A 144,179-nucleotide genomic window follows, 5' to 3' on the forward strand; every position below is an offset into this window, starting at 1 on the left:
GGGAGGGACCCACTTTGTGTCAAGCCCATCACCCATCATCCACCGCTAACAGCATTAGCTAAAAGTTACACTATTACATGAAATGCGACGCCAGGACACGAGAGCTGAAACAGATTAAAGCTACATCACAGATGTAATTAGCTACAGAACAACATGGTAAGCAATTTGCTGGTGCGATGGTGTTTAATCAAACTCAAGTCTACCCTCATTAAAAACAAGCATCCCGGTGCCTCTGCTGACATCACACGAGGCGTCAGGCTACCGATCAGCGCTCCGCCGCTTATTTCTCTTTGTGCTGCTAAGATCTGCAGCTCAAGTCTGTAGAAATATGTTATTTCTTTTGCTGCAGCGGTCTGGCTTGTCCGTTGCAGTGTTTGCTGATTAGCTCAACTCTTCTGCCTCTTTGTGGTGTCGTCAGCCCAAATGAAAACAAAGAGGAATTAGCAGTTTGTGTTTTTCGAGGCTTTTTTAAAAAAAAAAACCTTTGTGGTTTGATAGAAATCCTGTTGTGGAAATCCATGTTTTAATAGTCAGTTTACATTTCTCGCTATATTAAAATGCACCGCCGCATAGCGTCTCCTAACTGGCAGCAACAAACGTTTGATCATGTCAACCATTTCAAATCAGTACTCAGTTCTCAGGTGGATGTTCTATGTGAGGATCTGGTGCATCTCGGGTCTGCGTCGCTTCTGAAGAAAATAAGCGCAACTCTCATTCGCAAAAGATTGATTGGGTTTAGGTCTGATTGAAGGGTGTGTCCAGGAGGTGTGAGCTACGGCATCGTTGGATGAAGGCGTGCACAGAGGACATAAAGACAGAACTATAACGTTACAAGCAGAGAATGGGAGGCGTGTTAAAGTGAACTAAAGCTGCACAGCTCTCCTCAGTTCTGAGGCTTCTTCCTCCCCCTCCTCCTCCTCCTCCTCCTCCTCCTCCTCTCCCACTGTAGACGCCACCCCAAGGCCAAGACTTTCCATTTGCATAGAGGGCTAAAAAAGGGAGCTGACAGAAGAGGGCAGGTGGCAACGGCCAACAGACGGCGAAGAGGCAGGAAGACCCAGCTCCAGCGCTCACACGAGCTTTTAGCACTCAGACGCAGTCAGAGCTGCAACACGCCAGAAGGAGCAACCGCAGCTGAAGGACAATTAAAACTCCCAGCAGAGATCTCCCAAGCCAGACAACTTTTTAAGCACGTATTCCCTCGTGGAAAGGGAGTGAGCTGAGCCGGGGACGGTTGAGAGATCAAGAAGGGATCGTCTGACATCTTCATCGTTTATCAGGTAAATTGGGGCTCTGCGGCTCTAAATCTTGTTGCTTTTACAATAGTGACTAATGAATGGTGTCCCAGGTACTGTGGTGCTGGTTAGGGAACACTCCTTAAACTAACAGCAGACAGTACACAACGCAGCTGTGGCTATCTGCAGCAAACTTCGGGAGTTTCTTTAGCCACCACACCCCAAATTTAACTCAGAAATCTGGATTATTCTAGTCGGATTATCAGGCAGAAAATACATTCTCAGCCCTCGTGGCAGACTTACAAATATATACCGTGTATGTTAAGCTTAGATTATTGTCTCCCTGCGTACTGTTGCCTGCATTGTCTGTCTTGTTTACACACGCTCCTTCCTGCGACAGCCCACCTCATATTAAGTCAACCGTCTCTTGCAAGGGCCCCCGCCCCCCCCTCTTCACTCTGAAAAACGTCAGGTAGATCAAGTTTCATTTGCCTTGCAAACTGAGAACAGGTAGTGCAGCATCGAGGATGACAGTTGGATATACAGGATATTCACAAACAGGCCGTTGGGACGAACACAAAGGCGCCGCAGAAGTGAGGGAACAATCCTTTAAACGGGGAAAAAATAAAAAGGTTAACTTGACTCATCCAAATGAGCTGCTTGTTTGTTATCAAACAGGTCAGTGGGACAGGAAAGGAAAGACAGAATGCTGCACACAGGGCCAATAAAGGCAGCGGAGACTCGCCCACTGTTTGAAGTTTGTGTTTTGGGTTCAGCAGGAAACCGGTGTGAGTTAATATTTGACCCTTCTGAGGACCCATCAGCCCACCCCTTAATGACTGAAAGCCATTTTTGCACTGTAGTACCTCCAAGTGGTCACCTAAGAATGTTAATTATTATTAGTAGTATTATTAGTTTCCACTTTAGAGGAGTCTGTGGTGCAAACAGTGAGGACAACTGCCACCTTAACAAAAGCCAACGCTGACACTGATGCTGACTGAGGAATCAAATAAGCAATAAATTATTGTATCTTAATCTATAAATGTCTCAGCTAAATGAAACTGAATCCAAACAAATAAACCATCTGGAATCATCTTCTTTTGTGTGTTTTGGGTGTCGCATCACTCATGTGTCTGCAGAGCGTTTGCTGCACCTGTCGTTCATCCTATTTCCCATCACTGGAGCACAGTCAGCCCCGTCCAACGTTCAGGAACAGTTCCTGATATGATGCAGCATGAGACATAGAAAATATTACACAACTGCTGTGATCACGTATGCTTTTTGGAAATGCGATTTCTTTTTTTATATTGTGCCACTTTCCGACCTTGATTCTGACAGAATCCCATTAGCAAGATACAATTCATTTGTTTCTTTCTATACTTTTCTTTTTATTCCCAATTCTCATTTGAAAAACTAGATTCCACCATTATTTATTTTCTTACAAAATAACAATTTTAGCTTTGTACATTTTTCTTTCAGTTTTCTAAGAATTCAGAGGGTCACATCTTGATATTACCTTTTGTAAATAAGGAATTCATCATATTTTTATATATATATATATATATATATATATATATATATATATATATATATATATATATATATATAAAAAGGGTTCTGTAGCTCTCCTCCTCACTGGCCTTAAGATTTACTGATCATTCAGGCCCTGTTTACATGTCAACCTTTTCTGGTCACGTTTGGTTGCAACAGCAGATGTTTGTTCTTACAACAACACGGTTTGAAAACAGATCTTAACGGGTCGCCAACGTCTCGGTCGTCGTGTAAAGAGGAACAAAACAAATTCTTCTTCCAGGGAATCCCTGGTTCATGCCCAGTAGGACAGAAATCAGGAGAAACGAACGCACACAGGCACAACATTAAGGCTGCCAACAATTTTAAAAAACACAGAAGAAGAAAAAAAATGGCGGTCAGCAGAACACTGTCTGTGCTGCTGACTCTTCTGAATGTGACAACAGCCGGGCACGCATGTAATTCAAAGTCACCTTAAAGCAACAGTTGACCCTCGCCGTCTGTCTGTAGGGAAACTTTATTCTCTGCCATCTAAAAGGTTTATCAGAGCAGCTTTTAAGCAGCACGTAGGCGTATGTCCAGCTTCAAAGAATATAAGTGGTGTGGTTGGGAATTACATCGTTTTCAAGTTTCCACTGTTGCCGTGTAGACGGTGATGTAATTACAACGTTGCCGTGTAAACGGTGATGTAATTACAACGTTGCCGTGTAAACGTGTTAACAGAAACTGGATCAAGAGTTCCCGTTTGGATGGATGGATGGTTGTGGTTTAAACTGGGCCTAACAATTGCGACCCTTTAACTAAGTGGGTGAGTTTGCTACAAAGCTACACTGAGGTCACGTAGCTGAAGTCTGAGGCTTGCACTTTAGTTTTCCTTTTAGCGGTTTCAAAATGACGTGTTAAATACATTTTCAAAGATGCAGAATTGAGTTTGTTTTCTTTTAAATTCTGTTTACCCTACGTATAACACACCTTAGAACAAGGCTATATCATTTTGTATCTATAAATGTGTGAATGAACATTTTCATGCACACGATTAGAGAATATCAACAAAGCCTCTGCAGAGGGGGAATAAAGCCAAACACGCTGTATTATGAAATAATAGTCCAGATATTGGTTTATCTAGTGATTTCTTGTGTTGATCATTTGAACTAGAAGTAAGGAGGTGACAGGAAACACTTTTTCAGTTCTTCAGTCCAAATCCATTGGGAGCTGGTACTTATGTCAATTTCATTTGTAGATGCCTTAATCAATTAATGACTTAATCAATGAATTTCTTGTAGAAAGTTAAACACTATTCAGGAAACAGTCTGATGTCTTGCTTCATGATTTAGTTAGAGTAAAAAGAGACCAAACCCTTTAGCTGAATTTTAGTGAAAACTGATGAGGTGTCAGCACAATTACACAGAAGCATCTGTCCTAATCCTTGTGAAGCAAGTTCAGGTTCAGCCAGGAATAAAGAGAGTGACAGTGGCAGGAATGTCAAGGGTAGATGGAGCGATTAGCTGGAGAACAAGAGGGGATTTGTCCCTGTGGGAGACCTGGAGAACGACCAGGCCTGAGGGCACAGGGACAAGAACACCTGTGCACCTGTGCGTACACACACACACACACACACACACACACACACACACACACACACACACACAAATGTTATGCAAAAGCAGGAGACGAGGACACCAGGTTGGTCGTTAACAGACGCAGATCAAAATGGGACTTGGTAATTCACTAGTTTCTGGAGAGTCTCCTATAATGAGAATAAATGTTTCGGAAAGCAGCCCGCCTTCGCTCAAGCCTTGCTGAACGAGGTAAGAAAGGCCTTGTTTTACACAAGGAGGATGATTTTTCATTGAAAACCAGATTGTGGCAATGCCACCTGCTGGCATAAACAGATAAATGCATTTTACAAAAGAACCCCAGAAACAGCGAGCTGTTCTGTTTTGGCATACTTCTAAGACAAAAACGACAGCAGTCACCTCTGACACAAGGACATGAATTATCTCTTTGATTTCTAGTGGAATCAGGGGTCTTATTTAATGCTCTCGCTTTGGCTCTCACTTCTCTTTCAGATTCAAATATTTTTGTGACTGAAACACCTTCACGAGGGACACGCTGTCCTTCTGAATAACAAGGCCCATGTTGTGTCCACATTACAAACGCCGATTGACGTGTTCCCCCGTCCTTCTGTCAAACTCTTCCCAGCCTTGTGTTTGTCCGGGCCTGTTGATTGACTAAACCCACCTTCCTCATCACATCTGACCTGATTTGTCTCGCTCCTGTGACCGAATTACTCACCTGGCAGGGCAAAAAAAAAAAAAAAAAAATCCTATCAGCGTTGTAACAATTTGTGTGTGCCGAGGGGGGTGGGGGGGGGGGGGGAGTAAAATCAGCTCAAGGTTCAAACAGTCACCGCTTGTGTTAAATCTGCTCCGGCTGCCTTGTTAGGATTATTGTAAAGGGATGGATAAAAATCAGACTTGCACAGATGACTAATCTCGCCTGTTCATTCGCTCTTTGTAGATCGCCAGACTGATCAAGACAGAAGACGCGAGAGTCAAAAAGGCGACTGGGCCAAAGAGAGGAAGGAAGCCTTTGATTTTGGAAGATGGAGGAAAGCGCTCCGCAGGTCTGGCACGTGCAGACGCAGATTCCTAGACAGGAAGCGCCGGGGGAGCTGCAGAAGAAGGTGTCGGTGGCCGGCCAGCCCGAGTGCTCCATCTGCTACAACACCTACGACAACGTCTTCAAAACACCCAAGCTGCTGGAGTGCACTCACACCTTCTGCCTGGAGTGCCTTTCCCGACTCATGGCCGTCTCTCTGACCGAGCAGGACGGCGGGGGCGGCGGGGGCAGCGCGCGCCTCTCCTGCCCCTTCTGCCGTCACCCCACCATGCTGCCAGAGGACGGCCCCCCCGCCCTGGCCACCAGCCGCGAGGTCCTCTGCAAACTCCCCAGCCACCAGCAGCAGGAGGAGCCCGTGTGGCTGGAGGGCGAGAAGCTGTGCTACAAAAGCTCCCGACAGGGCGCCGTCTCGGGGGCCCCCGAGAGCCCCGCGGCCTTCTGCATCTGCATCGACATCGGGGCCAGCAAGTCGGTGGACGCTCCGGTGCAGACGACGCGCAGGAGGTCGGGTCTGATGGGGAGGCTGGCGGACTGGAAGAGGATGGTGCTCTTCATTGTGCTCATGGCGCTGCTGGTGGTGGTCGTGCTGTGGCCCCTGCAGTGCGTCTTCACCACCGGAAACATGCGCTGCATGAGGAACGGACCCAACGTGGGCACGACCGCGGCCAGCACCGTCACGTCTGGCCCCTTCACCAGCAGAGCTGCTCTGAAAGGATGAGACGGCCGCTGACGATAGAGACACTGTTGAAACGTCCTTGACGCATTCTTTTGAACAGCTGCGCCTTGGATACGTAGCCGCATCTTGTGAGGGACTGGCGACATGGTGGCTGCCCGGTGCCCGGCGTAGATGGGCACTCGCCCCCTGTGACCCTGCAGCGACTAGCTGGGTGCAGAAAGGGGTCGGATACATGCTTGAAGGGTTACTTTACTGTACCAGCATGAAAATGACTAAATTCCTGCAAGAAAAAAACTCAAACACAACTCTCCGGTGCATGGAAAAAGGCTTTGGTAGCAGTGAATTTGCACTTTAATCCAAGTTTTTATTCCGAATTTTTTAAAAAAAATGACAGGTTTTGTGTCCTCAGCAAAAAGCGGTCTGCTCACGGTTTAGCGCTGACGTAGAGAGCCGTTGTTGTGTCCATGGCCAAACACCGGGGCCTGCGGATGGTGACATTTAGCCCGTTGTTGTGGAAATGTGAGCTCTGCCACCTGACAGAATGAAATGGGATCCAGATGTGCCAATGAAAGAGCATATTGTGACATGGATTTTGTGCCTTTTGATATGTCTGTGTTTACAAAACCACGAGTAAAACTGAAGTATGAAGGTAATCCGTGTCCAAGCTGTATTAATGTGGTCAAAACGGAGAAACAAACAGTTTAACACTTTAAATATGTTTTCTTTTGAAATGAAAGGGAGATTTTGTAAATAGTAAATCTCCTGAGTGTTATAGCAATGGAAAAAAAAAAAAGAGATCAGTGAATTCATTTCCTCCTCCATCACTCTTTAACCTCTGACTGTGACTCTTTGCCAGGAAGCCGTCCCTCCTTCTTGCTCCTGGAGGAGCTGCGTCACTAAGAGTTAAAGTCGGCCTGCGGGTTTCCCCAATTTACTCAGCAATTAAACACAGTTGATAAAAAGACTCACCTGAGATTTACACTTTTATGTCGAAGTGGATCATAAACGTGCAACTTCCTCAAAGCCCCGTTTGGACTGCCAGGAAACAAGAGTTAAACATTAAACCCCGGACGAAAGCAAACACGGCAACGCTTTCAGGCGGCGGGTTGAGAAGGAATTCATATTAAAGATAAACATGCTTACCAATCTTTTTCTTCCCAGAAATATTCAACAGGGTTAATTAGGATAATCCAGGACCTCCGGCGTCACGTTCGGCTTGTGTAACGTTAATAAAACATTAAACATTTACAACACAGCAAAGACGAGCAAAAGAAAAGAAGAAAAAAAAAACACAAACGTGACTGCGCCATCATACATTTTTTTTATTATATATAATATTAAACCATTGAGAGGCTGTTTCCGGCAGCTCATTGTGTCAGCAGTTATAGCCAAAACTTTAACAAAAAAAAAAAAAAAAAAAAAAAAAAAGGCGTCTAGGTGGAGCCTGTGCAAGATAGACAGGAAACTGGACAACAACCTCAGGCATACTGCAGCCGATGGGGGGGAAGGGGGGGGGTTTGAAACAAAATCATATCAACATGTTCAAGTAAAATGTCAGAGGACTGGCAGACATAAAATACGGCGTCACGACTGCATGCCTCTGCGGACCGGGGACTCAGAAACGACTCTTCAAACCGTACGGTTTAAAATAAACCTTGATACGAAACGGAAAAACCAAAAGGGTGAATACAGGAGATCACTTCGAAGAACGACACGTCAACTAGTGCACTAACCAAAACACTTCCACACAGCCTGAGAGAAAAAGAGTTTCACACTTTCAAGTACTAAAGTTTCACCAAGCCGTGAACGACCTGAACCCCGCACAGGCGGAGCGACAAAACAACGAAACGGGGCGACATCCAAACGACTCACAGCAAATAATCACAGAGCAGGGAAACAACCCACAAATGGCTTCTCCCTCATCTGACGGAGATCACAAAAAAAACAAAAAACAGATTTGAGCATCTCCTAATCGTCAGATCACAACGACGGCCGTCAAGTGGCGCAGCATTTCGCATCCAGGCTGGTGCTAAGCGGACAGAGACAGCGTTCAATCAGTGAGCTAGAGCTATTATTCACAAAACGGTAGACCCTTCGACGAACACGTGCCGCCGCAGTTCGACCGTGAGACGCCTTCAAACCTTAAAATCAAGAGCAACAGCCGGTGGGGACGGCGTTCGAAAATGGCTGCTGCAGATTACATTCAAGCAGATCAAGTCAAAGCTTTAAGAGTTACAAACATTTCAGTGCAGTGACAAGAGCATTGATATTTCCACATCATCCGATGGGAAGAACGCGCTGTCTAGGGAGCGCTGGCTGTCCATTTTTGCGACACGCTGTGCGTGCTTGTCCTTGACCTGGTCAGCAGGAGAAACAGCTCAGTCTACAGTATTAACTTTGTAGAAAGTGGAAAATCTGAGAGAAAGACACAAGCTGGGAGCTCCACGGCCAAACTATGAGACCCCAGGATCCCCCAAGATATATCCACAACATATACACACACACACATATATATATATATATATATATATATATATATATATATACACACATATATACAACACACACACATAGATATATATATATAACATAAGAGAGATAGAGAGAGAGGAGAGAGAGAGAGGAGAGGACAGAGAGAGAGAGAAGAGAAGAGAGAGAAGAGAAGACAGAGAGAGAGAGAGAGAAGACAGGGAGAGAGAGAGAAGACAGAGAGAGAGAGAGAATACAGGGAGAGAGAAGACAGACAGAAGAAGACAGACAGAGAGAGAGAGAGAAGACAGACAGAGAGAGAGAGAGAGAGACAGAGAGAGAGAGAGAGAGAGAGAGAGAGACAGAGAGAGAGAGAGAGACAGAGAGAGATAGAGACAGAGAGAGAGAGACAGAGAGAGAGAGAGACAGAGAGAGATAGACAGAGAGAGAGACACAGAGAGAGATAGATACACAGATATATATAGAGACACACATATAGATATATATACACATAGAGATATATATATATATATATATATATATAGATATAATATATATATATATATATATATATATATATATATATATATATATATATATATATATATATATATATATATATATATATATATATATATATATATATATATATATATATATATATATATATATATATATATATATGTTGTGGGTGTAGGTGTGGTCTTGGACTGAGGTATCCCAACAGAAATATGCTGAAGGCTGTAAGTTTACGGCTGCTGTCGAGCTCATAGGTGAACCTCAACACTGTTTTAATGATAGTGGCTGAACAAGGAGTTTACGCTGGTCTTAATAAAAACAGGTTATTTTGGATCCTGCATGTTAAAAATAGCCAACAATCTGCCAGAAGACACAGAGGGCTCGTCTCACTACGGCACCAGTCTGCTTATCCCGTAAGTGACGTCAGTTTACTCGCCCGGCTGTCATCAAACCTGGATTACAGCCGTCTTCTAAATTACTTTTTGGAGACAAATCTATTCTTTAATCTCAGGCAGATGGCCATCTGGACCACTGCAATCCCCCACCCCCTTTCCTCGTCTCCTTGTGACAATCCCGCCTGACAGATGCTGAACCACATCAGGCCGGCGGCTCACCGAGGACACAGGTCAACTCGCAAGGTCCATTCAGAATTTCCCCTCTCACTGATCTTCAGTCAGACATGGACTTCAGGAGACATCTGCTCTGACGTTGGAGAAATGTGCTAAACAATGATCTTATTAAGCTTGACGCGCTACAAATGCCCTGGATATATTAAAATAAACAATTCCATAATCATGTTACACAGCCATTACACCACCATCGTACACAATAAAGTCATAAAATAATGAGAGAAAGGACAAAATAAACACTTACTTCAATCACTTGTTTCTTAAAGGGACCACAGCTCAAATATCAAGACGGGACAGAGACACGCATTCCTAAAATCACCAGTTCTCTGTGCAAAGCTACCCCGCTATACCCAGGAACAAAAGCAGAACACATGATTAGCATTTACAACAGTGGGGGAGGGGTGGGGTGGGGGGGCAGCATGTTCAGTCACTTTTTCAAAACACCAGTTCATTTGCATAAGCAGAATTTAATCAGTACTTTTAGAAGAATAAGAAGGGTGGGCTTGCGGGCCCTTCCTGAGCCTGGGGATCCTGTAGCAGGTTACGTAAGCGGCCCCTTTTCATCCCCCCGCGTCCACATTAATAAAGCCCACAGCTGGAGAGACGCAGCGCGTCGGACAACAGTGCAAGGTTCAAGTTCAACATGGCGGCCGGCAAAGACGGAGGAGGAAGGGTTTCTGGAAACAGCTGAGCTCTGACCTCCACCCGGGTCCCGCGGAGGTCCGTCCAGTCAGACCCGGCGCTGGATGTTTGTCACACCGAGCAGGTGCCGGTTCAGCAAGGCGGCCTCCGCCTCCAGGGTGTGCCAGGAAACAAGGGAGGAGACGAAACAGCTGGGCAGGAGAGGCGGTGGGTTACAGACACATCCTGTTACAAGGCACTTGAGTTGGTTGAGTCAGGGTGTGTTACATGGGACAAAGGAGGGGGGGTGGGGGTGGTCTCTCTGTGGGTTCCTCTCTGTTACATAGGGTGAGGTCCAGCAGCACGGCAGCAGGAGAGGAGTCGGCTCACCGCCTCCAGGCCAGGCCAGGGTCCATTAACGCAGCATTCCTCTCCCCCCCCTGAGGGATTTTACAGACTCCGGCCAGGCAACACCTCTGCTGAAGCTGCACAGACAGACAAGAGGAAGAACAGGTGTCAGGACGTTTATACAACACCGATGAAATTTTGGCTGAGTGATAAGACTGATATGATCTTCATGCAGTGGAACGCAAAAAGCCCCGACCCGACATTTTTCAGCTTTTGTAGCCTCACAACCTGGAATTAAATGGATGGTTGTGACCGTTACATTTACAGATCGTCTATATGTTTGCCCGTTTGCTAAATGCAAACAGCAAATAGGACAATATAAGAGCAATCTTCAGCATGCATAACTGTTCATCCCCCCCTGAAGCCAGCACTTTGGAGATGCATCTTTTAGAGCAATTATAGTGTCTTTGGATCAGTCTGTGTGAGCTCGCCTCATCTTTCCTCTGGGAGGCTGAACTGCTCCAGCTCCATCATGCTTTTCTCTTGTGAAGCGCCATCTTCAAGTCTAGCCACAGATTCTAAATCGGGGGTCTGGACTTTGACTAGGCCATTCCAGCACATTTAAACGTTTCCCCTTAAAACGCTCTGGTGTGCTGCGGGTCACTGTCCTGCTGGAAGGGGAACCTCCATCCATCTTTCCCTCGACTGAGCAGACTCCCAGCCCCTGCTGCTGAAAAACATTCCCACAGCATGACGCTTCCACCACCATGCAACCACCAGAGGAGCCACGGGTTTGTCCTATAGCTGATGGCTGTAGACAAGCAGAGATTTGCTAGGTGGAGTGGGTGGATATGGTCACATCAGGATGCGGGATGCTGGTAGACTCATACTAAAGAGAAGCTGACTACTGTAATTAAAAGCTGCTTCGACAAAGTTTTAATTTAAGGTTGTGCACCTTGTTTTAACAGCTTTTTTTTGTATATTTTCTTTTTCAGCTGGATTGTAAAGGCTATATGCCAGGTTCAGGGTGAAAACAGTTTCGACTTTATTACTGATTTTTGTTGCCAGGGGAAAAAAGATTGGAGACGAATTCTAATCAGAAAGTAAGTGCAATCTTTTTGAGGCGGTTTTAATGAATGCAAACTGAGCCAACCCTCGCAATCCTACCACAAAACACTAACATTATCGCTCCCTGTTTACACAAAAGACATCAATTAATCTGAATAGAACCGTACTCCGGATTACTATAGTTCTCATTTCAAGAGAAACATTTGTTTGTTTATTTGAAACATGAGCCACAGCTTTAAGGTTTTTTTATATATATAACTTTCTCCCTTTACTATTATCACTAAAGTGCAGCCGTTTTCCATAGAACCGCGCCGAAAACAGCCGCTTGCATAATAAGTGGGATGCTGTGCTGACTGCTACAGATAAAGGCGTATCAAAACGACTCCCAGCTTTAAACAAAAGCACTCACCAAGAGGCAGATAAGAGAGAAAGAGCCAGTCCACAGCGGCAACTTTATCTCCTGGTGTTGCTGCTGAACGACGTCTGAGGGGTGCGGAAGTTGATATTCTCGTAAACGCTCGAAGAATCATCGTTTGTCATTCTGCGGAAACACACAAGGAGAGACGTTTGCTGTTCACGCGTGTCGGCAACACGCGCCGCTACTTTGGCTCTCGTGGGCCGCCCGGCTATACGCACACTGAGGAGGACCGCGAGGACGCCATGTTGTGCTTAGACCTGGAGTTGGTCATCTGGGGGTACTTGATATTCGAATATTCTCTCTCCTTCATTTTATTCCTCTGTGGGGGGGAAAAAAAGAACAAAAGCAAGTCATATCATTGGACGCTGGTATTTTCTTTAGTGCTTCACCGCAGCTGAATGTATGACTAGAATAAGAGTACCTGCTCCTCCTCCAGTCTTTTCTGAGCGGTGTCTATATACTGCTGCACCGCCATGTAGATGAACTTGTACTGCGCCTCCGTTTGCACCATGCCGGATCTCTGCTGCCGCACCATTTGGATGGTCTTGGGGATGTCGATGTCGCAGTCCAGACCTGGGTGACAGAAGTCTAGGAGTAAATAGACACCCAGGATAACGTGCCGGAGTCTCGTCTTTCGCCGCTTCCTGCCTACCTTGCCGGTTAATGACGTCAATGAGGATGTCGATGACGATGATGGTGCCGGTCCTGCCGATGCCTGCGCTGTAGAGACAGAGTAAACTGAAGGAAGGGACTGAAGCAAAAGAACCGTCTGTATCGTCACGTGATGATGATGACAGGGAATGTTGCTCGTATTAAAATGTTACGTTGTTGTCTCATTGAAATCCATGCATGTGAAAACACCGCAACACACACACAGTGCAAAAAGAGAACAAAAAGTAAGTAACATGTTCTTGCAGTGGCTGTATCTGTCCTTGAATTGAGCAGGTAAATAAGATGATTTGCCAATGGAATAAGATTTTTTTTCATCTTATTTCAAGTGCAGTATATCCAATTATCTTATTTTAGGGGTAAAAATACTCATTCCATTGGCAGATGATCTTATTTTCCTGCCCAAATCAAGGACAAATACATTCATTTCTAAAACATTTTACTTACTTTTAGTTCCCTTTTTGCAGCGCAGCCAGCCTGTCGCAGTGAGGGAAACTATTGGATCAGATCCGTTCAGTCGGTGGCTCGTTCAGAGAGCGTGTGTGTGTGTGTGTGTGTGTGTGTGTGTGTGTGTGTGTGTGAGTGTGTGTGTGTGTGTGTGTGTGTGTGTGTGTGTGTGCGTGTGTGTGTGTGTGTGTGTGTGTGTTGGGTTTGCACAGTGTAAAACACGGGGTACTCCAAACAGAATATGTTTATGCTCTAAACAGAGGTCGAAATGTGCAACAGTCGTAGAAATGGAAATAAATCACGAAATGATTGTTTAAAAGCGTCTATATTTAAGCACATTGGGAAACAACTCTGTAGATAATTAGCACTGACGCTCCTCTATAGAGACGGATCAAAGGGGATCTCTTGGGGCGTCGGCTGTCGACCTCGTGCCCCCGGCGTGGGCTGGATTTTTCTGCCGGTGGCGATGGTGTGTTGGCCTTTAAACTCTTCTACGTCTGCAGTGGACTCGCCGAAGGTTAACCGGTCAGGTTCAAAGCCTTTCTGACTCTTTTCAACGCAGTGACAGTTTGAATTATTTAAAGGTGCGCCGGGTCAAAGCAACAACGAATGAATCAATGAAACTCCATCTAATCTCAACATAAGGATTTCAAATGTAATTACTAGACTTAACCTGCAACTATTATGACAAATTTTAATCATTTTGAAAGCGGTTGTTTTATTTAGGTCAAGTGTTATTTAGACAACATTATTAAAAGTATCTCCAATTATATATATATATTATTGCCTTTTGTCATTTGATGCAATAGCAACCACATTATAGTATAATAGAGAAAAAATAAATACTTTGACATCTTGCTGCGACATGCAGCTTGTATATGAAGTACCGCAAAGTGCAGTTTTTACAAGAAAATCTGAATAAACAATCATTTTTAGATCAATCCAACACAGATCCAATTTTAGTATGTAGGCTGCTGATTTTCTTTGAGGATGAAAACAAGATTGCAAAAGCTAAAAGTGACTCTTGTCATATCTGCTGTGATCAACAGTCACATGAGATGAAGATGCAGCTGAGTCAGTGTAAGTCAGAGCAAGTCATCCTCCTGAATGGTGACAAAGGAGCACTCCTTGTGTATGACAGGCAAAAAAAAAAATTAAAAATGGCTGAGGATCGATTTCTGAAAAGCTTTAATAGTTTTTGTAGATTTGTGGCACACATCTGAAGGAAAACACTTTGTTAAAGTCGTATTGTAAACATCAGAGTCTTAGTTGGATCCATGTTTTTTTGCACACCCCAGTGGTCAATTTGGGTTTGTTGCAAAAATCTGGGAAGGAATAAGAGTCGGGAACTTGTTTTTATATTTAAAGAGAAAAAAAACATAACACTAGAAAATAGTGCAAATTAAAACAAAAGACTAGTAAATAGTTTATTCTTTGTGTGATTTAAAATGATCAATAACACTGAAATATACAATGTCTATTTTGTGTCATATTGCGCCACAGTTACATTGCGTTTTGACTAAAATGTGTAAATCAAAAGCACCACTGAAAGCCATTTTAAATTTCAGATTTTGAGTCCTTCATACAGGAGGAATGAGCTGCTCACCAAGCTAATGCCATTTAAAAAGCACCAACATAAAACGAGTAAAACCATCAGGGGTTGTTCACTGTTTTCAGAAGTAATTATCCTTATGAACAGTAACGTGTAGAAAAGAACAAATTGAGAAACAGTTTAGCCTAAAATGAAGTGCCTTGCAAAGTGATTGACATCACATGAACTTTTCCTCATTTTGTTTCCTTTTAACTTAGCACCATTCAATTGGGATTTGATGTGATTGATGAACATAAAGTGGTGCAGAAATGTGAAAAGGAAGGAGATGAGAGAGATGGCTTTCAATGTGTTTACCAAAGCAACCCCTGTAAACTGTGCTGTGCATCTGTGTCCAGCCTCGCTGGGTCAGTTTTTTTCTGCAACTAAAGCCGCCAGTCTTCAGGTATTTGTTTCCACCAGCTTTGCAAATTTAGAGACTATGTTTTTTTGTCCATTCTTCTTTGCAAAATAGCTAAAGCTCATTTAGATCGGACAGACGCTATCAGTGAACAGCAAAGTTCATGTCTCTCCACAGTTTCTTCACTAGATCTAGGTCTGGACTTTGACTGGACCGTTCTAACACATGAATATAGTCTGATCTGGCTGTATGTGCAGGAGCCTTAAGTCTTTTAAAATTGATTGACAAGTTTTCCCTTCTCTGATAATGAAACACATCCCACAGCATTGTGCAGCCACCACTGTGTTTTACAGAGGGCATGGTATATTCCTTGCTTGTGGGTATACTGCGATCTATGACTTTTCTCCAGCAAGGACTTTCTTCTTTCCATAAAATTATTCGAGTGAATAATTGTCCTCACATTCAAGCTTAAAGTGCTACTTTGTACTGGTCTACCACATAAAGCCCCATTAAAGCACTTTGACAGTAACGCTGTCCACAGATAAAAACTGATCAAACTGTCTTGAGCTCAATCTGTTCTCAATAATAATTCAGAGAACTGGCTCCTGAAGTTCTTCTGCTTTTAGTTGAAGCAGTAGATGGCTTCTTGGACTCTTTCTCTTTTACAGCTCTATCTTTTTAGCCATTTCACTATCTGTGAAATGGTTAAAAAGTTTGTCAAGTCTGTTTTATTTATTTATTTATTTATTTTTTGGCTGGACCGTTTAAGGAGGAAGAAAAGCTATGAGCTGAAGTTACTCTGGGGATGTCTTAGCCGCGTGATTTGGCCCAAAGAAGAAAATTGATTCCACATTTAGCCAGCAAGCCTCTTTCGGCTGGTTCATGGAAACATTTTATTGCAGACCCCCCCCCCCCCCCCCCATGCACTGAGCTGCAGCGTACCTACTTCACTTCAGACCAGCTAACAGCAGGACTGGTTTGGCGAGTGAAGAGCAGCACCAGCTGCTGAACAGACACAGAACAGGTTGTTCTGTGTCTGTTCGTTACAGCGAGTTTCATTGCACCAATGACAGTTCTCTTTGTATGACCCGGGTCTTTAAAAAGACTTCATAAAAGACTGTAAAAAGCAGTGATCTGTGTTTTATAGTGCTCCATCTAGGGGGCTGTATTTCTACGGTGCTGCAGATGTCTAAGTGGCACAATGTTCTTTGCAAGTTCTTGCCCTCTGGTTGGAGAAGTGGCTTTGTACCACCTAGACCTTTCTTCATGCATCACAGCAGCAAGATTTAGATCTTGAACTTTGTTCGAGGACTGCGGTTTGGGTGAATTTACCAACAGGAAGAACTTGTTAGGTTCTCCCTCTTCCGTTCCTCATGATATCAGTTTCTCAAGATGCTTCATACCTGACTTTCTACTTGTTATCCTTAAACGACAAAGACTCTACATGGCCGTACCTGCAGTGGACAATGATGGGTCCAGCTTCTTTGATGGTGCCCTGTGTGCGGTTGACTTCCTCCAGGAACCAGAGGACACCACCGGGCTCATTAGGCACCCCGTGGTCGGGCCAGCTCAGATACTGATAGTGCCAGATGTGCCTCTGAGGCTCTTTCTACAGTCAACAAAAGCAGGAAAGGAAACAATCAGTTTTAAAGCCACATTCTTTTGGTTATTTTCTGGTTGTTTAATGAGGCTTGGTAGGAAACAAACTCATTTAACACATTTTATTAGCAATCAAAAAGCTTTATCAGTCAAGTTTTAAAGCCAAAGTACTGTAAAACACTTTAGTCCAACCCTTATGTCTTTTTTATTTTCCTTCGAAACAGCACACTTCTTTCTCCTTGGACTTTGGCTACCTTTTCACATTTTTTGTAATATTATCTGACCATCTCCAGAGACATTTTTAGTCCTTTTGTCCTTCCAACACGAGATCCGAAGTTAACCAAATGATCAATACGTGTTCTGGCTACAGGTAACGCTACTTTAAATTGGTTCTCATGATCTCTGTTGCTAGCAGCCAGTTACAAAGAAACAAACACGTTCTAGCTGTTCAAATGAATCTGTAAAAACAACACAAAAGCTAATCCAATGTGAGATAGGAAACAATTCAGCTGATTCTAAAAGAGCTGAAAACGTGGCAGAGAGAGGATGGTGATGCGTCTCTCAGGTGCTTTGCTATATTTTTGTGTCTTTTTCTCAAAAGCAAAACATTCACAAAGTTTCATTACAGGTACCAGTTCTGTATTTAGTGATTCATTACACACACAGTACTATAATTCAATCTTTTTGATTTTTATTATATATCTGATTTATTTAAAAAAAACACCAATTACATTCAAACCAGGACTTAATCCATCTTGAAATAAAACAAATAAATTGTAGGTTTATGTTTACACTTCTATATGTTCCGTTTTGAACATGAGAGAAGGAAAATGCAATGTGTGGAAATGTCAAATTGTTATATCATTAATGTTTGAAATAAATAAAACTCCTCTCATGTAATGTTCAAGCTTTCAGAGAAACAGAATTTTGGCCTTTCATTAGCAGGAAGCCATGTGCAACGACTCCATCCATTCATTGCCTACACCTGCTTATCTTTGCAGGGTTGCAGGGGGCTGGGGCTGAACTCCAGCGGCCGCAGGATAAGAGATGGAGACCCCCTGGACAGGGGGCCAGGTCCATCGCAGGGCGACGTGAAGACACACAGCCAAGCCATAAACACACACTCCTCAGGGCAATTTAGAGAGACCAATGAACTGATCAATGGACAGGGAGAAATACCCGAGGCTGGGACTTAAACCCAGGACTGTCTTGCTACAAACTGCTTCCACTGCACAGCTTGTAATGTATGTATATAATACACAACCTTCCTTTTTTAAACTGAAATATCGAAATTAATTAACCTTTTTATTACTTTCTCTTTTATTGGCATGCATCTGTATGCAGGTTTCATTAAGTTAAACGTAAGACCTTTTAAGACAATTATGAATGACATTTAAGACCAACACGACCAGAAACATTCAAAAGATCTCAGAAATGTTACCAGAGGAACCTTTAATTGTCAATTTATTTATCAAAGAGGATTCAATTCAATTCTAATTATTTCAGTATGAAAACTGATAAAACAGTTATTTTCTTGACCCAAGCAACCTTCGTAATCCGTAACTGATATGTCTACATATCAGTTCACCATACAAAAGTCTGAGCTTTAGTGCCAATCTCAGTTTCAGTGGATTTAATGACAAGTATAACAGACTGTTGATTAACCAACACTGTTATATATTCATTTTACTGTCCTTTCATAAGATACTAGCTGTGTCTAAAATATCTTGGGTTCTGAACTCCTCAGAGGTTCTGTTTTCTCCTGAGCCTCAGCTGAAATGGAGTTTGTCCCCATTGGGATGAAGGACTACGGCTGAGTCTGAAAATATACTGATCGCGATTCTGAAATCCTGTTGTGGCTCACTGAGTTTGTAGAAATCTATTGGCTGCTATTTCCAAAAGTCTCTACTTTATAATTAATCCTGGGAAACTGTTATTGTCAGTTTAATAAATGACAAAAAAAACATTTAGGGGAGTAGCAGCAGCAAACAGCTGTGGCGTTTTACTCTCTGTATTTACGCGGCCAACGCTTGACAGGAGTAAATCAAAGTAAAACATGTAACACTAAACTAAATTAAATTTAAGACCTTGGATGAAAATCTGAGCACTTTTAAGACGTTTTAAGGCCTTAAACTTAAAGTTCTGTATTTTAGGACCCTGCGGAAACCCTGTGTATGAAGAGATGAGAGATGGCTAAAGACTTTTGTGCATTTCTGTTCAAAGCGAAGCGTCCAGATACTGGCTGGCACAATCTTCATTGCTGGTTTGTGCTGCAGAGAACATCTCTGCTAGTCACAATAACAGCAGGCAGTATGTTCAAACCCTGCAGGCACTATAGGCTCTCTGAAACCAATGATTCCTTTTTTCTAAAACAGGAAGTTAATAAGTTAATTACAGAGTTATTTTAACAGAACCGGCCCTTTGTTCTGTAAACATGTTAGACAGTAACTCTGAAAACTCACAGTTAACTCACAGTTAAACAAATTTGAGTCTAAGTTAACTATGTAGGGTGAATTATAACAAACAATGAATTAATATGTTGAAACAAATATAATTGAAACATATTTCCACTTGAATTGGAGAGATTAAATGTTTGATATTTCTGCTTTTTATTACATTTGTGATCAAATTTTCAGAAATTTCTTACAATCATTATAGCAATATTTACAAAGGATGAACCACAAGAAGAGAGGCAATTATTCTCCAAAGTTTTTTTTGCACCGTTTTGACTTTATCCCCCCCGGCCCAGCCCCCATATCTGTGGGACCCAACAAAACGAGTGCTTTACCTCAAAGCACATGTGCTGAAACTGTTTGTTTGGTTTGATATTCTGACTCCGGGTCAGTGGGTCACTTTGAGACTTCCCTACCCTGTCCAGCCGCGTCACCTCCAGCTTCCTCAGGACGTAGTCCTGCGCTGGTCGCTCTTCCACGTTCCTCAGCAGCACTTTCCCGAACTCTTTGGTGCCATGGAGGTCTGGCCAGTAACGGACACACTTGTTCTGAAAGAAACACGAAGTGAGAGCGGGAGTGAGGCAGAGAGAGGGCTGGCGGCTGGTATTACAGTCTGAAGAAACAGCCCATGTCGAGCAGCTTTTCAGTAAGCTTATCTGTCATGCTATCCCCCTGCTAGTCATGTCCCCACCCACCCCCACCCCCACTGGCACATGTACAACATCACTACTGACACAGAAAAGCTGGAACATTAAAGTAGTCATTGCTTTTCAGTAAAGACTTAAAAAAAAGAAGCCTAATAATCGATTATTATAGAGCCAGAACAGAACAGCCTAAACATTTTGAAAGTGTGAATAAGAAAAAATGAACAAAAATCATACTTTTTTTGGGTCAAATCAGAAAAGTAATTTTCAATCAGACTTTGAAAACCAGCCGTTGGAGCCACACGTCTCTGAAACTGAAAGGCACTCGTATGTGAATGATGTCGTGTCGTCTGGAGTCACAGAGTGTAAATATTTTAAAGGTCTCCTTAAAAACCAAAAATGAATGGAATGAGCACTTCTATTTTTCCACCACCCTCTATGGAAGAAAGGAAGGTTGAACTTTAGAAATGTTAAAAAGGGAAGATTATCGAGTTCTCCTGACCTTCAAAAACAGGAATTCCTTCTAAAACTATTTTTTGACCCAGGATTTTGAGACCATGAGAACCTCAGCTTAAAGGGAAGAAACAACTCATGTGTGATGGGGACACAACACAACACAGAGTCATGACTACGACAGATATCTCTAGCACAGTCAGCAGCCAGACCACTGAAATCTAACAGTCAACTCTCAATGGTGACCAATGGCAATAATGCCTTTCTTAAAGTGCAATAAGCGATATTTCACCACTAGGTGGAGCTTGAGCACTGTCTGTAGACCAAAACAAGATGCATCTCATGCCACGCCTTTCTCTACCTCTGCTGCAGCTGCAACCCGGCACCCCCACCCCTTCTCCCTCGTCGCCTTATATGCAAATGATAGATACAAAGCAAAACAGCATCACCGTTTGAAGGATCATGTCTAGTGAAGAAGTAACTCATTACTTTATAACGCTGTTAGCAAAAGAACGTTTAGATCTGCTGGCCTCCGCCATCTCGTGATAATATAGGTTATCCGGCATAAGCGCAATATTAATATCGGATATCAATACCGGCCCAAATGTTCATATCGGTGCATCTCTACTGTCAGTACAAAATATCTGTACTGATATTTCTCATCAGGTCAACCCAACATTTCCACTCATAATTAGTGGCAGTGGTTAAGTGTCTGTGCCAAATCAACAACAGATTGGATACTGTATTTCAACTTTCTTTCATTTGGCTCTGTAGCATCTTCTTGAAGTAACTTTTCAGGGTAATAAAACATAAGGGTGTGAGAAGAACTAACTTTAGACAAACTCAGGGGCCAACATACATTACTCCCATTAGGTTTTCATTAAAAATACGCCCCAATTATTTTCTGTCAAACCACTCACATCAGTTGAGTCTGGTCAGCAGCTGATGGTTCAAGTCGCAGTCCTTTTTGAACCTGCTCTATTTAGAAGTGTGCGCATCCCTGACGCTTCCAAAAAATGCCAGAGAGGGCAGATTGTCTCCCAGTAACATTTTCACGGCTACATTACTAAAGTACATATAAAACGCTACAAGTAAATAAAAAGATTATCTATAAAAAGTGATTCTATGTTTGCTGTGAAATGGAGGTGAGTTGTTTTTTTCTTTCTCAGGGAATCCACACCTCGCTTTCTGATATTCAACAGGCTGCATGCTCGTTTGTCCTCAGGGTACACCACACACGCTAGGATATCAGGGCAAGACAATCCAACATGTTGAATATCCCCGATTTGAGGTCGGAGTGGTCCCGACATTTCACAGAGCGCACCAGATCACTCTTAACGCACCACACACGGCAGGATAATCTCTTAAGATTATCTAAAGAGACACCCAGATAATCGGCACCTCTCAGAAGGAGGAGATCGGGACGAAAACTGGGCTAAAACTCCTGCTGTGTGAACCAACCTTTAGAGAGAAAGAGGAGGTCAGATCACTCAGGTCATGTGCAGCCTCAGTATCACAACACCTCCCTTCAGAGCTGCTAGCTCTGCATGTTGTATGATGCGCCCCAAACTCCCCCCTTTTTTCTTAAGGTTATACTGTCAGAATTTCATACCAGCCCATGCCTAGTTGGCCATAGAGAGCTTTGAAATCCCCTGGTAGGGTGCTGGTTTGTTATGTCTCCAGGCTACTGATCAGAATATTTCAAACAATTTCCTCCTTGCTATTTGACAAACTACCGTATATATCTTTTTCTTGTGAAATTACAGGTTAAAAAAATTAGGACGTACGTCCATTAAAAATTAAAACGGTAAATACGAATGATGACAGCGATTACCTTTAAGAGAGGCTAAAAAAGCTTACAGGAGAAAGAATAATAAAACCAGTCGGTTCCTTACATAATCTGTGAATTTAGCATTAAGCAATGATTTTTAGCAGATCAATTGCCAGTTAAAATGAGCCAGAGTACATAAGAACTACTTTTATAAGCCCAGATTTTTTGTTTCATGACAAGTATTTGAAAATACATCACTAGCCATGCTTCCATCAAATCGTCACGCAAAATTGAAGCAAACTTTTAAAATGTTGCAAAAAAAAAAAAAAGGAGCAATTGGGCATGTTTCCATCCACTTATTAAGAGCAAATTAACCAAGCTATGCAAAGCGTCATTTCATCAGAAGTTGATGTAATAAACAGGCAGTAGAGGTTGAAAACTAGCAATGGCCACACATCTGAGAAAAACGGAGAGATGTGTTGCTATCGGGCAACTTGTAATTGTTCTGTTATGTCAACTAGTATTGGCCGTGTTACATCCAGTCCGGAGACGTAGAGAAATAAATGCATTTCTCTGCACGTTATGGAAATTTCCAAGAGGACGGCGACAGCGGAAACAGCTGATTAGTCATGTGACATAAATGTTTGCTACATCCAAACTTATTTGGCAAATTTGTTTCCATCTCCTGTTTTGCACATTAACTATTTTCCGCAAAATCCAAAAACCGGCTCAAGTGAGGGGAATGTTTTTTTTCTTGCGAAATTAAGGACGTTATTTCAGATTATGCCATTTCCATCAGCCTTTTCTAATTCAATACTTCAAAATCCACATTAAAAAAAAAACCAACATGGTGGGAAAACACGCCTTGTGACATAAAGGTAGCTCACCCTTCCCCGCTCCATCTCCTTGGTGGTCATAACGATGACGTGCGCGTTCTCCTGATACACCATCTTCCAGAAGTCAATCACCGTGTTCTGCAGGCATCCCTGGGTGGCGATGAAGACTTTGCTCTCCTCCACATGGCGCCCGTCTTCATTCATATTCTGCATGGTTAGGCAACATTAACCATTTCACTGAGAATGTTTTCTAATGTAGAGTGCCTATTCATTTTAGATTAATAAATATCTAGACATATATTTGAGAGCAAAGGGGAAAGTTTGTCGTTCCTAGTCGTGCTCCATTGCTATCATTGACGGAGACTCACTCTGATATAGTTGGCATTGATGTAGTCTGAGCCAGGGACATCAGATTCTGAGTCTTTGATCACAACTCGTGTCGTGTCAACTGTAAACACAAAGTTCAACAAATTAGTGCACAAATAAAACTAGACAGTTCTGAAAGCACACAGGCGTCGGGACAGCTGATAGGCCGCAGGCTTTTAAAGCGCCGTCTTTACGCTCTGCCCGGGCTGCTACATTGTCTCTTGTCTGCTTGTGTCACTCTTTCCACAGGAAGTTGGAGAGACAGGAAATGGCAGGTTGCTGCGTGACTCACAGGGGAGGATATTCTTGTATCTGTTTTTACTCTTGTTTTCTGGCTTTTGGCCCTCTTTCCGGGGATACAGCAGTTTGCACTCTTGCTGCTGAAGCACCTGTATAGCAGAAAAGGAGAATAAAGATAGATAAGGTGAAGATTTTCAAGGAAGTCTTGACCCATAATATATTCTGTTGACATTTCCAAAGACATTTATGCAACTGGAATATTCTGAATAATTCTTGCTGTAAAACAGTGTAATGAGCTTTTAATACAGCAGAGGTCATCCTGGAGAAAAGGAAGAGGGAAACTGCCTCTCTGAGAACCCCGGGTATATAATGGTAGGGAAACCATTCACGGTGCAAATTCTTTCACTTCAAGACAATTTTACCTTCATATTTGTTAAGGAAAGTCATTTTAGGAGTAAAATATTTCAAGCTAAAGGAAACAGTACTTTTCCAATATTAAAATCTATTGGAAAAAGTTTACAGCTTCATCACAATAAATGACAATATCACTGAAAAGTTAATTTGCTTCAGTAATTCAAAACAAAAATGTGTAACTCATACTGAATAGATTCATTATGAAATAAAACTGATGTATTTCAAGAATTTAGCTGATTTGGATGATCATGGCTTAAACCCAAAATTCAACTTTTTAGATAATTTGAATATTGCACAAGATAAATAAAAAGGCTATTAATATAAAAATGTTGGCGTACTGAAAAGTGTGTCCATATATGTGACAATATATGAACACAAACTGTTAGGACTGGGCGATAAATCAATTGAATCGATTAATTAGAATTTACAATTTTTATAAGATAAAAATTTTGGCAATGCACTCATTGGGCATCCATGAAAAGAATAGCCTGCAATACTGAATATATGTTTAGAAAAATATATTGTCAAAATATTGTAAAGAGGAAAACCTTTTTTTTTTTACCATTATATGAGTCAATTTAATTTACTTAACTTACAAATTTTTAAGTTAGTTTGAAGTTACACAAGTGAAATGAAGCCCGTTCTTTGCTCATTGAGTAAAACTACTAGCAGCAAACATTTTGTTAAATTTTCCTTGTTTACAATAGCAGAGCCGCTATCTTGTTTTTACAAGCATGTTTTACAGATTGCCAGATGAAACGCTTGACATCAAAGCTAGTTTTTTAAATAATTTCTTTTTGTGAAACAAAAAGATGGGGAAAAAAATCGATTTATCAGATTTGGTATAATAAAATCGGAGATTTTGTTGTTAAACCATATCGACCTGTCCTACAAATAGTTAAATGAAATTTCTGCAGAATGGGCCAATTATTTTTATCCAATTACTCAATAATTGTCAGAATACTCGACATAGTGCTGGATTGCTGAAATAGATGATAGCTGCTGCCCTGCTGTGAACTGTGACTGTCTGCTTGATCAATTTGGCCATAACACAACATTTTTAATTTAAATATCAGTTTGTTTTTAAAAGAATTAAAATAATTGTAATGGAATATTCAAATTTTAAGAGTTGTTATATTATATACAGTATACAGAATATTCATAAAAATAAACTGAAAAAAATGCTATAACTATAGCTCTACCTATTAAATCTAATACCCAAAAATTTATTGACAGTGAATTTTTCTCTTTGAATTGGACCATTGACATAAATGTATTTTTGCCGATAATCTCACATATTCACATGAGATGTAACAGTACATCTTGGTTAACACTCTTATTCAGAATAGAACTCCTCTATGAAACTATCAAAACATGAAATTGAGACAATATAAGAAAAAACTTTCAGATAAAACAATTTAATTCGCAACAGTCAGAAGATTTCCCTGTTTAACCTGTTAGTTGGCAGGAAATCATATATTACGCACATGATATATGATTATATTAAACCCCAGCCAAGATCAGTTTAACTGACACTTACTGATATGGTAATAAACCTAGGATAATAAAGATGGCTGTGCTTTACACACCTCAAACTCCTCCCAGAATCCTTGTTTCGGCTTCTCTGAGTTGTCTGCTACTTTGTTGAGTTCTCGTACTCGGTTCTCAATGTTGGCAGCATTGATCCTTGTGGCGTTAAAAGGCTGTCATAGTCACACAGAGACACACAGGTTGCAGAGCTGCTCACTACATTTCAAACCACACAGTCTACTATAGAAACACCAGAGAATCTGCTTCGGTTTCTCTATATTTTAAAAATCTCTGTGTCACCTGTTTGAGGTGTACTACAATGCCACTTTTTTCCACCATGGGGTTCTTCTTGTAGTGTTCCACCAGATCGGCCAAGGTGTCAAACCTTTCACCGCCTCCCACATCATACTTGCCTTCCTGCAGAATGCAAACATTGGCAATTCAATGAAAAAGACATAATACCAATAATATGAAGAGATACATTCAGAGATTGTAAAACTCGGATGAATCATCTCAGCAGATGTAATCCTTATCGATGGTATGACTGTTTCCAGAAGGATGCAGCTCACCTGGAAGCGGATCATAACGTGGGTAACTTTGGTTTTGCGGTCAACGTTGTCGTGTTTCTCTTCATTGGTGAGAACTGACAGGACAAAGTCTCCAGGTTTACTCTGACTCTCCCGTACCAGGAAGCTGCCAGCTTTGCCTTTTTCTGTGAGCAGCTTTTCTGCATCTCTCCCGGAGAGGTGCCCATGGTACCACCTGGAGATTGATAAGGATATATCTTTTCAATAACAGGGCAAGGCAAAATCTGGAACAAGAGCATTGAAGCACACACGGCATGATCTCTCTATTTGGTTAACGTGCATTTCTCACTCAATTGCCGTTACGTTGTTCTACCTATTCAACAAAATATGCCAATATAAATGTGTTTGTATATAAAGAAGAAGGTAGAACACTCTACCCCCTACTGGCAATTGTTATCCCAATCCACAGGTGTTTGTTGTTTTGGTTTTCTTTGGTGTCTTTTATGTTTCTGGATGTATTACTGGTAGAAAATGTCTTTTCACATTCTGTTGTTTAATATTCTCATTAGGTATTAACTGTATCACTTCATTCCTTTGTGTTTAAGTTTCTTACTTTATTATTATTTTTTCTTGTGTTATTACATTTTTCCATTTTGGTTTAGTCTCATTTTCAGGCCTTTTGGTCTGTAGATCTTTTGAGTATTAGTTCAACTCCCTGTGTGTTATTTTCCTGGTTCTCATGCTGCCACAGTTACTCCAGATGTCCTCTGACTACCTGGTCTGATTCCTTTGTCATTTTCCACCCCAGCCTGAGTATTTAAGCTCCTGGTTTTTCTCTTCTTATTTTCTTTAATCTTCCTGTGATTTTTCCAGTATATTAATGTTGTTTATTATTAAAAGTTCTGCTGCTGCTACAGTTACTCTGCACTTGGGTCCTTATTAACATGAAAACATGACAATTAGTATATGATTTAGCAGAGATGAACTCTGTCCCACTCTGACATCTGTCTGAGGAAAATCTGTCCAACTATTAACTTTCAGATGTTTGAGGGGTCACTTCAGGGTTTGTTATTGTAGTTTAGGTGGCCACCCACCAGGCTAAAAGCGTAATTTGTTTATTTAACTTTAAATACGTTTTGTTTATACACCAGTAAGAGTGATACTAAAGATAGTATACATGTAGGGTTTTCAAGATAATCAATGTCTCGATACAATCAATAATAAAAAAATTACATTATTCAAAGATACAGAGTTGAATAATCTATAAACTGACCAATTCATATGTGCCCAAACTGTGGCGCTTCTTCCGACAGCAGCCCACAGAGACCCCTGGCCCAAACAGAGAGCTGCTACTGGAGGTGTTTAAGTCTGCTAACATGTGGAGTACAGCCAGAAGAAAACACGCAACCCTCATTATAGATTAGAAAAGCACAGAAGTGTTGCTCAGAGAGACTTTCGCAGGCAGACAGACAAGAACAATGAAATGCTAAACGGTGCTACATGCTAAGCTAGCACTAGCATCTCCATTGAGCTGCGTAGTGATGCAACACGGCACACAACGCTCCGCTCTGACTCCCCCCTCTACAGAGGAAACATTCACAAAAGTGAAAGTAGTCAAAATGCACCATTCTAAAAAAAAAAAGAAAAGAAAAAAAAAGCTGCTCCGCTGCTCCATAAACTAATTAATTTGCTATGAATGATGAACTCATTAATTGCTATTGTTATGGCTGCACGCTTCACTGAGCTTAGTTCTCCCCCACGTTTGTTGGTTGAGCCTTAGCGGTGTGTGCCCTAAAAAAAATAAAAATTCAAAAGTTATATATACATACATACATACATACATACATACATACATACATATATATATATATATATATATATATATATATATATATATATATATATATATATATATATATATATATATATATATATATATATATATATATATCCACACCAACAAGCAGTGTTGTAGTACTCGAGTCCGAGACTCGAACTCGAGTCCGAGTCATTAGCTAAATTTAGAGACTCGTGACTTGACTTGGACTTGAGCACTGATGACTCGAACTTGGACTCGGACTCCTACATTCAGATCATTCTGACTCGGAAATTGAGAAAAAGACTCGACTTTTTTTATATCATTAGGCTATAATTTTAATATGTCATTAGAATATTATTTGGTGTATGATTTTAATATCGTCGTACCGCGCACGTGACGTCACCATCTCATGAGTAACGCCCCTTGCCGCTAAGGTTGGGCAAACAGTGTGAGAGCGCACGTAGCAGCCAGCCATTACGCATGCAACAGATACGATATGACCGACTTTTCAGCTGTTAAACTTTCACAAAAGGATGTCCAGGTGCCCATTTTACTGGTAGAACTGTGGAACAACATACCAACGTTCAGCTCAAACGATGGATTGAGTGTCGAGGGCTCGGAAAGACGGGCCGAGTTGATAGAAAGGTAAGTCGTTGTTTTTCTCCTGCTCGGCGTTCATGGCGTCATTTGCAGTTTTTTTCTGTTTGTAGTCACCGTCCAGGAATCGGTATACATTTTCCGGCCCGCCGAACAATTTAGTCCGGTCCGGTGGCGAAATGCATTATCATTATCCAACGGCTGTATCTCCTCGCTGCATCGACCGATCCACACCAGATTTGTTGTGAGTCATGGGGGAACGCTGCCGAACGCGTTTGTGGGAATCGCCCGGTGGACGGGCAAGGAAAATGCGTGAAAGCATCTGCGGTGGCGGGCGGCCGGCTGTGCGCGAACCCCGCCCGCCGCCGCGGCGGTGTGCGAACCCCGCCCGCCGGCCAGCACCGCGGCGGTGTGCGAACCCCGCCCGCCGGCCGGCCGGCACCGCGGCGTTGCGCGAACCCCGCCGGCCGGCCAGAGCCGTGGCGGTGGCCAACAGGCCGGAGTGCGCTTGGCTGCGAGGGCCGATCGACGATTAACATCCTTCATATGCGGCCTATCAGCGTACCTCGAGTCGCTGTTGCACGTTCCATAACAACAATGTTTAAAAACCATGGTTAGGAGACGTCTTAGACTTAGAAAAAGCGGTAGTTTTACCGAGTAAAACCAAGGGTAACTACAGCGAAAGAGTTATTAGTGCAATGGAATGTTACTGCTTCATGTCATACATCACACGTCAATAGTGACTCGACTCGGACTTGACTCGGATGAGTAGTGGACTCGACTCGGACTCGACTCGGATTTTTTTTTTAATGACTTGGACTTGACTCGGACTTGAACACTGGTGACTCGAACCTGGACTCGGACTCGAGGCATAGTGACTTGACTACAACACTGCCAACAAGCGACCCTCATGTTTTATTGGTAAATTCTAATTGCTTCATTATCTACAGGTGTGCTTGGTTTTGCCACTTTAACCCCATTTGTGAATCCCCTTTGGGATGCTTTTTAAATATGGACATCAGAGTATTACTGTGGGCATAGTGTGATGCTGTTTATAATTTGCACAGTCAAACTAAAGTTCACAGTAACATCAATCACTGTGAGAAGAGACAGAAACGCCAATGAAAAAAGTCACAGACACTCTTTATTCACCTGCTGCTTCTCCACCTACGGCTCCTTGCTTCTGTGTATCTCGTGGTGGATGTTATTTCAAGGTAGATAAATGAACAAGACAGATAAAGTGAGATAAACTTTTCCATCAGAGGGGGCGGACTAAAGCGTGTTTCCTGTAATTTTTGTTGTTAACATAATTTAAATCTATATGTGCGCTGCGAGTGTAGACTCCCACTCAAGAATGATAGTCTCTTATACCGATGCAGGCTCACTTTAACAGATTTTAAGATGAAATACTCGGCATTTTGTTTCCTGTGTGATGAGCCAGAACATAAAGGAAGCGCTAACAAGCAATGCACACTGAGTGGAAAACCCACATAAGCCAAAACCATAGACCAGAAGTTGTTTTTTAGACCTAAATAGAAGCTAAGACATACTTGGTAAAGTGCAGATGTGTAGAAATAAAGAGCATATGCATACACTTTTAAAGATAATGTTTTCCAGAGTGGGGCGGAAATATAATGATGCCAGGTATATTCTTTGTAATTGTGTGTATATTTGCTAAGCACAGACATCAACCACTTGGTTAGTCCAAACATGCATTTGGGAATACACAATTGTTTATCTTTGTGGATGTTAGGTGCATATAAATTTCATGAGTGGGAGTGTTTATTCAGAGCATCCTCTCTTCAATCTGTGTAAACATGTAGGTGCACCGGTACATAATTAGTGAGTTAATGGGGATTGCTAACCTACTGCCAGTCCATTGAATACTTTACTAAGTGATGCGAGAGTGGGCCAGTAATTCAATATTATTGCTTGTTCTGTTGGCTCTGAGTGGAATTGCATAAAGGCATTAAAATCACAACCTAGAGAAGGTTTAAGACCTGTGCTTTCCTGTTACGGTTCATTCCCAGTTCTCTCTCCAATCATCTCTGAAATCTAAGCTGACATAAATATTTAAAATAATGTTTTAAGAGCTAAGAAACTGTTTCTGCATCTGATTATCAATATACATCTACAGTCATGTAGAAAAACGAGAATAGCCGATGAAAACCTGTAACTAAACAATTAAAACTGAAGAAGTTCAAACTTTCTGTAAAATATAATAAAAACATGCCATTTGTGCTGAGGCATAAATTGGGACACATTTATTCTAAATGGCTGTCTGAGGCCTTTACAAAGAAGCCTTTAGCATCATAGGAGTCAAGTAAGACTCCTAATAGATCTCCAAATAATTGGAAGTCAGCCACTTCACTGATAGGAAAATGTTTACAAGTGGGAGACATTGAAAAACCTGCCAACATGCCCAGGTCTGGGCGTCCAAAAAGGTTTCACCTGAAAGCATACTGCAAGGAGCCAGGATAAGTCTCAAAAACCCCTAGCATGTCATCACGAGACAGCATGCTCTTGGTATCGTCGATATAAAACCCATGCCTGTGCAGTCAGAAAGAGTCTGCACAACTGGGGAAAACTTTGCTCCCTAGGGAAAACATCAGGTTTTTAAAGAGAACATCCAGAAAGACCAGGACTTCTGGAAAAAGCTTCTTTGGGCAAATGACCCCAAAGCTGAATTACCTGGACAACCAGAACAGATGACATGTTTAAATGTAAGATTTAAACAATCTTATTTTGGGACTTCCAACCCACTATTTCAGGGCAGTCAAACTTTTTTACAGTAGCAGGCCACACACTATCAGGTAGGAGGGTGCGCTTATGCCGGTGCCCGAGCCCAGGAGGGGAGAATTTTGAAGAATAGAGTGTCCCTGATGTATTTTGGAAGCTTTCAAGACGGAAGGTGATTATTTAAAGAATAGAGTCAGAGTGCATGTTTTAAATTGAATAAAAGGCAAAAAAAGAAGTGAATGATCAATTCTTGAAAAACAACCTTTGTTTTTTAATTATTATTCTTAAAACATTATTTTTTCACATGATGTTATCATCATGTTTTAACAAGGTAAGGTAATCTCCATTTGCATAAAATTAATTTAATTTGAATTACTAGCACCACATAAAACAGATCAGATTAGGTTAGGTCTATTCATCTTAATATTATTATTCACAGTTCTGTTCTAAAAACTATCGTAACATTTCTTCACAAACCAAGTCGAATTTTTATGATTGAATTTACATGTTGAATTTATTTGCTCTTTCGAAATCTCAGTTTAATTTCACTTGCACTCATCACACACATGATATCATATCATCGATTCTAGAGACAAACACAAAATGCATCCCCTGAAAAACTTTGATAATTTGCTGCTGTAATATTATATTATATTATATTATATGTAATATTATATTATATTATATTATATGTAATATTATAGATTTTTCAGAATAAAAAGCTAACAGATGTGCATAATCAAAAAATATCAGAAATACAATTATAGAGCATTCAGTATTGTAAGAAAGCCCACGCTGTTTCTGGATAAATACATTATTGTATGAGTTAAGTTCTATTCCGTTTTATGCCTCTTTCCTTGTAAGTTTGAAATGTCCCATGCTCCTGAATGCACCATAGCTTTCTGACGCTTCCAAATGCATCACACTGGTCGGTGAACGCTGTGCTGTATAGATGCACGTTTGATCTTCCGTTTAAGACAAAGCTTTGCGGTTTCAAAACTCACGTCGGCTCTCACGGTTTATTGTTGTGTGTGAATGACAAGAGACCGTAACAAATAAATCAGCCGTACCTCGGATAAAAACTTTGGACTTAATGTTGTTCATAACACCCGTAATTTTGTAAACGAATCTGCCAAATAACAACAGTTCTTTTTTTCCCACAAGAGGTTTAATAAAACGTTTTGATATCATTAATTTAAGAACAAGTAACTGCGTTGGTCGGTATTCAGTTGTACAGAGCGAGGCGCGCTCCCGTGACTGAGGATGCATATCTCGGCAGGGATGCACTTTTCGGCATAACACTGGTCTATGTTCTGATCGGAAAAGTAGCATCTCTGTTGGAACAAGGAACCCAATCACTCGTTAATGTTGCTCTCAGTGGAGACAGATACTAAGGTGATTTTTGGGATGTATAATCGTGGAAATGTAGATGGCGGCAGGAGCTGCTATAGAAGGCGATTTGCCGCCGTTGACCGGCTACTTTTGACTGCCCTGCTATTTGTGTGATATACTTTGTACACTATTACAGGCACTTTGCTTTGTATAGCAGCATGCATCTTTTGCCTTTCTGTTACATGGTGGACGGCCTCAGGTAAAGGTAGAGCATGTAGCTCCGTTCTTCTTTGGACCCTGAGATATTCACCAAGCCATTCACTGGGCTCTAAACCCCAAATTACTCCAGGATCTTTCCTGTGCTGTGTAATCCTCTGCTTTCCTGTGTCCCCTTAGTGGACAGACTCAGGGGAACCGAAGATTGGGGTGTAATTCCTTGGGAGTTATCAGGGACTTCTATCTTCTCATTAAGCCCGTCTATTTTACCGAAGGGGATTTCTGACGACTGGTTCAACAGGCTCTCCTGTACATGCAGCACACTATGCTGTTGGCTGGTTGAAGCTGACCTTGTTGTAAGCTTTTCATGGATGTCTGTAACAGTCTTGAAGTACAACTGTAAGCCTGCTGCTTTTTGAACCCTTAGAGTGGAGTTCATCTTCTCAGTTGTAATTTTTGTTTATAGTGCAATAAATCACTGATTATTTACTTTTCCCAACAAAGCATGAATGTACTTGATCAGTTTTAATCTATTGCATTGTTCACACTACATACATTTGCAAATTAATTTGGCATGCAGTAAGCCAATGGACTTTTGCTCAGGTTCTCCAGTGATAAAGCTGCTTCCTGTTGGACGATAAGATTATATCCGAAACTATATAAAGACCTCTCTACGGTCAGGCATGAGCTCTCTTGTAGGTCCGTTGAGTTTTCGTAAAACAGAGATTAAATCACGCAGGTTTGCATGTACAACTGTCGATTCTGCTCACACGCTGGGGACTGTGGCTTTATGCAAACGTGAGGGTTTGGGTTTAACGCTACCTCTCGGATGTTGGATCCTTGCAGTTGAGCGGATACTTGAGCTCGATGACATGGCCGTTCCTCTCGCGCAGGAGGTCCTGCTGCTCGGTGTAATACTGCACGAGCTCGGCTAGCGTGGCGAACTTCTCGCCTCCGTACAGGTCATAGTAGTCTCCAGAGTTCTGGATCTTGATGTGGGTCACCTCATCGTTACGCCTGAGAGGAATGAAAATAAAAATAAAAAATCAGAACTTATGATGATTTGCATGCAAGGGCAATGGATTTGCTCAAAACAGGACTTTTTTTTTCTTCTCTTAACGTTTTCCCTTTTCCACAGTTCCCCAGCAGAAAAGTACTGAACAGACACAAACAGCCACCCACACACAGGCCCATGCAGTATAGGCTCACACAAAGAAAACCGAGGCTTCGCCCACACTCGCTAAGCATAAACACGCATACACTACAAACATGTCCAACTTATCAAGCCATCTGCTGCCTTTCTAGCTTATTTTCTACAATCCCCCCCTTCAAGAACATGCAGATCACGTCACACCATTTTACACTCTTATATAATCCAGTGTTTTCTCCATTGCTTTAAGGATCCGCATTCATTTACTGACTTCTAAGCAAATCCACAAAAACGAGCAATTAGCTGCAATCTATCATGAAATGGCAGGAAATGATACATGGTTGTTTTTATCTTATTTTTTATAAAACATGAAAGGTGTTGTGCACATCCATCTTCAGACTCTTTTACTGTAATGCTCGTTCAGAAAATAGAGCAACCTGCTGTCTGTCACAGGTCACCAAATTGGTAGATAAGGTACTCTTGTGTGTAAGTAAATCATGGCTAGTCTGTCTCGGAGGTTTCTTTCAGAACAATAAAGAAAAAGACATCGTCATGAAGATCAACGCACACAACAGGCAGGAAGAGATACAGATGTGGAGCTTAAACAGAGTCGGGTTAGAAAACAACATGAACAGCACAGAAAACCTCCGCAAAATCAATCTAATCTAAAAACAAATTGGCACACAATGGAAAACCTACCACGAGATGAACGTCAGGCGAGGACGGCTTTTATGAGAGAGACCCCCACTAACTCTGGAGGAGCTGGGGATTTGCACAGCTCAGATGAAAATAGTTTTGTCCAGGATAACTATTCGTTGTGCAGTCTACAATTACGAATCAAGAATCTTTATCGTCACCACGTGGTGACTTTTATTTTGAGACGGACACCGACTGTCTCAACAAAAAGGATGTACAGGGTGCTCTGGTCCAGACAAGGGAATCTGATTAGAGTTAACGGGAAGATTGATGGAGCTAAATACAGAGCAATCGTAAAAGAAGATGTGTGAGCGGGTACCGATGACCTGAGAGGGCCGGCGGATCAACTTCCTGTCCTCCCTGAACAAACAGCTAAAACCACAATGAAATGTGCTAATTATCTGCAAGTTAAATACAAACGAACTGCCTGAGATGTCATGAACAAAGCAGGAACAACTACCGGGGACTAATTTATCTGTGTTTCATTCATCTCTGAAGATGGAAATCGGATCTGGGAATGACACCAAATCCAACTAAACCATACCCCAGCACCAAATCATCAGAAGCTCAAATTCTTTATCTTTTTACTGCACCAATTACAAGGTTTAGATTTATATTGGACTTTAAAGTAGTTGTGAAGCCTTCGACATTCACACTCAGACCAAAATCCAGGAACTTGTGTGTTTCGTCTACTTCAAGCTTCTTCTGGGTAAAACTGGGCACATAATTACATCACACACTTCAACCAATCAAACTGTCCCTTTTCCACTTTCCATTTCAGATATTTTTCTCTCCTTTTCCCAAATATTGCTTCTAAATCCCACTGAGTACACAGCAAAAATAGAACTAAAAACAAGTAAAATTTTCTTGAAATTAATGTATTTGCCCTTGATTTGAGCAAGTAAATAAGATTATTTGCCAATGGAATAAGATTTTAGCACTTAAAATAGGAACAATTCATCTCCATCATCTTATTTCAAGTGCAGTATATCTAATTATCTTATTTTAGGGGTAGAAATACTCATTCCATTGGCAAATAATCTTATTTACCTGCTCAAATCAAGGGTAAATACATTCATTTCAAGAAAATTTGACTTATTTTTAGTTTTCTTTTTGCAGTGTATAGTAATACTTGGAAAAAAATAATATTTACCAAGACTTTACTAGTTATGAAAGCTCTTAGAAGCACAAGCTTAGACCACAATATTCTTGTGTTAGGACGGTTCAGGCAGGGTACAATCCTAAATCCACTTGAGAAATTGAGGTAGAACTTCAAAGTTGTTTTTCACGTATGCTCTTCGCTTAAGCTGACTGAGCTCGAGTTATTTTGCAAAGAAGGATTTGCAAACCAGGTGGTGGTGACATACAGCAAAGTTCCCGCAGCTGGAAAGGCAGTAAAATACTCGCTCAGGGGGACTGAATACAAATGCAAATCACACGTTCAAGGGTTTTATTTGCACGAAAATGGAAACTCATGCGTCATGTTTCTTTACAGCACCATTATGAACTACTTTGCAATAAAATACATTGAGATTTGTGTTTGGAAAAGTTCAAAGGAAATACTTCTGAATATTCATGCGAGACACTGTATCTACAATGAGTAAAAAAAAAAAAAAAAAAAAAAAAAGCCTAAATCATAACTGCTGCACCCCAGAAGAGAGTGAGAGTAAATCTGATAAGCTATGCAACATTTATGGACCACTTTACATATTCAAACTCGTCTGAGTGCTTTGAATAGGTATCCACACAGACCCACACATACAATTCTTCAGATCCATAAGATATTTACCTGGAAGCAAAGAGATGCTGCTCTACAGCTCGCACTTTAATGCATACGTTGTTTCCATTTCCCAGCAGCTTTTGCTTCCATGTCTCATTGGGAAATTAAAGAAAAAAAAACATTCAGAAAACTGACTATAGAACATATTTAGGAACCACAACAGAGGAGCCAGGCAGTCAGTCCTATCTGAGCTGCAGTCTGCTTTGTCTCCAACTGATCAGCAGCTAATGGTGATATCAAATGGCACAAGTCCTGTTTTCCTCCATCAATTTTCCTGCAGTCCTCATGAGTTTCCCATTGCTTTTTTTTATTTTCTTTCCTTCCTCACACTAAGCACACAGTAAATCCTCTCATCCATTCTCGTGTTTATTTGTCCCATAATCCATCTCTCCCTCACTCCCCATTCATCTCTTCTTGTGTTTCCTGGTAATTGCTTTATGGCTCTATTAGTGGCGGTTGGCAGGTTGCCACAGGTCTATGGCCCTGTTACAGGCCCCTCCTCAGCTCTCAGGTCAAAGCCCCCTTTTTCCTATGGAGTTTAACACCATTAACTCTGGAATGAGGCAAACACATCCTATTAGATTTTCCTTCTCTCCCCTGCTCTCCCACTTTGACATGCTGATAACCTTTATGGATTTATTGCAGTTTGAAATTCAGGGAGGCCAGCACTGCATCAATATGGTTTAGCTCTGCATAAATCTTTTCTATTCCAATAGAGCAATGATGCTATGACATATTAACATTATTGTGTAGAAACTTAGAAATTTTCTTCCATTAGATGTTCTCAATTTTTAGATCGATATAGCGCCTTGCAAAAAGCGCTATATCGTTGCAAAAGTAACAACTGTGTTACTTTTTAGAGTCGCCTGTTGCTGCAATTACAACAACCAGGTCTGTTTGGGGTACGTCTCACACCTTTGCACATCTACGGACTCAGTCAAATCGGATGGAGAGCATCTCTGAACTTATATTTTCAAGTCTTACCGCAGATTGTTGTTTGGGTTGTTGTCCTGCATGAAGGTGAACCTCCGCCCACAGTTTCAAGTTCTTTGCAGCCTCTAACAGTTTTTCATCCTGGACATCCCTGTATTTAGCTTCATTCATCTTCCCGTCGACTCTAAACAGCATACCTGTCCCTACTGATGAAAAACATCCCCACAGTAAAATATTGCCACCACTCGATACCCGGGGGACCGGTGTGTTCATGGTGATGTACAGAGCTAGTTTCCTCCCCACATAGCGCTATGGATGCAGTAGCTCAAAATATTTAATTTGGGTCTCATCTGACCTTTGCTGCGGCGCTTTACATGGCTTGTGGCAAACTGCAAATGAAACTTTTTATTTAAAAAATTGCGTCCTTATGGCCAGTCTTGCATAAAGGCTGGGATTGTGGCGCACACAAAGAACATTCATGCTAATGGAAGATCGTCCCAGCTGAGCTGTGGATCTGTGCGCCTCCTCCAGAGTTACTCTTGACTTTGCTGCCTCTCTGATTAATGCTCTTTAGACAGTCAGTTTAGGTTTATAGCCATGCCTTTAGATATTGTCCGAAAACTCTAATCTTGGTAAAACCTAGTTTGTTAAGACCTGTCTGTGACATTCCTTCGTCTTCATGATGTCGTTCATCACTAATGTTGTATAATGTAAGATTAGATTACATGCAGGAGGACTATTTTACTATTTAGGTGAGTACTGAAGGAAATTGGTTACAACAGAATTTATATAGGGGTAACACATTAAAAGAAACCAAATTTATATGCAGGAAGCACTTTTTGGATTTGTAAAAAAAAAAAAAAAAAGGAAACCATGTATCATATTTCTATCAATTCAGAAATATGACCTACTTTGTGTTAGACTGTCACATTACAATGCCCAATACTTTGAAGGTTGTGGTTGCAATGAGAGAAAATGTGAAGAAGTTTGATGTGCATGAACACTATTGCATTGCATCGTATGTCCAGAGGGGCCATCTATACTACAAACTGATGAAGATCTTCATATTAAGGATGCAAATGTCATCATATCACAACCTCATTCTGAACAAAAAAAAAATAAAATTGACTTCTCTGAGAAGGTCTCTGTAGAGAGTACCTTTTACCTGGAAGCCAATGTTTAGACTAACCGTATATTATTATTAATATTGATGCACATTTGCTCTTCCTTCACATGCACAAACATAATACAGTACACTGCACTACATATGTAGTCTGATTTGAGTGTGTTTCTCCTGTTTAAGGCTAACCTACATTTGGGATTTTTTTTTTTTCAAACACTAATTTCATAAACTTGCTCACTTATAATAAAATGGACCAGTCTGTTATTTTTATGGTCATTCCTTTTTAATTTGGGTAGAAAGAATATAAATCAGCAGTCAGGAGATATACTATAGTTTGCATGAGTTGGCCGCCAGGTTTACACACATTCACCAAACTGTGAACCCGTTATGTTTCTTACCTTTAACTTTTGTTACTTCAAAGCTTTAGGTACCTCCACAGATCCTCTGGAAGACTGAGGTCTGGAGACGAGCCAAGAGCCTTCCTACCAAACTGGATCAGGTGTTAAACCGAGGCTAATGCTTGCTTGGTACTACTTCTTTCTATTTTCACTTTTGCAAGTGAAAAAATATGACACCAAAACTCTGCCACCATCTCAGCAGCAATCTCAGCTGGATCACAGGAAAGAACCGCCTTCATCGGTAGCTGAAGGAGCGGTCATGGAGACTGATAACCAATCAAAATGTTAGACGCCTCCACAGTTAGCTTTGTTATTAATCTGCCTAATCTGAGATAAAACCACTAAGCTTCAACATTAATAAAAGGTCGGATTAGCAGTGCAATAACATGAGCTCATGGTCTCATTTTTCAGCTTTTTTTTTTTTTTATCATCACCCTTCAGAGAGTCATATGTGGGTTAATACGCTGCTGATGACTGCTGTTTCAATCTTACATTTCCAAATCTATTTGTTAAAAAACAATGTCTTTTATTATTACCAGTAATACTGAGATAAATAATGTGGTTAAACTATCTCCCTGCTCTGTAATCCTTTACAGATATGTAAAACATAAGGAGGATTGAAAATCTTTCATAGAAACATCTGATGTATTTTCAATTCTTTTCCTAAACCATTTGTTTAAGTGACGTAATGATTTGGTACTAAGCTGGTCCCTGACTGTGGACCAAACCAGTTGATAACTGGTTATATGGCATCAGCTGTGATTTATTACTAGGACTATTCTACTGGACAAGCCCTTTCCATGGCTTTAAAGTCTTTCCTTTTTAACCTAACCTTTATTGACTTGGCAGCAATGGAGGGGCTTTCCTTGCATATTTGGTGTTCTGGCTTAGATAAGAAGGTTCTTATATTACTTTTAACGGTAAACAGCCATTTCCACAGACCGATCAATACAATGATGTCATCCTGTATCCTGAGAAGAAAAACATAATAAAGCTATTGTATTTCCAGCTCGGTGCTTGAATGCAAAGATGGTTTTCTTCAGGTTACGGTCAGAATGTTCTGTTGGTCCAAGCAAGATGGGTGAAGATGATGTGAAAGAGTTTGACGTTGGTCCTATTTGACCACGTCTGACGCCTACTGTGAATGTGGAATCCTAAGCAAGGCTTGTACATGAGCCCTCTATAAAAAGAGGCTTCAAGATTTTAACCCATTACTGCAGAGTGTAGCACCAATGGTTTTCTTTGTAACAGTGGTCTTATATATGTCAACCTACAGCTACATACAGTATGTAGCTGTAGGTTGACCCTCACCTTCCTCATCGTCATTCCCAATCGATGAGGCCAAGTCTTTCATGGAGCCCCAGACTGAGAATAATTGACCATTTTATGTTCAATCCTCCATACATCCATTGCCTTCCACTTATCTGAGATCAAGTTGCAGGGGCAACCATCCAGGAGTGAATCCCAGATCTCTCTCTCTCTCCGGTGATATTTGTCAGCTCATTCTGGGGGATCCCAAAGAGTTCCCAGACCAGATGAGATATATAGTCACTCCAGCGACTTCTGCAACCCTCTGGAGGAAGCTTACTTTGGACACTTGTATCTGGGATCTTGCTCTTTTGGTCAGGATCCATATCTCATGATCATAAGTGAGGGTACTAATGTAGACAAACAAGTAAATTGAGAAATTTGCTCTTTGGTTCAGCTCTTTCTTCACCACAACAGACCGAAGCAGCACCCACATTACTGCAGACAAGGCCTAAATCCCTCTTTCCATGTCTCATTTCATGAACAAGACACTAATATACTTAAACTCTTTGGCTTTAAGCAGAGAATGACCCTCAGACCAGAGGGAGAAGTCCACCCTATTCTGGTCGAGGATCATGGCCTCAAACTTAGAGAAGCTGACTCTCATCCTGGCTGCTTTACCATCAGCAGCGGATCACTCCAGTGCACGCTGGAGGTCATGGCCCAAAGAGGCCAACCGAAACCACATCATCTCCAAAAATAAAAATGAGATCCTGAGACCCCAAACCAGACACCTTCCACTCCATGACTATGCTGGGAGATCCTCTCCATTAACACCATAAAGAGGGCAGCCCTGGCATAGCAATGTAAACTGGGAACAGACTCAGCTTTGTGCCGAGATTGCATACACAGCTCTTGATCCAAAGATTTACCCCAAAGTCGTACACCACCTCACACAAAATACCTCGAAGGACACAATCCTAGGCCTTCTCCAGATCCACAAAACACATAAAGACCAAAAGAAGATACTTCCACGAGGGCAATGATCTGGTCCACTGTTCCGTGGCCAGGATGAAAGCCACATTACTCCTTCTGGATCGAGGTTGGACTGTCAGTCTGGGCCAATATTAGCTTCCCCAGGGTGGCTAAAAAGTGTAAACCCTCGATAACCGGAACAGACTCTCGTTCCCTTTTCTTAAAAATTGGGACAACCAGCCCAAAGGTCTCTCTTCACAGCCTCTCAGAATTCTACCAGTGCCCCAAGTTTTTGCCTCCGCAATCACAGAAGCCACAACCCTAAAGGCCACCCAGTACCTGTCAGCCACTTCAGGGGTCCCCAAGAACAACCGAGCCCTAAAGGCCTCCTTTTTCAGCCCAATGGCTATGCTCAGTTTCTGAATAATCAACCAAAAGTTGACACATTCTCACCAAACGTCTTGCTGATGGTCTGGGTGCCTGTTCCAGACGTGTGCAGATCTAGTATTATGTCCAGGTCCTAAGATAGCTCTGTCCTTCTGTCCATGATGGTGGGGAGGTGTTTATGGGAGAAAATTATTGTTTGGACAGGTATGCTTTATATACATAACCAACTGAGGTCAGGGTTTTTGTAATCATTTGACTTAATAATTGATTGATGGTTTAATTAACTGATTGAATAATTAATTTCTAAGGGGGAATCAGAAAAGTATGTCTCTTAATGACAACCTAATCAACTTTTATACGAGGCATTTGTTTTTGACTTTTGGTTGATATTGTATCTCTCCACATTAAACTAAAACTGCCATAAAATGTTATGGTTTTCATTTCTTTGCAAGAAACAAGTAACATATTCAGCATTGGATAAAATCCTTCCTTTCCCCATTGTATCTACCCCACATATGACTCACTCTTTTGATAATAAATGTAGCAGTTTATTTGTGACAAAAGTTGCGTTTCTGTAAAACCAGTCAGCAGAGCACTGATATTGTCCAAAAAATACCAAAGTTCCCCTTAAAGAGCTCACGGTCCTGATCACACAACACATCGCAATAACTTTGCTGAACTTGACAAACTGTCTTAAGCACAATAAGATTTTTTTTTTCAATATTTAGATGTTCATGTAACCGTGTTTACTGGACCAAAGTCAAGCATCAAAAGCAGTAATATAATCAATGCAGGATGTTTGCTAGTTGAGCATAAACAATTATGATACACATCTTACATACGTCATAGTCCTGTTGACGAGCAAAGAAGATTAAAGACTTCCCAAGCTAGTTTATTGCTTCCTCTCAATGTGCTCATATCCTTTTTAGGACTATTTACTCTGCGCTGTGCAGAATAAATAATAGTTGTTCTACTTTATTTCTTCTTCGTTTTCTTACTGAATATAGTCCAGGACAATACATTCAACCAATACCATCAGAGACGGTTCTTTGGGTTACCTTCAGTGGTCTTTTAACATATCAGTAATCAACTGGAGAAATAAAAACAACAAACTTAAGCTTAGATACAGAGCCTCTCAAAAATCTTTACAATCTTTAAACCAGGTTTGACATCTTTATAGATACATTTCTTTCATTTCTTTCTATTTGTTTGAATAAATAATTTGATAAATAGTTCCCCCCCACATTTTTGTCATGCTACAACCACTAACTTCAAATCCAACTTTATTTCTAGATGCGAAGAGATGGTAGAAACAAATGCTAAATGGCTTGCAGCTGTAACTGCAACAAAATATGGATCTAAAAGTTGACACAAGGGGGGTGAATACACGTTTGAGACTTTTCAGATTTTATTTATAATGAACATTAAAGAACAATTAAACCCCAAATTGACTTTTTTATTAGTTAATAAACTGTATACATGGATGTCTTATTGTCCTGTCCACGTGTCCCAGTCATTATTTTTGACAACTGCACATTTGTTTAAATCCTGCTTTTGTGTCTAAAACCGTCTGTGTGGCGCCCTCCGCCTGCTGAACGAATGTACTGCATTTGGCATTGGCTCAAAAGATATCGGGACATCAGCCAGAAAAACTGACGTTGGTAAGGTACAAAAGCGGGCCTCGTACATGCCTCCGTAGCGAGTTGATGCTTTCTTTCAATTTTAATGTTAGTGATTTATTAGCTTAGCATTCAGTTAATAAGGCGGAGTGAGGCTCTGGTTGTTCTTCCTTTTTAACAAGCTTCCCAGCTGGTAACTAAAACAAACGGTGCTAATACGACACAATTCGATAACAGCATGAATGTAAGACAGGATTCACAGAATGACCTCCTTTACTGATGATCTGCCAGACTGATGTACTGAATTTCAACAATCAGTCAAAACCAGACGAGATCAGTCCGTGATCTAAAGTACAACATATCAGCATAGATGGTGTGCTTTAGATCGTTTGTAAAGTATAGTAATGACCCCATGGTCATGTTAGCAACCAATTCACTTCTTTATGTTCTATCATCTTCTAAATGTGTTGATGTGCTAATTCTTTAACCTGAAGAGTTACTTTATTAATTACATGTACTTTCTCCACAGTTGTCCAAAAACAGCTTCATCAAACAATACAGAAAATTCACTCGTCGTTTTGCAACAATAAACCCTTTTTCATTTGTCTTTGACATGCAGGAGGACCCTAAATAAGAATCCAGCAAACTATCAATAAACTAATAATGAAACAAAATTGGGTCTTTTAGCTGGATAATGATCCGTGACATATTGACAAAAAGAAATAGTTCCACTAGACACAAAATCAACCTTCTTCCATGGACAGAGCAGTGGTATTCAGAAAATTGTAGAAAGGCAAAGACACGATAGAACACAAAAAAAAAAAAAAAAGGAAGGCAGCTAGAAAATCCAAACACTCCTTCTACCTCCTTGAAAACACTGTCAGCCTAATTAGCCAATTATCCCAGTTTAAGCAGGTCTGATGCAGCTAGGCCTCCTCATTGATTGGCCTGGCTACCCAAGCTGCAACTTATAATGAACTGGTAACATCAGCAAAAATTATTAAGTTTAAAGCTAATTACCAAATTATTGAACTGCAGGAAGTAGAAAGTGTAGCCTCCAAAAAACAGAGTTAATTTTGAAGTCAGCAGCTATTTTACATTAAAGCATAAAGAAATGTGGAATATAAAAACAAAACATTACGTGGCCATTAGGTTTGAAGTAATTGTGCAGGTCTGTTTCAGTTAGTCCTGAATATACCAAATAGATAATAAAAGGTTACCACTATGACCTATAGAGTGTGGCTAAAGATGGTGCCGCTGAAACCTAAAATCCTCATCTCCATCATCCACACAAGAACGTCACCGTGAGAGAGAAGCTGGAGTTTTGGGAGATATTTAGTTTTTGTAGGAGCTATAACTGCTTTTTAGACCTGCACAAATACTGTAAATGTAAAATTAATGAAAAAAGTTTTCATTTTAGACACTTCCGAGTTCCTCCATCAAAAGCTGCTGTTGGGTTTCTGGGTCATGAATCGGAGACCTAGTTTTCACTGCCAGAAATGATCAGCAACACCCCGCTTCAGTTTCACACAGATTCAGATGTTTGCTCAGGGTTTAGCCTGTGATGAAATATGTGAAATAAAAAATGAGAGTTTTACACAGTGGGAATTGGACTTCCACAGAGTGGCAGAACTACTGAGACCATAGCAACTCTGCATTAAGTGGGTCCTTTGAAGAGAACAGTGCCAAGTTAAAAAAAAAAAAAAAAAAAAAAACAGGAATCCTTTTGAATGTTTTTATAGGTGTAAACAAACACACCTTTCAGAAAGAAGAAACAACGCATGCTTGTGCATTCCTAAAGCCTGTAGCGTTAATTAACTTGATTTGCTCACAGACTGCTCAAATCAACATATTTCTGAATATAAGACCTTATATAAAAAATTACTCCCTTAAACTGTATACAGACATGGGTTACAGATATCAAGACAACACTTTAAAAAGTTAGTTTCAAATCCACAACATTTTTAATTGAATTGAATTTTTAAAACCTTCCTAAAAGAGAGATGCCATTAAAGAAATTAGCAGCATGTCTGTTGAGCAGCTAACTGCAGAGTCTACCCAAACAGATAGCCTAACTAATAACCCAGATAATATCAGCTCCGTGTACTAGATTTACTCTGTTGAGAGCAATATGGTAAAAAAAAAAAAAAACGATAATATTTAATGTAATAACCCCAACCCACCTTCAAAAATGCATTACAAAAGATAAATGAACTAATTGCTAATGCCAACATAATTAGACAGTTACGCAGGCTTTAATTATAAACCTGAAAAAAATAAAGACCAAAAACTGAAGAAAGAAAGCAAGGATGGATAACAAGGTAAGACACAAGAGAAAAGGGAATAATACGAGGACAAAAAGACAATATTGGGATGATTAGACAGAGAATAAAGTCTGGAAATACAAATATTTTTCACACACTTATCCAGACCTGGAAATCTGAAATCCAATTCCCAGCTTTTCCAGACTGTGTATGAACCCCAGATATATAAAAAAAAGAAATGTTATAATTCATGTTTTCAATGTTTGCATTAAATCCCTGAAACTGTGGTATTTTAGTTAGGGTTATCATGTAGTGAGAAGCTAATAATGCTAACTGTATTCATTTCTCTTTGCTATTTAGGGTTCTTAGCAAAGGTCTTTTTTTTCCCTAATCCCTTTTTGTGTTCTGGTATCAAACTGTAAAGGAGACAAACAAGACAAGGCCAAATGATAAAACTACAGAAGGTAAAACAAATAATAATAATAATAATAATAATAATAATAATAATAATAATAATAATAATAATAATAATAATAATAATAAAGGCTTTTAGAAGTTCTATGAAACAATAAAAGTACTTAAAGTAGGCTGCAGGAATCAGCAGAATCAAGTGACAGACCATGTATGCTGGGGATCTGTCGGTAAAGAGACCCCTGGAACGTTAGGGGCTCCACCCCACTTTGTCTCTGCGATCAATACTGAACTAATCAGCTGGGCCTCGTCCACACATGCAGAGAATCAGAGTCCAACATCAGCAGCGATCACAGCACATAAAATATTTAGGAAAGGAAAGCCATTGCACTGCTAACCGGGTTCACTTTAAATATTTAACTTCAATAGCTGCAGATAGCATTTGCAAATGCACACCCATGATAGTAATGATAATAATAATGAGAAGGGTAATAATGGTGGTACTCTTTAACTCTCCCGTGTAAAGCTAAAAATAACCTGAGCGCAGCGGAAACATCAGAGTGAACCCAGGCTAGCGTTATATAACACAAAGGTTGGGAGCAAATCAATTCGCTCTCTGTGGTAATTTGCACTGAAAAAAAAAAATTCTCTTTCAAGATTGCCCTTAAAACTCCTCCTTGGGGTCGTTTAAAGTGTATAAAGAGCATTGAAAATGATGGCAGAAACACACCCAAATTGCTCTTCCCACAGAGCAGAACTGTTTATTTAAATTATGGCCAAACTTTTCTGCTTCAAACTTCTCTTTTTTATGTTTTTTTTTTTTTTTTTTTTGAGTTTTAGGAGAGTGGGCATTGATTAGGTTTTCAAATCATCAAGAAGCTCTCGTTTGCAATTCAGACTTCAGAGCAAGTAGCTCGGGCTGACCCCTCCTTCCTCTGTCAGCCTGGCGGACCCAGAGGAGAAGGGAAGCAGAGGAGATAAGTGGAGATGCACAGAGAGAAAGTGATAAGAGGGAAAAAAGAGGACGGCCAGCGGTGGAGAGGAGACTTCCGGATCACCACAATGGCCGCATAGAGAGCGAGCTCCTGATCGAACCGGAGCAATTAAAGAAATTCCCCCCATAGAACCCAAGTAAATATACCAATATAATGACTTAGAAAGGGGACAAGACCATACCACTATTTTGAGACATAAACGCCGACTGAAATCAGGAGGGTAAGGGAGAAGAGACGCAGCAACAACTAGCAGCTAACGGGTCGAAGCTAACAAGCCACGAGGATCAGCGTCTAAAAATGGCCGACACTGAGCTAATCCTGCGAGAACTTAAAGGGTTTCGCCAAGAAAATAAAGAACAATTCGAGACGATAAAAGAAGAAATCACCAAGATAAACACAAGGATGGAGGAGGTGGAGGGACGTATGGAGAAGGCAGAAGAAAGGATCCAAAACACGGAGGAGGTCATCACAGCTATGCTAAAGCTACACGCTAAGCTGGAAAACAAAGTGACGGACCTGGAGAGTCGATCCAGACGTGAGAACATAAGGATGTATGGGGTACCGGAGGGATCCGAGAAAGAATCGACCATGATCTCATTTGTCGAAACCCTACTCCGTCAAGGTCTTGAGTTAAATGAAGACACTCCTGAACTCCACATTGAACAAGCTCATCGGTCAGTGGGACCGCAGCCACCAGCCGACGCGCCACCGCGCTCTATCATAATCAAGTTCTTGAGCTTCAGAACCAAAGAGATGATACTCCGCAAAGCCTGGCAGATGAAGGGGTTTATATGGCAAGAAAATCCCATAAACCTGGACCACGACTATCCACCTCTCATACTTAAAAGACGAAGAGAATATACAGAGATCCGCAAAGTATTGAAGGAAAATAACATCCACTTCCAGACACTCTTCCCCGCGAAGCTGCGCGTTAGATACGAAGAAGGAACCAAAACCTACGATACGGTAGAGGAGGCATCAGAGGATCTGCAGAGACGAGGCTTTGCCGTGTCAACCATCAAACCTCCGGAGACGCTCATGGAGAAGGTGCAGCAACTGTCCTGGACGAGAGTGGACCGACGAGCGACGAAAGGCGTGCTCAAAGCCGGCCGGGGTCCCGGCTACAAGGAGAAGCTGCGAGCCTTCAGAAGAACACCTGCGGCCCCCTCCGGAAACTAGCGGATCTTCCCCGGACCAAAGACGGCGGGAGGAATTGTGAAACTTCTACAACCAAATCTGCATCTAGTGGTAGAAATTAATTATAGAATACTTCGGTTTGATCGGGACTTTTTATGTTCTTCCCGACACGGACTGTGGCAGGTAAGGGCCCCTCCCTCCTGTCCGAGGAGGGGGGATTTTCCCTTCGAACCCCTTGTGGGGAATCAACAGGGTCAGGTTAATAGACCCCTACCTAGGAAGTTACACGGACATTTTGTGTTCAGTTTTATGTGTATTGTGTTAATTGTTAGTTCCCTGCTGGTTCTCGCGGGGAGGGGAAAATACACCGGAGATCTGAGTGAGATGAAGGGGGGAATCACATAGATGCAAAACGGATCTTTGAAAATAGCATCATTTAATATAAATGGAGTACTCAATCCAGTTAAGAGGGAAAGAATCTTATCAAAATTAAAGAAAGATAAAATACAAGTTGCTTTTTTGCAAGAGACACACCTCAATGACTCAGAACACGTTAAACTAAATAAACGAGGATTTAAACATGTTTACTTCTCTTCACATGGATCAGGGAGGCGGAGAGGGGTGGCGACCCTCATATCCAAAGCGGTTAATTATGAGCACATTTCAGAATACAACGATAATGAAGGAAGATTTGTAATGGTTACAGGAAAAATAGAAGGAACTGTGACAACTCTTCTTAATGTGTATATCCCTCCTGGAAGTGATTGGTCTCTTTATAAACAAATAGTCGATATAATGACAACAAAAAGCCAAGGGATTTTGATATGTGGTGGAGATTTTAATGTCCGATTAAACCCAGAAATCGATTCATCAAACAGGAAACCAGACGCAAAAAACATTAGCAAAAGATTAAATACCTGGATGAGTGAGGTGGGGCTTGTGGACGTCTGGAGAGAAAGAAACCCAAATAGCCGAGATTATTCACATTACTCACATGCTCACAACGTCTACTCCCGCATAGATTACTTCTTTATGTTCAAGGGAGATCTTTTAAGGGTTGACAGCTATGAAATAGGACCTAATACTCTCTCAGATCATGGGCCCATATATATCTCAATCCATCTGAATAATAAGAGAAGGTCCACTTTGTGGAGACTGAATTCAAACATTTTGAACAAACCGGAAATTAAAGATAAACTAAAATGTGAAATTATCTTATATTTAGAAAATAACGATAATGAGGATGTGACTCCTCCTATAATCTGGGATGCATTAAAAGCAGTGATTAGAGGTAAAATTATATCCATAACCTCATATGAGAAGAGAATCAGAGAAAAAAAACTTCAGAGATTAGAAGAGGAAGTGAAAAGATTACAGAGAGAACATGCAAAGTCTCCCAAAGATGACAAAACCAAACATAACATTATAAAACTAAAAAAAGAAATGGAAGAAATAAATACCCAGGAAATCCAAAAAAAACTTACCTTTATAAAACAGCAATATTATGAGGCAAGTGAAAAATCCCTGAGACTTCTTTCATATAGGTTAAGAAAACAACAAGCCAACAGAACTATACACAAAATAAGAAATAATGCAACAAAAGAAATAGAAACAAATCCAGATGAGATCAAAAACTGCTTTCAAAAATACTATAAAACATTATACACCCAACCACAGACAAGCAACGACAACCAGATTGATGCCTATCTGGAAAAAATTAATCTCCCAACGATCACTGATGAACAAAATAAGAAATTAACATCCAAAATTACAAAGGAGGAAATTCAATCTGCAATCAAAAGAACCAAAAAGGGAAAGTCTCCAGGGACAGATGGATTCACTACAGAATGGTACAAAATTATGCAAGACCAATTAATTCCAACATTAGAGAAAACGTTTAACTGGGTTTTAGAAAATAAAAATATCCCCCCCTCATGGCGAGAGGCAGTGATTTCAATCATACCGAAGGAAGGGAAAGACAAATTGGAATGCGGGAGTTATCGTCCTGTAAGCCTTCTGAACAATGATTATAAACTTTTCACCTCCATCTTATCAAAAAGAATAGAAGGTATATTACCAGCTTTAATACATTAAGACCAGACTGGCTTTGTTAAACAAAGACAGACCCAAGATAACATTAGGAAAACATTACACATTATGAGTGAAGTCACACAACGAAAACTAGAGACGTTGTTATTAAGTTTAGATGCAGAGAAAGCATTCGACTCGGTGAGGTGGTCTTTTTTATATAAAGTGCTCTCAAAATTTGGATTCCATACAATGATAATTGACACATTTAAATCGTTATATACTAAACCAACGGCCAGAATTAAAATTAATGGAGATTTGACAAATTCATTTACTTTGGAAAGGGGAACGAGACAGGGGTGCTGTGCGTCGCCGCTTCTCTTTGCCTTGTTTATTGAGCCTATGAGCCAACTGATCAGGCAGAGACCGGATATAACGGGGGTTACAATGACAACTGGGGAGCAAAAACTGTCCTTGTTCGCTGACGATTTACTGATAAATATAACACAGCCCACACAGACAATCCCAAAACTGATGAAGTTGCTCGAGGAGTTTAGTTTCATCTCTGGTTACAAAATTAATATAGATAAAACTCAAGTACTAACATTTAACTACGATCCACCGTCATCAATTAAAACTATGTACAACTGGAATTGGGAAGCTGCGTCTATCAAATATTTAGGTGTTACACTACCGAGGGATCTCTCAAAACTGTTTGATATAAATTATGGCCCACTAAATTTGAAAATTAAATCTGACTTACATAGATGGAATGTTATTCCTTTTTTAAGTTTAAACTCCCGCATAGAATCCATCAGGATGAACATTCTTCCACAGCTGCTTTACTTATTTCAATGTCTACCAGTCAAAATCCCACCTAAACAGTTCTTAGAATGGGATAGATTAATAGCGAGGTATTTGTGGCAGGGTAAAAAGGCCAGAATTAAGTTTAGAACTTTGCAACTAAAAAAAGAAAAGGGTGGAATGGGTCTTCCCTGTTTAAAGGATTACTATCATGCAGCCCAGCTGAGACCCTTAGTCTGCCTCTGTTCACCATCATACACCGCAGCCTGGAAGGAAATAGAAGGCACGACAATAAAAGGAATCCCCATAACAGCCCTACTTAGTGATTATAAATTACGGGAAGAACAGCAGATCCCAGAGAACTCCATCACAGGTAGCTTTTTCATGTCTTGGCAGGAATTGGCTAAAACTTGCGGAGTAGGAGATACGTCTAAAATCATGAGGTGGTGTGCTTATGACTCAGATTTTGCACCAAATAAAATTGATAACAGATTCAAATTATGGATCTCAAAAGGACTAACTTCCTATCATTCATTTGTCCACAAAGGGATATTTCAAAGTTTTGAAACCTTAAAGAAAAATCATGGATTGGGAAAAGATGATTTCTTTAGGTACCTGCAGGTGAGACATTATTTTAATAGGAATTTTAAAGAGGTATTGAGAAAAAGTGAGTCAAGTTTCATGGGGGTATTTTTGTCGCTAATTAAACCCAGATCAGATAGCAGAATTATCTCCAAATTATATAATGCCATACAGTTGTCTAAACATGGGAATACAGAATACATAAAGAAGAAATGGGAAAAAGAAATGAAGATTATAATCTCACAAGAAGGCTGGGAGGAAATATGTCAATTGCAGTGGGTCTCGACCAGATCAAACACATGGCGGGAGTTCTGCTGGAAAAACATCGTACGATTTTTTGTTACACCCATTCAGAGACGATATAAAAACAACAGGGATGCCTGCTGGAGACTCTGTGGGTCTAAAGGAGCCGACCACTTCCATGTGTTTTGGGACTGTCAGGTCATAAAACCATATTGGGAAGAGTTCCACAAACATATTGAAAATATATTCAATGTAAGCATTCCATTCAAATGTGAAACGTTGTATCTGGGCAACTTACAAATGGACACATGGACCACTAAAGACAAAAAACTGCTGGCTATACTACTGGCAGCCAGTAAGAAGGCCATCACAAGGAAATGGCTGAAACCAGATCCACCCACTATCAACGAATGGATTGAAATTGTTTTCCAGATATATGTTATGGAAAAGATCTCTTTTTCCCTCCAAATTGAACTAGGAACATTTTATAAGATCTGGACCAAATGGACTGAGTATGTAAAACCAATTAGATCCGACTTCACTTGATTGTTCTTGTGAAATATGTGTCTTACCCCCTTATGTCTTTGTACTTATCATTACTTGAGGTGGTGTAATTCCCATTATTGTTCGATTCTGTTCATTTTTGTTATTGTTTATAACTAAGTTAGTGAAATTCTGTAAAAATACCAGGAAGGCAACATGGATAAAATCACTTGGACTTTATGTTTATATCCTCAGATACAATCTTAAATGGGTAAAGCCAAAATTACTAAATGTGATGGATATCTGTCTTTCTAAATAAAAAATATAAAAAAAAAAAGAGGGAAAAAAGAGAAGACTCCCTCAGCACTCTCTGAACCGTTACAGTGACTGATAAGAAAGACATTAAAATATTATGCACTCCAGGCAGCAACAATTAGTGTTTTTTTTTTAGTTAGCTACGTCCTGATAAGCATTTTCGTCCCTCATACCAGTTCGACTTATTTAGAAATGGGTGTTTGCCCACATTAAGTCCTAGTGTGAGGCTTTATTAAAATCTGTGTCACGTATCTGCAGTGAAACACTACAACAGTTCAGAGGGGTTTACATTACTCATCTACACATGCAGTTGTGTGAAAAAAGTGTTTTTCTCCTCATTGGATTTCTTCTGTTTTTGCTTGTGTTTATTTCTGTCCCACTTAAAAGTGCTGTCAAACGATTAAAAATTTTAATAGCGATTAATCACATAATTTCAATAGTTAACTCGAGATTAATCGCACATTTAATTTTTTTGTTTCTGAAAGTGTAAAAGCCTATTTGGGCATTTTAATATGCAATTTTGCAATAAATGACACTAGTAAAAAACATGCTTATACAAATAATATATATATATTTTTTATTTTCAAGCACTTTTCAGAATTGGAATGAAAACATCCTCGTGCCATAAAATGATAAACTCTGGCCAATAATGGCTAAATCAATAATCATAACGCCCTGATGTTTACACAATGTGCACACAAATGTGTAAATAAATAAATATTTCATGCCAAAATATTTTTTTGCCTCTTAAACAAAGATAGATATGGTATTAAGCATTTACATATAAATACTAATTTTACACTTTAATAAAGTCACAAGTTGTATTATTTTTTTTCATTCTCTCACACACACATCTAATCCTGAACTTTCACAACAACAACAATAATTTCTTCGTATATTTTTGCATCCTGTTTATATCCACATTCATAAAGTTTATAGCCTGGAAAAATGGGTCATTCCAGAGTCTTACACTTTGCTTGCAACGGGGGCAGGAGCTTAATACCCTTGAAAGAGAACTGTTTACACTGTGCTTGGCAATGTCATTCAGCCTTAGTATGTCAAATACAGAGACAACAAATTAATAATCATTAAAGTATGGGTTGGGTTTCTGCAATGTTATCAGCATGTTAAAAACTCATCTTCAGAACCAATGTCTGCTTAAAATGGTCATCTGCACCACGGAATCTACTTTCAGGAGTTATCACCGGTTATTGCAACCGTAAACTGCAGAAAATACGGGCAGTGTTGCTCTCTCTGCCTTTATTCCCACGGCTCCCATGTCAGGATGCGCTCCAGCGCGTAATGAGGCGGAGGGATATTTCAGCTGGTTATACTTACTATGTCTGTAGTGCGGCAGCGCCACTTAGTTTAGAGCCCAAATAAGCGACTTCACTTTCAGAAACAAGCCCAAAGAACTGCAACATGCAACTCACAAGCGACTTTAGAAAAAAGAAGCCCAAAGTCGCATGAAATAAGCGGACTTTGCAACAGCAAGCGCAGGTCTGTTTCGCTACATTCTCTAGCATTCTTGGAACTATGGAAAGTGCCGAGGGCAAAAAAAAAAAAAACAGAGTCTGGAGAGCTCTGCGGGGAAAAAAACATTAACGCGATTAACACGCAACAAAGTTAACGCGTTAAAACTGCCAGCCCTAATATATATATATATATATATATATATATATATATATATATATATATATATATATATATATATATATATATATATATATATGCATTTATTTTTTAATATGTCAGAGTCAGTCCTCCATAGTACTTGCCTTAATTTCTATCAGATTCAAAGTCTTTACCGCTATAAAAAAAAAAAACTGCGACAAATTGCTGTTAATTTATGAGTTATTTACCATAATCTCGGTGGTGTTCCTGTAGGATTGCTTGCATCTGAAACTTATGTTAAAGTACCAGAAGAATAAAGAGGTCTGTTTTGTAGGTAATTGTATGTAGAGAGTTGCATTTTTAAGTCCTTAGTTTGCTTCTTTTTTGCTTGTAATCACAAACCTACAGAGGTGTCCCTGCAAAGCTTGGACCATGCACCCAAAGTGAAATGGGATTACTTCTGCCATCACTAGATTATTTTCCATCATCTACCAACAGACAAGGGACCAAGACGAATGTAGTATCCAAATCAAGAGGATGGACACTTAAAACCCTGCAGATTTGATTATTTTATTTAGTCAAGAACCGGGAGATTTAATGTCAGCCTGGAGCTGAGCTGACCAAATGAAAAGGATGAAAAGCACGGAACAGGTATAAGGTTAAGAACAGGTGTGATTTTATGGCTAAAAAATAAGGGGTGGCGTAGTTATGTTTAATGAACAGTCATATTTTAACAGAGTGTGATTTCCATCACAGAATGCAGTAAAACTGAAAACTGTCCTTTAAAAACTGTCAAATACAAAATGAATGATCTATCGGGAATGTAAAAGCCTAGGACGTGCCAGATCAATATTTAAACAAATATTTTCTCCTGCAGCAATGTTGATTATAAAGCAGAACAATATGGTATTGCAATCAGAGTGTATTTTTTCTTATTTCCTTTCAGTCTTTTAACGATAAAGTTGCATTTGTTATTATGTAATCCCATTTATTGCTCTGCGATACAGCAAACACAGGTTTAAATTGTTTGAAATCGATTTAAATCAGAATCAGCAGATCAGAGAAAAGGAAAAAATCAGCACAAGCCAGAAATAATCTGTCCATCTCTGACTCCCACTTTTAGACCCAGAGGAAAGTAAAATGTATATTGATTTAAAACGCAGAATAGGGAAAACACTTCCACCACACCAGGGTTTAGTAAACTATAAACAATCATGTAGGTCAAATAATTATTGTTCAGTTTATGACCTTTAACTGTCTTAGGGTACAATGGTTAAGCAGACACGGTACAGCTGTGTGTGCAACAACACTGGACTGAGCAACAACGCGTTATGGCTCAAAAATTAAGCTTTCCTTCTTTATGCTGGGGATTGTATTTTTCATTTTGTTATATAACTCAGACAGACATTCTGTTTTATCCTCCTCTCTCTGCGTCTCTGCAGCAGAGGGGAGACTGTACACTGGTCATTTGACCTCAGAGAGTGCCGCCTCGGTGTTTAAATGTGTTCAGACCACAAACTGTGACATGAACCCACACCACTAACCATCCAGCGGTTATTTAGGACACTCTGCGGCACAAAGCTGCAAAACCACAAGTGGTAAAAGGCAGAGCCTCAACAGATCCTCCACTCCCGGCACATTTAAAACCTCCTGCCTTTGGAACTAAACTCGGCCTCCTTTCCTCGCTCGCTCCGTTTCTTCCCTCCTCCCTCCTTCACGCTCAGCCTCCCACAGGCCTGTGTCACCATGTCAGCTACAGTCACAAAGAAACAAATACGTCTGGGCTTTCTTCCAGGCGCTTGGCCAACTGATGTGTGTCTTAAAAGCTTCCGTTGCCAAGGAAGAGCGACTGTACAGCCTCGCCTCCTCTATCTCGGTTTGCTTCCTGCTCCCTGTTATCACCACAGCATGCGGAGCTGAGGCGTCTTTGCAAGAAATGTCACGGCGCGCAGCGTCAGCCGACCGGCCTCTTAATTAAAACCATAGAGAAATCTGTAGAAATGAGGCACGGGTGACGAAACTGTTAAATTTTTAACACAAAGATTTGTTTGAGTCACCGCACCCTGCTGATCCAAATAAAAGATTTCACATTTCTCCGAGAATCTCGTCGAATCACACGTTCCAAATGTGTGATCTAATGTGTTCCTAGAAACGCACACACAGAGCAACTTCAGTTTAAATGTCATCTATTCACCAGCAAACAAAATTTCACGCCACTGATGACCCACGGGGAGGAATTTCAGAGAACCAGAGGTCATGCTCGGGCCTGATGGACCAATATTCCCTCTGGGAATCGTTTTCTGGGTATTCTGCAGTTTATCTTCGAATTCTGTATCTTTAGGATCATTTGGATATTTATTCTGACTTATCTAAATGGATAAATGCTAGAGGTCAAACAATGTGGGGTCTTCTGAGACCGGTTAAACACTCTGTAGGCCACAATTGCTAAAAGCTGATATTTTAGCCTGATTTCATTTTTATTTTATTATGCAGTTATATTTTCTTCTCCGTCGTTCAGTTTTGGGGGTTTTTTGGCCCTGGAATAAGGATTTTTCTTTAGAAATAAAACATCTAATGTCAGAGCAACCAAGCAGCACACAGACTGCTATTTAGACAATGGCATATTTTACTCTAATTTATCAACTTGTCTATATATATTTGCCTACCTTCTAATTTTTCTGTATTAGGTTTGTATCTTTCTGTTAATTTGGTTGCTTGAATGGTCAAATCTTCCACAATCTCAAAAATGCAGCCATTGGCTTAAAGCTTCACTCTGAACAGGTGAGAACCATGATGTCAAAAGGTGATGTTGCTGGTGGAAACACCCAAAAAACAAATAACAAAGAAGCAACCATCGGTCGATGTTACCTGACAGAGAGGGTAAAATCCCCAGGATTGCTCTTGCTCGGCCGGGCCAGGAAACTGCCGTGGACTCCCCGGGTCAACAAGAGCTGCTCTGCCTCGATTCCAGTGATGTTGGGGTGGAACCACCTTAAAACACGAAAAACAACAGAACAAGGCTTAAAGCAAAGGCCAGACGCATCAACGCTTTCTCTTGCTAGTAAGAAAGACAGATTCAAGAACACGAACAGCCATGGTTTGGAGAATAAGTGAGTCCCATAAAAAAGCTCTTATTAAAGTAATGCTATTTGAAACCACAGTTGGCAAGCTACAGGCGGCATGTCTGTGAAGCACAGGCTGGCTACCAGTGCAGACAGCCTGACTAATTCACCAGCTAATATAAGCTTGTTTGAGTTCCTTAAGTTCATAAAGATAAAAACTGGCTACAAAAGGGGATGATATTAAATGTGCTTAAATTTAGAGAATGTATAAAACAACTTAAATGTTGTAGATAATATCATGGTTATGTTAGATTATTTTAGCACTGGTAGGAATGGTTGCACCGTTCCTCTCCGGCGTGTTGTAGTTTTTAAACCGATCCATGCCGAGCTCGGGCCGAGCTTGGATCAGTTAACCAAGCCGAGCTCGGTTCTGACGACCGTTTACACACCAAGCTATCTCGGTTCCTTGGTTTCCCCGCCTCCTAGTGACGATCTGCGGTACTGCTGCTCTCTGGGATTGAAGGAGGAAATCAAGCAAATCAAAATGGCGGCGCCCATAACATTCAGAAAGTTATGTTTGGTTATTTTTCGTTGTTTGCGGAGAGTCAGGCAAAGACGGCAACTTTTGCTGAATTTACTTGACAGAGTCGGCTTTTGGGAAGTGGATAAGATGAACGGACGTCTGATAAAGATTTACAGAAGCAGGAAACAACGACAGAGGCTGAGCTTCATCACGCTGCTAAGCAGAATCATCTCTGGAAACCGTGTGGCACGGTCGGGAAGCTAGTATTTTTTTATGAATGTCTGAAATGTCAGCTGACCGCACGGAGATGACGCGGTCTGCTTATGCGCTCTTTGTTATTAGAGAACCAGGCCAGAGAAAAACCGGGCCGAACCCACCTCTAGAACTGGGCTGCATTTAGCGCGGTCCAGTTGTGTCTGGCTCGGTTCAGTTCAGTTTACGATCCATTTACACTCGACAGTTATCTCGGTTACCGAGCTCGGACCGGTCTTAGGACGGTTAAATAAGGGGTAGTGTAAACGGGGTAATGGAGGCCCATCCTCCTAAGCGCATTCTCGTTCAGATGCAAATCAATGACCCACACGTCACTGTCCTGGGTCATTAGAAGCTATTGCTTAGTGTGAGTGGAGAACTTGTCACCTGAATCATAACCATATTCTGTTTCTTTTCTTTCTTTTTTAGCCACTACGCAAAAGTGATGCGGGAATAAGGTCACAGATTTTACTCTTTGTTGACGTCAGTAGAGCAGAAATATACAAAGGAAATATATGTCAACAAAAGCAGTTTTAAGTAAGTTTTGGACATAGTAAAATACAGAAAAAATGACCAGGGAGTACTGGGTGGCTCAATAAGATATGGCATTAGAGGAAATTGGTTTTCATCCTGGCCGTGGAACACTGGACCAGCTCTATACCCTCAGCAGGATTCTGGAGGGGGCATGGGAGTTTGCCCAACCAGTCTACATGTGTTTTGTGGATCTGGAGAAGGCATTCGACCGTGTCCCCCGGGGGATCCTGTGGGGGTTACTCCGGGAGTATGGAGTACCGGACCCTTTAAAAAGGGCTGTCAGGTCTCTGTACGACCGGTGTCAGAGTCTGGTCCGCATTGCCGGCAGTAAGTCGGACTCGTTTCCGGTGAGAGTTGGACTCCGCCAAGGCTGCCCTTTGTCACCGATTCTGTTCATAACTTTTATGGACAGAATTTCTAGGCGCAGCCAAGGTGTTGAGGGGATCCGCTTTGGTGGCCTTAGGATTGCGTCTCTGCTATTCGCGGATGACGTGGTCCTATTGGCTTCATCAGGGCGTGATCTACAGCTCTCACTGGAGCGGTTCGCAGCCGAGTGCGAAGCGGCCGGGATGAAAATCAGTGCCTCCAAATCCGAGACCATGGTCTTGAACCGGAAAAGGGTAGAGTGCCTTCTCCGGGTTGGGGAGAATGTCCTGCCCCTAGTGGAGGAGTTCAAGTATCTTGGGGTCTTGTTCACGAATGAGGGGAAGATGGAGCGGGAGATCGACAGGCGGATTGGTGCAGCGTCTGCTGTGAAGCGGGCGCTGTACCGATCCGTTGTGGTGAAGAGAGAGCTGAGCCAAAAGGCGAAGCTCTCGATTTACCGGTCGATCTACGTTCCTACCCTCATCTATGGTCACGAGCTTTGGGTCGTGACCGAAAGAACGAGATCCCGGATGCAAGCGGCTGAAATGAGTTTTCTCCGTAGTGTGTCTGGGCTCTCCCTTAGAGATAGGGTGAGGAGCTCAGTCATCCGGGGAGGACTCAGAGTAGAGCCGCTGCTCCTCCACATCGAGAGGAGCCAGTTGAGGTGGCTCGGGCATCTGGTCAGGATGCCTCCTGGACGCCTCCCTGGAGAGGTGTTCCGGGCACATCCCACCGGGAGGAGGCCCAGGGGAAGACCCAGGACACGCTGGAGGGACTATGTCTCCCGGCTGGCCTGGGAACGCCTTGGGATTCCTCCTGAGGAGCTGGCCCAAGTGGCTGGGGAGAGGGACGTCTGGGCCTCCCTACTGAAGCTGCTACCCCCGCGACCCGACCCCGGATAAGCGGAAGACAACGGACGGACGGATTAGAGGAAATTTAAAGAAATACAGTAACTGGGAAAGGTTCTGGCATTACATAAAAGCTTTTACTTTTACAAGGATGTTTAAAAAAAACATGTTTAGGTTGTATGAGCAATCAGGACGATATCCAGGTTTTTAGTCCTTTCTTTGAATTCAAATTAAGAAAAAGAACAAATTCTTTCTTGATGGTTCAGTGAATACATGTTTGTCCTGTTCTAGTTTGAAAGGGAGGTGCAGAAACATACCATAGTTTACAGCACAGAGAAGCCCTCACTTCCTCCTCTGCAAAACGTTATTGACAAACTGTTTATCACATCCACTTCCCACGGTGACTGACCCTTACGTTGGACAAAAACCAAGCCCAAGTGTGCTGTGCACTTGCATTAACACACTGGAGTCTTGAATCCAAATCCTGTTTATTGCAGGAGGGGGAATGACTCTTGGAGAGGCCACAGTTTACATCCCGGCGAATGGTTGCAGGTGAACTGTTGGGCTTTAGAGCTCATGTTTAAGTAGGGATCATTGGGTTCAGCCCACTAACTACTGTGTTCCACTGCTGAGTAATCTAGTGTACCATTAGCCACCCGAGGCTCCATACCTATACTCCAGTCTGGGATGATTGAGCCAAACTGACTTGAAAAAGAAAAACTCGGTGTGACTGGTGTACCACTTAGGATCAAAAGGAGTGCCACCCTTCAGGAAGACAAGGTCTTTTCAGAAATGTATCCCCATTAATCTATCGAAACAACTGAGAAAGTAGCGTCAGCCTTTGACCATTTCTGAGAGAACAAAAAAATACTTAAAATTTTTACTAATTAACAACAAGAAAACTCATTTTTGGACAGCGACGGGATCAGAGGTGAGATCCAAATAATGAATTTCACTTCTGGATCCCAGCCTTTCGCAACCACCTCTGGCAAGAGCATAGACAAAAGCTTGCCACTGATTCATTTAACTGAGCAGAGAGGAGGCAAAACGTGACACAAGAGCGCTTCCTTCATGCAGCTCATGCTGTGATGGTAATATCTGAAAGCTTAAACAGCAGGCGGGCATTTAGGCGCTTCAGTTTTTTGTGTACTGTATGACACAAACCCATGATGGAACGATAAAAATAAGACTCATAGGTCAGCTCAGCAGATCCTGTGTCACCCAAAATTGGCAAATAGACACCAAAATACTTGTGTGGTCACTGCCGCTGCAAGGGTTTGGCTCTGGGCACAATGCTTTATTCAGATTCTCGAATACTCATTCAGCTGCAACATGATGCTGAATCACAACATACCTCTTACCAACAGAAACCGACATTTACTACAAATAATATCTGAGAGGTTAAAAAAACATCAATATATAACACCGATGAGGCAACTGTCGTCATTTTCCATCCAGCACAAAAACCTAAAAAGTCACTGTTAATCAGTCACACAGCATTCGGGGCAGTTTTGATGTAGACGGAGAGAAGGCATGAGAACAGCTAGAGATGAGACAGGTGTAGTAAGACACAGACTGGGTTGAAGAATCAGTTATAAAATCAAATGTTTACAGGTCTGCAAAAAAGACAGGGCTAAAAAGGACTCATGAATGACAAATATCCACTGTGGTTTGGCCTAAACCATTGGACAAGACATAATTATACAATTAGGTCGATACAAATACAGTCTTGGTCTAACCTGAGTAAATAAAGCAAGGCTGAACCCGAGACTGAAAAAAGCTCCAGACAAGCAGACCGCACCAGCCGAGGCATCTGACCCAGACGGCACCTGACCCCCTTCTTCTCACCAGGGGGTGAAACTGATCTCCTTCACTCCTGTTCCTAAAGCTAAAGCAGCTTATTGTAGAAGGAGCGTTACGAATAATCAGATGTAAACAGTTACATAAATATATTCAAGAATGAAAGGCATATTGGCATGGCTCTCACAGCAACATTATTATCGCCACTTCCAAAGTAAGACTGAGAAGCACCAGTTGCTTGTGATTATCATCTGGAAGGGGACTGGGAGATCAGGTACTCAGAAATCTGATTTGTTTTTGCCCAATGAAGTCACCATAGCAAAGCAAGTAATTTAACGTAAGAAAAGCAGATTACTATTCAATGCCAGCTTTTATTGTGGAAGCCAGACTCCAAATTAGATATCACTAATACCTGACCTTTGAACATTTTAGTAATCGGGTTCCTGATCCAACAAGAAATTGATATATAATGTGCCTCGTTAAATACTAATATGCCCCAGAGCTTAATTTTTTGTAAGGTCAATGTACGTAGAGTTCAGCATGAGATTAACATGAATGTCTTAGCTATATCAAGGCATTCTGTCTGCCCTAATGACGAACCCCTCTACTCGGCATGCAAAGTGCTTGAAGTGGCTCCTACTGAAGGCAGCTTGACCCGTGTTCTCATTAATTCAGCCAATGCCCATTTGAGCCCCAGGGGGCACTCACAGGGTATTGAGCTTTCATCTTCAGTCCATATAGGAGGAAGATATAAATGGGACTGTGACATTATGACAAAAGTAACATTCAACACCATAATTTATCATCAACGTCATCAGTGTGTGGAGTAATAATATTACATAGAACTGCTTGGATTGCAACAGATATTAATTATTTAAAGAAATGCTATCAATAATCTCTGAGTTCTTTGATCACAATAAACCAGAGCAGAAAGACATCAACATTGTACCCGTCAGTATTTGTTCATTTATTGGCACTCATGTTATCATTGTGACATTCATCAGTAGCGGTTTAACGGTACACACATTTTCACGGTTGGTTGGTTCAGTTTAAATGGGTACCAAATGAGTACAGCTCCGTTTTATACCTGAACATGTGTCTATGGAACTAAGTGTGCATTGCAATGTTCTGTAGCCCAACTTTAAAAAATTACTCCTAACTATCACTAAACTCTGTTTGGGGACAAGGTTCCTTATACAGGTACAGTGACGATGGTGAAAAAAAACAAAACAAAAAAAAACACGGACCATGGTGTGTTGTTTTGCTGCTTCAATGTGCATTCATGCAGCAGACTGTTGCTTATTGCAGCACTAAAGGGGAGCCCAGACATAGCCTAGCTACAAGGCTCTCTGTCAAGCTAATAACAGCTAGCGTTAGCCTATGTTGTCGGGGAGGTTTACAACTTTGCTGATACACCTTCAAGAGCTTTAATGGCCCGTCTATGTTGCTCTCAAACATCCGTATCGTACTGTTAGTTTAGCTCGTAGTTCTAATTTCAGCGTAATTTTGACAACTTTAAGCGTAATGGCCCGTTATGCTGAAATGCGCTGCCGAGAACCGTAGGTACAGCTGGGACAGTATGGTTGCCTAATTATCAAAATGACTCCAAAGTGATTTAAACATGTTTTATAAGTCTTATTCAGAAATGTCTTAACATTAACACTAACCCTTTACCGTTGGTCATATTGCTGTATAAGCCATCTATCCAGACATTAGCTATGCCTGCTTATACTAGCCTACTTTATTCATTGAAAAAAATCCAACCCAATCTGTGCTTTCTGCTTTTTTAGGTTTCAGAACATAATAAAATCCAATTAATTTCATAAATTGACAAAAGATTCTTTGTTTACTGCTGATTGAAGTAAAAAAAATAATAATCATACCTTTTTTATCTATTTTGCTTGATTAAAGAATGCAGAAAACGTGGCAAACTGTGTCTTTAGATTTGGGACAAATAGAGAACTGTGTTTTCTGTATAACATTACGCCCCTATTTACCTGCTTTATTGCACATGTTTTCCTAATATTGTGCAGGCATAGACCGGAGACAGTTAAAAGCTGTAAATTCAACACCCTTACAAAACACACTATGAAAAAATAGGGGAACATCAAAGTGACATGCACATGTCACTTTGATGACTGTATGCTCCATAAAACACGCCTCTTTTCCTCCTGCTTAAACTATTATCTGAACAGCTTTAGAAACACCAACATACATGGCAAGACTGGATGATGAAGAAATCCGACTTCATGGGAACTTTGAGTAAATGAGCCAGAGAATTTGAAATCAGCTTCAACTTTTGACATTATGTTATGTTGAGGAGGTAAGGGCGACTTCATCAGAATCTTAATAATAATAAAGAAGCTCAAACTCCCTATTTTTCCCCTTCAGCTGTGACTTGTCATTTTGTTTGAGAATACTTTACACTTCTAGGTTTTTTTCCCCTTCACATTTCAAAACAAATTGGCCAATGCATGTAGGCTAGTCTGCTGAAGAGCCATGGATGGGTCAAAGACGTCAGCTGGTGGACAGATTAGTTGTGTATTGTTTTTAATCCCGATTCATACGGAAAAATACAAAACAGTGGGATAAAAAAGGCCTTGTGTGTGTAATCCGTTTTGTAATCCTTTATCACAGCGCTGCTGTCTCTCGTGAAATTAATAAAACAGCGGCGATCGGATGAAATCAGACCCAAACACTGGACCGGCGCTTTAAAGACTCAGGAGCACCTAACGTTCCCATTCCTTCTGAGGATTTATGCAAAAACCAACATTTACAAACAACTCAAAGGCCTTTTTTGAAAGCCAGAGCACACTTGGAGCCTCTTTGTAAACCTGCAGTCACTTTGAGAGCAACAGACACTCAAGAAGAAAAAAAAAAGTAGCATAAACGTATGCACAAATTCTGCTGCACAAACAGGTGCGCTACAGCTAACGCTCCACATCTGCTGCAGCGAATTCAGAAAAACTAGAGCTGATTCCCCAAACAGATTACAGCACGATTTAGTAGGAAAAACAAGAAGAGAATACAACCCAGCAGAACGGCATTGTTTGTGCCCTACCTCACCATTGTGGTGGAAGCCAGCCACAGCCCCCCCCCTGCTTCAGCAACCTCAGCTCTTAGTAATCCAGCACTGGGCACTGTTACACAAGGCAGGGTGGGAGGGAGCCAGGGAGATATGGAGACGCAGGGCGGCGGGGGGGTGGGGGGCCTTGTAAAAGTGTTACTGGGTTAGACAGAGTGAGACAGAGACAGTGAGATGAACGACAGGAAAGTGTGTGTGTGTAGTGGGGAGTGCTTTGTCAGAGACAAATAGAGAGTGTGTGTGTGTGTGTGGAGCTGGCGAGGGGGCGGAGGCCTTTTAATCTGGGATTTGGATGAGCGTGAGCAGGCCTGATACCAGCATCCGACAGCGCTATCAGCCGTAGTCCTCGTCTCCCGCCCCTGTCCCACCCCGGGCCATTGTGACAGCGGCTGGCAGGCCGGGCTGATCCCCCCCTCACCCCTCCCTCTCCTCTGCCTCACCTTCTTTCCACCTTTAAAGCCCGCGAGACTCCACCGAGGCCGGGCTCCAAACGGCGCTCTTTGACCGTAAAGCCGCCTCTGGCTGTAACACGGACCGGGTCGGGCCAAATCAAGGTGCCAGGTCTCCTTCGCAAGCCCCCCCCCCCCACCCCGGCTATCTGGTTGCAGGCTAAATACTACAGCTGCGTTTTGCCCGTGCCTGGAGATTACCAGTGTTGTAGTTACACCGGATCATAGTTAGGTCGCGCCAAGCTAATCCAGCCAATTCAGCAGAACACCATTAGGCTATTAATTTTTTTCCGGGTTGGGTTGAGGAGCTTTTGCTGATGGGTTAGAAAATTACTGCACAACAAAAAGCTACTGTGCATTTAATATCAAACGCTTTGGAATTAAATGCACAGTAAATACATTTAGACATTGTTTCTTATTGCTGATTTTTTCCCCCTTTTTTATAGAGTAACAGAACTTTGAATATCATTGTCATTTAATTGTTACAAATTTAAAAGAAAGTACCTGTTGATTAATTAAAATAAAATAAAACTTTTTGTAACCGTACTGTTGAGAACAGGACCTATATTCTTCCGATTCAACAATGGCCCTATAATCTTTGAAGGTTATCATGGGTAACTTTGATCATGGCGGTATTCAACAGAAACATTACATTTTCAAAAAGGTTTTAGGCCCGTTTGTTTCATAGGAAAGCAAAAAGCATCAAGGAATCCCAATATGACTTCAGAAAAAACAAAACAACAGCAAGGCATTAATTCAGCTGACCACTGAAATTGAAAATATAGGTTATTATTTAATATTATTTCAATGAATATATATATAAAAAACACACTTGCTGACTTACTAGAAATTCCTATACATATATTTTTTATTTAATTTATTGAGGATTATATTATGTGAGGTTGTCATATTGGGTCCAAAGTTGTTAATTTTGCATTATTCAGTTTTTTTAGGTTGCAAGAAATGTGTCTTGTTTGCTAATGAAACTAATGTTTTCTTTTAATAAGTTTTACAGAAATGATAAATGTTTCCAACAAATACAGTCCACTTTAATATTACAGTGAGCAATATGTACATCATGTCACACACTTATAGTTATTAGTTAGATAGTTAGATAAATCACCTATTGTGCAGCTCTTTAAGGAAAAGCATAAAACACTTACTAATCCAGTTGGAATAATACAATAAAGGAACTGTTAAACTTAGTTATTAACATAAATGCCTTGATCTATTTTCTTCCAGAATTAGCTAAATAAATGTAGATCAAATAATGTTTAAGTTTAAAGATGCCGTTCAGAAGCTTAAACTTAAAGGCTATAAATTGATTTATGGAAAAAATTCTGAATAAATGTGAAAATAAAAATAAAACTGCTTTTAAAGGTAATATGTTTACCAATGGATCTGTGTAATAGTCACTGAAATTTGTTTGAGGTTATAGTTTTGAATGCAACAGATCATAAACATTTATGCACCAAAGAACCTACCTGACCTCTAACTTTTATTCAACTCGGAAAAAAAAGGCATCAAGGTTGATGCTGTTGCTTGAAATATTAGAGAAAACAAGATGCCCTATTGGAAAACCGTCAGTGCAGCCCGATGCAGCGGCCTCACAGAAAACCAGGTACACCGTTTTCTACAAAGAAATAGTACATTAGAGGACATGTAAATATGCTTCAACTCCAAACGAAAGCCGGTTTCCTCTGAGGCAGGTTGGTAAGTCCAGTAAGATGTAAAACTACGCTGTTTGCTTTGGAGCACCTTCACCGTTTTCTCTTTGAACAGAAATCCTTGTTTAGGTCCAAAGAGCTTTTTGCAAAAGATACCAGGAGAATTTCCCTACCAAATACCAAACAAAAACAAAAACGCACCACTTTCTTGTACCATGGTGTAACTTTAGCTTTCGTTCCAATTCTGACTTTTCTTGCTGAAGGGAAGAAAAAAAAAAACAAAGCATTTCATTCAGAATAGTGAACTTTCTTTAAAAGTCAATTTATGTAACCTTCTTGGAGGGTTTTTCCAGGAAATCTTCCAAAGATCTGCACTGAACAAGCTCACTTTGCCTTGCAGGAGAGCACGTAGCGGCCTCCTTGATCCCTATGTGAGTTACTTGGTTTAATGATTAACTGGCATGTAGAAACAAACCTGGGCAGAGCCAGCAAAACAACCTCTTTTTTTTTGTTGTTGTTTGTTTTTTTAGCTTTCTTTAATATCGGTAAACCGCTGAAATGGTTGTGTGCTGTAAACCAGATTTGACGTTAATATAAAAGACACATGTAGGCGTTATGTAAAGACACGATGACATAACTATGGCTAACCAGAGAGAGAAGTTCGCCTATCTGTGTGCGCTGTATTAAAAGCTTTGTTGTTCCGTGCCTTAGCAGTCGGTCCAGCTAAGTCCCGCCTTTTGGTCCTATTGGTCCTCCGTTGGATCTCACAATTAAAGCTACTGAAAAAGACAGGATGCTAAATGCAAGGTTGCACTACATATTTTGTACATTTGACACAATTTGTCATTTCCCAACCACACAAATCACTGTGTTTTGTGGGATTAATTTGTCTTCAAATAACATAGCAGTGCAGAACTGCAATGTGGAAGGACAATGATGTAGTTTTTTTTATTTTTTTAAGCTACATTTAGCCCCATTTATTTTGATATACCTAAATAAACTCTCCAACGCGCCCAATTACCTTCTGAGGTCACCTAATAAATAAGGTCTGCATGGATACTTTGCAAGGCCCTGTATATTTGTTCCTCCAAACGCGTGTTAAAGAACAACAGACCAATGCGGCACGCGCCCTTCCATAGTCTCCACCTGTTTTTCCTACTCAGGCTGCAGGAGCAGGAGTGACTCAGGCGTTTTCCAAGAATAGGATTCCCTTTGACAATCGGCAGGAAGCCCACGTTTCCATGCATCTGGCCCCCGGGCGGCACGACGTGCGCAGACCAGAGCGGACGTACGGGTGGCACGGGGGGAGACGCGGACAGGGGGGGAAAGCTGGCTAAAATGGATGTGTGCTACGAGCGAGACAGAAGCAGCAGGGAGCTGCAGGGTGCCTCGGGCTGGTGGAGGGGGAAACAGCCCCGCTGTGCGTCCAGCCAACACTCTATCCTCTTACATAATGTCTCAAGTTCAATATAGCCCCGCTCGGTTATTTAAAGCATGCCTGTCTAGGCTTGCTGACAAAAAGGTGATATATTTAGTAGCTGCAGCGCACCATTAAAGCCTCTGCTGGAGTTATATCGGTCACATACGAGCCCAGGGCTGGGACTTTTTTTTTTTGGCAAAGCAAAAATTATTACGAGCCTTTCAGATGACCTGAGCTCCATTTACGCGAGCAGAGAAACCGCCCCAACAAAAAACACTCGGCCACCAGGCGGTCCAACCGTCTTTGTACGTCTGTGCGCTCCAGAGTTGGACCACATAGTCGCAGAAAGAAAAAAAATGCTGTTATTTAAACCCGGCAAAAAGTAGCTTGCACCTCAGGAAAGCAGCGTTTGTATTTACGTGGAGCAAACAGGGCTTGTGCAACCCTGATTGAAAGTGTCTCTAGGCGTCCTGGTTAATGAATGACAAACACCTCTAGCCTTATTTCAAGCAGAGAGGAGCTGTACAGAACAGAGGTTCAGTTCAGACAGGCTTTTAGTCTGAAGGACAGATACGCAGCTTTAGAGAAGCTCATTCAGTTAGCGGCCATTTACTTTGCTCCCTTCTACAGGTTACTCCTTTTGTCGGCCAGACAAAGACGGGAGGAATTTATACCTAATCATATTCAAATTAGTGTGACTAATATTTAAACTCAGAAACCGATGACCCAGAACCAACAGCGCCAGGAATGTATTCGCTCTCTGACAGATTTTTACTTTTTCAGACTTTCACTTCCCTGGGAGGTGGGATTTTGACCCACTTTTCTTTGCAGAATTGTTTTAATTTATCCCCGCTGCAGCAAATGTTGACCATAGACAGACTGTTTAAAGTCATATTACAATACCCCAATATGTATGAAGTGCAGACATATTGGGGAAATATGCCTTTTGTGAAATGCTGTGTTCATTTAATGCCAGATTTAACAAACCTTACACGAAGTAGTACTTTAGTTAATGCACAGAATGTTTTCCTAAAAAGAAAAAAAAAAAAAGTAAGCAGTGGTTTTCATGGCCGACTTAGATTTCAGGGACTTTGTTTCCTATCGCCTCTTTAATTACGTTAGATCAGGGCATGATGTGTTGCGTTTTGAGACATTTTAGCCTACCTCGTGTTGTGAGGCAGGTTGGATTTGAGTGATTTATTGATTCTACAGTTCTGGCAGCAATCAGACCGGGTGGGGCAAGGACAACTCAACCCAGCTTTCCAAAACATGTGCTTAATTTATAGTTAAATGAGGCGCGGATTACTTTTTCACTAAGGGGCAGGTGGAGTTAAAGTTTTATCCCATAAATCAATAAAATCATAACTATGAAAAAAAACCTGCATTTGAGGTTATGTTGGTCTGACAATAAAATGTATTTGATTGAAACATTTATGTTGGATAAAAACCCAAAAACAGATGAAATCCGCGATGGTGTGAATACATTTTCCGAGGGTTTGGTGTGCAGCATCATGTCTCTCTCATTTTTGGACAATGCATCCTTTAAATAGATATTCCGACTGTGCGCACGTCGTGTTTTGTCTCCTGCACAGTGTCCACGCTGCTGTTGTTGCGTCGGAATAAATTTACAAAATGCCAAACATGTAGCTGGAAAAAAAAAAAAACCCCACTAACGCTGGGTTCAGAGCGCTGCTGCGAATGTTTGCAGCGCTATCTTATTCCTCCACATGGCCTGTTGTTTTCCTGGCAGCTTATCGCGCAAACTGACTCACTGCCCTCAGCTGGTCGACAGAGTTTTAGTGACAGATGAGGTCCGTTCCACAAACAATAGAGAACAGAGGTGGTTTCCAACCCTGGAAAGGCCTGCAGTCAGTCACAGGGAGAAATCCCGCAACGTCACCGACAAACACCATCATAAAGTGAGCCCCAGTTCTAGACCTTAGTGTGGCAACACGTCGACCTCGGTGCATTACTTAAACCCTGGTAAACGGAATAACAATGAGGAATGGTGTAAATGCTTCCTCCATGGCTATAACTGCCTCACTATAGAGACCATAAATGTATAAAATGAGGAAATCGCAACCCTTTGCTGCATTATGGTGAACTAAAACCCTTCCTGAAACAGACCAACGCTTCTACAGACCGTAAGTTATTTCAGATAAATCAGATCATGGGTGGAAACGCGCTAATTGGTTTCATAAATAAAATGGAATGGAATAGATCACAATAGACTAGACATGAAATAAAACTAAATAATATAACTAATGATTCCAATTTCTCATTAAGATGATATAACTTTACTTATTTCAATTAGTCTTCCTGTTCTCTGATAAAAAAATCTTCGTTGAAAGCACAGCGTCCTGTCCAATAGCTTCTTACATCTCTGTGAGTCCTCTGACTATATTATAAAAATCCCTGATACTGAAATTATCTAAATTTAAATCTTATTCTCCTCTCAACAACTTTAGCACCAAAGAATGCTGGTTTCTTTTACCGTAAATGAGGCTTATGCGGTGTTACGGCTCTAACTTGAGATCAGTTGAGGACTTATGAATATAGATTCTCCCAAATTTTGACTTTACAATTTTAGGCTAGCTTTGTTTGTCCAACATTTGCAGCACATCGACACAATCAACGAAAGCAAACCAATAGTAACAGTCAAAGTGGCTATAAGCTCCCAGTAGCTGGAATAAGGGGCCGATTGGAAGTAAAATGCGTCTTGTAAACAAGCCAGTCAGAATATTGCGATCAGATTAAGCTCAATCGGAATGAAATTCTAATCCAAACTGACAATCCCATCAATCTGCATGTAAACGCTTGTCGGGATCAGGTTATTCTGAATGTGGCAAGTGGACCTGAGCGCACATGTGCGGCCCACGTCAACGTGATGCATTTCATTTTGAGTTGCGGAAATACGTCGAGGAGCAAAACTGTCTGTGTTCCCGATATAACCTTTGGATTAGAGACATTAAAAGAGCTCAAAATTGTTATTTATTCAGTAACAACTCCACCGTCATAAGAACCTTGCTATTTTTTGCTGTTGAGCAAAGATGGAAGTTCTTCTTCTGTCCTTTATTTATTTGATAACTGCGCATGTCAGAGTGGTTCTATTCTGAATAAAGCCAGGTGCAAATACACACACATTATGATCAGATTAATTGATTGTGTGCCCACATAAACGGTAAAATCCATCATTTTTGTTTTTTTAATCCGAATACATTTCAATCCGATCACGAAGTATCTTACTGCCACTTTCAACTTTCTGACAAAAAACAAGAGTGGGTTTTGTTGGTCATAGCTGCAACTGAGCGGTTGCTTCACCTTTGGCGTAGGTACCAAGTCAACGGGTTTCAAATGGGGTTAAATGGAAGGCCGTTCCTAGTGAACACACCAGGCTTTGCAGAGGCTTTTATCATGCACTGATGACACATATGGCACCAGTTTGCTACTTATGTAACAAATCCTGACAAAACATGTGTATGCATATAACAATTCAATCAACTAGACATGCCAGTTTTTTAAAATTAGCTCCCAAGTGCACAGCTAAAATTGCGTTTAAAGGCAATCAAAGAGAAGAGAGGTGCTCACAGTAAAAAGCAACTGATGCGCCAGTCAATCAGTCAGTGATCCAATTCGTTCAGTTCTTCCCCATTCGGCCCTGACCTGCAGCTCACACACTAACAAATTTTCTTTCCCTGTTCAGTTAAGGTAACAAAACTGACACCTCCCACGTTCTTCCGTCTATAAACGCATCTACCTTTTGTGTCCTTTTGATGCACCTTGTTTTGACTTGAATAGAAATCAGATAAAAGATAAAAATCCCTTCAATCTTCTGCTGGATTCAAAACTACAACCTGCACCACATTGTAAGCATGTGCATTTATTTACTGAAACTACCAAGTTTATAAAAAAAAAAAAAAGGTCTTTGTTTTATATTCCTTATAAAGAAAAATAATCTGAAGGCTTGACTTTAAAGAAAACCAGATATCGGCTCGATGGTGCATGTCTAGAAAAACTATAAATACAATAAAAACCTATTTCAAGGCAATCCGTTTACATGCTCAACACTGCATATTCTGCAGACGTTGTCGTCCAATGAGAAAAACATTGTACTACATAAATTACACTAAGATTAGGCCGATCAGCAATAATCAAATATCTGGAGTTTTTTTAACCGCCTTGTCTTCCTATCCACAGCCGTCCTGTGTTGCTGCTTCATATAAAACATTGCAGCGTTTTATATGCAAACCACCATAAACCAAAACTAGAATTTGCCTTACTGGGTAATTTAGATAGTGTCTGTACCAAACACGGGTTTATTTTTGGGATATTTAGCATGTATCTGTATCATGTGGCATTTATGCTTTCATAATAAAGTTAGACTAACCGCTGCGCACGTACTCATACATTCATACCACCGAATGTGGCTGTTGCTTTTAGTTCATAGAAACCCTGTGAGACGTAAAGAGGCAAAACGCTATCTAATGCAAGAAGACGGCACATTAAGTGTCCACCGCCGTCTTTGCAAATCATAATTAAGAGTAGAGAACAGGGGGCAAATTTCCCAAAACACTGAGAAAGTGAATTGCAGACTCAGTGTAGCGTTTGCTTCCTTTGTGGTACTTCAGCTCAGGAAGTACAAAGCGACCCACAGAGCAACAGTCGTACATGCTCCGACCAACCATTAACCATGGAAACTAAACAGCTTTTACCTAGATCTAAGGCTTTATTTCAGTGTCTGCTCATCTTAGCCTTATAAGGGCGATGGCACCTCAGGAAACTGAACATATGCCCCTCTATCCTAAGTCTATAGTAATTCTCAGAAAAATCCGCCCAATTCAACTCAGAAATGCATTTTATCAAGGGACAAAAAAGGGTTTCAGGTAAACCAATTTTCTATTTCTTCCGGTGGCAAAAGAAAAAAAGGGTTTTGCAGCAACCCCTTCAGAAAATACAGCAGCTCATCCTGCTAGCTCACGTATATAGACACATGGGTCTATATACATGCCAGCTCATGTATATAGACACCAGTCTAGCATGAGCCCCATCCTGCCACTTTGAGGAAAACTGCAGTTTTGTGTTATCACAGCATTTATGTAAAACTGTACACCCTAATCCGTCTGCTGCCACGTAAAAACACAAGAGGAACAGTTATTCCTGCCGATGTTGAAACATTGATAGATCCGGATTATTACTGCTACGATAGTAACGTCTACTCTTCTATTCTATTGTTTAGAATAAAGCAAGTTTACAACTGATTATTGGCTAAAATACATTAGTAGTTTAAAGGGCTCACTTAGAAAAATGTTATTTCTCCTTGCTGTTCTGCTCTTTATCGAGTAATGCCAGGAGCCAGATTATTGGCTCCTGGCAAGCTGATATTAGCTGGTAAGTCAGTCAGGCTATCTGCTACTGTAGCCACCCTCCCCCCCCCGCCGTAGTGAAAAGCAGTGATGGTTTTCGCTCCTTCTGTTTCCACACCACGACAGTCTCTGGTTTTCACAGCAACAACTGAGCTTGTCTTTCTTGTAAACGACAGCAGCAAAGTATATTTGCCCCCTTTCAGCCCCGCCGACTGTATACAGCAACTGGTGGGGGAGGGGCTGTGGTGTTTTACTTATTTTTGGTCTGACGACAGAGTAAAGACGAAGACTCCACATCATTATAATATCGGTATTACAGCCGACAGGTAGAGCTGCAGAGAAACCCTGCAGGTCAAACACACCCGCCGCCTTTTCCACCCGCATCTCACGGGGTTTCAACTGTAAACTCAGCGGCCGCTAACGCTGCAGTTTTCAAAAGGTGCCCATCAGCAGACGAGCTGGAAGATGCAGTTATCACTTCAGATGTCACTTTGCTTTAATGTGCTTGTGTTAGCGAATTGTTCTTAGGAAAAAAATCTACAATCAGATATCGAAGGGAACGCAGCGTCTTCTCTCCGCGCAACTATTAAAATAACCCCAGCCATGCATTTCAGTCCAGTCGGCAAATGCTGAGGAACATCTACAGAGCGTTACTGATCTGCTGCTGCACACGCAGTGGACGATGTTCAGGGAAAGGCTTAAATTATTTTCCGAACAATGCACACACACACACATTTCAAAATGCAACTCTTTGTTATGGTCCCTGCCAGAGCCGGCCCGAGACTGCACGGGGCCCTGAGCAGCATTTGATTCGGGGCCCCAATGCCAGTTCACGTTCCTTTTCAAAACAGTAACAAAAACGTGGAGACGAGGTCAACTTTTAAGTCTGAATGAACAGAGAAACTGGAGAAACATTGGCCAAGAAACTGGAATGCAGCACGGACGCAAGCCGCCGAGATGATTAATCTGGTGACCGTCAGCTATGAGTGGGAACGGAACGAGTTATTGTGGTTAGAAAAGCTCACGGTATTAAAAACGGCACAAACTGATCAGATTAAAATATGTCTGCCAGAGTGCTCTTCCTCTGCTGTCTGGAAGTGTCTGTGTAGCCAAATAGCTTTAAGATATGACGGTGAGTGCTTTACGCAAGACGGCATGTTTTGGTTTTGTTCAAGACTCTTTTTTTGAGGGATTGCTGCAAAGCCATGGACAATGCAGACAACTGTTCACTGTAGCTCTACGCTCTTTCAGGAGGAGTGAATGCTGCTTGTGAAGACTTGATGCAATCTGCTGGGTTTCCTTAGATAGGAAACTTTTTGACCAATCTGCATAATCTGATTGGATTTGACTTTGGAAAGTTCCTTGAGATGACATGCTTCATGAATTGGCGATTTATAAATAAAATTTGATTGAATTGAATTTTGAAGTTAGACAGGAAGTAGTTCTTCTTGAGCTGACTACATGTTTTGACAGAACTATTAAAGTTTGATCATCTGGCTAACTGGCACTATTTGGTTATATAAGCATTGAACAAATCACCATAGCTTTTAAATCCTTTCTATGGCAGCCTTTTGGGTTAATTATTATAAAAGTGTAATGGTAACATAAAAGATATAAACTATGTGTAAAAACTGTGAGAACACCGCAACTGAATAAACGTTATCCACTAACAATGCCACTTCAAAGGGCTAATACATTTAATGAGTCCAGACCGCATTTAATCACCTCTAGTTTTAAATCTAAAATACTAAGAACAAATTTAAACTGAGAAATTTTACGCTAAAGAGAAATTTTGTAAATCAAGCTGAAGAGTTTGTTTTTTCCATTTAACATTTTATTGTCATTTTATTGTTTATTTACAAATAGAAAATACATGAACAATTCCCGTTCAACATTATATATCATACATTATATTATATGCAAAACCCAGGGAAATCCATAACCGCAAAGAAACTTTTCTAAATCACCCGCGAAAATTAGGGGTCGTTAGTTGTACAGTTTTGCTTCAGTTGATGTAACACAAATTAAATAACAGTTATACATGTTATAACATTATTAAAAAATTTTTTTTATCAAGTTTGTAACTACAAGTAGAACTGCTCTCCTTCACCAAAGCAATAACAATGACTCAAATCAAAATCTCAATTAAACTTGTGTGATCTTTTGTGGGATTTAATTAGTCTGTGCCACAATATGGATCTCTCAACATAAATAAATAAATTTATGAAAATCAGTGTCCAAAAGCGTGTGCCCCGGGGGCCATTTGCAGTCCCTGGACTCCTTTTAAACGCGGCTCCCAAGTGCAAATTAAGAATGCTCTAGCCAAGAAGTACAGGTGGTTGATGCAGTCAAAAACTTTTCACTTTTATTTAAGGCAAAATTGCTAAAATTCAAATCTCCTTAGATTTGAAAATGTCAGCTACAACACAAAGTATTTGTCTTCTAAAAACAACTCTTTTTACATCCATTTAGTAATTAGGACCACATCCAATGTTTTTTACTTAAAGGCAAATTTGAGTGCACCAAAATCTCCTATTAATTCACGTATGAAATTGGCTAGAATAAAGCCAGTGTTTAAAAAATAAATAAATAAATAATATTAAAGACGTACCCAAATCCTGTTCTTATTGCTGATAATAGACAAAAAAAATTGTGTTACTTTTTTTTTCCAACTGAGCCCAAAAGAAGGTGCAAACTGGACGATCCTCTTTTAATAAGGAAAATATAGAAAACCTGCAATGGTTTACACATCCCTTCCTAATTTGTTTAATTAAAATATAGGATGCTCATATTTTGTGGAGCAGGTAAAAAATTTAATCATAATAATTTGAGACTAATTTTAGCTTTTTAAAATGATGTTTTGGCCCTGGAAAACTTTTGACTTGATGATTTTGGCCCACGTGATGAAAAGTTTGGACACCCCCTGCCCTGAATTCTCCAAACAACGCAGATAAACGCAACAACATCCTGCATCTAGGAGCAGAAGGGCGGACTTTCCTGGGTATGGAGCCTGTGCGCGACGCCCGGACACAGTCGGTGTTATCCGGGATCAAACGCACCAACTTCAGCCTAACTGTGTCTATATCTGCGGAGAAGGTAGCACCGCTGCTCCACAGCCCGGAGCGACAGCGCAGTGAAGTCCGCTGCTCGCTGCTGCGGCTCCGGGGCCCGTGGTAAATCATAAGGCGACTGAAACATAGCGGATTTTCTTGGATACATCTAACTGTGTGGGTCAGAGGGAGCATGAGGAGCGACAAGGGGAGGGGGGGAGAAAAGTTCAGCTTCCCCCCCCCCCGGCTCTGCCTCAGCTCAGCTCGGGAAAGCAGCCCGGACACTCACCGGGAGGAGGTCTGACCGAAATGTTCCGACAGCGGACAGCACGCCGGGCTTTACCTGCGAGATGTCATAGCAGACCCTGGAAGTTATCAAGTATCCTCAGTGATCCCGTCCTGCCTGCGCCGAGTCGGTGTGCGGATGTCAGAGCCCCGCCGGCTGCAGCCCGGTGTTCAGCTGAAAGCGCTTACTGACACCGCTTCCGGTTATCGCCTGTCAGAATAAAAGCCTCGGTTCAAAGCTAACCCCTTGGCATTTATCTACAGTAACCGTTCATTTTCTTACGTAACATTTCTTTTACTGGGTTTTATGCTATCTTTATTGTCCAAAATACTAAAGGACGCAGGCTTTTCGAAACGAACTGAAATATTTATCACAGGTGTCGTGGGGTCCCATAGTCAATCATTCGAAAGCACACATTTTCCCCCTCATCTTCAGTATCAAATATGTATTTAATATCTTTTTTAAAAACTATACCTCATGATGAAAATAAAAATATTACACATGACACCAACAGGTATTATGCAGAGAAAAGTAACCCAGTGAAAATCATCCTGTTGTGGTTGGGATTGGAAACCAATTTATCTAACACCGTTGGAACCAGATCTTAAAAATCAATAAAAGAAAGACATAAGCCTTTTTTTACTTTCTACCACTGAACTAGACTAAACATCTCAATTCTAAAAAAAAAAAAAAAAAAAAAAACAATCAAAAAAAAAACTGTTAGGATTACTGAAATTAATTGTATTTGTAAAATGTAGGAATAATGTCATCTTGTCCTCAAATTCAAATGTGTAGTTATACATAGTAGGATCACTGTACCTTTAAAAAATGTTAATGTTGAGATAATGATATAATGGTTTTTTTTAAGCTCATGAAAGGTTCATTCACAACACCTTAGCTGACTGCAGGAACACCTGTGGATTTATTTTGAGGCAACACATCAAACACATTGCTGCTTTGCGTGACATCCCCTGGATATAATTAACAGATATTGAGCGGTTCTGTATCCATCTGGTTAAACAGCTACGCACAAATTTAAACAGCTATCATATTGTTCCAAAAGGAGAGGGGTTCTTTGTCCCATGAATGTCTTTGTTTTGGTCTCAAATGTGTGAATCAACCCTGTTGGAAAAAAATAAAAAATAAAGACCTTGAGATGATGCTGCCAGTAACTTTTGAGGTTGTTGTTATCCACCACCATGTATCGCCATGAACTTCAAGGCCCCTCAGAATGGAAAATACATTTAATCTAAACCCAGTTGAAAAAGAGATCATCGTTTCAGGTCAGTGCACTCAGGGACAAACATTTGACATTTGGAGATGTGTCCTGTAGTCCGGTGAAACTAAACTGTGTGTGTTTGGACATAATGACTATTGTACATTTGGAGGGAAAAGAGAACAAACCAGAGAACACAATCCCACTTGTGAAGCACAGAGGAGGAAGCATCATGTTGCATGGGTGTTTTGATGCAGGAGGGGCTGCTGCACCTGACATGACAGAGGGCATCATGTGGAAGAAAACCGACATGGAAACATTGAAGCAACATCTCAAGACATCAGTTGGAACTGAAGGTTAAAGGTTCAGGGAAATTTTGTTTCAAAGTAGATTAAGGACAACAAAGTCCATGTTTTTAAGTGGCCACCCAAAGTGGCTGATCTCGGTTGCATGGAAAATGCGGAGGCAGAACTGAAAAGGTGTGAAATCAAGACGGCTAGCAGACTGGACTCAGTTATGCTAGTTGTGTTTAGAGGAATTGATTTCTACTGTTCTTCAGTTTTGCATTGTATTACATTGAAATGACTGTCGTCATTTCAGCTTTTAACTTTTTGCTCTCTCTCTTTTTTTCTTCATAGTAGGTATACCTGGTCTGGCGTTCCGTTAACTGTGACATCATTTAGGGAAGACGGCTCACCCGCTATTACCATATAATGTAGAACAGATTACTAGATCAATGTGTGCTTCTGTGCTTTTTTGTCTCTTATGTTGTGTCTCTGCTCTGTCTTCTGTAACCCCCAGTCGGTCGAGGCAGATGACCGTTCATACTGAGCCTGGTTCTGCCGGAGGTTTTCCTTTCCGTTAATGGTGAGTTTTTCTTCCCACTGTCGCTTCATGCTTGCTCAGTATGAGGGATTGCAGCAAAGCCATGGACAATGCAGACGACTCTCCCTGTGGCTCTACGGTTCCCCAGGAGTGAATGCTGCTTGTCGGGACTTTGATGCAATCAACTGGTTTCCTTATATAGGAAATTTTTGACCAATCTGTATAATATGATTGAACTTGATTTTGTAAAGTGCCTTGTTATGACATGTTTCATGATTTGGCTCTATATAAATAAAATTGAATTGAATTGAATTGAGGAAATGGTCAAAACTGGAGCACAGTGTCGTGAGAGGTTTCTGAGGGGAGATCCAAAACGTGTGTGTGTGTGTGTGTGTGTGTGTGTGTGTGTGTGTGTTGGCTCATAGTTAACTCCATGTACCACAGCTGGCATGAGGGTCTATTCTTTGAATGCCGCATTTGGTTTATCAGTCATGGCCAAGAAAAGTACACCTACTAATGTAACACGTACACTTATCCAAGGGTAGGTCTTGTAACACTGGAATTATAAATCACTTTACACTTTTAAACAAAAAAACATCACTTTTTTTAACTGTCATTTGCAGTTTAATCAGTACCTCATAGTAAGAGGCACAAGGTAAACAGGGGTTATAAATAATTAAAAAGGTAAAGGGTAGGCAAGGTGCCCGTATTTCACCTTGGGCTTTCATTTGACACCACATGCGCTGATTCTTCCTGAATGATCAAAGCTAAAATTATTCCATCCATTTGGCTATGCTAACCGCTTACACCATCTTTGTTTTGTCCCGTTCGGAAAGGTACGGTGTTTGAGATTGAGTGAGGAGCCAATATTATCCACGGGGCGTTTGGAGTGGAGCTGATGCCCTTAGGTATCTGACCAGCATGGGCGCCTACTTTTGGAGGTTTTCTGAGCACGTTCCACCGTGAGGAGCCATGGGGCAGATCCAGAACTTACTGACGGGGACTACAGTTACAGCATATTGAATAAGTTAGAATATTGTTGAAAAGTTAATTTATTTCAGCAACTCAATTCACTAAGGGAATCACATTATGTAGATTAACACAGACTGATGATGTTTTACAGCCTTTATTTCTGTTAATAGTGATTTTCTCCCTACCTCCAATTAATAAAAACACAGCATTTAAGTCTCAAAAATATTGCATCAGGCCAATAAACAAGCAGAATGTTTCATGGATATAATGGGGCTTAATGAAAAGTATGTTTAAAACCTGCTTATAGGTTGTTTTTTTCATAAGGTAGTTTAAAGCTGACAAAGAAGCCTTTCAGGAATGCATCTTCTAATTTACTAAATATGACTGTATATATCTCTTTGGGTCTCCTGGAATGAGCAAAAGAGTGTTGATGAGGAAAGGGATGTCAGAGCTGTAGTCCTCGTGATCTTGAAAAAGAAAACATGGACGGATGGATGATACTGGAACCGAGTGCAAACGATACATGTTGCTGCTAAAACACACCGCAGTGTTGCTACATACAGGCCTGCTGTAATATGTAGATGTGCTCAAATCCCAAATTACTTGAAATTGTAATCCTGTAACAACATTTGGCTCAATAAAGTCCAAGGCCTTTAATTTAATTTAGAGCATTTCTACGGTGCAGTGCTACATCACTAGCTACTTCTCATTACTGTGTAAGTTCTTTCTTTCTCACTCGGCCATTGTTTTTGCTATATTATTACCAAGTTATGCAAGAGAATAAAACATGCAGGCGACTGCTGTGCCGTAACAAAGCAAGTCATGTGAGTGATAAGGCTGACCTATACCTCCTCTTCCGTTATCATTACGGGCCAGCCTCTTGAATCTGAAGAGGAGCGTGTTGGTGGTGCAGGAGAGTAGGCCGAGCGCTTGAAGCAGAGCTGCGCTGACGTCAATAGCCTGTGGTTATCAGTGTAGGTTAATCTACTCTACGATGGCTGGGCTTATGCAATTGTCTGTGAGCCCACACGCTTCACATCTATGGATTCGCTTTTTTCACTGTTACGCTCAGTGTGCAGCAACAGCCCCCGGATGAACGCTGAGGTTGCAGAGAGAGAATTTCTTCCCTCTGTGGAGTTTCTGGGAGCTCGTTTGGCTCTTTCTGCTCCTGCCAAGAGCTCTGTGCCCAAGGCTGCATGAACATTGAGTCGTTCACTGGGTCGGTGGTTCACTGGTAAAATAATCCAAGTGATTGTGTTTAATGGAGCAGCTAGATAAAGATGTGAGAAGCGCAGTGCAGTGCGAAGGTATTTGAAATGTGTTACATTTTCGAATGTTACAGCCACAAACCTCAATGGTGTTTTTTTGAAAACCGTGGCGTGCGTTTGTATGCAGCCCCTTTTACCCTGACACTCTTAATTAAGATCCAGTGCAAAAAATTGCCTCATTTGCCTCAGATGAGACTAAAACTGACCTTTTCAGCCTTCATGCAAAATACTATGTGGGACAGAATACTAACACACAATCTGCATATAAACCTTAACACACGATCTCCATGGTGAAAGATGGTGGTGGCAGCATCATGCTGTGGAAATGCTTTTGTTTAGCATCGGCCCTGTTAAACACAACTATCCATCACTTTGCTATGTCGACATATGAGGTATTCATACTTAGGCAAGGCCCTGTTTATAGGGGAGCTGGAAAACAAAATCTTCATTTTGCCTCTCTCTCAAACAAACAATCCGTGCCGACAAAGCGCTGACAAGGCAGCCATTCTCCCCTCCCCCAGCATGACACACCGCAACAACAAATAGGAAGAGCATCTATCTGCTTGCTGGATTCTCTTTTCAGTTCAACTCACCGTGGGGGACATGGATTTTACTGAGGAGATGGAAACCACCTTAGCAACGGTAGAAAACGTGATCGTCTCACGTCTTTCTGAGAATACACTGAAATCTTTGGCGAAACTATAGTAAATGAAAGATTACCCTCCCTGAACGAATAATATGAAAGTATCAAGCATTCTTCTCACTACAAATGTCATCAAAATGCATATAAACGCCGTTGTTTCCCTTAAATGTTTAAATGTATGTATAGTTTTCTACATAAAGTACAGGAAAAGGCAGCCATGGTGTTCTTTGGCTGGGAGAAACTTGATAGTCACATGACCAGGATGCAAGCCGATGTAAATGAATAGGCCAAATCAATCGTAGGAGTGAAACGCCTGGCAGTTGGCTGGATCTTATGGAGCCAAACTGTGACAATACTGCAGTTCCCCCTGTGGACCAATGTGGCTATCACACGTTTTCAGAGAGACTGGGTTGTCCTGGATGCAGTCCCGCTTCCTCATTGAACTCCTCAGTCACACCTTACCACTGCCTTACAGCTCTCTTAGATGTCCTGCGCCACTCTACTTCTCTGCTACTTCAGACTTCCTCATCCAATACAGTATCTCCTCTCTCTGCACCATGTCATAAGGCAAGGCAAGGCAAGTTTATTTATAAAGCACTTTTTAGTAACAAGACAATTCAAAAAGCTTTCTTTAGGTCAGGGGTCTTCAACCCTGGTCCTTGGGATCTACTGTCCTGCATGTTTTAGGTGATTCCCTACCTCCACACACCTGACCTTAACAAATGGGTAATCAACAGGATTCTGCAGCCCTTGGTGGCTGCTGAGGAGGTCTGCTGAGGAGGTCAGCACACCTGAATCATTTGATTCAGGTGTGCTGAAGCAGAGACATCTAAGACATGCAGGACAGTAGATCCCAATGACCAGTGTTGAAGAACCCCGTTCTAGATCTACAAAATCCCAATGCAGCTCCTTCTGTTCCTCTCTGTACTTCTCCACCAACACCTTCAAAGCAAATACTTCATCTGTAGTCCTTTCTCTTGGCATGAAACCAAACTGCTGCTCACAGATTCTCCTTTCTGACCTCAGTCCGGCTTCCTCTGCTCTTTCCCATAACTTCATTGAATGACTCATCAACTTTATTCCTCTGTAGATACCACAGCTCTGCAAATCTCCCTTGTTCTTTTTGGTGCCAGCCCACTTCTCCATTTCTCAGGCATCTTCTCGCTCTATTTGATCTCATTGAACAGCCTTGCCAAAGACTCTACTGCTGTCTCTCCTAGACACTCCCATTCCTTCACAGGTATATCATCGGGACAAACTGCCTTTCCATGCTTCATCCATTTCAGTGTTGTTCTTACTTAATCTTTCCTAAGATTTGCTTCTTCCTTATCCACAATGGTTACTTTTTTGTTCTTTGTTTTCTCTAATTTTAATCCTTCATCAACTCTTCAAAGCACTCCTTCCATCTTCCTATCACACTTGTTGAACTTGTCAGTACATTTCCATCTTAATTGTTAATCACCCTAACCTGCTGAACATCCTTTCCGTCTCTGTCTCATTCCCTTGACAACATGTATAAATCCTTCTGTCCTTCCTTACTGTCCAACCTACCATACAGGTCACTGTATGATCTTTGATTGGCCTTAGTTCCCTTTACTTTTCCTTCACTTTGTGCTCCATCTCTCTGTACTCCTGGCAACTCTCTTCTGTCCTCACAGTCTCCCACATCTTAGATGATCTCTTTCTCTGAACACACTTCTATACGTCCTCATTCTACCACCAGATCTAATTATTAGCTTTCCTTCCAAGACTTACCCCAGTACTCTCCAACCTGTCTCCCTAACAGCTTTAGCTGTAGATTCATCTGGAAGCACCTCCTGGCCACCCAGATCCTGTCTCAACTCCTCACTAAAAGCCACTCTACTTTCTAACATTTTCAGTTTCCACCACTTTGTCCCCTGCTCTGACTTTGTCCTGTGCATCTTCCTCACCATCAGAGTAGTTCTTCACACCACCATCCTGAGCTGTTTGGTAGCATTCTCACCAACCACTACCTTGACGTCACTGAGTTCCTTCAGGTTACATCGTCTACACAAGATGTAAGCTATCTCTGTGGTCCCACCTTCGCTCCTGTAAGACACTCTGGAAGACCTCTTCTGGAAGAAAGCGTTGACTACAGCCATTTCCATCCTTGTTTGCAAGTCTACCACCTAGCTGTCCTTCTGCCTTCATGTTCTGGATACCAAACCTGCCCATCACTTCCTCATCACTTTTGTCCCCAGCTCAACATGTCCATTGTAATCTGCACTCGTCACCAATCTCCTTCTCCTCTATCTCACACCTCACCTATGAAACATGACTACTAACAATGTTGAACATCACACTGTCAGATTCCAGCTTTAGACTCATCACCCTGTCTTACACATTTTCTCTTACCATCGACACCATAGTAGAACAGCTTGAACCCTGCTCTTCAGCTTCTTGCTACCCTTCTCCTGATTACACAGTCTGTCCACCTTCCTTCTCTGCATCATGTCAGCCAAACTCTCTTGCTTTTCCTGTCATTGTCCCAAAATACAAAGTCCCTACTCTCAGTCCGAGACGCTTGCCTTTCCTCTTTTCTCTCTGCCTACAGACACGTCTTCCTCCTCTTCTTACTCTTCTTCTTTCCTGACCAACAGTAGTCCAATTACCACTGTGTAAACCCAAGGCTCGACGCATCTGGTTTGGAGATTTTGTTCTTGACATTCCAAGTACATTTGTCAAAGGTTTTACACCGGATGGCCCTTCCTGATGCAACCCTCTGCATTTATCCGGGCTTGGGATTGGAACAAATAGGACACAGGACGCTGCGCACCCTTTGAGGCTGCCTTTTAGACTCTTATTGGAGTGACAGTATAAAACTTTTCAAGGAGAAGTTGACTTTTCTTTTCAGTTTAATTCAACAATGAATAACAATTGGCAGTAAATGCCCAGTACTTTTATAGTGCTTAATCAAGTCCTAAGGACCCTAAAGCACTTTACACTGCAACATGTCATTCACCCATTCATACACATTCACATGCTTGATGTTAAAGCTCATTTTTGGAGTCACGCCAGTGACTACAAACAGCCTCAGAACATGATCATTAAAATGTCCCATACCCTTTAATACCTTCAACATATTTAGCAGGCCTTACGTTTTAGAATGACCACTGGCTCATAGGTTCTGTTAGGGAGACTCAGCATGGCAACCAAAGCAGTTTTACTCTGTTAAATTAATTGAGGGGTCAAAACACATTTATGTGTGCAATAAAACAGATATTGTGATGCAGCTTGGAACAAATTATGATGTTGCCACCTCAGGCTATATATATATATATATATATATATATATATATATATATATATATAATTGGTTGACAATTAGAATCTGTATTTTAAAGTTCTTTTTAAAGTTTAAAGTTTCATTTTGGTCATCACTGTAGAGGCTGGCAGTCAATAGAGGCGGACTGAATTTGGGCAATAAACTACACTTTAGGTCTTTCTTTCACAACTTTCTGAAGAAACAGCATGCCTGCAGTCCAAAACAGTTTGATCTTTCATTGACTTGTAAGAAACTTCTACTTTTCTGTTCAGGCTGGTTGAAAGCTATTTCTGATTAGCTTCACACATAAATAAACCTGGCTTGATTAGAGGTGGTTTTTAACATTCTTGGTCCTGACATTTTTCATTAACAATTTCACAAACAAGCTGGAACGGGTGGAGAAAAGTGCCAGGTGTTTGGTGTGAGAAAAGACTATCAGCGAGAATGAAAGGAAAGGTGTACGGTGGTGAGCCCAGCAATGTAGTCTGGTTTAGAGACAGGAAGCAGAGCTGGAGGTAGCAGAGATGAAGATGTTGAGGTTCTCTCTGGGGGTGATGAGGGTGGATAGGATCAGAAATGATTACATCAGAGGGACAACCCGTGGTAGATGTTTTAGAGATAAAGCCAGAGTGATCAGATTGAGATGGTTTGGACATGTATAGATGAGGGATACTGAGTAAATTGGTAGAAGGATGCTGAGGCTGGAACTGCCATACAGGAGGCCGAGAGGAAGACCAAAGAGGAGATTTATGGATGGAGTGGAAGAGGACCTGAAGGTAGTTGGTTTGGAGAAGAAGATACAGAAGATGGGGTTAGATGAAGACAGATGATTCGCCACGGAGACCCCTGAAAGGGCAGAGCTGAAAGAAGAAGAAAATAAGGGGCTATTTTTTAAGTTAATTACAATCAAATTTATCTATTCTTAAAAATGTGTTTCCTAAATCATGCAATGGGATAAACCTTGAAAGAAGTTTTAAACAAAACTAACTGCTGGCAAAACCAAATACACAGCCATCTAAAAAAAAAAAACGTTTTAGATAAGTTTTGATGAGTTTTAGAATAAGCTGTAAGAATCAGTTGCGGCAGTGAAGCATTGAGTTTTTATCACCTTGCACACTGATGTCCTGTTGAGTGTGGGATTGATGTGCAGACTCGGAAACACAAAGTCTTGTTGCCCCCCAGGAAAACTAAAAGCAGGATGTCCCATACACCCTGCAGGGTCTCGCTATGTTGGGCCGTGGCCTTTGACCTTCTTGTGGCTGAAGACTTTTAAAACCATCTGTCCATAAAAATAAAGCTGAAGGACCCTGAAAGGGCATGGAAATGAAGTCTTACACAAGACTGATAAAACTGGACAAGTGGAACGTCTTTCGATGAAGGAGTTTACATGTGCCCATCATCAACACGAACGTCATGTTATTTTGCTTGTTCAGCAATTGGAGCAGTTATTTTTCCATGGCAGACTGGTTATACAACAAATTTAACAGGAAGATTTGGGAGGTGACTTTTTTGTGGATCTTCTCTTCTCGTCAACATAGAGTCAAAATTTGTCATACCGACTAAAATATATACATACCCAATACGTTTTACAAAACTGTCCCTTCGCAAGTCTCTCTTCAACCACACATTCTTTGTCACCTTCAACTACTTTCTGCCATTATTCTGGTTTGATTAGTGTTCCAGTCAAAACTGGTTGTTTATTTTACTTTGTTGATTTCCAGGGACACAATCAGGTTTTAAGTGTAGTTGAACTCACATTCATTCTCGTAGGTTTACGCCAGCCTCACTGTGGCCAATCTAGCCAGTGAACATGGACTGAGAGCTCGCCACCCAAGAGAGAAGTGCCTGATCCAACACTAACACATTAAGGCCTGGCTGAAATTTACAGCTGCCCACACGGACAAGTCAAATGCCGTCTCAAGAAATGTTTTATGGTCGGACAAAACACAAATTGAGTTATACAGCTATAATGGCGAACAGAATGTTTGGAGGAGGGAAGGTAAGGCTTTCAAGCCGTAGTGCTTAGAGTATGTCAAGATGAAGGCCTACCTCCAAATTTTTCAAGTTCTGTGGTTAAAACTTGGACACAACTAGGTGTTCCAATAGCACAATGATTCAAGACACGTCAAAACTTGTTTAGAACGGGGAAATCAGGCTGCTGGAATGGCCCAGACATCAGCACCAATAAAAATGTGCTGACTATGCCTAAAACATGGGTCCGCTGTCATTAACCAGCCAAAAAGAGTTATGCCTGATGGCTGTTGGTTGGTTAATAAACAAAATAACAAACCTTAAAGGGATAGTGTGTAACTAATTTGGATTTTAATTTGTAAAAATCAAGTATTGCTTTTATATATACAAATTCTGACAAAGTCTAATAACCTCACATTAAAAACAAAAAAGCGTTCTCATAACTTAGAATTAGTAGTTTATAAATACATAGGTGTTGGCGCACCCACTGGGAGGCGCCATATTGGGTCATTATTTCTGATTTCGGAAGCCGAAAGGGGGAAAACTTATGCATTTTACCCTATCTGTCTCCTATATGAAGACATATTGTCGGTGGAGGAGGAGTATAAACAAGCAAAGACAACATAACTCATTTTCTGTTAAATTGGACCATCCATACTCTTAGCCCAGCGACAGGGAAGAGAAAGTAACCAAGAAAAGAAAAAGTAAGAACCGGTAAATTAACGAGTCTATATCGCCGTAGCTATTATTACCATGTAGAATGGAGATAATTCTGAGGGAGCGTGGACTCAGAACTGATACAGAGGTTGCAGGCTTTCTGCTGGACAGCTAGGTTGAGGTAATATAACAGTGAAGTTTATTTTTGCCATTATGTTAGAAACAGGGCAGTGTAGTCCATCAGCAATTCTGTCCTCACAGAAACGGGTCGTTTTGTTTGCCTCTTCTTCTTCTTCTTCAGAACCGTGGCATCAGAACACAAATACAGTATAAAAAAACATTATAAGGAAAGTGCTAAATACACAAACCCAAGGGAATTAACTGGTAAAAAAAATAGTTATATATTAATGTAAAAACACAGGAAAACACTAATTTCAGCTAAAATCTGTGAAGCCCCCCCATCTCTCCTACACCACTGTTGTGTATCCTCCTGATTTATTTCCTGGATATGCGTTTACCCAAACGGCTTCATGGAAGCCGTGGTTTTCATATGAGCTCTCAATGGGCAGATCTGTTTCATGTAAACCGTTTCATCAAGATCTAATTAACACAACCAACAGAGCAGTGCCCTTCTCTGACATTAGCATTAAAATAACTCATTAAAACTGAAGGTTTAGTAAAAATATTCAAAACAATTCTCTGCAGAGCATTTTTTCAGGTTTTCTGAGAAATCAGAGCAGCTGATTAGATAGATGATTTGACATAGAGTCAAAACTATTGCTTAAATTGACTCCAGTGGCTTGCAACAGTATTCAAACCCCTTGAACTTGTTACAAACAAAAACTTTTATGTTCTTTGCTAAGATGTTGTGTGATAGACCAACCTAAACAGTAATTGTGACACAAAAGGGAACGATTGCATGATTTTTTTCAATCTTTATACATAAAAATCTGAAAAGTGCTCTTGCATCAGCCCCCCTGAGTCATTATAGCCTAGAACCACCTTTTGCTACAATTGCAGCTGGAAGATGCCTGTGCAAATTCTAAGTTATCTGGGTTATCTCAACAGACTGTGTCTAGGAGGACGGGCCTCCTGCTCAAGTGCGAGCCACCGGAATTGACAAAGGCTCCTGGATAGGCGTTTTCAGAAAGAACTGAACAAAAGTCCGGGTTGCCTTCAATTTAAGCCTGTTTGCTGTTACAGATGGAAGTCTTTTAGGTCGTGTTTCTACCAGCTTTGAACACTTAGTGGCTAAAATGTTTGCCTATTCTTCTTAGCAGAATAGCTAAAGCTCGGTCACACTGGATGGAGAGCATCTATAAACATCAATTTCAAGTCTTGCCACTGATTCTTCATTTAATTTAGGTTTGGACTTTGACTAGACCGTTCAAGTGTATCACTACGCTTTAGTCTAAATCAGGGGTGTGAAACCCCGTCCTCCATTCCTTGAGGGCGGACGTCCATGAACCTTCAGATGTGCTTCTGCTACAGCCCTGGATCAAATGATTGGATCATTAGCAGGACGAGAGGGGAAGCATGCTGAGGTAACTCGGCTGTTTGTTCCTGGTTTATTGGACCAGAATCCTTTTGGGTTCCGCACTCTAGCTCTACCTGTGTGTTTGGGGTGGTTTCCCTGCTAGAGGGCATGATTAATATTAGTCCTGTCAAAGGGTACTCCCATCCAACCTGGATGGGAGCACCCTTTGACACCCTTTGATATATATATATATATATATATATATATATATATATATATATATATATATATATATATATATATATAGCACACGAAGCACTGTGCTGACCAGCTGTCTCCAGTGTTCACAGACATTTTTAACTGAACATCAACTATATATATATATATATATATATATATATATATATATATACTGTATATTTGCTAGGTGCTGCACAGTGGTAGCACTGTTGCCTTGCAGCAAGAAGGTTCTAGGTTCAAATCCAACCCTGGGCCTTTCTGCATGTTCTCCCTGTGCATACGTGGGTTCTCTCCTGGTACTCCGACTCTCACAGTCCAAAAACATGACTGTTAGGTTAATTGGTCTCTCTAAATTCTTCTTAGGTGTGAGTGTGTGCGTGAATGGTTGTTTGTCCTGTTTGTCTCTCTGTGTTGCCCTGGGACAGACTGGCGACCTGTCCAGGGTGTACCCCGCCTCCCACCCAGTGAACGCTGGACATAGGCACCAGCAACCCCCGAGACCCCATGAGGGATTAAGCGGGTCAGAAAATGGATGGATGGATGTATATTTGCTAAATGTATGTCAACTTGTAAAACAGGAGGTCAAGCAAGATAAAAATATAAAACGAGTATAAAGAAAAAAGTTGATCTGGTTGACGTTTTTATTTCATGGTGGTAGGAACACAAGACAAAGGTCATAAAGTTAGTAATGTTCAGGTCATGCCGCTCTTACTCGGTGCACTGCCCGTTGACGAGGTCTGCACAGTCAGACAGTAGTTTACAGACGTCAGACATGGAGGATAATCAACATGGAGACATAAATAAGGAACAGAAAACAGATCCAAAAACAGTAAATAGATTTAAAAAACAAAAAAAAAAAGAAACATTTGCTGAAACCCTCTGGGATCTTTTTATGTTTGGGGATTATTACTAATATTGTTATCATCATGTATTACTCACTTACATTATTGGGATGAGGCTAATACACTGGCTAGAGTAAGGAAAAAGGAACATGGGTGATGTCTTTATGACCTGCTCAGAGCTAAGGTGGCAGGTTTTTAAGGCAATTCAGTTTCCACCAAAGCCACACGGGGTTGCTGCCACTGCCTCGGTCTCGCTCTATCTCTCTCTCTCTTTTTTTCCCCCCTTCCTCCAGTCCATCCAATTCCAACCCATTTGGGTCAAATTCAAAGAACAGCTTGTTAAAATAAACTGAACATTGGGACACCAGAAAGGGCTTTCCCAGAGCTCGGATACAAACAACACAGTTATAGCTTTAGGGTGACACCTGTCCCTTATACAGAAGAAGTATGTCATTTGATGGGAGAACAGACAAAGTCAGACATCGCTCCAGTGTATATTACTAAAAACAGAAACCTCCACAGATCACACTTAAGCTAAATTTACACTTTAAAACCGCGGGGGGGGGCTGTACAAAAACAGGTCGCCTGATGATTTAAAGGAGGGAAACATAAGTGAGAAGAAAGGAAAAAGAAAAAAAAAAAACAGTACAAGACCATTTGATACTCTTTCACGAACAGGCATGATTTTTTTGTCTTAGAATATTGCCAAGGTTCTCATATCAAAACAAGTGTCTTTAAGTCAGTCAGCTCAGTTTATTGCGCTCGGCTCCACGTTGCAACAGTCCACGCTTTGCTATGTTAACTTGAAAAGTTCTACAGGATTGTGGATCTTCTTGTCAGTTTTTTTTTTTTTTTTTTTGCGGCTGCTATGGCTTGAGAACGTGCCAGCATCTCCTTCGGCCCTCCACCCTCTCATTCTCATTCAAACAGCCCAAGCTAAATGTGTTCCTCCAGGAATGTTCTTGGAATAAAAAAAAAGAGAAAGGAATTAAGTCCCCGGCAGAGTTAAGGGGATTTTTGTCGTTGTTGCTGTTGTGTGTGTGTGTGTGTGTCTGTGTGTGTGTCTTTAGTGATGACAGCTGATTATTGTTTTGCAGGACATTCCCAGGAGTTGTGGCTCTCCGCATGATAAGCGCTCCTCTTGCTTCCTTCTCTTTGTCTGTCTGCGGCTCTCTTTTTTTTCTTCAGCCTTTGCTTTCAGCGCCTCCTTAAGGTCAGATACGGTAACAACTCGTACGATTTCCTGCAAAACTAACTGCTCCCAAGGAAAAAAAAAAAAAGAAAAAAAAAAAAAAACAGAACACCAAAGACCAAAACCAAAAATGCTTAAAACTTAAAGCATAGTTCCCAATCCTGTACTTTCTGCAATCACATCAATGAATAATAATAGTAATAATAATAATAATAAAAAACATTTTTCTCAAATTAGATTATCCTCTTTTTTCCCCCCTCCTAAACAGGATGTAAATAAACAAACAAAAGCCCAGATTCGAACCAACACTGCAGAAGTGCATGCATTTATAGTGGTCAACATTAGTTCATCTGCTGATTGTAGAACAGAACGCACAACAGTACATGAAAAAGCACAAGTCTCAGAAGAGAACCCATCTTACATATTCACAGTCTTAGGTATTATTTATATATAGTCTATATTTATAACATTTATGGTTATCTATGATTCATGATTAATGATATGGGAGCCATTGTGGGGCGCACAGCTCTCTCCGTCACGTCGGCGCTGCGGTGTTAGTCATATTTCAAAACTAAAGGCTCTGATGGGGGTCGACTGGAGAGTGTTTTTAACTATCTTTCTCTGAAGCTGTGAGATGGGAGTTGATCGAGTGGCTTGACAGTGCACTTACTCACTGTAGCAGCTTATTTGATATTTCATTAGGAAAATATAGCGGACTGAATAACACCGAGGTACGGGGGGGGGGGGGGTGAAGTCTACGGCTGCTGGACGCAGCACACGCGGTGCCCCGGCCCCCGAACGGGGAATGTACGTCCCTACATGTATGTACGGGCCATGCTTGGGGGGGGGGGGGGGGGTGTGGTTGGCTGATATGGCACCAAGACAAGGCAATAACCAGAGATTAGAACCGAGGTCCACAGGGGTTCAAGTAATGAGCGACAAATAAAAAGAAAAGGTGATGTTTTTGTTAAGGGGACAACGAAATCAATAGAAAGAAAATAGCTTTTCCCACAAATACGCCTGATTTTTTATTTTTTTTTTTTAAGAGGAAAATAAAACTGAAAGACTATAAACTGTGGAGTGGAAGTGTTGATGCAGGAAGAAAATGGCAAAAAAAAAAAAAAAAAAATTCAAACAAAAATGTAAAACATATTATTTCCCCATATAAAAAGCAATGAAAAGTATACAAAAATAGAAAATAATTACAGCAGGAGACATGGGCGTTATGGAGGGAGCAGGTGGGAGGGTTTCTTGTTTTGTTTTTTGTTTTTTTTTTTCTCCGTTCGCGCAGTGCTTTCTTTCTTCCTGGCTATTTGGCAGCGGAACAGTGTAATATTTTAGGGCTGTTTAAGGCGTCCTCCACCAGGTGGACCTCCATGCCGTCCACCACCACGTCCTTGATGCAGCCGACGAAGCCGGTGCTGTAGGCCTTGGGCAACCGACGGGCCACGGCCAGCTCCTCCAGACCACCTGGGGAGGGGACAGGTGGAGGTTAACACAAAGCTGCAGCAAAGACGGTGACGATGACGCCTTCACATACATTCATCACAACCTTCATACATCATGTTAATAAGGGATGTGAATCACCAGCTTGGTCACAATACGACGTGATATCGGTTTGTTTGGATGACGATATGATATTTGCTGATATAACAAAGTCAATTAGGATTTCCATACAATGCAATCAATGTGATCCAATGTTATCTGTCCATCTAACACTATTATTTACACTGTTATCAAGTCACGAAAGACAAATGATTTGAGCATTTTATTTCTAAGCTCTTACAGGTAGGTACCAGGCATTTAAATCAAAAACAACATTCTTCTTTTTCTAATAATAATGTTAATAATAATAATGATAGATCACCTGTTTACTATAGCAGGGTGCTTACTCTTTTTCCAAATTTAAATTCCAGACTTTTTCCAGACTTTTTTAAAACTGGTATTTTTTTTCCCCAAGACCTTAACTTTATGTACTTGTATACTTGTGTACCAACTGTGTTTATTACAAATGTTAATTTTTATAGGCTAGTATTCAATGAACAAATGCATTATTCACAGTAATTATTCATGCTTTTACTGATGAAATCGTTTCAAAACATGAAAATCAGAAGTACATGAATTTCACATCAAACAAGTGTCACAAAAACTATCTATAAAAAAACATGAATGGATGGATGAATGTATGTAGAATTCAGTCTCACTCACATCTCACTTTTTCTGTCCTTGACATGACTGAACTTATCTTTATGTTATCTCATTTTAACTTCTGAACAAGCTGTATCACAACACCACTCACAAAAGTGCATACATTTGACCTTGCGCACTTGGTTAGAACAAAAAAAAAAAAACTGCACAGTATGGCAAAGACTCTAAGTTCTATCTCATGCCTGAATTTCAAAATAAAGGCGTACATGATCGATATTTTCATTTTGCATTGATGTAATTGGATCGTTAATGACTTGATCGATATATTAATGTGGATCGGTGTATTGTTACACCCCAAAATATTAATATATATTTTTATACGATTCACATGGCTCTTTTTCAGACAACAATAATACGTGTTAATTTTAATTTTAATTTTATTTCTTTAAGCTCTGCTCCACACAGGATTGAAATGACACATAAATTGTCACATACAGACTTTTAGCCCTAGCGAAAAGAAAATTTATGTCGAGCTGATCATCTTGTCGGAAAGCCTGTTTTTACACATTTAAAAAGCAGCCACTCTGACATCTCTGCCAATGTCACGCAGCCTATTCGACTACTGACTGTTGTTCTGTGTGGTTTATTAGATCGCATGATTGAAGTTTGAAGAATCACGTTGGCAATTTAACAATTTATCCCTCCAACAAACAGCGGCCTCAGTAGTGCGTGGGAGAGCCACACACGACTAAAAACACCAGCCAGCCCGGTTGAGTTGGTCACTGTGGGATAAGCAGCAATCCCAAGCTGATGCCTCGGTAGTTCAATGGAGCAGAGGTCAGGACTGCAGGAGGTCCATTCCGCCATCTCTGCTCTGAAACCCTGGATGTAGTCTCTGAAGAACCTCTCCCCAGGGGCGAGTGTTGACATCTCTGAGGAGAGCTCGGATGGCTGCGGCATCTCTTCTTGATAACTTTGCAGCGAGATTACCCCCCTGATGACGACGAGTCGTGTTTTTCTATTCGGGGAGTTGCTGCCCCCACAGCACCACACCGCCTCCACCAGTCTATGTGTTTCAGGGTTGCAACCCACAAACTAAACACCGCCGCTCAGTCCTACGGTGTATTTTTCTGAAACATGTGTCACCGTTTAGGAGCAAGTATACAGGCTTTCCAACTGCAGAACATTCATAGTCAAGAAACATTGTTACATTAGAGAACAAAATCAACCAGACGCAAGTTTCCTTTCTGGGTTTTCAGATATACCATGTCTTTCAGAAGGTTGCAGAGAAACCATACGCTTGCTGTAGTCATCAACAAACCTCTAACGTGATCTGGGCTGGATAATGGAGCACTCTTTTTTTCAGGGTTGGTGGGATTCGTTTAAATTGGTTAGTTTTCCTGGCAGCTGCCCAGCTTTCAACCACATTTTCAGATTGGGGTGAGACTTGGACCATCTCAGAAGTGTAACGTTTACCTGCTGTGACCAGGTAAACGTTCCATTAAACATTACACTTAGGCTGGAGCACTGGTGCTCCAGCATCCTCCAGAATATCCTATGATGAAGCCCTGGAGGTTCCTGGAGGTTCCTGGATCCTTCCTTCATCTCCTCGGTTGCAGCTCAGGTCAGATGATTGAAACTTGGTCTTCCAACAGGAGAATGATCCCAAACAGATAGAGGTTCTGAAAGGACCCCAACCTAAACCTTTTAAAACATTGCAGATTATGCTGAACATCTACATGAGCAAACTAACCCATTGTAATGAGCTCTATCATTTCTGATACGAGTGCTCCTACCCCAATCCAACCAGAATGAATTCAGTTAGGTTTATATAAAACTGAACAGAACTTATTTATATAAATTTATAATTCACGATACATGTCATCTCAAGGCACTTTACAAAGTCAAATTAACAGAAGTTTGTTGATGAATACAATAATGTGCGCTTTCTGTTGCTAAGGGACATTTGTCACAATACAAGTGAGCTGTTTATATTTAAGCCTGTATGTATTATTCTGACCCTGTGCACATTAGGGAAAATGGACATGACAATATAAACACTAATTTCACTGTGACCCATTCTTATTTTATGGCTTTTACTTGGAACAAAAAAGATTAAAGCTAAAAGAAAGTCTAAGCCCAGAGGTTATTTCCTTCTTTATTCAGAGCTTCTGAAGACATCTCTATTTCATCACCGTATCATTAGTAAACCGATCTCGTGTAAAAGCGATGGAGCGTCCCTTTCAACATGAGGCTGGATGTGGGTTCGGATTTGTGAACAAATTAAACCTGAAAATTCCCCCCGAAATGTTGCGCTACAAAACAGCCGGAGCAACCGCTTGGTTTTGTCAGCCTTTGATGTTTCACACGTAGACGCCGGCTGACGGACATGACAGGTTGACAGCTTATTTTTCAAATCAAAGAAAAGAAGAGAGTCTGGATGCCTGCTACATAAAACTAAGCTACAACAAAGGAGAAACACTGTTTTTTTTTTTGTTTTTTTTTTTGTTTAAGTCTGACACAATAAAAAATGGAAAGCGTTGACAGGGCAAAACAATAGATAACTAACCCTACTCATTATTTTTAAGCGGTTGATGGGTAAAAGAGCCCATTATCTAAGCTTAAAATATATATATTATCTAAACTTGAAAATGTTAGTTCACACATTTTTGAAAAGACAAGTTTCTGAGTGTGAGCAACATGACACAAATGCTATTTGTTTTTGCATTATAAGATAAGATAAGATAAGATAAGATAAGATAAGAAATTTCTCTAATGTTCCACAATGGGTAAATGTGGGTATGATAGTGGCAAAACAGTTCCTCACAAGCGAGTTTAATCTAAAGTCAGTTCTAAAGCAACAGAGGATGAGCTTTATCAGACACGCCAAAAATCTAAGTAAAAATAAAATATTGCACCAATACTGATAATATGGCACACTCGGGGTAAAATAGACGAATTATTCAAGTTTAAACTGTGGAAAAACCGTGGAAAAAAACCCACCAGCCTATTTACAGAACAATATGGGATAATATGCAATATGCGTGATAGGACAGCAGCATCTTGAAATAGCTAAGGCGTGTGCCAGAGTACCTTAGCATCTGAGACACTGTAAACAATTCATGTTCGGATCATAACCGGTCCAACCATCAGCATGATGTATACAGTTTTTGGGTCTGTTATGAGCAGCAGGGATTATGATGTCTAACGGCAGCTGGGAGGAACAACCTTTGGAAACGCTCCTTTGAGCATCTGGGATGCAGCAGTGTGTCACTGAAAGAGATCAGCTCTGCAGCATCTCCATGCATGGGCTGGGAGACATTGTCCCTCAGTGATGTTATTGTTCCTACAGTCCTTTGTCTCCCACCACCTGCACTGGGTCATCCTAGGACCGAGCCGGCCCTCCTAATGAGTTATAGAGGTGAGCATCCCAGAACTCCCTTAATCCAGAGGGAAATGCCAGAGATCCAAAGATCATTTTTTTCCCTTCCAGATCATTTTAGTGGACCCTAAGACGTTCGTGGGACTTTATTTCATCAGGGAGTCTTATGCCTATCCTCAAACCTCCTCTAGGTGGAATGTGTCTGAAAGGCTTTGTTAGAAAAGCCTCCAGATAACATCCTAACTAGATACCCAAACCACGTCAAGAGCCTCCTGTCAATGCAGAGTAGCAGTGGCTATTCCGAAGCTTCTTAACAAATCACAAAGGATGAGTCCAGCCCATATGCCAAGGAAGCTATTTCCCTCATATTTCTGATTTTACTCTTTTAGTCGCTAACCATCGCTGGTGATGAAAGGTGAGGCTCAGCGCATAAATCAAAAAGTAAATGGAGAGCTTCACTCTTCAGCTTAACCCCAGACGATTAGTATAACATTCATGTCAAATCCAACCCCTGCTCCAGCTCCTGTTCATCCGTCCATTTAACACTCCGCTCACGAAAGAGATCTTGAGATTCTTGAACATCTTCAACTTGATGAACTGTCTCTCTTAATGTGAAGGTAGCAAGCCACCCTTTGCTATCAGAGAACAATAGCCTCCGATTTTACCACTTCACACTCAACTGCAAGGTGATCCGGCGCCTCCTGGAGGTCACCGCTAAACAACGCCTGTGTGAACAAAGCTTTACCCCTATGTGTCCCTGATTGTACGTTATTAACCTGCTTCCTGTGAGCTGTTAATGACGCTAAGCTTAGCGTCAAACCAACTATTGACTTTTCTTATTACTTGATTACTTTTGTCCCTTTTCTTCTATTGCAGCTAATTTCAACCTTGTTAAAAGAGAAAGAAAGAATAACCAAGCCCTAGAGTGTCTGGAGAGTGTATTTCCCAATTGCTGAGCGAGCAACTTTTCTGCGCCAGAAAATTCAAAGTTGCCATTAGTGCCTTTCCGGCTAAATCAGCATGAAACATCTTTATTCAGCATTCCTTCAGAGGCTAAGCCTGTCTTTTAATGTTTTACCTGGCTGCCGCTGCGCCTCGTTTTTTTTCTTCTTCTCCTTTTCCTTTTTTTTTTTTTTTAAATCTCACCTTCTCATACTATCTCCTTCCCTTCCTTGTTTTGTGTTGGATTGTGAGTTCATATCCCTTTCAAGCTCTTTACATCCCCGGTCCCTGCCCCCATTAATCGGATTGGGAGCCTGCGAATCGGGAGTCGACAGGGCTAATTTCATGCAAGTTACAGATGAATTAATGATGAACAGTGAAAAAGGGGGATTTAAAACGAAGAAGGGCTCGCGACAGGAGGGCGGCGTGCGGATTATATATTCGTGCTGCGGGGCTCAATCAGCACCTGTTCCACCGCGCTGCCTCCCTGCGCGGGGATGCGAACGTCTACCTGAGTGCACCTCAGCATGAGGCGAGTCCCTTAAAATGTCGCTCCGGCCGCTTCTCCTCTCAAAGCCGCCTCCTTTCTCTGCTGCCGCTCATTGTGCAGTTCAGGAAGACTCTGACTATATTTCGCCCCCCTGCCTTTTTACGCCGTTATTTTCCCAGAGCGCTCCATCCAATCGGCCCGCGTGAGCTCTTTTAGAAAACCCTCTCTCCGATCCGAGTTCAGACCGAATTGAACTCCAGGTAGATAACAGGCTGAGCATGGCCATTTTAAATTCAGAAGAGCAAGGAGCTCGAGAGTTAGCCGGAAAGCTTTTCATTTCTGATCACAGCACCTGCGTAAAACTTTTCTCTTTTTTTTCCTTTTTTGCAAACACTGCAATCATTTTTCTCTGCGTATCCTCCACAGTGAGTTTATTACTCACTAGTTAGAACGAAGCAGGTAACCCGCAGTTGCATATTTTCGGGTCTGAACGTTGAAAGGCACCGGTGGGGACCTACCTAACCAGAGGGCCCCATCCGTGTCCAGCTGCGTGGCTCGTAAGGGAGACGACCCTGTCACCGCTGCCTCGTTGCCCACCTGTAGAGAGCCGTCTCGAAGCGCCCTGAGGAGGAGAAGGACGTAGCCAGATCAATGCACCGCCCAGCCAATGGTTGCAAACGCAGGTAAAAATACAGACTTTTCAAGGTTAAACTTCCTGAAGGTCTCAGTCCTACAGGTTCTTTTTCAAATATATATTAAAAAATTAGCTAAATAAATCACTATAAGGAAGGAAAAAAGACAGGGAGGACGTGATGGAAGGAAGAAATGAGTTGGAAAAGACGGAAAAGACGGAATGTAGGAAGGAAGGAAGGAAACATAGTAAGGGCACAAGAAAGATGGAAGGATGTGAGGCAGGAAGGAAAGCAGATAGGGAGAGAGAGAAAAAGGACAGTATGAAGAAAGGAAGGAAACCATAACAAAAAGAGGAAGGACAGGAGTAAGTATGTGAGGAAGGAAGGAAGGAAGGAAGGAAGGAAGGAAGGAAGGAAGGAAGGAAGGAAGGAAGGAAGGAAGGAAGGAAACATAGTAAGGGCACAAGAAAGATGGAAGGATGTGAGGCAGAAAGGAAAGCAGATAGGGAGAGAGAGAGAGAGAAAGGACAGTATGAAGAAAGGAAGGAAACCACAACAAAAAGAAGGACAGAAGTAAGTATGTGAGGAAGGAAGGAAGGAAGGAAGGAAGGAAGGAAGGAAGGAAGGAAGGAAGGAAGGAAGGAAGGAAGGAAACATAGTAAGGGCACAAGAAAGATGGAAGGATGTGAGGCAGAAAGGAAAGCAGGCAGTGAGAGAGAGAGAGAGAAAGGACAGTATGAAGAAAGGAAGGAAACCACAACAAAAAGACGAAGGACAGGAGTAAGTATGTGAGGAAGGAAGGAAGGAAGGAAGGAAGGAAGGAAGGAAGGAAGGAAGGAAGGAACGAACGAAGGAAGGAAGGAACGAAGGAAGGAAGGAACGAAGGAAGGAAGGAACGAAGGAAGGAACGAACGACAAAAAGAAGAACAACCTTTAGACATTTGGGTAGGGATTAAAGTCTGGAAATGAAAACATTTTGCTTTCTCAAACTTCTTGGGACGAGGAAAACTCTGATCTAAAATCCCAGACTTTTCCCAGACTGCGTGGGAACCAAAGAGTTTCCTTTAATGCGAAATCTATCACCATCAAATTACTTTGCTTCCAGTAAGCTGAACACTCGCACAAGTGCATTTACCAAGCAGCGTTCTAAATGAGCCTAGCAGCTAACAGATGCTGGAAGAGCTTCACTCATTTAGCGGGCTCCTTGCAGCACACACTTAAGAAATTTGAAGACAGTGCAAATTAAAACTAACTGAAGGAAGGTCTCCAGCCGAGAGAGAGAGTCATTAAAAGTGAGGCACAAACACAGAACGCTGTGCAACTATGCGAGCTGCATGCTGGATAATTTTTCCTCCCAACATTATCTCCATCCAAATGATGCCATCTTTCAGCATCCTCACTGTGACAAAAAAAAACAAAAAAAAAACTGGGATGAAATCTGGCTAAATCCCCGTTTTAAAATGGATGCGAGCGGCCTTTTGAGGATCGATTGTTCTCGCCTTAAATGACAAAAACCAATCTAATTATCCGCCGAGGGGTCCGTTTGAGGCGATGCGGCAAACAAATGTTCGCCGGTGATAGAGCGGAGAACATGCAGAAGGTGTTAAATGGCTCTTTTTCAATGCTCAGGCTGTTAATTTGTTTCTAATGAAGAAATCAATTAACGTGACATCAGTGTGTGACAAAAAAAAAAAAAGTATCGATGGTTTTGCATTTTTTTCCCCACTTCGAGGAAGATTATCCGTCTTTTGTTCTCATCTGTATGGGCCTCTATAATTGTGTTTACTGCATGGATTATGCATGTTTATTTGTCTAGACAAACTACACAATTGTACTATAGAAAAAAAACTATATCAGTTTTGCTGAAACCTAAATATTGTGGTTTTAAAGGGACAACATCCCCAAGACAGTGTCAGCTGATACAGAAAGTAATATTATTTGCATTGACCACACCTTGTGTCATAAACTGGAACTAGAAACTTATGGAAAAATCCATGTTTTTTCATGAAATTTGTCCTTATTTCTTCGCCTGATTCTGTTTCAGTGCATTGTGCTGCGTTTTACAGCAGAAACGTTTAGCTTACATCCACATTTACAGCTCCCTAACAACCAGCGTTGCACTACTAGAAACTTCAAATGATCCTTTTGGATGTTATGTCACAACACATGGCAGTGCATATTTGTAAAAAAGATGGTGTGATTTTGCCTTCAAGACCGTTTTACCCTGATATCCCTAAATGAAATCCAGAGCAACAAAGTTGCCTTATTAGTATTAGAGAGTAATTTTACCTCAGTTTACATACAGCAAAAAGAAAGACATGGTGAAAGAAATCCGTCAAGAAGTCCAACTTAAAGGTTGACTTAAACCATGAAGACATGCATACCAAGGTTTTCTGGTCGGATTAGACCAAAACTGAACGTAGGGCTGGACGACATAGAAAAAAAAGCATTTCGATACAATAGAAATCATATTGATTGATATCGATAATTATCAACAAATAAAAAAAAAAAAAATGGTTTTAAGTGCAACCCTGGCCATTTTATGCTGTTGCTTAGCAACCTATTTTTAGATACCGAACACACAGAACTCAAACTCAGCCCTTTATTCAACAAACTTTTTACCAGAACTGCAAGTTTTAAAAAAGAAAGTGTGCTCTTTGTACTCTTTGAAGAAGCGGAGCTTGATGACTGCCTGGGTTTGAGTTTGTGATCGGTTAGGAGGAAGTAATGACTGTAATATGGTAAACTTACATTATATATACATTATATATTGCATTCTAGCCTATAATGTGTGTATATATATATATACACATTATAGACTAGAAAGAAAAAGGAAGGAAAACTGTTATTCTATTGAACTTTTAAATAACCCTTTTTTCTATCATCAATATCCATCAATACATATTGTTATCAAATTACCGTCCAGCCCTAACTGAACATAAAACACTCCATGGGGGACAATAAAAGCTAACACTGCACATTGTGCTCTGGACACCGCATGTTCACAGTGAAACATGGTGGAGGCACCATCAGCATGTGGGGGTGGTTTCCTCCAGTAAGGACAGGGAGGCTGGTCAGAACTGATGGGAGGATGGATGGAGCTAAATAAAGGCCAATCCTGGAAGACAACCTGTTAGAGGTCGTCAGAGTCTGGGGACTGGGCCAGAGGTCACTGAACACACTGTAATGGAGCCGTTTATATCAAAGTCCAGAACTAAATCTATGTCGTCAAAAAAAAGAGGGAAACTATTTCAGTCGTCCGCATGTCCAAAGCAGGTCAAGACATACCCCCCAAAATAAGATGCAGCCGGTTCCACAAAGTTGTGTCTCAAAGGCGCTGATTATAAATGTACACTAACAGGTTACAGGCTGTTTATAAAACAAGAGAGCAAAAAACAATGAATAATTTTACTTCCACTTCCCAATCATGCACTACTTTGTCAATCATATATCACATGAACACTTTCGCATTTGTACACTATTCTGAAATTCTATTACCGATACTAATCTGCGTCTGCTGCCTACATTTGCCAGAAAGTGTCAGACACGTCGGGCTTTAACAGCGACGTTCCCCCATTTGAGCCTTTATTACCGTGTCCAAGCCGCGTCTTCCGCACCGTGGCTATTTGTTGCCAACGCGTGTGCGTGACGGGGCATGAAAATAACCCTAATCTGAAACTAATCAGAGCCATCAACTCAGAGTTAAGAAGGGGATTTATGTGAGGTATCGCACGGTGTGCAGCGACACAAAGACAATATGGATTAAGCCTAATCCTCCGCTAACTGGAAGCACAGAATGTAAAGCTTTTGCCGCTGAGCCCCAGCTACCTGTCATTTCCCTTTTGCTCACCTGCTGGCTTTGATGCGTATCCAGCGGTTGGTGTCGACGCGCACGGAGGAGCGCAGCACGACGGGCTTAGAGCCCAGGTCGTAGGTCATCTGGACGTGGCCGTTCACGATGGCCAGCGCGATGTAGTCGGAACGCTCCACGCCCTTCCCGCTCCAGAGCAGCAGGCCCTGGGTGGCCTCGGTCCGGATGCTCAGCTCGAATTTGTTCACCAGCAGAGCCTTTTCACTGGAACAGAAACACACAAACGCTTTTAGTACACTGCTCATCTCGCACACGGAGACCTAATCTCTGCCTCGTAAAGTTAACATTTGTAGTTGCGTTGGCCACACGTGCTAGCAGGTAAAGATGCCTGGTAATAAATCCATCTGTAATCAGAGTAGCATAATCTCAGATAATTTTAGAAAAATACAACCTTTGATTTTAGTACAACTAGTAATTGGGATGTAATTCCCAAGAATATCAGAGTATGGAACCACGGACCAAAAAACAGCTGACTGAGCTCTTCCTTTGCCCCCAAATAGATGCTAATTTTTAAAATGCTTAAATTACATTTCCACAGCTTTTGTACACTTTTTTTGATCCAAACTTCATTGGTGCGGCATAAGAGGCCCCTCGCCTAGTCAGGTTTTCCCAGGCGCTCTCACAATATGTGTTCCTATGCATTTCTTCCATTAGGAGCCCTACCCTGATGGGCTTTAATGGCTTGAAGATTCCTGGGAATCTGTAAATGTTAGCTTTTCATTACAGACTGGCTTATGGTGGTTAATTACCTCGGGATTTCACACGTTAATTGTCTGATATTAAAACTTATAATGAGGGCCAGTAAATAACTGTCCTACCGACCAATCTCCCATCCATCCATTCATCCATCCATCCATCCATCCATCCATCCATCCATAATTTTTACACATTATAATAAAAAGACATCATGCCCTCTGATGTGATTATCCATCATTCTTTATCTTCAAACCAAGTGTGAGTTTTAGTTGAAATCCTTCAATCATTATCTGTTGGACCAGAGTCATACATTTCCCGTTAAAGTAATAGTAGTAGTAAGAATACTTGTTTATGTTTCTGATGATAGGTTAGAAAGTTTTTTGTTTTTTTCCTGGCATAACTTCCCAACAACTCATTGCTATGTGGATAGTTTCTAATGGTTGTTATGGTGACTTGACAGCCCAGAGATGCTCCTCCTCGTTGCAGTTCTCTAATATTTTTTTTTTTGCTGTCCCTTTGTGATGCTCAGATAAATATGGAAAATAAAAATATTTAAACCCAAAGGAAACAGAAACTAATATAGGGTTTCTGGAAATTTGGATAAACTTGAACATAAAAAAGTAAAAAAAAAAAAAAAACAATGAAGAAAAACAGTTCAGTTAGATTTATTTGAAAGAGATTACCATAGATACTAATAATCATGGCATGGGTGATTTTATAAACATCACTTTATGTTTTTTTCCCCCTCCCCACTGAATAAATGCTCTCCAATTAAAGGTGGGATTTTAAAACGAAATCTGCGTGAGATTATGCTACCGCGATAAAAGATGTATTTGCAGGATTTGTACACATCATTACCGGCGGTACCAATAAATGAGTCAGCGTCTGCAGTAAATTAAGCAGCATCTTACAGTTGTCTTACACTCTATTTGAATATTTTTGCTGCACAAAGAAAAAAAAAAAACAACCATCGCATCGACCCAGCGCTTGGGTCACTTTTAAGAAACATCAGGATGCAGAGCGAGCTTCCGAGTAGCAGGGGGCTGTTTCGCTGTTAGCTTTAGCACATTACTGAGCCCAAACTGCGGCTCACTGGCTGTGCGTATTGTTTAGGCAGCTGTTAGATCTCCCGCCTCTTCACTGCTGCGGCATCGGGGGGGTGATTTGGATGCAGAGACAAGCGGGCTTCCATCTATCCTTAAAGAGGCTTGTGTGCCGCTGTCACAGCTTTGTGAGAGGAAACCGACGCGCCTGGTGTATGAGTATGTGCGCTCGGGCGCCGTCCCTGCATACAGATACACTTACAGAGGCTCCCAGAGAGAAAGGCAGCCAAACATACACACAATCCTAATGTAAACAGGCAGTGGCATTGCAACTGTCTGCTCTCCTGGAACTGACTCCACTATTTTCAGATGGTGTCTACACAGAAAAGACAAAGACAGGGTGAGGACGTTTAGCAAAGGAACCGGTGATGTAATAATAGAAAGAAAAAACAGAAAAAAACAGAAGGCCACAAACATTACACAAGATACATGACACGACAAAGTAATCACCAGAAAGAACGAGGAAGCATACAGAACAACAAACAAGACAAGGGAAGGAGGGAGCATCGCATTTGTCCTAACCCAGGATGTGAGGCTTTACTAGAAGTGAGCAAAATCAAAAGCTTTCACAGACCAGTTCACCTCAGCAGAAAAGATCCAGGATTAAGTTTGATCTTCTAATCGAAAACACACTTTGCTTAGAACACCCCCCCGCCTCCCATATTTACCAAAAGCTGCTGAGGTAAACAAGTATGATAAGTATGAAAGTATGATTTAAGAGCATCACTTTTTTTTCCTCAAGGGGGAGAGAAAAAAAAAACGTAAGCACACAACAACAAAAAAAAAAAAAACGAAGCCTCGGTGAACCCTACTCCTGGCAAACCCTCAAAGAGTTTACAAGGCCCAATAAATCTCGCAGAAGCAGCTTGTCAGTGATAAGGTCAAGGTTATTAAAAGTGCAGAACATATCATGAATAAAACAAGGCTGGCACACGGCGCTCTGAATCTCATATACACCCCTGCGCACTTCATAGATTTCTGGAGTGATGGCGTTACTTTCTGGAATGGAAGGACATTATCTATTCTTTACAAGTCCTTAGAGGGCACGTTGGGGGGGTGTGGAGCTCCGTCCCACCACTAGGTGGCAGTAGTGCTTAGAATAAAAAAGTGACTGGAGAGGGGGGGCAGGTAGGGCTCTGTTACAGTTACAGTGCCGCTCAGAAGTTTTCAGACACCTACACCAGGCATGAACAGTCATTTTCATCTTTTAGGGATGCATCTGACCCGTTCCAAAAAAAAGGTAAAAAACAAAGCAACTGGACATGTTTTCCGTAGTTGAAGACGTTTCGCTTCCTCTCCAGGAAGCTTTCTCAATTCAAAAAGTCTTTAATTGTCTTCAACTAGGGAAAACAAGTCCAGTTGCTTTGTTTTTTACCTTTTTTTTTTGGAATGACCATGACCTGGATGACTGAGAATCTTCACCAGCATCTGACCCGTAGTTTTCCCCGGCTGGAGGAATTATGCAAAGTCTAACTGCGGTGAGTTTCCACAACAAACACCGGGACCTCGGGTTTAAACACACTGTGGGTGCTACAGAGAAACCACAGACGTTCTACAGCCATCAAGAATCTACTGGCACACATCCGTCTGGATATCTGACCACTATTCTCCTACCATCTAAACCGGTTGTTGTTTTTTCCCCCCTTGAACCGGACGCGGCTGTTAAGCGTCGTCCACGAAATTCCCGTTGTGTCGAGATCGGGGCCCGTTTCCAGGACCGAAATGTAAGTGGGCGTTATGTTCAAGGTCGGCAGAAATCTGGAGCTGCCCAGATTTCTCCAGCCAAGCGCCCCGTGGAGCTGTTCGGTCACCATGACTATATATATTTTAATGTAACGTAACGATCATATCTGGAGTTAAGGTGACCGTCTCAACTGTTAAGCAGGGGGTGGCTGCATCATGCTGAGGGTCTGTTTCGCTGCCAGAGAAACTGCTGCTTTTTCACAAAGATGAGGGAGGACCACGCCAGAAGCTTGTTGATGTCCACAAATAGAGTTTAATAAAAATAGTTTTTTTCTGCTCTTTGCTAAACGACAGTGGATCAGTTGTGAAAGGGCGCGTATGAATATATCTGAGCCTGTATGTATGATTTCAAGCCAGTGAGGATTAGAGAAAACTATGAATAAATGCAGACTTGTGTACCTAAAAGTGTTATTTGTAACACTTATAGAAGTTAATTGTTGTAATAATGACTGTGATGGATCCAATATATCAATTAAAGCCTAAAGCTACTTATGACATTCATGCCCACGATGAAGGTACGTAAAAGTATGTGCGTATGGACATTTGTGTTTTGCGACTTCTAAAAAGGAATCCTGTCCTTACGGAGGAGGGATTTGGGCCTGTCACAGGTCAAGGAGGGGTTGTCTGGAGAAAAGTCGAGGTGATGAGCAGCGAAAACAAAAGTGGGACGCAAGCAAAGTGGGTGAAAGTTCAAAAGCTTTTGAGAGAGACTCACCTCTGGTCAGATGGGTTCTCCAGAGACTCGGGACTTAAGGGAGCAGGGGGGAGAAAGTCAACGGCATGCAGAAGAAAGCGCAAACATGGACAAGGAAAAAGGGAGAGGGAGGGAGGGAAGGAAGGAGGGAAGGAAGGGAGAATACTGTGAGCCCTCTCGACGACTCACAGAGGTCTCCCTTAGAGACCTGGAGTTGCAAAAAGCACAGCTTATCTGCTCCGCTGTACCATCGACCACATCAAGAGTCGATAACAACTGTGGGATCACAGGAAGTGTGCATCTTAACCCCGATAAGACCACAACCATGGAAGAAAGGTTTTAAAAAAAAAAAAAAAAAAACACAGATCAGGATGGATGGAGTGAAAATCATCCTGGGATCAAGCTTTGTTTTTTTTTTTTCTTTTTCTTCTTGTCTTCAAAGATGAGCATTAAGATAAAGTACATTCACCATCAGTGTCCACACCGGTACACATCTCGCTTTAAGTCAGCCTCCAATTATTGAGCAGCTCCTTTTATATTTATGGCGCTGCACGCCACAGTGCCGCCGCAATTACCTTCTGTCAGGAGATGAAAGCAAGGGCCGGGGAAAAAAATTGGGCGATTGTCAAAAAATGGGGTCAAGCACGGTATCAGATGAGAGTCGCGGCCAGTTACGATTTGTCACTAAAGCAACGGCGCTCGGGCGGATCGACTTGAGCCCGCCGTAAGACGGAGCAGAAACGGCCACCTCAAGGTTAGAGTCTGACACTTTGGCCTTTTTACTCCCCTACTTAATGGGCTCTGAAAAAAGTATTCATTATCTTTGTAAAATCAAATCATGGCCAATTGATTGGTGCTGCAACAAGGCTGTGGTTTGCCTTGATCCACGCCCATCGCGGTGGCTCTTAGTGACTGTGACATCTATTAAACTTTTGACAGTCTGGCTCCAAGGACTACTGTCCCTCCTGCTAAGTGAGATTGATGCCCATGGCTACCCACTGTGGAGAGCTCTCAATTGGAGGTCTAATCTACAAAGGGGAGATAAAGCTGTGATTAACATGTCACAGCCGTTTCAGAACTGCCGGCTCTGTAATTATTCAAAATTACAGTTCGGGATCCGGGCAAAAAAAAAAAAACAAGTGATGCAACAAAAACTCTGGTAAGGATTGTATTTTCAGTCTCCTTAATTTGAGCAGGCTTCTGCGTCGCCGCCTGGTTTTTTCCCCCTCGGAGCGTGAACTCGACAGGGAAGCGTTGAGGGGTGTTCAGCGCGTTCTCTTGCAAAGGCATCCATACCCACTAACTTTCTTGTCTCCTTTTCAGACTTAACCCCACTCGTTTCATTGTGCCTTTTTGTTGTTTTGTGTGACAGACTTACACATTAACACACATGGTTTGTGACACGGAAGGAAAAAGGCTATCAATAAACCCCCCGGTGCAGCCAGGTGCCTTCGGCAGTCTCCTGGCTAGCAGATACAGTTCCCTTGGGTGTCGTTTAATCTCAGTATAAATGCAGCTGTACTGCGGAGGCTCCATAGGTTTGTTGGAAAACATCAAAGAACGAACAGCATCATGCGGACCAACGAACACGGCAGCCGGGTCAGGAAGAAAGTTGTGGAGAAGCTTTGCGGCGTCTCCGGCAGAACTGATTCGCTCATACCATCTGAACTTGCCACGGAGAGCCGAGAATCTGGGAAGCCAAGAGGCCCAACGCTAACAACGCTGGAGGAGCTGCAGAGATCCATGACTCAGGTGGGAGAAATTGTCGACAGGACAAGTGTTAGTCAAGCGCCTCACAAAGCTGACCTTTCATGGAGGAGCGACGAGAAGGAAGTTGAAGTTTGCCACAGGCCCCGAATGAGGTAGCCTCGTGAGACCATCTTAATCTCGCGAGCTTTCAAGGTTTCACTCGCAGATCAGTCTGGCTACTCTCCGTTAAAAAAAATTTGGAGCCGTTCACCAAACGAACGTCCAATCAGCGTTGGCTTTGAGGCGGGTTGAGGTGTGACGCAACGAGAAGCGCGTCAGTTCAGTCTAAAGAACATGGCGGCTTCAGCCGATGAAACTAGCGTTAGCGCGGCTATCGAGCAAGTTTTATCGGAATTACAGAGTATTTTTTCGCTGAAAGAAGAGCAAAACACTGCTCTGGAGGCTTTTCTCAGAGGAAAAGATGTTTTTGCTCTTCTCCCGACTGGTTTTCGTCGTCACTGTTAGTACGTCATATGCTTCGTTGATCTGATTGGTTTATTTGGCCCGTCTATCACCAACATAGGCCAATCAGCTAACCAGTATTTTCGCCCCTTCCCAAAATTACTTCAACGGAAGGTTTCCAGATGGATATGCGGAGTCAGGTTACGAAGGAGGCACAGGAACTATGTGGAGGTGCAGCGGTTAGATGAGATCAAAACCAAACTAGTCGGCCTACGTACGAAGCATTTCGTGTGGGGATGGAGGGATAACGCTGCCATCCCCATGGTGAAAACACAGCGGTGGCAGCATCATGCTTTGGGGATGTTTTTCTTTGGCTGGGATAGACTTGCTAAAACATGACACATGGAGATTGATACAGGAAAATCCTGGAAAAAAAACAAAAAAAACTCACCTTCCTCAAGGAGATTCACCTTTAAGGAAGACAATGATCCTAAACTTACAGCCAGAGCTGCAACGGAAGGGTTTGAATCAAAAGGTATTCATGAGTTAGAATGGCCCAGTCAAAGTCTAGACCTACATCTGGCTGAGGATCTAAGGCAAGGCTTGAAAGTTGCTGTTCACAGAAGCTCCCCATCCATCCTAAGTCAGTTCAAGCTCCGCTGCGAAGAAGAAGAAGAACGTGTAAAGCTTTCAGTCTCTGCGTGGGTAAAATGTCAAAAATGCTTGATCCCGCGCCTGCTGCAAAACGTTCTTCTACAAAGTAATGACACAGGGAAGGAGGGAGGGGGGGCAGAATACAAACCCCTAGTACACCTTTATTTGGTTTTAAAAGCCTTTTCCTTCCACTTCACAATTATGTGCCACCTTGTGTTGGTCTTTTTCATCAAATGCCACTAAAACGCGCTGAGGTTCGCGGCGGCAACGCGCCACCACGTGAGAAAGTTCAGCCGGTACGAAGACTTTTGCAAGGCACCGTCTATCTGTCTCGTGCAGCTTTTCAAGGGGCTCTCGTTCATTTGCCACCTAACGCTATCCAGCGTAAAGTGCACGGCAATTCATTTTGTTTATGAACGAGTTACAACCATGCATAAATTATTGCACAATCTCGGTACGGCAATTCATTTTCTCCGCTTGAGCACAAAGCTTATCATGCAAACATTCATGCTTCCCTTTTTACTGGAAAAAAAAAAATAAAAATGGACTGCAAATGTATTCAAAAAAATAATGAAATGCGTCAAATTGAATTATGGGAATGGAGCCTGAATGTAAAATCTGACTGTATGATTTCTCTATGAAAGCTGAATGTACTTTAATCTTTTGGCTTGGGTTAACTGTTGAAAAAAAAAAAGATGAGCTTTACTGTTGCGGGTTAGTTGGGCTTGATTTGAAACTTGGGGGGTGGGGGGGGGGGAACAGCCAGCTTCTGTATCTACTTACTCTGGGATCTCATTGGTCAGTTGGCTTGAGTGAAAAGGAGAAGACAGTGAGGGACATTTATATGAGACACAGACAGGCAGCGGACGTCAGACTGAGGGACAGGACAAAAGGAGCGCCGACACAACACAGGAAAAGATGCACAGTAAGACACAAAACGTGACTGACAGAACTCCCCCCCCCCCCGCCAGTTGTTCTGAAGTGGGTGCGAGTTGGGAGCGAGTGACGTTCTGCAGGCTGTGGCCCGGTTTTCACACCTCGCACTGTTTGTGCGAAAGAGCTGCGAGAAACACAGCCATATGCCTGATGCCTCTTCAGGTTCATCACGTCAACGTTTCTTTTTTTTTTTTGTTTATGCAAACCTGGAGGCACACGCTTGTCAGCCTCGCAGATGGATGGGAAATTAGAAGGAGAGAAAAAAAAAAAAAAACGGTATCATCTGAAGCCCTATGGGGAGAGCTATTCTTCAGGTTGTCTTTTGTTTTGTCTCAAAACTCCCTCTCACAGCATCTCTTTTCTCTCCTTCAGGTTAAAAGACAAAAAAAAAAATGCACCTCACAAATCTTCAAAACTCCCTTTGGATAAAAAAAAAAAAAAAAGTCTGTCATTCGTGCGTTTTTAAATCGGCAGAGAGGAAGTCGCGCGTTGTTGTTGTCCAGCATCGGTGGGAGCGGACCACAGAGTGAACCGAGCGCGCTCGGGGCCAGGCTGTGATTGCTAAGTGTCTCGCTAATTAGTGAAATCCTGTCAAAAGCGAAGCAGGATTGCCAGAGACAGAGAGAGTGAGCTATTAGCGAGGCTCTTAGTTTTCCCTCAAGCCCTGCCGCTGATGATCCCATCACGCTTTCCACGGGAGGAGATAGATAGACAAGAGGGGTTATTTGGCTAATGGCTGTTACTCTGGAGATGAAGCTGAAAAGATGACTGCGCTCCACTCATCCTCTTCCTTACCTCCTTGTGACGGCGTTGTGATACTCGATGAACGTGCGTCCGTCGAAGGCGATGGCCTCGGTCTCTCCGGCGGACTTTTCGTGGATGGCTGCAAAGAGAAACATCCAGAGGATGACATCACACCCAATCGATAAAGGGCAAAGCTGCAGGCGATGGAGGGGAGCGGGGTGGGGTGGGGGTGGGGGGCTGCCTTTTAATTAACGTGAAAGGGACGGCCGACCACACGTGCAAGGTTAATGGCAGAAGAACTGAGCTGAGTGAGCGGGTGGGACGGAGCGGGCGTAGGACTCGCAGGCGTACATGGGGATGATGAAAGGGACGAGCAACCCCCTTGGTTTCATGAATATTCAGCTGACGCTTTGAATCATTTTCATGGCAGATCTATTACTTTGATACCAACGCATAACAGCGCTGACATAAAAGAGACGTCATGTATAATACTGATATTACCTTATAGAGAAGGAGCACAGAGGTCCGACGGATGGGGCCATGGAGGTGGGGGTTTTAGCCTCCCTGGAGGTAATTCTAAGCTCCACCAAGCTTTGCTGGTTAAATATTTATCTTATAGCGGTGTAAAAACGTTAATGTCTCCTTACAGACTTCTGCTGTTTGTTCAGATCACCAAACAAATTTTAACATAAAACAAAGATATTCTGAGTGAACAGCAAAAATGCAGTTTTCCAATGATGAGTTTATTTATTAAGGGAAAAAAGCTAGCCGAACCAACCTAGACCATATGTGAAAAACTTATTGCCTCTTACATCTTACAGCTGGTTGGTCCTTGACTGCCATCAAGCGTTTGCCACAACAGCCAAAGAGTCTTATACATCTGTGAGGATTTTGACTCAGGCTTATTCCCTGTATTGTTTCATTTTTAGCCTCATTGGAAGCTTTGGAGCATGATCGCCCTGTTAAACGTTGCGCCAAAACATTTTAGCTTGATTTAAGTGCAGACTTTCAAAAAGCTCCTCCAGAACCTTTAAGCTTTTATTTGCTTTTGCCATTCAGAGGTAACCTTTCTGGAAGCCAGGCAGAGCCCTGGTACCAAACCGATGGCCGGTTAGTCTCCTACAGGATTAACTGGGATTTGTCACATCAGTCCTAAAAGTGTTTGTGGAATATTTTTTGACAAACGCGAGACAGAGCTTTGAGATTGTTTTGCTGAGTCCTTTACCTTGGACCTCTCCCGTCCTTCTTTTATTGTTCCATAATGTAGCCTTTAGATGGTGTTCTGGATGTTTGTGTAAAGTTCTGGAGGAGTCGTTGCTCTCTTGCCATAATCCCAGTGTCCCATATGTGGATAGCAGTTCTCACAGTGGTTCACTAGAGACCAAAAGGCGTAGAAATGCCTTTGTAACCTTTCCGGACTGATAGATATCAGCCACTTTGTTTCTCATCTCTTCTTGAATTTCTCTAGGCACAATGTCTTGCTTTTAACAATTTTTTTTCTGCCTACTTCATGCTGTCAGTCAGGTACCATTTAAATCATTTTATGATTCTGCCGGTCTGACAGTAATCTGTGCTGGGTGTAACTAATAAAGCTAAACCAAAGAAATGTGGACATTCACGGTTATTTTAGGATGTCACAAAGACAAGGCCAATTGTATTTTCACACAAAGCATTAACATTTCCCCCTTAATAAATGAAATTATCTTTCTAAAACTGGACTTTTACACAGGTTATCGTTGTCTGAACATTAAAATGTGCTTGATGATCTGAAAATGTTTGTCAGCAAATTGAAAACAGAAGCAACCTGTAAGGGTTAAATACATTTTCGTGTACTGATGAACTGTAAAAATATCTTTTCACAGGTAAACCAGATAATCCTGCGTGCGGTGATGAAAGTATGTGTGTCATTATTACAAAGACCGACGGTTAGGTGATCTAAACCCAGATATTACCGTCCGCCACTGGCTCTAATCAAGCTGCTCTTTAAAACAGAGGACAGCAGCTGAAGCATAGAAAGGAAGGACATGAGGCAGCGACTCACTGGTCTGACAGTTGTCCCCTGAGAAACCAGGAGGGCAGGAGCACTCGTAGACGTCCAGCTGAGGCGTGCAGCGGCCGCCGTTCTGGCAGGGCTCTCTGAAGCACGGGTGGCCACGGAACATGGCTATGTTGCTGGAGTTCAGGACGTTCTCCTCCCTGAGGATGGGGGTGCTCATCAGCATGATCTGGAACAAAAACCAACGTCAAGTCTTTGAGACATTTTAGGACGCTAAAACCTCGGAATGAACGGGAACATTTAGTTTTGACCAGACATTTATACAAAGAAAACCACTAAAGATTTTGATGACCTAACCGATAGTAGAAGACCTCAGATCTCTGCTCGCCTGCGGTTTTTAATTTTTTAATTTTACCCGGTCTTGTTTAAACATCTCACCTCTCAGCTGCTGAGGATTGAGTGACAATAATAATTAAATTGCCTCTTAAAATCCTCTATTATAGGTTTTTAATCCTTGCGTCCATCAAATAAGCAACAAAAAAATGGAATTTAAAAATGTCTATTACTATTATTTGCCCCAGAATAAGAGCTTTTCTGTTTAATCAAGACCGAATTGTCACAGATGCTCAGAAGTCATATTTCCATATAAGTCCAAGTCGAGTGCAAAGTTTCTAAAGACAAACATGAAACCCTGAGTCTAAGTCCCACACCAAATCCAGATCAAAATCTCAAGCCACAAATCTCGAGTCTCAGTCAAGTCCCAAATTGCAAATCTCAAGCTTGGACACCTCGGGTCCAGGTCAAGTCTTAAGAGCCAACCCTCAAGTTCGTATCCAGTCTTCTTTGCACTATTTAGGTGGGCTTCAAGCCCACGTCTCAGAATCGAGTCCCTTTGACTGCTGGCTGCTGTTTAATATGATCTATGAAGTTGACGGCATTAAAATACACCACAATAATCATGTGAGACGATGGTAAATCCAGAACATGACCTCCTCCTCAGAGAAAGCTCGACAAACGAGTGAAAGGAAACCTTGGCTGACGTTAACAGCAATGTTTGCCGCCAGTTCATTCGTTTAGACTCCTCACTCCTCAGTTCAAGAAAGGATTTTTATTTCCCCACCAATTGTAAGTTAATATCTGACACTAAGTTTAGATATGTATCGATAACGGAAAAATATAAATGTTAAACTGCAGTTTGGCCCAATTTGCAGCAATGGAGACCACGTGCCTCATTTTTCCTTTTAGAGTAAAAAAGCAGCCTTTTCCAGGGGATGTGCCAAGCTGGGAAACTTTTGAAATGCTTTGATGCAGTAGGCGATTTCTAGGACAAATATAGGCAGACTCACTGCAGGGGGCTGCAGGGTTAGGAGGAGGTTAAGAAGAAAGCAGAGAAAACATGTTTACAGCCCTGCACACGACCTGCAAGGCAGCCATGCTCTGCATATACATGCAAGAAACAAAAAGTTTGGAGTCAAATGTAGTTTTCTTTTAAAAGACAAGTTAAGTTTTTACAAAAAGCAATAGAGATTCCTGAGAGCTGCTTGTTCTCATTCGGGTCAATTAAAAAAGTATTCATCAAATTAATATGATGCCTTTTATCTAAGCTTTGTTATTGTTTGTTATGTGAGCTCAGTTGACAGTTAAAGGGCTCAGAACGTATTTCCCGTCCATTACAGCACATTACGAAATGATTTTATTTTCAACTTTTACATTTAACGCATCCATTTAAAGCCCATTCAGTTTTCTGCTGAAGGATCATTACATTTAATGACTGAACGCATCCTCGGATCTAATCGTGGGGGGGGAGTACAATAAAGCTGTGGATGCCATGTGTCTCAGACAACAGCGAATCAAAGCAACACGCCAATTAAAGAGCCCATCAAAACTCAAATATATACCGTCTTCGACATAATTAACAATCCTCTCGAGGCCAAGCACGACAAATGTCGCATTTTGCTTCCGATTGTCTCCAAACTGTCAGAGGGGAAAGTTTGCCGGCGAGAACTCCTGACAAGTTCACGCAAACACTTCCCCGCAGCCCCTTTGTTTCGTACCGAGTTATTTTTGGGGCGCTTCGGAAGACGAGCTGTTTGCTAGAAAGCTGGAGATTTGTCAGGGAAAGATCTGAGAGCAGCGAAATGGAGGGACTTCAAAATACGCGTTCTAAAATTAGTGTGAGCTAATCCTAATGAGCAGAGCCACTTCTCGTCACAGCGTGCGCTTTTGATGGGAAAATGACTGAAACGAGGGTCTGTGGACGGCTAAACGACGTCTTGTTTGCCGAGGCTCAAGAGCCCCGCGTCGCTGCGGACGGCAGGATTCGCACTCGGCTGTGAATAGCAGCTTGTAAACTTCCGTTACCTTCTGGATCGTCCCCTTGAATCCCTCCGTGAGCGCGGCCGCTCTTGCCAGTTTGCTGTAATCGGGAGCTCCGCCGACGAAGAGCGACTCTTTCAGGTTGAGAGCCGTGTGCTCGCTCTGATGAGACAGGACACAACAAAGGTTTCAGGAGGTGAGACAGAGCTAAGAAAAAAAAAAAAAGAAGCTTCATTTCCATTTAAATCACTTTCATACCCGCCGCGGTCAGGAGTTTGCTGTTTCCAGCAAAATGCTTGAAACTGTTGCTGTATGTAATGGGAGGGGGGGGGGGGGAGAAACTTGCAAAAGTAGGCACAGAACCTTAAACTTTTCCACCTTTTGTCAAATTAGAACCACAGACCTCAGTGTTGTTTATTGGGATTTCATGAGACAAAACATCACAAGGTTTTGTAGTGGAACTATGATACATAATATAGCAAAACATATGAAAATAGCCAATACTTTGCAGAACCCCTGGAGAAAAGCATCCCCATCGGCATGTTGCTGCCACCCAGGTTCCCTCATAAGGTTCTGCATAGAAGTTCTGCTTTTGTTCAATGTGAGCACCAGAAGAACATCTCCATTCACTGACTAGTAGTTGTCTTGTCAACGGGTTCTCGGTCCTGAGTTGTGGCTCTCTGCAGCTCCTCCCGAGCTACCCAGGGCCTCTCAGCTGTTTCCTGCATAATCCTGTATAATTTTCCTTCCACGTTACAGTATGCCAATAAAATACGTAATGTTTTGTGGTTGTAGAGGAGGAACGTACGTTCGCGAGGCACAGTTTTTTATTCATGCCCAAGAAGATGCGTGATCAACGGGGGGATTTTCCCAGCTGACTGCGCTTTTAATGCCTTCCATTAACGCTCAAACACTCGACACAAAATAAGTGACTTCTGCGTCTCCCGGCGAGAGCGATCAATTATCCTCCGTGAACCGGAGAACGGACAACAAAGGAAAATCAAGAGCAGGCAGCACTTGTGATATGGGTAGGTCTTTGCAGACCTCTCTAATGAATAGCTGATTATAAGCGCCGACCTTTCCAACAGATGACTGCGGAGTCGAATTAATTGCCATTCATTTGCTCGTCAGACGGCCGTGAAACCCGATTCTTTTTGCACCGAGCGCTTGGGACCGCTGACTCGGCTGAGAAAAAAAGCCGATGTCGAAGATCGTGCCCACTCAAAGAGAGGTAACTAATGATTTTTCTTTTCTTTTTTTTTTTTTTGGCGGGTGGTAACTGCCAGAGAGGGTAAGATGGAGTTAATTACTGGGGGAAGGAAAAAAAAAAACTGATGCTGGAAAGGGAGGTAAACAGGCAAGCTGGCACGGGCTCAGCTTTTATTTAGGAGGGGATTTAGAAAGTAGGAGGCAGCGGGGCTTGGCCGAAGCCCGAGACGGCGTGGCTGTGTCAGAGCACCTTGAGCTGCGTCCAATAGAGACGAGGCAGGGATCCTGGCTACGGCCGCCCGACCCAGCGCTGATCTATGAGTCCAAGCTTTTGCCAGAAGTCCCCACCAAATGTAGGGCGAAGTTGATCACCTCAGGCGGTGAGGTGTACAAGGAGCTCCTGGTAGAGTGCCAGTTCTAGCCCCTTCCAACCACAGGCATCAATGTATCTATGGATGTGTATCTGGGATTTGTTGTCATAAATCAACACAAAGTGCTCAGTAATGGTGAAAGGAAAATGATACAGGGTTATCCGAATCTTTTCACAAATAAAAACGTGAAATGTTTTGGGTATATTTGTATTCAGATCCGTTCAGTTAATAGCTTCACTTGTATCTGCTAATGTATGGGGTTTCTCTCCCAGCGTTGCACAGCTACAGAGGGGGATCTCAACCCGTTGTTTCAATGCAAAGTTCCTATACGAGCGCAGTTTCTGTGAACACCTAATTTTCAAGTCTCAGATTCCCAGCTGCACTGCAAAAACGAAAGAAAAAACAAGTCACATTTTCTTGAAATGAGTGCATTTTTCCATGATTTGAGTTGGTAAATAAGACGATTTGCCAATGGAATAAGATTTTTGCACTTAAAATAAGAACAACTCATCTCCATCATCTTATTTAGAGGGAAGAATATCTAATTATATTATTTTAGGAGTCAAAATACTCATTCCATTGGCAGATCATGTTGTTTACCTGCTCGAATCAAGGGAAAACACACTAATTTCAAGAAAATTTGACTTCATTTTAGTTCTGTTTTTGCAGTGTGGTATTAGGTCTGAACTTTGACTGGACCATTCTGAGACGTTGCTATGCCAGGACATAAACTACTCCATAGTAACTTTATAGAGTCGCCCTGCTGGAGGCTGAACACCACTGAGCGTTAGATTATCACAGAAAATCCTAATAAACCAGGTTGTAGCTCGTGATTGTTATGCAACAACTTGAAAAAGGGTCAAGGGTCATCAGTATGTTTGTAAGCCCCTCTAATGGCTCAGCCCACCGCTGTGATTTCCATGGACTCAGGCTGTGTTGAGTTTTGCTTTTAAACTGTTGCCGATAATTTGCAGCCACTGAAAGAGGGGGGGGGGGGGGGGCCGTGAGATCTGCGGCTCGACGCTCGCTGGGTGACGTGCTGAGAGTTTGGCTGTGTGCTGTTATTTGTGGGTGAGCGAGTGGGTCAGAGAGTGAGCGACTCCGCGTCGCTATAGGGGAGCGTTGTTGCGCGCAGCAAGAAGTGCGAGCAGATGACAAAGGAACAGGCGGGCTTGGCTTAGCACCTCACCGTCTCCTCCGGTATACATCCTCCTCCTCCTTCTCGCTTTTTTCGACAGGCACGCGGCACCGGCGTGATACCCCCGCCCACGGCGGACTAATGAAAATGTCTCTTTGTTGCTTTAAACAATGGCCATCTCAACGATGACGGCCTCTTTTTCCTGTTTCCCACCCGCCTTCCCGCCCCCCCTCCCCGCCCCCGCAGCAGATGGACCGAGGTGAAAGCCAGACCGTGCTCTTCAAGAGCATCTCCTCTCCGCGCGTGTGTACGCACGGGCTCGTGAAATGGCAAAGTTTGGACACAGAAGTGCTGCTTTCAAATTTTCTCTTATTTCTCTTATTGCTTTCTTGTTGTTGAACGAGGAGACGGGGGGGTGAGAGGACGTGGTGAGCGGCTCAAATGAAACAGGGCTAAGGTGTGACTGGGACTTGACTCATTACCTTGCGTGATTTCTGATATCCAGACAGCACAGCATAGAGAAGGAAAGAAAATAGGGAAGTAGAGAGTTATTAGTGGGGGGGGGGGAGAGATTAGTGTGTGTTTGTGCACATAGAGGCATGCAGAGCAGCGACATTCGTGATTACCTCAAACGCTCACATCTATCAGAGCATTAAAATGTAGCGCGGCGAAGTGACATAAAATAAGTGCATAAAAATGTGAGGAATGCATGCTGTAACAGATACTGTACATTTACAATAAAACAGCCGTGGAAAGAGGTGAATGCAAACGGGGAGCTGTCTGAGAAGGCCATGCACGAGGCAGATGGTGCCATTAGGAGAAGATGAAAAGAATAAAAAAAAAAAAACTTTATGGATGAGCGACTGTGAATAGTGCCTCTTAACCCAACCTCATTTACTGACTGCTGCCATTAAATAAGAGGAGTACATTTTTTATTTCTCCTATCTGTACCTTTGAAAGTTTGGATTTCATTACTTCGGCAGCCTGAGCACTCTTTGATATGATGATTACTCCAGGAAAAAAAAAGAAAAAAAAGAAAAACTGTATCTGTATGCATCATGTGGGCTTCTCTGAGCGAGGCATACTGTAACCCTCCTACCACCCCCCCCCCCCCAACCCCCCACCCCCGGCTCTTACAGCTGATGTAGGAGAGAATTAGCTCAGAGCCACACTCTATAGGGTCTCAGTTCTGAGCTCCATAACTAGTCTCAGCTCATCCCTGGTGTCTTCCCATTCGCTCCCCCACCCTCCCACCCCCCCTGCAATCGCACGTCTTCGCTTTCCCTTACGCTCTTCTTTTAATAAGATTTTCTGCCGATGTTGCTGGAGTAAAACACAATTACCATACTGATTATTGGAGGACAGACTGGGCACTAGGAGGAGGGAAAAAAAAAAAACGGAGCATCTTTTTAACTGTAGAAGACGATGGAGCTGACAGAGTGAATGTTCATAATCACAATCTACACTCTTTAATGTAATTGGAAGACTTACAGACTTATCGCACTATTAGATCACCTTCATTTAAAGCCTTGTACCTGCTTTATTGGTCTAGGCGATGAACTCTGAAATTTCATTATGCTCCTGTTGCGGCTGATATCTCCCTTATCTGCCTCCACCTCCCAAGACACCACTGCGAAGGCGGAATTTATAAAATTGACTGTAAACCAGCAGCAGTAAAGGCTGCTTTTGTTCCTTCTTCTGTACAACGCCAAACTTTATCCTTTTGGAGACAAAAGAGCTAAGGAGCTGGAGAGTCAAGCTTACAGATTTGAGGCGGCTCGTCAAATGTGGTCCTTTCCTGCTCACAACGAGATGTACACATGTACCTTCAGCTTGATCCGACCTGACAGGTAACTGACCGATCGGTAGCGCAAACATTTTCTAACACCGTATGTAAGTGCGTACCAGGCTGCGCTAACACTCGTTTGTATGGATTTTTTTTACTGAATGAAGAATGCTGACAGTCTATTTTTCAGCATCAACGGGGTGTTTCAAATTTAGATGTAACAAGGCGCATTTCTGCATTTCATTAAAGTCGTAAGAGTGAGAGAGAGTGTGACTTTGAACAGATAACAGGAAGGCTGAATAGAGCACAGCAGAGTCATCCTGTTTTATGCTTTTGAGGTGCCAGTCTCTGTGGTTTATGGAGCTTACTGCATTTGGAAATGTCGGCAGCCTTTTGCTGTATTAACGCTCCCCAAAAGTAAGAGACTGCTGCTTTAGTAATGCTAGCCAGGCTAGCTGAGCTAATCGCTAATGTATAAAATGCAACAGATGAAATGTAAGAAAAATAATAATCAAACTCTGTTTTTTAGAGACTCTGCTCTCTTACACACAGTGTGCCATTGTCTCTGCTTATTATATAAATAACTCCTGACTGCTCATGCCAGGAAGGCTTTAAAAATGATTTTCAATCCAGTTATTATTTTCTAATATTATAGTCGTCAAAGGACAATCTCAAGAGGCCGAAACTTATATAAAAATCAAAGCTTTTCCATAACTAAAGACTGAAAATTAGCCACAAAATTCTAATTGGTTGATCTTCTATGAGTTTTAAGGATAAAAATACAACATAAAATGGACAAATAATTTCCCTGAGTTAACCACGCCTTAACGGTGAGTTGGACCAAATCGCCTGATACATCTTGTCAATTTAAACTTGATAAGATTAAAGTAGCTGAAACAGTGGGGCAGTTCTTTGTTAGAAATATTTTACAATCACCATCACTACTGTATTGTCTATTTTGGTGTATTTTGGCATGAGATTTCATTACTTAAGAAACTTTTAAAAATCAAAGGAAAAAACGTGTTTTACATGACATATTTGGGCTTATTAATATGGCTTTTTATGATACAAAGGGTTGCAATAGGGCTGCGTAAAAATAGAAAAACATGCAATTGCAATATTATTTTTAAATATCAGTTTGGATTAATGCCAAGGAGAGCCCACCTGGACAAATTTGTAACCGGCTCGCTGAGAGTGATTGCAGGGAACCAAAAATAAAACACCCTTTTCTAATATTGCATTCAATTAGTCCTTTGAAATCTTGCTAGCAAATGGTATTCTACCAAGGAGTAGCATGGCAAATGAAAATAGAAGCAACTAAAAGCCAAAGAATGTGGCGTTTATAGGTTGCAAGCATGCAGATGAATGCGGGCAGAAGCGAGGACAACCACAGACCCAATGGTCCTGCATGCTGACTGGCTAGATAACCATTGGCAGGAGCGGGTCAGTTAGCTTGCAGCTTCTTACTGGTGATTCTCCCCGAACTGCGTCCTTCTTGTTCACCATGATCTCTCCTTTACGGAAGGAGCGCTCCAGGTCAATGGTGTTCCATATCTTCAGCTTCATTGGGTTCTTACTCCTGAATCACAGACACAGATACACATCGCCTTACACGAAGAACCCAAGCAACTCCAACACGATCTTTACACCGATGTGCTTCAGATGTTGTCTTTCATTAAACTGACTGAACCTGATAATAGCCGGTCCCTTTCCCAGATCGTAGCGGAACTCCAGGAACCCGTCGTTCAGGGACAGAGAGATGAAGTCGCCCTTCCCGTCCGACTTTTGTCCGTTGTAGAAGATCAGACCGTTGGAGTTGTTGGCCATGAGAACCACCGTCATGCTGAACTTTTGACTGAGTGCAAGATACAAACACAACCATGTGAACAGACCCCAAAATGGTATCAAAATGCTTGGGCCTGAGGAAGGTTAGTTGTGTAATCTTCATTATCAATTCAGCTCAGACTTAAGGAAGCATGAGCTCCTTCGCTGCCTTAGGCAGATAACTGTTAGATCTATGAAAACTACATGATGTTCAGCGTTATCAGTAATATTCATCTAAAACTGTGGAGATTTCACACTGAGACGCGAGACTTACCCTGGATCGGGCCCGTATTTATCAAGCCCCTTCAGCTCCAGGTACGAGTCTCCGCTGAACAGAGGCATGTAAGCCCCTCTCCTCTCAGTCACTGGAAGAAAAAAAGAAACAAAACAAAGAGGCGCAACGAGATTCAATCCCAGGTCCTGCTTTTTCTTTGTCGGCAGAATTGAAATTCAGGGATAGTCGGTGTATCTTTGAGGGGGCCTGTCAGAGATGGATTTGTGTGTGCGAGTAGCCGCTGGGATTAAGACTTTCTCTATGTGGAAATTCAAACAAAACAAAAAAAAAAAAAAAACCAAAACAAAAATCCAGAAATACTTATGCCAGACCGATTACACAGCACGCCGTTGGATGACAAAGAACCTTGGGAGACACGGGGGGGGTTTAACACACGTCTGGGACCTGGGAAATAATGAAGCCATTGTGCTCTGGCAGGCCTTTTTGCAAATTCATGTCTCTGCGACGTGCCTCCGCCTAGCTGTCTGGAGTCATTAGGACGGGCACCAAGCCATCTTCTAACAAGTGGCTTGACATTAAAAATCATTCAAGTGTCACCTGAAGGGGTATGTGTTTATGGTGCAAAGACTACCATCGCTCAGCGCCATGTGATTTCCTAAACACTCGCATAAACAGGCAAGTTCACTCAGCTACCTCTGCAGCTGGCAAGGCAGCTTTTATTTGTAATTGGCTGGGATTAGCTGAGTTGAGTCAGGCTGGAGGAGGAAGACAGAGATGAGAAAGCTAATTAGCTATTGTGCAGAAGACTGCTAATGATGATGGCACCGACCATGGAACATGAGGGGAAAAAATAGGAACGTGCTAAATTCGTTGCTAAACTAAACTCCAGTGGAGCAGGAAAAGAGGCTCAGAATTTACTTCCTCAAGCAGCAGTGCGAGTGTGTGGGTGGTTTGTCTCCCTTTCACCCGTTTGCCCGGCCTGATACGAGGATCAATAAGACACAAAAGGTCAGCCGGTGTCAGAAAAACACATATAGGCACTGAGCCTAAAAGGAAAAAGAAGAAGGAGAAAAAAAAGTTGGCTAAGCAGAACTTTTTCTACGCAACCTTTAGCTAAAATGTCAGATTAATGAGCAAAAATTGCAACCCTGTTTCATTGAGGTCAATGGTTATACTCTGGGGCAAACTCTTATTTATATTTGAGGATGGCTACATCCTTAGTAATTGCAGTAAACCCATCAAAACCCAATAAACCTAGAGAGGCAATAACAAAGCAGCTAAAGCTCACATTTTTACCTCATAAAGATACCGTCCAGTCGAGTATCGTTCTCCCCACCCTCCAATGCGCGCCGACAATAAAAACACCACCGGGTAATGAAGTATGGATTTCCACTGCAGGATTTCACTAAATACAATGATTTTTTTTTTATACCACACACAGTAAAAAAAACAACAACAACCAATTCTACTAAGTGTGTATTTTGTGTCACTGACATCACAAGAGGCAAAGAATCCTGCTGATCAGCTGGCATTAGGAAACACCGGGGCAGACTAGTTGGGCTAAGGCTCCTGCAGTATTTGTGATGCTCGCGGTTCCACCTCTTGAGACCATGCATGATGGATGGGGAAACTAATGCAGGTGGTGACAATGACTAGCTCTAGATGTTTACCAGGTACTAAATTTCCTCTTTTAAATGTGTATCTGACTGGTTTTTGCACATACAGTATTCACCACTGCTGTATTCTGCCTGTATCACCTTAAACAGAAAGATTATTTGCCTAAACATCAGGACTGCCTGCAGTCTGAACTCACACTATTTCGGTATTACCAAAGTCACTTTATTTTCGTTTCCTCCCTGGTTCTGACTGGACTGGACCGGACCGCTGGTGGTACATGACATAAGCTGCGTTGCAGGGGCAAGCATGGTGGGGCTAACTGGTGGAACTGGGCTTGTTATATTTTAATCTTTTCAAAGTAATTTTTGATACAGTAGTAAAAATTGTTGGTACTTCATAATCATTTTAACTGACTCGCAAACACCTACAGGTGCATGGATTCAGGTGCTTAGAGTCACTCCTATATAGAAACCCCCTATAATTAGCTTTAGCTGTCACTTTATACATCTGGTATTAAATAAGACAGTATATTCTTCAGTGATGGTATCAAGGTGTTGGTTGTTTGTACCTGTAATACGTTATCAGTTGGTTTTGCTGTTCTTTTTATATCTCTCTTTGCAGATGTAGAAGCAGACTGTGAGGATGTTATCTTGCTCACTCCTTTTCCTCTCCTCTATTTTCACATTTTCTCCCTTTTTAGCATTTTGTCTAATCTTTGCCTCTTCTTTTTTCCCTTCTGCTTTCCTGTTTATGTGTCCATTGAACGTGGAATAGTCCCAGAATAAAATCAAATAAAGCTTTTTGCGTCTATAAATTAAGTGGAGCACTATGGCGAAAGCAGTAAGGCTCCACTTTTGAAAGCAAAGCTGTTGGGCTCTCATTGGCATTAAGACAGAAATTTCTCAATGCCACACTGCCAGACAGGAAAAAAATAAATCATGTTAACTGAATGCAGAGAACTACACCTTGAGCTGGGGACACAATACCTAAGTTTCACAGTCTTTCAGCTATGCAACAGATGCTTGTTTCACGACTGAAAGACCGGGGATCACACCCTAAACAACTGGACATAGCCACCGGATTTGTCGGACCAACAAAAGCCGAATGATCCCGTCAAACCCAGCAGTTTGAAAGGGAGACAAACATCCAAGTTAGGTGGTGATCATTTTTGGAAAGTCTAGCGGTTAAAAATTAAAGAGATATGATTTAAAGTATTTAAAATCACATCTTAAATGGGGAGATTATGCCAAAAGTGAATTTCTTGAATCATAATTTGATTAGTGTGTTTTGGACTCTCTTTGTTCTAATAATATAATTTCTACCTTAACAGACAACCTTATAGTTTTTGAACTGCAGTGCCTAAGCAAAACTTAATTCTAATTGGAAAATTAAAAAAAAGTTATTTATTAATTATTTAAACTACACCACTGACAACATTACCTGTTATATAATTGTATGAATTTCTGAACTTGTATATCTAAGTAACTAATCTCTAATTAGTTGATAGTTTGTACTGTGCTCTCTGTTGTTTTGCTTCTATGGTTATAATGTTGTATATTAGCAAATAAAGTTTCCATAAAAAAAAAAAAAATCAGCTCACTGATACAGCTGATGCAGTATTTCATCCTCGCAACTGTACCAACACATGCTGTAGTGGTGGTGGGGTTGGTAATCACTTTACATTACCAGTGCATTGGTTTGGCCAAAAGCTCAAATACACATTGTTCATGTGAAAATTCTAGAACCTTCCTTACACAGATTTCTAGTTTTTATTTACAGTTTTTTCCATTTTCATGATGTAAATACAAACAATGACAATAGTTACAATGCAAATGCTGTCATTGGATGGATGGAAGGATGGATGGACAAATATATAGATAGATGTATAGATTAATGGATGGACAGAAAGACTTATAACCAGATAACCAAACAGATGGATGGATGGATGGATGGATGGATGGATGGATAGATGGATGGATGGATGGATGGATAATGCACTAATAAACTGAAATACTCTCTGAATATGTTTCATAATAAAATCTAGCTCGTCCAGTCTTCACGGTCTGCCATGTGTTTGATAGTTTCACAGTTGTTCAGGAATTCATGGAGAATTCCCTCTTTTGGATCAAACATTTTGCTGCAGCTGTACAGAAGGAACCTCCTCTAGAAGTTGATTAAAAATGCAAATAAAGACAAAACACACAATAAAATAGACGCACTATAAAGACCTTGCATCATTTACCTTATGTGATGTCACTGGACGTTCACACGTGTGGAGGCTTATTGGTTGGAGGAGAGATTTTATCTTCAGTAAACTCTGATTTATAACATAATTGCAGAACAGATGGAAAAAAAATAGACAAACTATATTTAAGGCCTAGACAGTAGATAAGTCTGGCTAACAGCTTAAAAAGGTCCTTGTGTCTGCATTAACAATCAGAGGGCAGCACTCTCAACAGTTAAAAAGACGGGTAGCCTAGAACACAGACGGCCGTCCCTGACTTCTGCTGCATCTGCAAACCCCGGCTGGAGCCAAAACTCCCCCTCGGAGTGTGTTTTTCTAAGTGATCTCGCTTTCATCTGTAAATTATAATGATTCACATTATCACAGGGTGAAAGCACAGAGGAAAGCGAGTGATTCAGTCCTACTGGAAAACCCTTGAGAAAATCCTTCACCGTGAAGGTATCAAGCGGCGAGCTGCGCAGACGAACCCTGGCCGGATTAGAATGGAAACCTCATCTTGGTGCGCGCACACACACACATACACACACACACACACTTCTGGTTATGAGTATGTTCACCTTCAGGCCCGTGACGAGCGTGTTCTAGGCTCCCCGTCTTTTTAACCGTTGAGAGTGCTGCCCTCAGAGGGCTTGTGCGCCTGACTGCCTTCTTATCTGCGAGCTCCTGTCTGGCACTGACACTCCGGCTGACTGATGCTGCCATTAATCACCGTGAGTGGGGAGGACTGATGCGATTAGTCATCTCATTGATTCCTTTGTAAAAATAGCCTTTTGGAACGGGAGACGCTCGTGCTCACGCAGCATCGATTTTGGTTCACCTCAATTTATTTTAATCACTCGCTAACTGAGACTCAGAGAGGATGGAGGCTACTCCCATCTGGTTTTTCTTCATCCCCCGTCGGCAAGTGGATGCATGTATTCTCTTTTGTTTGGAGCGCTCGCGAGACGGCATATTCTCCTTAATTTGCAACATTCATGACAGCCTCTACAAAGGCGGGGAGGGAAGAACATTAAGTAGGCTTCACATCGCGACACCGCCGAAACTTCTAATGATGAACTTCAAAGGCATCCGAGCCGCGCCGTGGTCTCTTCCCCACCAGCGGCCCGGTTCTGCCATGTGAGACTAAGCAGCAACAAACAAGTTGGAGCACAACACCTGTGGGCGGATAGGCGGGGAGGGAAGGGAAGGCTTCTGCTTCCTCGCTAACAAGCACAAACCGAGTCGATGTGGTGAACGGCCCAATGGGGCCAATCATCCGCCACGGCTTCGTGACCCTCCCATTGCCCCTGATACTACCAGCTTTCGCCCCTTCTCACGCCTTCGTTTCGACACAAGATGGATGGAAGCGTCGGGGAAAAATATGCAAACAATCAGGAGAGAAACGGAAGTAGGATACGAGGTTAAGTGGAATTACCTCTCTCGCAGTGCTTTCCTTCACGCCCCATGGGACACTCGCATTTATAGCCTCCTTCGGGGAGCGCCTTGCACGGGGAGCTCCTGTGGCACTTGCTGTGCTCGCATGGGTCATGGACGTCAGCGCATGTTGGACCTAAAGAAACACAAACACAAATATATATATATATATATATATATATATATATATATATATATATATATATATATACTCTTGATTAGCAAAGCACCAGCAAATTTTACATGTTGAATCGCTGCCCCTCCTGCTTCATCCGAGAAGAGGTGGTTGTACTAAAACAGTTTGAAAAGGTATGCAGTGACTTGTAAATGTACTTATAACCCATGAACATTTCCCAAATGTTGACACGTCACAACCCCGAGCCTTTACGTATTTGACTTTACGCACCGGATCAACACAGAGTAGTACATATTAGGGCTGAACAATTAATCGCATTTTCAATATAATCGCGATTTAAAAAAAAAACGCAATTTCCAAATCGCAGAGGTCTGCAATTTTTGGTTATGTAACAATTAGGGAACTAGACACGTCTATTAGGTGTCTGTGAAATGTTTAAAGTGGGTTTGCCTCCACATGGTAGGGAAGACAGTTGCAGCAGTGAGATAATCTAATTTTATTACTTGTTTTAGAGTTTATATAATCATATATAGCATTAAGTACTGGTCAATCAGTTTAATACATAGACTTGCTTGTTGGTTGCACTTTGCACTTTATGTTCAACTAGGATCAACTAAAAGCTGTTCTCTAGAATAATATTCTAAATCAATAGAAACATTAAAATTTCTTGTTCTAAATAGTCGTTTACAAACATCTTTATTTAGAGGCCATTTTTGTTTCTTGCGGTTAATGCAGTGAAAAGCCTAAATTGCAATTTTGGTTGAAATATATCGTAGGCAGAACACAATAATTTCTGCACCGAGTTTAGATGCTGTGGGTCTTTTAGCAACTAATCCGCACGGCGAGGAAACAAATTGATTTGTTGTTTGTATATGTTTAAAAATACATAAATTAAACGCAATATTAAGAAAAGAAAAAGAATCGCAATTAGATTATTTTCCAAAATCGTTCAGCCCTAGTACATATGCACTTATGTAGGGCTATCAGAGTAAAGGAGGCTGAAAGTATGTCTAAAACATGCACCCTTATGTTTCACTTCATAATTATTCACCGCTTTGTGTCCGTCCGTCACATAAAATAGCAATAAAACATAAAATACTGGCTGGTTGTTGTGACAGAGCGTGGAGGAAGTTTAAGGGGGATGAATGCTTTTGTAAAGCACTAAATCCCCCCCCCACCACCTCCGTCCCTAGCAACGCGTGGAAAGCCTCCTCGCCAAGCAACCATGTTTCTGGGCCAACGCAGACTACTGGAGAAGCTCAAACACATCTGGCGGATGATGGGTTTGCCCTCCGCCGCAGCCCGTCTGAATTCACCCGTCATTACTTCGGCAGTCAGAGCCTGTGGCGAGGAGGGCGCGCTAATGAACCCCGTCCCCGCTGAGCTCCCAGGGCTAGCCTGGCTTCCCCTCGCTCCCGCTTTTAGAGGCTGCCTTTTCATCCTCTGCTCCCGTTTCTCTGCCGCCATGGCTCTTTTTCTTAGCCCTAACTCTTTCCCCTCTCTCAACTCTTTAACTCTGATCTCTCCTCACCTCCCTCGTTTATGCGGCTGTCCTGGCATGTCCTCCCTTCTAATTACAGCTCTCCCCAATCATGTATTCCCTCTCCTCTCCTTCTTAGAGCTGTCCCCTTTTCCTGCCATGAAAGAAATCGCGAACACTTTAAAACTGACTTTAGGAAGAAGAAGAAAAAAAACATTCAGCTGACGGTTAGGCTGCAGCCGAGGGTCCAAGTCTCATTATTACTTTTCATTTTTCACTCATCGTGGCCGGATCTGGAGCTATTTATCTTTCTTCTGAAGTCTCCCAGCAACCAAACATTAAAGCGATTCTTGCGCTAAACATAATGGGACTCGATTTTGGACTCATATTTTAAATTACTTTGTGTTTTTATCTCCTCTAATCTGCCCCCGTGTGAGGAAAACTTCTACTATTAAAGCGGGAAAGTTGAGTTAAACGTTGAATTTGCGTCTGGTGGTGAAACGCTCCACAGTTAAGCCAATGAGGGACACGTCCCGATGTCTCCTAATCTTCTGCTTTCTCGTCCCGCTCGTTCTTTAGCTGCCATCTGCTCGACAGAGGAAGCAGCGGAGGAAGAGGAAGCGGATGAAAGGCACAGCCCACAGTCCGGCGGCCCATCAGTTTTTCCCATCCTGTGAACTGGGTCAACGCTTAAATCCGTCGCTTCTAAGCTTGGACGCAGAGACATGAGGTGGGGTTTGGCTCCTGCGCTCCTGCCGGAGGCTCGAATTATGCTCTTAAATTGAGCTGTCAAGCTTACTTTGAATTTATGTGAAAGTCTGAGGAGGACTCGACAATGACAAAGAATCCTATAAGGAGCATACACATACGTCTAACTCGGCGCAAAAGTTTTAAAACCAGACATAGTGTCCGATCAGAAGCACTTAAAAACATTACAAACAATGACTGGAGACCTTGGTAACCTTCTGTACCCCTCCAGCATTCTCACATTTTGTCACATTACAACTACAAACTACTTTGGAAGTAAAAGTCCCTTCATCTCAAATAGCTGAGTCAGACTCTCAATTAGCCTTTTAAAAGTTAAACCAAGGCAGATCAGGGGGTTTCAGGGTTTCTTTAATTGGTCAGTAGGCCCAAAGTGAATGCTAGGTCCAATTTTAGAATCTGTGGCAACAAAAATTATTTTACCAGACTCTCTCCGGTGTCACTGAGATAAAATAATTTGACTCGTAATGTGACGAAATGTGACAAAGTTCAAGGGAGCTAGCTACCGAACATGCGGGGCACACCAGAGCCGGGACTTACCCCAGAATCCGCTGCCACACTTGCAGTGGAACATCTCGGCCTCTTTGACCTGGCACTCGGCGCCGTTCCTGCAGGGGTTCGGGTGGCAGGGGTTGTTGCCGCATTCGCCCACTCCCACGCCAAACTGACTGTCGGTGCTTCTCTCCTGAATGTTGAGCATTCGGTTGTTGACGTCCAGCATGCGGATGCAGCCCACCAGACCCGAGGTGACCCCGGTCCGCTCCCGAACGCTGAGCAGCAAAAAGAGGGGACGTCGGATTTGTTCGCGCTATTCACTCCTAGAAGGCATTCAGCCTGAACAGAGGGGGGGGCGGGGCTTACTCTTGCTTGAGGTCGTCCGCCACCCCTCCGATGAACAGCGGGGTGTCGAGGTTGAGGCCGTCCGTGCCCGGGGGACTCTCGCCCTGGACGTGCGGCTCGGCGTCCACGCTGAGCATGGCGTTTCTCCGGCTGCGCGTCACCACCAGCTGATGCCAGCGGCCCTGGCTGATCTGAACCTTGCTGACCACCGTGCCGGTTCCCGATCCAGTGTTGAACCTGAGGGATCGGATGTTTAGTCAGTGGGAGAGCGGTTCCCAACTGCACCTGTTTACACCCGCAGCTGATGCCCCGCCCCGAATTTCACCCGGCTCCTGTTTGTTCTGTATCAAGCTGCAGCTGGAGGAAAATCTGCTCAGGACATGGAGGAAGGACGGAAGATACAATAACTTCCAGCTGAACATCGCCAGACTGAAATAAACCACGTACTCCTTTGAAATAATAAAAAATATAACATTTCCAAAACCTTCTTTTTTTTTTTTCTCCACACGACCTTTTATCTAATGAGATTTTGTTGCGAAACGGTAAAAAAAAAAAAAAGAGAAGCCCAAATGATCGCAGAAAAGAGCTGTCGTGTGCCTGCACCCACACATGCAGTAGTATTGGCTCAACCTGAGAGCAATTATCTGCCACAAATAATTAGTTCTTCTCCCCACGTCTTGGATTTGCAGAGCTGTGGGTGGTTATCTCACAGCTGTATCTGTGGGGTTAAGGCAGAGCCCTCTTTGAAAGCAGCTGTGCGTAGGGATCTCCTTTAGTTGCCGATTGATTCCATCTTCGATATATCGATCTAACCTGTTCAGGCCGGGATAAACTGAAGGAGCTGGAAGGGATCCGGGAGGGGGGAGCCGGTGAGATCTAAAACCCGCGGTAAGCGGATGGGGCCCGATGCATCCCAAACCAGATCTGTAATCAGTCTAATCAGCTGTCTTCAGAAGTTGCTGCCTCTCTAAATTGCTCTCTATAAACCCAATTCTGATGGGGGAGAAGACATGAATATACACTATTATGGACATTATTATAATACTAGGTGCTTCTGTTGGTTTCTGGGAAGAAAATTGGCCTATTTCAAAGGACCGGTGCTCGTCAGCGGCAGTAAAAAGGTGAAAACAGACAATAACGCCGAAGGTAATCGTCATGCTTTCCTCCTCACTCCGTCTTGCCGGCATTCAAACTTGTTTTACTTCATCTTTCAAAGGATCTGTGACCTGTTCTCTCAATCTAAAATTCCTCTTAGGTTACTGTGCAACCGGGAGGTGGATTACGTGTGCAAGTTTGTTACCAGGGTATTAGCTGCGGCAGCATTTCTGTAAAAGCTTGCCTCTAGCTCGGAAACATGATGTCGACTGTATAAAAATACACATAACCTTTATGCTTCTCACGGTCTGACGTGAAATCACACTCAAAGTTTCCAGGTTTGGGTCTGTAGGGATTGTCAGCATTATTTCTTTTGCGCTAATATCTGGTGGAGTTGCCTTTTAAACTGTACACTTTGGGTCAAAGGTTTTGGAAATCCTTTGACACGTTTGCAATGATAGTTTGGCCGGAGATTTGGCCCGTTCCTGCTGACGGAGCCGTGCGACCGAGTCAGGTTGCTAGGCTGCCTGGTTCACTCTCTCAGCTCTGTCCACAGGTTCACTATGAGACTGAGATCAGGGCTTTGGTATGGCCACTCCAAAACACTGACTTTGATGTCATTAAGCCACTTTGTAACTAATCCGGATTAGTCGCTGCTCGTTTGGAAGATGGCTGATGTCTTGCGTTGCTTCTCGAATATGTGTGTTCTTTCGTCATGCTACCTATTTTATGAGGAGCACCAGTCCTTCCTTTCACAGAACACCATGAACACAACATGGTTCTGCCATGGGCTCCATTTTTAGGCCAAGTGTAACCCTGGTCACTATGGCAAAGCCTCTTATATATATATATATATATATATATATATATATATATATATATATATATATATATATATATATATATGTATATATATATATATATATATATATATATATATATATATATATATATATATATATCTATATATAGAGAGAGAGAGAGAGAAGGGGAAGAGAGAGAGCGAGAGAGAGAGAGAGAGGCGAGAGAGAGAGAGAGAGATAGATAGATAGATAGATAGAAATATATTTGTGTTGTGTTTTTATTCTTATCTATTTATGTATGACCATGAGTCTGGAATAAAGTCTATCTATCTATCTATCTATCTATCTATCTATCTATCTATCTATCTATCTGTCTGTCTGTCTGTCTGTCTGTCTGTCTGTCTGTCTGTCTGTCTGTCTGTCTGTCTGTCTGTCTGTCTGTCTGTCTGTCTGTCTGTCTGTCTGTCCGTCCATCTATCTATCTATCTGTATGGTAGGGGCTCCCAACGTGGGGACTGAGGACCCACCAGGGGGTCACGAGATGTTTCAAATGATGATGCAAAATGTTTGATTTTACAAGGTCAAATATATATTTGTTTCAATACAGCAAATTTGTGCCTTTAGTCATGGAAAAATATTTTTTCTTGAAAATGGACGACTTTATGACATCAGAAAACATCAATTTTTTTCTCGCAAATATGTGAAATTAATCTCTAGATTCCTGATTTCTTTTTTTGTTGAAATTGACTCGTCCGTGGCAAACAGTTTATTTTCTTTAATCTATGATGGCCATAACAAAAATGTTCGGCTTTTTCTAAAATTGCAAGAATTAAATCACATTATCAGGTGTACAAGAACAAAACGCATTATAAGAATAAAGTCACTGAGAATAATAACAATTTGATTCTGATTTGCTAAAAAGATTTAATGTTTCCTTGTTTGTGAATTCAATACGAAAACATAACTTTAACACAGGGGAAGACTGTGCTTTTTTGTAAGAGTTCTCATAAAATGACAATGTTATCCTTGCAATTTAAGACTTTAGTCTCATAATTTCCAGAAAGGATAAAAAAAATTCCCACCACCCTGCCAATAGGGGGCCTCTGCTCTCTGATGCTGTTACTTTGGGGGTCGCAAGTTGAGAAGTGTGGGAACCCCTGATGTAAGGTGATCAACAATCAGAAAAAGCCAATTCTCTATAGGGTCATTGCAATCGTACGTAAACACAGTGACATCAGAATTGCTTCAAAGTCACTTTAGCTAATTATCTACGAGGGTATTCTGAATCTAAATGCCATCATATGTTCAGACTGCTCAGATTTGTTTCTGAATGTATGACTTTAACCTACAAATAGCCCAGAAGTGTCCTTATCTTTATTTATTTCCTGGCTCTGCTGTTTTCTACATGTTTACTCTCTGTAATTATTTGCCTCATTATCCTCAGCCCTCTCTGTTTTGCTCTTATTTACGTCGTCTCCCAGCTGCTGCCGCCGCAGCAATGACCCTGTTCCCTCACGGGGATCATTAATGTTTCATAGCGGGTTTTTTTTTTTTGTTTTGTTTTGGTTTGTTTGTTTTTTGGGGTTTTTTGTGATAAGGACGGATCCGGGAGGACGAGACCCCTAATTAAATTTAATCCGATCGAAAAATCGATTTACCGAGGAGAACGACAACCCCACCATCAACTTAGACGACACTCACTTGAGCTCCACCCTGCCGTTGACCAGAGCCAGGGAGATGAAGTCCTTCTTGTTCATCTGGCCGTTGTAGAGCAGCAGGCCGTTCATCTCGGACGCCCTGAACTCCATGGCGATCCGGACCGTGTGGTACGCGCTCATCGTCTGGAAGGCCAAGTAGGACTGGCCTCCAAATGATGGGATGAAGTACTTGATCACTGCGGAGGAATGGAGGTAACAAGTCACCGCTGTCATTACTTCGTGATTTGATTTATCTCTGGCTAACAAGAGCCAAATGTGCATAATTAAGCATAAGTGGCCATGATGAATCACTGCCTCTCTATCCAGTTTACTTTACAATTTTATTTTCATGAAAAGGAGACAAATCAGAAACGGGAGCAGCTTTTTACAGACATTTTACCAGGGAACTTTGTATTTATGCCACCTTTCCTCCCCGTGTCCATCTTATCTTTTCTGCCAGCCTCTATGAGGGAGAGCACCATCTGATGAGCTCCTTCTTTGCTAATGACTTGATTGATCCGGCGGAGGCTGGGTGTGCAGTTCGCCCGCGCAGTTGTGGGTGTTCGTGATTTCAGTTAGCCACTTTAACTCAAAGGCACAAAGTAATTCTCATCATCTAATCCCCATCAAAGCAATTAGTGTCAATTATCTGAAGATGCAGCTGTGCGAGGTCGCTGCTTGCTAGCCCGAAATCCCAAAGCAGGGTAAGTGGGAAGAAAAAAAAAAAAAGAGTTTCTCCAGAAGTTCTCGTTGAGTTATGATTTCCTCTGCGGAGCCGACTTGGTGAGCTACACGCGGCGTCGGGGATGTTGAAGCTGTCTGGATGACTGGAGATGAGACTGAAGCACGGCCAGCGGAGGAACGGCCCGCATTTGACTCAAACGTACTTTTCTCCCTTGTTTTAAAACCTGTATGCATGAAACAAAAGCATAAACCTGATGTTCTGTCCTGTGCTCAGAGTGCTGTTAATTCGCTAAGCTTTAAATCGGCCAATAAATCCACATCTGTGACCACTTAGCGTTTCATTTCCATAATCCAGCGCTAAATGGAAGTCATCACTCCCACTGCCTCTGAAGGTGTCACCTTGCGCTCGCAGCAGTTCCTTTGCCTCGTGAAACTATTCATGGCGCTTCCAAATGTTTCACGTTCACTTTGGAACAACAAACCTTTCTGTATTGGATCGTGGTTTTATGGAACACATCAACACAAAGCAAGGCACAGCCGTAAGGTGGAGGAGACAGTATGGATGGTTTCCAACGTTTAAGAACGGAAATCTAAACAAAATGCAATCGCAGTTACTGATGTGTCTCTACCAGTGTGCAACTAAAGACTTTTTTTTTTTTTACAATATAACTGAACCTCCATCGACATGTGACAAGGGGAAGCTGGAATCGACCCCACAACCCTCCGGTTGCAAGACGTCTTCACGATGTTGTCTGCTAACTGACGTTTGACGTGCTAGATCAACACAACCTAGAGGTTAGCTAGGAAGTGTGGGGGAAATAATACACGGTTTCAGGACGTACTACAAACTAAAGTGTGAGAAGTGCAGTGCGAGTTTATGTTCAGCCCCCTAAGTCAATACTTAGTGGGAACATGTCTTGCAGCCATTACAGCTGCACGTCTGGTGGAGACGTATCCCCGCGCATCTAGCGGCAAAGCGTAAACAGGACTTCTTACGCCTTTTCTTCTCGCTTCTCACCCCCTGACCCGCCTGCTGTGTTCCTCAGTCTGCAGGACGCTTGTCTGTTCACTGATGTTCTCCAACAAAAACCTCTGAGGCAGGAAGCAGAACGGCTGGATTCACTCTTAGATTAAATCACTCAGAAGTGCACTCTACTGAGCTATTAGGTGACTTCTGAAAACCACGAATCCTTTTCCTTGCGCTCCACAATTATGCACTACCCGGTGTTCGTCAATCAAATGAAAAAAAAAAAAACCTGACAGGAGGTTTTAGGTTTTGTTAAGACAAAATGTGGGAAAAAACACCTAAGGAAATGAATGCTTTCACAAGGCTGAGCTTTTCGTTTAACCTTAATTATTTTACACAGTGTTAGAACGCTGTTTTTGCTGCTGCCTATACACCCTAAAGCACTCAGGAGGAAGGTGTCTAGAGATTACCAATTAAAACAACTGAAAAAGAAGATCTGTAAAATGCAATAGAAAGCATCTTAAACCTCTTTAGATGATGCGTAGGGTTAGGGTTATGTAAAGGTTCGCCTTCAGTGCGCTCCCATCCAGCTTACTACATGAATTTAAAGCAGACGCTGACCCTGAAACTTGCAGCTTAAAACTAATAATAAATAAGGCGGCGAAAACAATCCAGAGCATGAAAACTAGAGGAAAAAAACGGGACCGGCTCACCTTTCTCACACACCGCCCCCCCTCGCCCAGCGAGGCACTTGCAGCTGAAGTCGTTGCCGTCGTCCTCGCAGGTCCCCCCGTGGAGGCACGGGTGGGAGTCGCAGGGTTTTAGGGTCTTGTGCTGAGACCCCCTCCGGGTCGTGGCGGGCGGCTGGGAGGTGGTGCTGATGATGGGCGTGGCGGCGGTGGTACGGAGCGTCTTCGGGAGCGGCGCAGCCGTGGTGGTGGTGCGTCTGCTGCCGGCGGGCCTGCGGGTGAACCCTGGTGGGCGACGTGTGACGTAGGGGGAGGTGGCCCGGGGCCTGGGGGTGGTGACGGGGACGGCGGTGGTGACGGCGGCGGCGGCGGTGGTGGTGGTAGTGGTGAACAACGGGATGGTGGACAGACCTGACAGAAAAAAAGGCCGTTATAGAAATATGTTGAGCTTACACTTTTCAGTTCAGGAGAACCTTCAGTAAGCTACCTCATGAATAAGTTAAATACTCTCACTCGTTTTATAAATCCTTACACTTTGCTGCTAAGTCCACATCATATTACCATAATTAGTGAGGCGAATATTCTCCGCCGTGGGCTTCTTCACAGAGATGCTGGTGTCTTTGGAAGCCTTTAGCTGTTTCAGCAGCGCTCCCTCGATGTCCTCCACCTTATATCTGGTGTCTGTGATAAAGACGAGGTACAAGCATTCAGGACAAGGCCTCTGAGGATCTCTAAGTAAACACAGGACTCAAGCTCCTTTAATGGTACAATGAATACATCAAACAGCCTTGTGTATGACAGGTGGAGGGTCTCCGCGGACCACTTGTCCTCCAACCGCCGCTCGTCCCGCTTTTTTTTTTCTTCCCTTCCAGATGAATCGCTCTCATAATGCTCGCCGCAGATGTTTGTTTTACAAGCCATGGAGGAGCGCCATGTAACGGCAGCCGTCGCCCCCGTGTGAAGGGTACGAAGGACGCTAAATGTTCCTCGCAAAAAAAAAAAAAAAAGGAAAAGGAGAGAAGGACGGAGGAGGATCTGCCCTTGTCTGCTACAGACAGCCTGTAAAAGACCCCATTACGGCGTATCTGCATATTGTTTTTATCTAGAAAATTCTAAATAAATTTAGATTTGTTTGTATGAAAGAAAATCTGTATTTTGATTTGTTCATAAGAATTGCCAATATTCCTTTAATAAGACAAGAAAGTCTAAGTCAATGGATGGATTTGGTTAAACAGAGGCTAACAATTTTAAACCCGATATGACAAATAAACAAACAATGATGACCACTAACGTAAGAGAGCCACCTATTGAAGAAAGGCCCTCTAGGAGCATCACTTACATTTTAAAAATATTTTTTTGAATGGAGTCTAGTAATAATAAAAAAAAAAAAATACATCCATATAATACTTTTTAAAGAAATAAACCGAAACTGAACCACTTGGAGATTGCCGGAGTTCCAGTTTTATTCCAAAGCAGTCCATAGTCCCTAGCGGCCCAGCGTGGTAATAATTCAGTCAGCGATCTATATTACACTAAAATCAACCACTCCTATCATTCCTGGCTCTGCAATAAAAAAATCAAGTTACAGGGACCTCTAGTCATGGCTAGGCCTGCGTGATGTTCTCCTTGGAGCTGGAGCCTGCTGTGTTGTGTAGATGGCTGCGGCCAGCAGAACGTTTGAGCTTACTGTGCTATTCTTAATATTGACTTGCCATGCATCTTAAGATTAAACAGCCTATGAAGACACAATAAAGGACTGACTTTGGTGCACCACAAAAGGCTTTTGAGAAGCTTTGAAAGCCTCTGCCTACTGCTGGATGACAGGCCCAACCGCAGCAAACAAGCTTAAACTTTTGGATGTCATCCTTGTCGGATTCTGAGGACTCGGAGAGTGAAATATGTTTTTTTTTTTTTTTTTCAGATTTAAAACTTTGGTGTGAGGCAACATATGGCCATCCAGATTTTTTTTTTGTTATATCCTCCTTAACCAGCCTCTCCTCCGCCGTCTCCAGCTGGGCAATCATTCAGCTGCCCGGCTGTTAACGGAGGCGAGGCGGTGTGAGCACATCGCTGGCTGCCGGCCTCTTTTAGGATCGTTTCTTAAATCTTACTCTTGGTTTTTAAAAGTTTAAAAGGTCTGGCACCTCCTCGTGTTTCTGAACTCCAGCATGGTTATCATCCCTGTAAAGCTCTGAGACCTGCAGATCAAATGCTACTGGTGGTTTGTGGGACTTGAGTTGTGACTGGAGGAGACTTCTCTTTTCAGCTGCAGCTCCTGAACTCGTTCTCTGAGTTCTGCCAGAACTCATAATGAACTTAAACCTTTTTTAAAAAACTCATCTTTCTACTCCTGGCTTTTAACTCCAGGGAAAATCAACAGTAGGCCAGTTTTTGCACTAACATTAGCTTTTTATTGTTTATCTCATTGTTTCGATTGGGTTTACTGCTTTTTTTATTTTATCTAGTATTTTTATTAATATGTGTATCACTTTGGGTGCCTTATAGTATGCTCAAGAGGTTTATAAATAAAGTTTTGAATGATTGATTTGATTAGGTAATTGGGACACCGTGCTGCTTCTATTCTGATTCCTGCATCGCTGTCTTGGAGCCTATTCCCCTTTCCATTTAGTCTATGCAGAACAAAGCGACAGGTTTTAATACAGAAATACGGACTGAATGGCTGTGTGAGGATTTCTAATAACGTAAAAACGTGGACAACTGGATGGAAGGACAGAAATGCAGAGAATAGAAAATAGAAAATGCAGAATTTGGTGTTAACTGCAGCTTGTTGAATATGTAGTGAAAAAAGCTAAATGTAGGTGTCAGATGAGCTGAATCGTCAAAAGCTAACTATCTTTTAATAAAAGGGCTTACAAATTTATAGAAATTATGCATTTCCATTTAAAAGAAGTCACTTTTTTTCCATTTTCTTCTCATTTTCTTTCAATGCTCTTCCCGTTTTTAATGTGTTGTGTTCGGTCCTTTTGGTCTTTTGAATGAGACGGATTCTCACCTGGTCTGAAATGGGCCTCCACGAAGGCCAGGATGGAGCCGCTCGGCGCCAGTTGACGGACCCGGACTCCCATGAAGTCGTCGTGCACCTGTGACTGCCTGAACATCTCATTGAGCTGTAACAGCAGGAAGCGAGGGAGTGCAAAGACACACAGACAGACACCAGATGATAAATGAGGCCAGTAATGAGCGCCACACTTTAATTCCACAAAACTGTACACTATCTCGAAGAGAAGAAAGACGGCCTCTCAAATTGGTTCGCAGGGAAGAAGGCCATTGGGTGTGGGGGCACAAATTGACATTTAGCTGGCTGAGGTGACATTAATTTTAGGAGCAGGTTTCCAGGAGCAGCGAAGATAAATGCCAAGCTAACCGTGACATTCTGATTGGTTTTGCCTACAATGACTTACTGTGTGTACGATGTCAAAGGCTGAACAACTCAAAGAGGAGGACTGGTTATCCTTTAAGCTATAATTAGCTGTCGTTTAGCCACACATTTTCAAACTATAAACTGACCATTTTGGCCAATTTCATTCTAAAATGTGAAAAATCACAGATGTTTATGTAAACACTGTCTACTCCAGGTTAGAGGAAACAAACAAAGGACAATAAAAGTCCCTATTATCCTAATTTTGTAAAGTCTTATAACCACATTACATGGAATGCTAATGCAGCTAGCACAAACTAGCCTGTAATGCTAGTGACTAATTTCCCTGTCCAGTGAAGGTTTCTCCATGCTCCCACAAGTTGTAGGGATTTTTTAAGCAAATGCCCCTTATAATGAAAGTGAAATTAGTTTTACAAATGTCAGCTGTGTTTTCAGACAAGTAGGTTAACTAAGGTTACCAGATTTCTCAAATAAAAACCGGGGGACATCTCCAGCGACATGAAAAGCTTTCATCAATGGGGAGATAGCTGGGCCAGGGCGTTCAGGGAAACGTCTGATCAGCCTAAGGCTAACTTTACTTTTGTCAATTAACTCTGCTCCGTTTGCATTCGGGAGGGCAACCTTTTGCATTTCAAGTTGGAACAGTCACAGAGGTTTCTTTCAGTCCCAACCTAAAAATCCAATATGGTTACCGTACCAGGTTGCAAAGCAAATGAAATGCAGCAAGGTTTATATTATCAAGGCATACCCCGGATAAAAAAATAAACATTTCCAAACCACTCAAACGTTGCATCAGCATGCTCCTACTGTTTGAATTAATTTTAATGAAATGCCAGAGAAAGTGACAGAAAAACTGGAATTTCCTCCACCCGTTTGGAGCATAGTAATGATAGCCGTTTGCCCTGCCCCCACCTGTTGCTCCATTGCTGGTCAGTTGACAGAAAGAAACCTACCACAGCTTCTTCTTCTTTTGGTTTAGAGAAAAAACAAATTTGGCTCTTGTGAAATTTTACTGAGATGTCATGGTTTGTAAACTAAATGGTACAGGAAACATCCCTATAACTAAACTTAGCATGCTAGTAAGTTTGCTAACTAGGAATAAATGGTGGAGCAGCTCAGCATACTGTGGGCTCTGCCTGAGTAGATGGTCTGGGTACGTATACAGCTAAAAGCTTAATTTACTTTTGTTACTTTCAAACGTTTCTGTTTCAAACTCAAGCAATTAGATAATGCGATACAATATGGTTTTACATTTTTGTGTTTAAATACCTGGACACCGTCAAAGTAGGGTGTTTTTACCCAAGGTTTCCACATCATAATCGTCTCATTCAGGCCCGTGCCTAAACCCAGCAATGTCATTTAATACATAAAGCACATTTATCTGGCAAGTCCCCACTGATGAGCACATCAGAATAAGTACGACTCTAAACTTTAATCATCTTATTTGTACACTGCGCTTCAGTAATGACACTGAAACTGGCAGTCCAGTCCACCAACACATCTTGTTGAGCTTGAGATTTCAGTGCGCGGGAGACTTTTCCCTGCAAATACCGAAGTCCTCCGGTTTGAGAAGGTGTGACAGCAAATTAGGCTGTAAAACCCTCCAAAGCTGGATTAGCGATGCAAGTCACTGTGCACAAACTCTGCTCAGTGCGCACTTCACTCCTGTCCTTCTTGCAAGCGTTTTAATTTATCTTTAAAAAAGCAGATTGCCACGTTTTTAAAAGCGATGCAGCGAAGCTTGACTCTTTTCATGTAAAGAGCCCCCTTTATGACTTTGTGCGCCCTCTGTGACCGTGATGTCCATTTGTGTAAGTATAGTATGTGCCCAGTGGTTGTGCTAGAAGATGTAAAAAGGGGGGGGTGGATGCTGTCAAGTGGCGCACTAGGCTTCAAGAGACCCACAGGCTGAGACCGTTAACGAGCGCACACACACAAATCGCTGTGAGGTAGCAGATTAGGTCCCAGTGGGGGCTGGTGACACTGATTTAACAGCTGGTACATGTGTACAGTGTACACAGACACACACATACTTCCACCCACACACACACGCGCAGGTTCGCATGTCATCAGAGGAGCGAGGCCCTGGATAGTCAACAGAGACATTTGGCCCGAGATCCGCAGAGGAAACGGACAGTGGAGAAAGTCAGCGGCAGGGGCCAAAACTGTGATTATTGTGGATGTCTGGCTTTGCTTACTAACAGCGTTTGGCACCATGAGCATCCAACCTTACGAGGCTCGTGTGGAAAATAAGGCTTGAATTTTCAAACCGCAGAAAAAGGCCTAATTAATCTCGCATGCAAAACTGCTTTTGGGTATTGTAAATTTGTTTGGCAAGCAACTGCACAATTCTGCAGAGAGATGTGAGTTTTTTTTTTTGTTTTTTTTTTCCTCCAGTAGGGGTCTTATTAAGCTTGAAGAGCATCTTTCCGTGCAAACATTGCCTAAGATTCTTTAATTAATCAGCTGTATACAATAAAGTAATATTTGGAAATAGGAAAAATACAGCCAAAAGAATAGTAAAAATAAAACCAAGATGCTGTGAAAAGCCCTTTTCTTTTTCTTCGCCTACCTTGGTCTTAAAAAATGGGGCTCAATTGCTTGTACATAATCATCTCCTCAGATCATCTGATGTAAGAGATTGCTGCCATGTTCCTTTTTTTATTAAAAAACAAATATCAGCCCGGGCATGTCCTTTGATGTATGTCCTCTGACCAAAGTCAGCAAATGCATTTTCTTTCCCCCCCCCCCCTCGTTTCTTTCATTATTGTTATTTTTCTATCAGATGTACCGGAGCAGAAAAACGCTTCGGCGCAGAGTGGCAGAATATTACTCAACAGCTTCAGGGGTGTCAGGTCTGTAATATGCGCAGTGATACCTGTCTGAAAGAACGGAAAGGATTTGATTAGCCAGGAACTCCACGAGGGTTTTATATTGTGTTGAGATGCTTTGAATCTTGTTTCGGAGGCTTTTGGCCTCTTGACAAGAAGATTTGTGGAAAAAAAAACTCCACATTTGCAGAAAGAATCTGGTTTTCTTCCTCCAGCGGCCTCACAGTGACAGTTTTGACTGCAGTCGGTTGTCAGCTGGACTCTCGAGGGCAACAGAACAAGCTAAAAACATGGTAGAGGGAATTTAAAACGCGCCACCTTGTATGTTACCTGCTCAATTCAGCTCATATGTTTACTCTGCTTCAAGGTTGTTGTTTTTTTTTAGACACAGATGGGTCTGGAAATCGTAATGTAGGAACAAACAGCGGTGGTCCTTGGCATAACTCATTCCTCCACCCCGCACACCCCACACACAGTAACGCAAACGCACCTCCAATAAGGCCTATTCTGCAAAGAAAGCTTTTGAAAATTAAACCTATGTTGAAGGTAACTAAAAGAGAAAGAAAAACTAATTTTTCTCCAAAAAAGGTGCGATACAGTGCTCAGCATACATGAGTACAATCCCCTTAAAAGTAAGATTTTAATCACTATCTCAATAAACACAAAACAATTTCCAAAAATGTTACAATGTTGAGTTTCATAAGGCCCTTGTTCAACTCTATAACATTAAATAAAGGTTAATCGTATAACCTGGATCACGAAATCTGTAGTTTTACTCAAAAGACGAATAGACCCCCGCAGAAAAACAACTACATCCAGTATGAGTGACGTGGCTATGAACACCAAGTCTTCTAGGCAAGGAATAAACAAGTTGGCGACATACGACAACATTTATCTTTTTCCATTCTTCAAGAACAACCTGTATAGAGCCCGGATGCTGTATGGAGCGTGAAGTTCAACCTGTCTCTGCAGAATTCCCGTAGACGTTCGACTGGGTTCAGATCAGCCGACACCCTTGAACATTCAATCACCTTCACCCTGTTGTTGTTCAGAAATGCAGCAGCAGCTTTAGATGTATGTTTTGAATCACTGTCATGCCAGAGGAGGCCGTGACGACCAAGGGCGCGGAGGGCCCTTTCAGTATAGCGCAGTAGATCTGTGAGTTCATGATACCGTCGATGAAATGCAGCTCCATGACACCAGCAGCACTCACTACCATTATTCACAACCAGGCACCAAGC

At 41.9% G+C, this 144,179-nt stretch overlaps 3 protein-coding genes across 5 annotated transcripts in view; 1 reads left to right on the top strand and 2 right to left on the bottom strand.

The window, feature by feature from the left end:
- The first annotated feature begins 872 nt into the window (after nt 1–872).
- LOC105925862 (RING finger protein 223) lies at nt 873–7,491 on the top strand. Of its 2 annotated transcripts, none has more exons than XM_012861919.3 (2): nt 873–1,280; nt 5,286–7,491. In XM_012861919.3, the coding sequence occupies exon 2, from the start codon at nt 5,371–5,373 to the stop codon at nt 6,103–6,105; it is 735 nt and encodes a 244-aa protein (XP_012717373.2). In that variant the 5' UTR covers nt 873–1,280; nt 5,286–5,370; the 3' UTR covers nt 6,106–7,491. The 2 variants fall into 2 exon arrangements, with proteins under 2 accessions (XP_012717373.2, XP_035984693.1); XM_036128800.1 differs by lacking the exon at nt 873–1,280 and adding an exon at nt 3,338–3,573.
- Nucleotides 7,492–9,222: 1,731 nt separating this feature from the next.
- On the bottom strand, nt 9,223–76,819 carry ptpn11b (protein tyrosine phosphatase non-receptor type 11b). 2 transcript variants are annotated; one of them, XM_012861918.3, is made up of 16 exons: nt 76,684–76,819; nt 56,790–56,912; nt 33,559–33,753; nt 26,076–26,268; nt 25,807–25,923; nt 25,566–25,679; nt 23,615–23,711; nt 23,325–23,404; nt 23,008–23,163; nt 19,669–19,800; nt 16,655–16,809; nt 12,788–12,855; nt 12,557–12,708; nt 12,354–12,454; nt 12,127–12,258; nt 9,223–10,786 (listed from the first exon to the last, which is right to left on the bottom strand). In XM_012861918.3, exons 1-15 carry the CDS (start codon nt 76,695–76,697, stop codon nt 12,171–12,173), a joined length of 1,785 nt encoding a protein of 594 aa, XP_012717372.2. In that variant the 5' UTR covers nt 76,698–76,819; the 3' UTR covers nt 9,223–10,786; nt 12,127–12,170. The 2 variants fall into 2 exon arrangements, with proteins under 2 accessions (XP_012717372.2, XP_035984821.1); XM_036128928.1 differs by lacking the exon at nt 76,684–76,819 and adding an exon at nt 64,368–64,464.
- A 12,989-nt stretch (nt 76,820–89,808) lies between these two features.
- Nucleotides 89,809–144,179, bottom strand: part of agrn (agrin) — a gene marked incomplete in the record, with an annotated part of 352,884 nt that continues 298,513 nt past the window's right edge. Inside the window, 19 exon segments of the mRNA XM_036129007.1 lie at nt 89,809–92,685; nt 98,696–98,799; nt 102,660–102,884; nt 106,938–106,970; nt 110,505–110,528; nt 111,453–111,540; nt 113,443–113,626; nt 115,759–115,875; nt 118,914–118,925; nt 121,685–121,796; nt 121,908–122,072; nt 122,316–122,406; nt 127,553–127,687; nt 130,473–130,702; nt 130,794–131,009; nt 134,372–134,564; nt 136,732–137,118; nt 137,269–137,388; nt 139,721–139,835. Coding sequence (XP_035984900.1) covers nt 92,525–92,685; nt 98,696–98,799; nt 102,660–102,884; nt 106,938–106,970; nt 110,505–110,528; nt 111,453–111,540; nt 113,443–113,626; nt 115,759–115,875; nt 118,914–118,925; nt 121,685–121,796; nt 121,908–122,072; nt 122,316–122,406; nt 127,553–127,687; nt 130,473–130,702; nt 130,794–131,009; nt 134,372–134,564; nt 136,732–137,118; nt 137,269–137,388; nt 139,721–139,835 — 2,712 coding nt within the window.

Source organism: Fundulus heteroclitus, chromosome 1, assembly GCF_011125445.2.
Source record: "Fundulus heteroclitus isolate FHET01 chromosome 1, MU-UCD_Fhet_4.1, whole genome shotgun sequence".
NCBI classification, from domain to species: Eukaryota; Metazoa; Chordata; class Actinopteri; order Cyprinodontiformes; family Fundulidae; genus Fundulus; species Fundulus heteroclitus.

Bases quoted from the DNA above. Each gene is read 5' to 3' on its own strand.
- LOC105925862 (XM_012861919.3), top strand. From the start codon at position 5,371: ATGGAGGAAAGCGCTCCGCAGGTCTGGCACGTGCAGACGCAGATTCCT.
- ptpn11b (XM_012861918.3), bottom strand. The intron at 12,856-16,654 runs GTACGGCCATGT...CTGTCTCTACAG, and splicing joins CCCATCATTGTCCACTGCAG to CGCAGGCATCGGCAGGACCG. The intron at 12,709-12,787 runs GTAGGCAGGAAG...TCTGTCACCCAG, and splicing joins TGACGTCATTAACCGGCAAG to GTCTGGACTGCGACATCGAC.